This window comes from Oreochromis aureus, linkage group 12, assembly GCF_013358895.1.
Source record: "Oreochromis aureus strain Israel breed Guangdong linkage group 12, ZZ_aureus, whole genome shotgun sequence".
NCBI lineage: Eukaryota > Metazoa > Chordata > Actinopteri > Cichliformes > Cichlidae > Oreochromis > Oreochromis aureus.
The window spans coordinates 18,287,365-18,431,543 of record NC_052953.1 but is presented as its reverse complement, the minus strand read 5'-3'; the positions used below and the strand labels follow the sequence as shown (position 1 = coordinate 18,431,543).

Sequence of the window (144,179 nt, the reverse complement as noted above, 5' to 3'; positions counted from 1 at the left end):
TGTTGATCTCTTGCGCTCTCAGTAGACCTGACTCTGACCATCCTAATGAAATCCACTGAGAGCTGAGTTACTCTGACCAGGTAACAAAAGGTTACTTTCTAGATCATGGCTGTCATACTCCTTTTACACTGTGGCCCACACAGAACCCTGTTTGATCTTAGTGGGCTGGAGCAGTAGATTTATTACCTAGAAAAGAAAACCCTCCAAATCATTCCTCTTTCTGTCAGTGTAAAGACATTTAAGTATACATTAAATACCTCAGACGGCATTTGAAAAATGAACGCATTTGCAAGAGAAACACCCCAACGTGACACTTTGCTCTCCCACTTTAAGACAGGAGAACGATGAAATTCTTAAAAATGAAAGGAAAAAGCAGTTTACTTCCCAGACTTTATCCTGCAGACTGACTTTGGTGCAGCATGACAGGGCAGTTGGTGTCTTTGTCGCTAAGAAGGCTTTAAAACTGACAAAAATACACTTTGAATTATAACATTTATGTCCTTCTTCTTTGCATTTACCACATTATCCAAATGTAGGGGGGCGGACTGTTTGATGGCCAGGTTCTGGGACCCAGGCCTTATGTTTGACACTCTTTGTTTTACTCCACTTTTTGACTTCTGTCAACTACTCCACAACTTTGTGATGCGTTAAACGAAACCGCGGCACTCCATCTGCTTGTAACAGCCCACAGCGAGCTGAGAAAATGTTTTTCCTTTAAAGCAAATGCATGTTGGTTTGCGGGCAGAAACATAACGCTGTGTTTTGAGTGAAATGCCCTACTAAGAGAACAGTGGATAAAAACCAATAAGTCGTGCTCCGTGATGCATTTGCATGACTTTTGCATGAAACGCGCCCGCAGCAGCTAGTTATGGCTTTCAAACACACCACTGACCGAGGCGTGGATGGCGACTGCGTTCCTGAAGTGCTCCCACACTGCTGCAGTAAAATGCGCCTGATACGTGTTCAGCACGCTCCCTCTGGATCGGGAAGCCGCTTCCTTAAATTTCTATTAAATTTAAGGAAGCGAAGGGGGTATTATCATGAGAGGCCTCGCGCTTTTACCACGCCTAAGCGCTTTCCGCAGGTCATCATGAAGCAGGACTGTGTTGTGTGTACAGACTATCTACACTAATAATTTCCTCACTGACTTCTCCTCTATTACCGCTTTTAGTTTAGTTTTAGGGGTCTGGGGGATTTTTCGGTATTTCTGTGGCCAACCTTCGACCGCGCGTAAAATCAATGGCAGTGCCATGGCGCGCGGCTGCGCATACCCTGGATGTTTTCGGGAAGCCAGTGCGCCTCATCAAAACGCAAGAAATATGAATGAGGTGGAGAGAAATGTGGAGAGGAGTCAACTGTGAAACGCTGCTCATGACTTGAATCCTCTCATCTAGCCACACGTGTCAATGACAAATTGTAGCGTGTTGGATATAATACCCACTCCTTTCCCTTCTAAAGTGTGCATTCTTCTTACATATGACTAAATGAAGACTAGTCGACAGGCGTCAGAGCTCTGTCTCACCTGCCATGATACCTGTGACCAGGTGTGGCCAGGAAGCGGTGAAGCAATGGCAAATTCCGAGCTGTCTCCAAAATCTCCCACAACGGAAAATGAAAACGCCTGGATCATTCCGCTAGAGGAACAACTTTAAGAGCAAATGTTTTAAAGCTTTTCTTTTGCCCGGAAAAGAACATTTATGGCTACAATCAAGATCAAACCTTTGAATGATTTACAGCATGGTATTTGATAGCACGAGGAGAATGAGGAGGACTCCGTGAAGTCAGTTACCCTCCGAGATGGTGTTCAGGTTAGTAATGCTCACCTAAAAGCAGCAACTTGAGCTCCCTGCGAGAGTCCTTCTTGTCCCTCCGTAGCTGCTTCTCAATCTCCTCGTTGATCCTCTGGTTCTCTCTCTCCTCCGCTGAAACACAGCATCCAGCCATCGCTGAAAGTCACCAGGTTGCTCTCCAACGACCCCTCGGCTGTAAAAATGTCGCAGGCTTTGATTAAAGAAAAAAAAAAAAGAAACTCAGACCAGTTAAAACACTCCTTTGCCCCCTCTTGCACTTCACAGCTTAAGACGCAAAAAAGGCACAGAGCATCTTCAAAACTGCGCCTTCGACTTCCACCGGAACAGAAAAGTTTGCTGCTAAAATATAAAGTGCTAGATTTCAGGGGTAAGTCCAAAGCTCTCTCTGTGTGTTTTTTTTAAGCATCGAGGTGTACAACAAGGTGCACCACGAGCTGTTCCTATTGGACAAAGTGCTGCAGTTATACTCCACCTGGACGACACTTCAACTTTATCCTGACGAATCGGGAGGGCGTGGCACCGGCTACAAATAGAAAAGGATAAAATGGGAAGTTCGCTGCCACAACCTGTGGAAACGGTGAGCGAGGAGGAATTCACCTGTAGATGGTTTTTAATCGGACATGGAGTGCCGTGGCTCATTCTTAGAAGTGCTCCATGCTGTGCTCCATGCTGTGCTCGCTTTCCTTGGAAGCTTCTATAATATCACACTCGTAATTCATGAGATCCAGGGACAGGAAACGCATTTAGCATTTCGGCAGCAAGGAAGAGGGAGGGGGGGGGGTGGTGGTGGTGGTGAAGCATCCTGCTCCAGAGCATCCGCACAGTCACCTCACGGCCGCTAGAGGGCGGGAAGGCCAACAGTGAAGGAATGAGTCACATCTGCGTGAAAGGCTTTGCATGTGTTGCACCTGTTTTGTGATATTGCAGGAGGGTTTTTGAGAATGTAAGCGAGGTAATCAGAGCATTTATCCAGAGCATGAGCAGTCAGTGGTGGCGGTATATATGGCAAATGATCACAAGAAGCGAAAAGTTCACATATATAACGACTAATTATATATGAGGATTTTTTTTTTCTTTAAGATGCCTGGAAAAATATTTTTCCTGTTCACAAAGAAAGTACTAAGACTGTGGATATTAAGTTAAATAAGTGTGTTCCACCCTTCAAATGTTAAATGGTGCTGAGCCAGTAAACACTTCTCGCTCTTTGGGTCTCATTAATAATCATAAAACAGCATTCTCTGAAAACATTACCCTGAACTTAACCGACCCTTTTTTTCTCAGAAAAAGATGACAACTAAACAACTAAAGCTGTAAATTAGTGTTAGATAACACAAATAATCACAAGCAGTCTTCAGGCAGTTTACTCTCCATTTATCATCAAAGCTGAGCCTGTAGTGGGAACAGTTTAGCAAAGTTTTCGCTCCCATTTAAAATCAATTAAGATCTGATTCTGTTTTTTCTTTAACCTATCTTTTTAACCATCTGACAGAGAAAAAGACCTCATCCTTCATCCTTTCAGTGATGATCCTTACAGTATCCTGGATCCATTGAACTGGCCTTTGTACGGTTTAGAGTTCTACTTTACAAGATTCGCTTAAACTACACTCTTGGAAGTTTGTCATACAAACTGTATTTAAAATTCAAAACCACTCAGGTGACCTGATCAAACATACAGTGTAGAGGTGATCACAGGAAAAAAGTTTTTAAAAATCACAGTCGACAAGAGTTGAAAAGAATGTTGCTTCATTCAGAAACAAGTTGAAGGAGTGCGAATTTATGAATACAGGAAACAATTTTACACAATTATGATTGGAGATCATCATAACACTATTTCAAAAATGGTCATCAAACTTCATATATTAAGGATTCGGATGCAAAGAAACCCAAGAGAAAAAAAAAAGCTGAAAGCAATAAAAATGATGTGTCTGACACTTCAATAAAAGAAGAGTTTATGGGTTGCTTTCCCCCACTCTCACTCCCACCTCTCACCCTGTAGTTCTCAGTGTACTGTACACAACACTGGACTGCTCTTGAACATACTGCATGGAATCTGAACAGCAGCGGAGGTGGCCGACAACGTGTGTCACCATGTCAACATCAGCTGGAGTCTTGGCTCTCTTAAAGAGGAAAATCCAGGCTCAGCATAGCTCACATGTGCTCACTCCAAACAATGACAGGAGCACCAACACTCGCAAAGCTTGGAAACAAGTCCTGCGTGGCTCACATTTATGACAAAGCCCATAATGTGCACCCTGCAAGTTGAGATATATTTCTTAATCCCTGTCTGACAAAACCTAAACGTTAACGTGAGATCCCGGATAGGCTGAGATTTCAGCTTCAGCTTTGTAAAGTCCTTTTTTAAGGCTCACATAGGCGTGCAGTTGCCATTCTGTGTGTTGAAAGCAAAATGTGGTTTATTTTTATTTATTTGTTTTGAAGCAAGGATTGTCCCTTTAAGTAGCAGGGTTTGTGTGAACAGCCGCCTATTGACAGCAGGGAAACAGATATCACTGCAAATCTATAATTGATGATCATTAGCACTGATGAAGCTGAAATCTTAGTTCAGCTTCAAAACATTCATCCCTGGCAACATCTGACACAAACTGGCCCCAAATATCAGTCCTGTTAGGCCCGGCTGTCGATAAGTGGTTACTGTAAGATCTTCACTGAATTCAAGTACACCGAGGACTGGACTGGAAATTAACTTGTCGCCTGCCAAACTCAACCATCCATGTATGGAATTTCACCAGCCAGCTGAAATACCTGAAAACAACAGGACCTCCAAACGAGGGCTGGTAACCTGCCAGATTGGCTGGCAGACGCCAAAACACAGCCAAATGTGGAGGGGAAAAAAAACAACACCCAGCAGGTGGCCGCCGGTGGGTTGAGTCCAGATTGTGACACCTTTTCAAGCACATTCTACACATCCTGATGCGTAGGAGCAAATGCTGCTTTAATCTGGCAGCTCGGTGCCTTAAGATGCACCGTGCTGTGGGTTTTAAGACAAGAATCTGATGTGACAACATCATGAAATCAACAGAAAGCGTGTTCTGATTACAACTCAGTCACAATGTGCTTAAAATATCATGTATTTATGTCACATTAGCTACATGAGCTACACTTCAAAGCTGTTTCTTTTCAGCACAGAGTGACGGTGGAAAAGACCACCAAGCCTAAAAAACCCGAACAATCCTCCAGCTGCACATCGGGACAATATCGGCTGCACTAGCTTCACTTCTCGTAAAAACACAGGTGCCTCGCATGGGACGTCAGAGGCACAGCTTATTCAGTAAGGCAATATGTACACGTGAACTGTATTTTTCTCTTATGCTGACGTTTCATAAATAAAGTCTAAAATAATACTGTACATTCTGGTGAAACGGTGGCAATCAAAGGTGGAAATGAAGTAAAAAAAATAATTAAAAAAAAGCAAAAATGAAACAAAGCACCTTCCTAATCAGGCCAATTGGTTAAGTCATTTCTTGCACTTTTGTGTACACGGACTCAGTACTGAGTTATTAACAGTATCTGGGAGAATAGGGGGGAAAAAAAAAAAGCAACAACATGTTGGCATTCCCATCGATTAACATAAACAAAAAGATAATTACAACTTTGTAACACAGTTTTTTTCCTTATCAAAAATCAGACACAAAGCGACAGATTGCCTGCCTGCGCCTCCTGCTCCTGCACTACAAAACAGTTTGGCTACAAATGGAGGCGGGTTGGTTTTGGTGGTGGTGGAAGTGGAAGTGGGGGTGAGGAGTGGAAGTGCAAGGCTTGTTAATCAATACTGGTTGAAAAGCGGTGAAAAGTAACGTAAAAGACATGGGTGAGAGAAGACGTCATTACATGTATGTGACGAGCGCTCTGTTCCTGAAGCCAGTTAAGAACTAAACTATTACAATTAGCCCTGTAGGTTAGATTCAGTTTGCAGTTGGGTTTTTTTGTGTGTTTTTTCCCATATAAAAATCAATTTAACAAAACGGCTAGTACTGGCACACCAATTGATCTATTCTCGGTTAATAATATTCCTCTTTTTGCAGTTCTGAAGCTGAACGATGTTTCATCGCTGAGAAATCAAACTGGCAAAACACAAAATTTACATTCTCCTCTTACAAAAAAAACAAAAACAAAAAACAATCAAAACAAACATGTAAATAACTTTTTTTTCTTCCAAAAACGAATTAGCCATTAGACATACAATACAATTACATAGATACATATTTTCAATACCGCACATTCAATCTGCCAAAAAACAAACAAAACAAATAAAAACAAAACAGAAAAAAAGTAATGATTACAAAGCCAACAAAGATGCTGCAATATATATAGAGAGAGATGTATGTACAATGATTATAGCATTCATAATTGCACTATGCCTCAATAAATGTTAATTACAGGCTTATGATCTAGGGAAGTGTTACGAAAGAAATTTTTTTTAAAAAGTATTCAAAGTAAGTCGGGGAATGAAGGACTACAGATCAGAAATGCCAATTAGAAACAAGAAGGGCTCACTTTGGTACAACTGAACGTCAACACTTTACCTTTCACACAGGAACTAGCCAGATTTACTCTCCACTGCTATTCAACTACAACAGTCAAGACAGCCGGGCTGTGATTGGACAATTACAAAGACACAACTAAAATGCGACTGGATAAGTCTGCAGGCTGGCACGGGCTTGGTGCGAGGGGCCTGCAGCTCACGGCGCAAGGTTGTGATTGGACAATTTTAGGCAGTTCAGCGCACCGGGTGTAGCTGCCCCGTCTTTCAGAGCCCACCAGCTCGCTGTAGCTCAGGTCAGTCCATGGTGGGTCGGTGTGTCGGGGGTGGGGAAGAATACCGCAGACTGTGTTGAACACTTCAAAAGCGTAAGAAATAAAATTTATTTAAAAAGACAAACAAACAAACAAACAAAAAACCCTCCAGGGTCGATACGTCGGGTCGGTAGAGTCAGTGAGTGTTTGTTAGCCCTGCTCTTTCCTGTCTGCAACACTTTTCATTTCAGTGAACAGCTGTGGAGTCTGGGCCTGTGTCTGTCTCACTTTCTTTTTTTTTTGGCATTTGGCAATAAATATACATGTTACCATAATAAAAAGCGTTAATGTGGCACAGTTGAACATAATCATTTAAACATATCGTCTGATAAATTATTACCTCTCGGCTCCCTTCAGTTTGTGTAAAGTGATCGCTGCCATGGTTCATCTTTACATGACAAAGCAGAAGTCCCTGTGTGCTTCCTCACTCTGTTGCTCAAAGCTTTTTTTCCTTCTTTTTTTTTTTAATTTTCAAAGCCATTTTCACTCACATTTCTGAACTGAACGGATCTATCGCCAGCTGGAAACCATGACATGACCGTCACTTGACACACGACTTGGGTTGTTCCCTCCAAAACACATGCTCGACTCACTGAATGGTACCAAAAGCCAATGCAAAGTAAGATTAATAAAGATCTAAGCCACTCGCATATATCAAATGAATTTTAAATCATTTTAAAAGAGATCACAAATTCTGCCTACTCATCAAAAGACTTGCCAATCAGTCTATCAGATTAAAAAAATAAATAAAAAATGAAGCCATCTAACACATCACTCCCTGCTGGGCAAACAGGTAAACGCCCGTGATGAAGCTTCAGAATGAAACAACAGGTAAGGAAGAAGGTTAAAAAAAGGAATTCAAACTTCTTTTTTCTTCTTCTTTTTTTATAAAAAGGCAGGAGGGACAGAAACACACTGCATTCATTTGAGCGCCTTCCACCCAACCCTCGCGAATATCCTGTCCCCGCTTTTTCATCACTTCTTAAATAGCAAGATAACATTTACTTTGCTCACCCCTCGAGGAGTCAAGAGATCAGCAGACAGCAAATAAATTAGTATTATGCAACCATTAGATTTTTTTTTAAATGTGTGTGTGTGTGTATATGATCTATCTTTTCACAGATTGCGTCAGTCAGTGTGTGCTGAGGGCCCGCAGTCGGAACACCCTGCTCTGCCCTGCTCTACACCAGGTTGTACTCCTTTAGGTTGAGCTGCAGGATGGTGTCTTTGACGGCTGCAAAGACGAAACGGATGTTCTCTGTGTCAGTGGCACAGGTGAAGTGAGAGTAGATGATCTTGTCGCTGTCTGGGTTCAGGTCCACAAACATCTTGAGGATAAACTCTCGCCCTGCTTGGGCATCCCTCTGCGGACCTGCATAGGGGAATATCGTGGATCAGTATACATGCACAGCTATAAATTACCACAATATCAGCGTGGAGATCCTCCATGTTTTGTTTTTTTCATGGTTTTTTCCTACCATACTTGTCGGATCATTCCAATTTATGCACCACGACTGTATCTCAGGTCTGCCAGCCCCAGATTTTTATTTGCCCTAGAGCTCAAGCTAAAAACATTGTGAAGCTTCAGGTAGTACTTAGAAAACTTTACTCACTGCAGTATAGCGACGTGCCCTCAAATCTCTACCTGTGCACATTTCACATTATATGTTAATTGGTACACATTTTTTAAAGCTCTACATGTATACGAGTGATGTTGGAGGCAGGAGCACAAATGACTTATCTTATAAGTAAGTTTCTGATGCAAAAAACTACTAAGGCCAAAATTCACAGCAAATACAATTAAGTTTTCCCAGAAGAAATGTTTGCATGAAATGCTTCACTTATAATCAACACCTCTCTTCTGTGGCTTAATTATGTTGCTATGGATACCCAGCTGTTAGTTTTGGCTCACTCAAAACTAACAGATATACATAAGAAAGAGAATATCATGGGGCAACCAGTTAAGCTTCAGTCTAACATTATTTCCTTTTCTTTCTAAAGCTGTACACTTTAAAATACCAAAGCTATGAGCCTTGAATGCTGTAACACTTTCTTTATGTACTTTTATCATGTCCCCACAACAGTAAAATACCGATACAATGGTGCATAGTGCATGGCAAATGTGGTAGTGTAGTACACTGTTCGCTGTAATGCTGTCAAATTATGCATGGCTAATGTAAACAAGCTGTTATGTTGAAGACATTTTTCCATCACCTCTCTGCACTGCTTGAATTCTTATATTTTATCCAAGACGTTGTAATCTGTTAAAAAACCCATTTACAAATGTTTGTGCTCAAAGTTACATTTACAGTGAGAACGATCTTTCAGATACAGAGTTAGAAATAGCACCAATGATGCGGTACGTGAAAAATACTCAATGCTTTTGCCATTCAAAGTGACCAATCATAGCTGGCCTTTAAATAGACAGGAACTAATGTGGAGCATGACAAGAATTACATATTAAATCTGTTCTAGTGCACTCCAGAAATAAAATTATGATCTTGTAAATTAGCACAAAAGGGCCACTTTAAAGCACTTGAAATCTGCATCATTTGATATCGAGTTTGAAATATTTTTTCTGCAATTATTTCCTCAAATCAAATATGTGTAATTTAAAAAAAATGAAGAAAATAGCAGAGATTACTCTGATACAATAAAAGCTGTGTATCAGATATTATACTGTAAGCAGAAATTTCCTGCCATGGTTAACCCGTCAGCTCTACGAACTAGTTCCAATGGACCCCCAGTCAAACTGGGATGGAAAGCTGTCAATGACCCCCCTTGACAACCACCGGTCACTGGGTGGTGAGCAGTTACTAGCAGTGGCTAGGTGAAAACGGTCGTAATGAGGTGTAGATGTTATACCGAAAACCTTGTGATTGCTTTGCAGGTTTCCATGGCCGTCCGTAGTTTCCATAGAGGACGCCGACTCATCTGCAAAAGCTTGGCATCTACTTGCTGAGTGATACCGAAACTGTGAGGACAGCGCAGACAGGAAATGAAGACTGTTTGCCTTCAAAGTAAAAGTCTGAAAGCAAGTTGGTTGCAGTGATGAGGCACTTTTACTTTGGAGACTAACAGCCTCTATTCCCAGTTTGAATCACACTTTTTTCCAGGTTTTACGACCGCTCTGCAAGTGTTTCTACATCTACAGGCAGCTACGAACATCACATCGCAATCAACAAGGCCCCTCTGTGATTTATTTCACCTAGCTACCTCTGCCACTTCTCACCATCCAGTCGGGGACTTCACATCTTTCCATCCTGACTGGAAGTTGCTGCGTGACTGAAGCCTAACAAAAATAATGGCGCAGCAGGTGATCTGTGAATTTAAGAGTTAAACAAAACATGACGTCTTTACTCAAAAACACCTCAACAGTCTTGATTTTGGAGCTTCACGTAAGCTCTGTCAGCGTTTTGGTACGAGCACTCTTAAATGATTCAACACTCACCATCATACTCTGGGAAGTAGTCAACCAGATGAGAGTACATAATCTTCTCCTCCAACAGGTCCTTCTTGTTGAGGAACAGAATGACTGAGGAGTTTTGGAACCAGGGGTATGTGATTATTGTCCTAAACAGAGCTTTACTCTCCTCCATCCGGTTCTACACAGAGTATATGTGAGGGGGGGGGGGGCAGAAGGACGGAAATAAAGAGATAGTTAGTCACTTAATTAAAAACCAGTCCTTCAACCTGATTAAGTGCAGATTTTAATAACCGTTTCACGGCACCAGAGGGAGAGCAGTAAGGATGAGAGAGTAGGGCAATCATGTTTTTAATTTCTCCCTCGCACTCGATTTCAAACAACCCTTCTCATAGCGAGTCTTACACCTCTCAGTGCTGCTGTTTATCAAAAGCACAAAGCAGAATGCCTTCTTTTATATTATATAATAAAAACTATGTAATGCTATTGGAATATAAAGGTTGTGAAGCTGGTCAGTCTTCTACTTTCACAATATGCAGGCTTGAAAAAAAAAAAAGGAGGAAAACAGATGAGTGCAAGAAAAAAAAAACAGCAACAGACAACACACATATGAACGCACACCTGCTCATTAATACACTTTAAAAAAAAAACCTGACACATCGATTCTTCTTAAGAAGGAGACGTGGCCTTAGGCAGCATTCAAAACAGCTGGCTGATCATTTACAAGGGAAAAAGAGCTGGAGCACCACCGAGCAGCCCGAGAACCTGATTTCCATTGTTTTAAATAGGGAAAGCTTTTATCTTTACAAACAACTAATCTCTTATGTCACATGAAATAAGGATTTTCAAATGGGAATTTATTGAGAGCATCCTTTAAACCATTTAATCTCTCAGTAGTTTGGTGAAATTTCTCTTGGTCTTTCTAAAATAAATAAATAAAAGGACAAATCACCTCGTTATCCGACTCCACCAAAACTTGGTCGTACTCGCTGAGCGCTACCAGGAACATGATTGATGTGACGTTCTCAAAGCAGTGGATCCACTTCCTCCTCTCTGACCTCTGACCTCCTACATCCACCATCCTGTCATGGCAGGAGAGAGAACAACGTCACTGTAAGCACAGGAAGTGTCTGTGTGGTTGTCCTTTTGACTTAAGTGGTCAATTTGCCATTGACCACTTCTGAATCAGATATTCAGTGGATTTCAATCAGATTATTAACATAAAATTAAAGGGAACTTTGTCAGGAAAACATCTGATAAACTTAGAAGGCGAACCTGCGAGTCCATTACGTATCGAGTATAGTTTAATACCTGCATTAACAAAGCACAATATTCTTTTTAAATATTTTATAAGCTTATCAAACTCCTTGCATATAAAATATTAATCCCCAGTCTTACTTGTAAGTATAACCATCAGATGAGGTGCACCTCTTTCTAAAGGCAGAAGCAGAGTCCACAGGTTACTTGAGTGTCTTAAAACTCTCACAGAGTGAGTGCACTCATGTATTCTCACTGCAGTGAGAGCGTATCTCGAAAACACTGTTTACTTTCATTTCCTTTTCCTGAGGTCAGCTGATAGCTCCACCAAGTTATTAAGATATTATAACAATGTCATACAACACCATTTCAGTGAACAGTGGTTGTGCTTTTGTTATACATAATGACACAGCACTGCATTTTCACTTTTTAAATAACAATTCGATCTCACCTGAATATGACACTCTGCAGGTCAAATGGGTATTCAATAATGCCTGTGGTTGGAACTCGAACCCTCAACACATCCTGCTGGGTGGGAAGGTAGGCTGTCTCAGCGATCCGATCCAGTGAGTTCAGGTAACTGAGGAGGCAGGCAGTAAAAACAATCCAGCACCTCACAGACACTAGAAATCTCTTTCCTGAGATCTATTAGAAATCTGTTGAACAGTTTGACGCCTGTTTCCTGAACGGCTGTCGGCTGTACTCACTATTTAGTAGAGTCCGAGAGCTGGTATTCCCGCCTTCGATCGTAACACTCCTGGATGCCCGGGTCATTCCATAAGCTCTTGATTGCATCGACGTAGGGATTCTCAAACTTGTTGATCTTCTCTACATCTACCTCTCTCACTATGTTGGCGTGAGCCTGGTGGAAAACAGAAACTTAACTTATCAAAACTTTATCAAGCATTCAGTATCACACACACACACACACACACACACACACACACACACAAATTAATCACTGCACAGGTTACACAGTCCTAATTATCACTGGTGTATTTTCTGCTCTCACTCGCTTATTCTATATGCAGAAATTTCTTTGCACCCTTGGGCTCAGCAGGGACCTAATATCTGAAGCACAAATCCCACTGGGCCTATTAAGGGGAAAGTTTTGTCGCCCCAGATTCCCACTAAAACTCTGCTGTGTCCCATGGCAAGAGATCAACACGTGACTGAATGTTGAAGTGTTGAGCAACAGTGCAGCACAGCTACTCCTGATGATTAGGACGGATACGTAATGTTTGCATTTTGCATGCATGGGTGCTTCCATGAGTGTGAAATGGAGAGGCATTGAATCTGAAAATTCAATCATAAGTGAAATACAGAAACAAAAAACTTAAAAACTATTCAGATTTTAACATGAACAGACCTTCTGCCTCCATCAAAGTGAGTTAGGACTTGATGCACATTTTCCCCTAGCAACTGGAGGTTGCCAGATCCCACCCAAGATGGTGAGGCAATGTGCTAATGAATGCTTGTAATAGAAAATATTAAATATGTTTAATTTTACTGTGTGGTAGACGTACATATCAGTGCCTCACGTTTCCTTTTTTACTTTAACTGTAAACAGGGTAAACATAATAGAACAAACCACTCTGAGGTACATGGGGGGGGATCCATTTTTCTAAATTAAAAATGTATTGTTTTTCCATATATAATATGGACAAAAACCTCCATAAAAGAAGTGAGGTTAGACCTCCTTTAAACAAGGGAGCTCAATTAAAGCTGTGGAATCTGAAGACAATGCAGTAGCGCCTTAAACCTGCATTTTTCTCAATGGCCACCAGGTGGCGAGGCGTGTGATTGCAAATACTTTTCTGGTCTCATAAAGAACAGCTCTCTGACTCGAACTCTGTAAGCACTTTTCCTGTTTACAGTCTCAATCACTTATTTCTGGTCATATTAAATCAAAAAATTAGTCCATTTTGTAAATTTTGGTCATATTGTGTTTTGGAAATAAGGATTTTCTGAGATGCACTCACTGGCTAACAACTCATGACTGACAATCGGTCAGTTTCAGACTCGGACTCATTCCTTAAAATTCAGTTTCAAAACCAAATGGAGACTACAAAAGAAGGTCATCCAGAGGCTTCAAGATGGGACATGTGTTCATCAATTACATTGTCTACAGTGGCTTTAGCCCCACCAGTGATGTAAAGAATAGATTTACTTTTAACTTTGCAGTTGCCATATTTATTTAGATAAAACCATTCAGCAAGTTCCTAAATCTAATATGGCTGAGTAAATCTTTTGTGATGACACAGATATGAGTCAGTACATTACATTCTAATTGAAGTTAGACTGAAATCATGATTGTGTATGACAAAAAAAAAAAAAAAAAAAGTTTGTGCAGTAGCAGACACACAAGAATGCCTTTCAATAAACTGCACATGATACTCGTGAAGATAATGGTAAACAGTACTTGCACACAAACAGAAATTAGCGTCCTTGCTTACAGAGATTGTGCGATTGACTGTAGAACTGGCGGATTAAAAACATAAATAAAGCCACAGAACAAGTCTTTTTACCAGCAGATTAACCACTCGTGCTGAACCTTCACAAATCAGTGACTGTATACATGCAGACACAGCATGACCTTTTACTTAACCGGCCACTACAAGCCTTGAAGTCCAGCACAAACACGGCTTCTGTTTTTAGTGTGGATCACCTAGTCCGAGACAGAGCTACAGTACATGACTGAGACGTGCATACATCGGACATGCGAAGACTGGAGTCTGAAGATAGAGGCCTATTTAAATGGGTGGGCCTGAAAGACTGTGAGAGTGACATTTACTATAAAAGCCCAGAAAGACACTGTAAACACAATTGATGGGTTTCATTTTCACTTCCCTTGTGATGTCAGTCAACTCTTTTGTCAAGGATAAAATACTTCCCATTTTACCCGTATGTATATGAGAGTAGAGGGATGTTGGGTACAAATTATGACAGGTTACACGGTTCCATTGTGCACATAGCTCTGATTTCATTAGACAGTCAGTTCTACCCTGTAGTACAGGTCCTAAAAGACTTTTACATCAACCTCCAATTGACTGTTACTACAAATCAGATGGTGGATGTGCAGTGTGCAAGACATGGCGGTAAACTGGAATGAGAACTGTACAATGAACCAAAAGCTTGGGAAGAAATTTCAAAGCAGAAACCCACCTGCATTTTGTTTCATAAAAATAGATCATAAAAGTATTACATTTAGTCAGCATATTCTGAATTATAGTGTTTAAGGTGGGTAAAATAATGGTGAAAATGCATAACTGATATACCACAATCAGTTTCGTTCCTCATGAAAATGCACACACGAGACGGGAAGCGAAAACAGCCATGCACCACATCTGCATAAACATGCACGGCTGCGATGTCATTTTAAATCTTGCAGGTTGCACTGATTGTCATATAACGCGCGCTTGGTCGACAGCAGTGACTGGGCTCCTCGTTTGTTACAGTCTGCATGTCTGGGGAAACGATGTGTTGTTTTGCACTATGAATTTAATGTCTGTAGAATAGCGTTGCTATTCAAACTTTCGAAGATTTCAGTGCTATTTGAAAACTGCAAACATAATTTAACAACACGTAGTGGAAGCCTCATACCTGGCTGAATGCATCTCACTTTAAAATACAAATAAATGATGCAACTGTGCAATCAGTCGAAAGTTCTAAGCTGTGCAAATCAGTATTAATTATGCAACGCTTAAAGCGGTTCCCAAAAAGAATGCACTGGAACGTCTTTGCACCCCTCTAATGGAATGAATGGGATCCAGTGGTCTACTTGCACATGTATTTTAGGGAAATGAGAACGCTGATAAAATGGGACAGACCAAAAATGCTGTCACATTAAAGTGTGCATTTGGTTTTGTGCATTATGAATAAAACACCTGATTTTAACCCTGACATACCAAACACAACATCTCTAAAAAAGGCTTTCATTAAACATCAGCCTGGACTGTAGTCTGATACAGAGAAACTGAAGACCACAGCCAGCCACCACCTGAAATACAGTAGCTGCGCCAAGGTGTGGACTCCTAAGCATCATTTCCTTTAATTTGTCACTTTCACATGGAAGAAACTTTGAGCAAAAACTCCCTGTACCAGTTCCCAAAGCTGTGAACACCAGGGTAACTCCTCTACAACAAAGAGGCCCTGCTGAAGTGTTAAGTACAGAGAGCAAGGTGAAATTTGAGCGAGTACTGTGGGGTATGGTAGCAGTGTAGAAGCAGGGATGGTGTGTATATATGCATGCGTGGATTTCAAGGAAATATGCAAACACAAATACTCAAAAGGGCGTGAAGAGTACTTGAGTGTTTTAAGGACACAGGAAGTCTATAAAAGGACAGGAAATGATTATGGATGGCTGTTACAAATAAGATAGAAGGCACTCTAAAAATACTCAAGCACACTGTAACACATCGTAGAGTCTCTCTCTCGCTCTCTCTCTAATTATTTGACACCATCAACTGCCATTTAAGTAGGAGAACGTGAAAAGCCGGAGTGAAAGAATCCATTTACCTTGTTGTGCTCATACTTGTAGGGGATCTTGAGCGTCTCCATGGCTCGGATCATGGCCTGCATGGACGTGAAGATGTTCTGATAAACCAGCTTGGTGAAGCCCCTTTTGTCCTCGTCAGAGTAACCGGTGCCGTGGATAATCCTCATCTGTTTGATGAATGTGCTCTTCCCACTTTCCCCAGTGCCTGAGAAAGTACACAGGAAAAGGGAACGCAGAGTTTATTTATACAGTAGGTTTGTGCAAAGTGTCATTTAACCAGACGGCGCATATCGTCTCCTGTGTCAGCAGTCATGCTTCTTAAACGGACATTCAGACTATTTTCACTGTTAAAAATTAATCCACTACTGTTAACTAGAGAAAAGGCATTAAAACCTTGCAGGGGAGACTTCTTGCACAGCCAGTGGTCTAAATACAGAACATAGGCGGCACTGATTGTACAACGTCCTTACCATGAGATTCTCATAGCTGTATGGATATAAAATGAATTTGATTGCACTGCATTTGCCACATTTATAGGGGCAAATCTGAAATCCAAGTGCAGATCATAATTAGCTGCTATAAACCAAAGCAAAAAAAGAAGGGACCCTGCAAGATCCTTACTTGGCTGTCAGCGTTTCAAGAGAATAAAAGAAAAATAAAATTCATAAAGACTTCTGCAGTGAAGTGTTTGTTTTCATTGAAAATGACAAAAACAAACTTGTGATTTTGGCATTAAATTAGTTTTTTAAACTACACTCTTTCATTCACATTCCATAATTACCTGTACCCCACAGCAATCCACCCACAGTAAAAAATTTAAAAATGCCGAAGCGCCGCTGTCTAACAGCCTTTTTTATTCAAGCTGCATTATTATATTTCACATCACGGAGGAAGATTGAACAAGCAAACAGGCAGGATTACTTTATAAAGTTGTAACAGAGACAGCCTGACATGGAGCAACACAAACTGCTGGTTGAAGACAATGTCCATACTCGTGTTGCATATTTAGGAGTCCTCAGTCCTCAAACTTCAGACAGTGCTGAAGGAATCAAGTCGGATACTGTCTAAATTACCCCTTTCCCAGTATAGCAGACAGTAAGAGATAACCTGCTTCATTTGCTTTAAGTTTACCAACTATTGACTGCTCTACTTTGATATGGACACAATCAGATGGTAAAACCTTTTTACGATGTAGTTTATAAACTGCTTAATATCCAAGCCAAATGTCCATGTTCAGTATCCACCCATGATTTTTTATGGGTACAAAGCTATTAGTAACCCCTTTTACACTACCCAGTAATTGGGTCCATTGATAATGATGAAACGCTGATTAAAGTAACTATGGTGAATGAAAGGGATTCTTGCAGAATTAGGAACATAAATATGTGTGTGGGGATATTTCCTATCCTAAGATGAATTGTGGCTTTTTGCAACAACATCCTGTCTTGGGATAAACATTTATACACACAGATGAACAGTACATGCACACGGACATACACATATGTACTCATCCACTCATGCGCTCACACATATGATATTATGTGCTGGTTACTTTTCCTCCCAGCCTGTTTGCTTAGTCTGGTGACAGACCAAGAACAACATCTCTGTCCTCTCAGCGGTGACAGGAACTATCTGGGTGTGAAGAACTGGGGGCGTAATTTCCCTTTCGTTCATTGAGAATCTTGGCAGATCAGTGGAACAGTCTTAACTAGTACCTCTTGGATAACTTCAAGGGAAAGGAGTGCACATGTATGTTTTGCATGTGTGCTGCAGTGCATATTAACTGAGCGTCTCTCTTATAGAAGTCTGAATATGCTGCACTTCTTTGTAACAAAAATGAAGCCAAAGCAGGCTCTCTAGTGTAGTCCAATAGAGCGAGCACTTTACACAGCAAACATACAGTCCAAAAATAATGCTGTACAAGAGAAAATCCTTTTTCTGCTGTGGGGCTGCCAATGTAGAAGCTTGCAGGGAGGTAGCAATCATTCTCCAAATTAATAAATGTGGCTTTGAGGAAAGGTATTAGAATACATTGTTTTTCCATGCATATTCAACTTAATTTGATGAATACCACAATGCATATGGTTTCTTTTCCACTAAACAAAGCAAAGAAAACCACATCTGTCCATTTATCCATTTTCTCAACTGCGTATCCAGGTCAGGGTCACAACTGGGGCTGAAGCCCATCTAAGCTGTAATTGGGTGAAAGGCAAAACTCATACAAGCCCATGCTTTATGATTTAGACCCGGATTTGTATTTGCTGTCCAAACAGGATAGTGTTATTCACCTTGTTGTTCCAGTCAATGAGTGGGAGTTAACAATTAGAATAACCTTAATAATGGGTATTAATTCTTTAACTAATTTTAAGAAATAATACATTCAAAACATGTTTTTTTCCTAACACCAGTGAAGTGGGTGACAGAATTAGCACATCAGAGTCTGAGGTGGGTAGAGTGGATGCTCTGGGTGAGGATCCCAATCACCAGGCTTGGTCTAGTATACACTCTCAGTACCTCCTTGGTAAGATGCTTTGGGTGGAGACTGCCCGGCCTACCTGCATGGGAAAGCCCCCAAAGAACTTTAGTGGTGGAGAATAGTGAGGTCTTGGCAGCTTTGCCTAGCATGCCTAGCTGGATACATATGAGTGGTAGCAAAATGGATGGATGCCGATGACATCATCCTGGTTGTCACAGGAAAAAAGTAAGGTACTCTCCTACAAGAATACTATATTTTTATACACATTACTTCATAGATTTGTACACAATTACTCGACAAGAAATCATAATCGCTTGACCGCATCTCTGTCTTAATGGATCTTTTCCATTATACCAATGAGTATAACAGGCACTGAAAAAGATAGGGAGACAGCAAATATGCTGTGTATGATTGTCTTCTGGCCATTAGTGGCTGCTGAGTCACGCTTCCAATCGATGCAGCGACCCCAGATTAACCCAAGTGTGTAATGGTGTCTATGGATCAGCATTACATCTGCCATGGCATGGGTGTGCCATGTCGCAGGTTCTATGAAAGTTGTCTGACTCAGAAGCAAAAGCACAATAAGACAAAAGACCAAAGAAAAAAAACAAAACCAGCTGCTCAGGCTTCCTTTTCCTTTAATTATTAAATATCCTGGGCATTTAAAACTTGACTAGAAGATACTCAGCACTCACACTTAAACCAAATAATAAGCACATCTTAAGTGTATCAAAGGGAAAATGAAAAGTTCTCCTGTTCACTGGCCAAATGACGTCTTGAACTTTGTGCTTTCAAGACTCGCCAAACTCCATTACTGTCTGCGGTGCGCAGACATTTTAAGAATGTACCTCATTTTAAACTGACTCTATGAGTGAAAAAGAAAGTCATTCACTTCCAAGTTCTTAGCAGCACCTTAAGTAGAGTTAAGACACGAAGGCTGAGTGCCAGTTTCACTTTTACAAATACTTTCGATTTGTTCCTCATCGGCATGCATTATTGGACCTTGATTTTCAGCCTTGCTTCTAATGAGAGTTTAACAAAACTCAGACACTCTTTGGTCCTAAATTTGAAAGCGAAAACTATTCAGCTGTTGTACAGTTACAAGAATGACAGACTTGGATTTCAATCTTCTCCCTCTCAGTTACTTTGATAGGAGTTTTTACATTTAATTTATTTAACTAACCAAATAACAGAAGCTCCCTAATTTTAACAGCATCTTGTATTCAAAATATACATTAACACTAAATGCAAGAGAGTAAACACTTTTCAGGAAATGATAAGTGATTTAGTTCATTATTTAGTTCCTTACAACTGACTAAGGTCAGTTATACATGTGCATAACTGACCACTGCTGTGAGTGGGACCCTGTGTTTAACAAACTTAACTGGATGACAGGAAAGTACATAAAATAAACCTTACTTTATTAAGAGAATTTAAAACTCTTGAACAATAAACAGATATATTTATATTTTAACGGTTCTAAAGAAAATCCTATAGGAGTCGGATCAATTTGGTGTTAATGGGACTGAAAAGAGCCAAAACACTCCACAGAAAGGTGAATTCAGTAGAACTACTGTGGTGCATCAAGGTGCCTTATTAAACCATATTCTCAATTTCTTCAGGACTGTTGCATTGCGAATACTTTTAAGTCAAAAAGCGTATAAAAGATCTGGAGTTGGTTCCAAGTGCTTAACTTGCATTTGGTAGCTATTTACTGTAATTCTCAATAAGAGGTTGACAACAATCTGGTACATGCTTAAAATGCATGTACACTGACGAGCTCAGCAACACCAAAACACCTGAAAGACCACAGAAAACAACTAAAGTGCATGATTGCATTTTTTCCCTTGATTACGATACAACGTCTAACTAACTCAAGAACAATCAGTCTCACTGAAGTCTTTGTCTCACTGAATGGACTTTGTTGACTCGGTCACAAGTGTTTATTGATAATCAGACTCCTGCTGGAAGCAACAGGATGAAGTGTGCAGGGCTATACTATCTCCTCAGATTCAACCAGATGGTGCAATACTGATCAGGCACAGTGCAAATGGATAATAACCCAAAGCATACTGCAAAAGCAACCCAAGAGTTTCTCAAGGCAAAGAAATGGGATATTCTTCAATGGCCAAGTCAGTCGCTTGATCTCAAGTAGAAATTTGGCCCTTCAATCACATTCACATTGACTTAAAAATCTATTTTGGAGGCACAATTTTGAAAAATTGTCCAAAAGTGGACCCAACTATCATAAAATCTGGAAGCTAAACAATGACATTGAAATGAATAAAAATGACTTAAACACTGATTGATACGTTAATCAAAACATAAGACACCTTTAGGCCTTCCTCTAACAATAACAGCCATGTGCTTGTGAAAGAGTCGCTATAAGTAGGGCTGGACTTTGTTCAGTCATAGCCATGACACAACATGGTAAATGGACTATTTCTTACAGAGAGCTTTTCACTCAAAGCGCTTTACGCAAATTGCATCATTCACCCATTCACACCAGCACTGATGCAATGATTTTCTAAATTATTTGGTTGTTTAAAATTGACATTCTAGAATATATCTTTTGTGTTTGTTGAGGTAAATCTATAACCTAAGTTGTAAAGGCATCTTGTGTTTCGAGTCCATCCCACTTGTCTACAAATTAATTTTCGGCATGCATGTGAAAGTGTGTAAAGGGGGACAAGCACCGAAAACTAGGTTCAATGGTCCCTTAAGGATTGGAGCTGGGTCATGCCACTTTCGTAATTGAGCAATTTTAAATTAATTTAGCAAATGTAGACAAGCCCAATAATTAGTCATGTTTAACCCATTTCAGAGTCAACAGACGCTTCAGACCTCAATGATAAAACAAGAATTGTCTATTATTAGTGGTATCTATTATTAATCTACAAATTATTTTCTAGATAAAGTAAATATGCCTAGATTCCCACAACAGCCCATGGCCAAAAGAGAGTTTTGAATGGGTTTCTTCAAATTTGGCCACTTGGACTGATAACAATTTGTCGTTGACCTTAAACCAACAATGTAACACAAAACAGGTTTTTGTTCCTGCCATAATTCAAGAGTTTATGTGCCAATAAAGGCAATTTCCTAAAATAGCTAATAGAGTACAAAGCTAAAAAAAAAAGATGACATGATATATCCAGCAGTTCAAAGGCCAACTGGCCGTTATTTAAAAGCAATAACAGAACAGAAAAGTAGACTGTGATCATATTTCATACTGGGTCAGACACTAAACGCATGGCACTAATCTTGCCCCCTTCCATAAAATGATGCTAAAGTCTTTACTGCATTTAGACTCACTTGCCTCTTGCTAGTACTGGGTTGGACCCCCTTTTGCCTTCAGAACTGCCTCAACTCATCCTGACATAGAATGAACAAGGTGATGGAAACATTCCTCAGAGATTTTGGGTTTTATTGACCTGAGATTTGTCAGCTGCATATCCATGATCTCAATCTCCTTTTCCACCACATCCAAAAGGTGCTCTATTGGATTGGGATCAGATGATTGCAGAAACCATTTGAATACAGTGAGTTCATTGTCATGTTCAATGCCAAGAAAATATCCCCCAGACCATTTCACCACCAGCCTGATACAAGGCAGGATGGATCCACAAGTTCATGTTAAAGTCAAATTCTAACTGACAGCTGACTGTTGCAACAGAAAACACTCAGACAAGGCAATGTTTTTCCAATATTCTGTTAACCAGTTTTGGTGAGTCTATGTGAATCATAGGCTTTCCTGTTCTTTGCTGACAGGAGTGACACCTGGTGTGGTCTTCTGCTGTTGTAGACCGTTCAATGATTCTCATCTGCACACCTTGGTTGTACCGAGGGGTTATTTAAGTTTCTGTTGTCTTCTTAACAGTTTGAAACAGTCTGGTCATTCTCCTCTGACCTCAACAAAACATTTTTAGCAATAGTCAAAACTAAATCCCATTTTGACTATTGAGGTATACACACCAATGACCACTAACCACATGACATTAACTAGTAAGCCATATTGGATGTATGACAATCGTGATGACTATACAGGCTAAAGTGAATAAGGTCCTAGTCACACAGGCTTAGAGACTGGTCCATGGCGACCAATAGTCATGAAGATAAAAAATGAGAACTCCTCAGGTGGCTTAAAGTGGCTGCATGAGGTTGATAGCAGTCGCTGATGAAATGATTGCTAAAAGGCCCACTCGTACAGGCCTAGAATCTAGAAATGGACAGTGACCCTTATTTTTTCATAGGACCCATCTGGGACCCACCCAGATGGGTCATGTACTCCCCAACCAGTTGGCAAAAACATGATTACTTTGATTAGTAGCATATTGCTGGGGTTACCTGTAGTTTGCATAAAAAAGGGAGACCTGTCTAAAAATACTCTCCAGCTACTCTCCAACCTGTAGAGAAACTGTGAAAAGTGCAACAGAAGCCATAAATGGAAACCATTTGCTGTCAAAGTAAAAACTGTAGATTTTGAAAAATACCAGTTGCAGTGCAAAGACACAACTTTTACTCTGAGGGTGAACCTTCACTCCGGTTTGCATCACACTTATTTAAGTTTTAGTACTACATGGCGAGTAATTGCCTGTAGTTTTTCACGTTTGTCTGCAAACTCTCAGTCATGTAAATCTGCTAGTAACCAAAGCAATCACTAGAAGGTTTTTGGAGCAGCACTTTCTTAGAAATCAGTTTCACTTACTGAGAGTCAGCTACCTCCATCAACCACTACCGACTAGTTGGTGAATACACATTCTTTCCTGGCATCAAGCATTGTGGACAAATCTTGAGTGATGTGCACATGATGTCATGTGAGAAACTCCGATAAAATGCAGTTCAGAGCTCAAATACTGTGCTTCTAAAAAGATGTGTAGTAAGTATGCACTTTTCTTGAACTATAGGCACTCAAAGTCTAAAGCTTTTTGCCCCAACTACTTCAGGACAATGTTTGGTCATGGGCACATCAGTTCAACAATGAAAGTGTAGGAAATTTAAGTTTAAAATAAAGCACAATATCCAGTGTAGACTTTTTTTAATATTAAAAAAGGTCACTGTACAACGGCAGAAGGAGCTTGATTTATAATACCAGCTAATAAACTGGACTCCATCCCAGTTGACTGCTGGACTTTGCCAATAACTCTAACTAACTTTTAACTTTTGTAACTAACTGTAACTTTTATTGACACAATTTCTAGGCATAGTCAAGTGATGGATAGTTTCTGCTTGAGTGGCTTCAAGATCGAGATCTTGGGGGCAGTGTGAAGCAGCGGGAATGAGAATTAGCATTTCGAAGTCTGATTGCAATGGTTCTCAACCAGAAAAGAATGACCACTCTGAATCAGGGACAAATAGCTGGAAAGTGGATGAGTTTAAGTATCTCAGGATTTTGTTCACTAGTGAGGCAAGAGTTGATTGGGGAAACTAAAATACAGATTGGGGTCATGTCTGCAGCGATCTGGATGCCGTGACAGTCTGTAGTGTGGAGCTCAGTCATTCAGAACAGGTTCAGTAGTAGAGCTGCTACTCCTCCACACCAAAAGGAGCCAATTGAGGAGGTTCGGGCATCTGACTAAATTACCTCCTCGGTGCTTCCTAAGTGTGGCGTTTCAGGCACGTACTACCAGGAGAAGGTTTCAGAGCAGCTCAGCCTGGGGGACATAGAGATTATATCTCTGTCCCCCAGGCTGAGCTGAAGGAAGTGGTTGGAGGGAGAGAGGGTCTGGACTTCTCTGCTTAGACAGTTGTTCCTATAACCTGAACCCAGATAAGCAGCAGGGAATGGATGGATGGATGGATGGATGGATGGATGGATGGATGGAATATTCAGGCACAATGGAGATTTTTTTTTTTTTTTTGCTAAAGTCACCTGGCTCTTCTTTTTTTCAGGTTTATGAAGAGTAATTTTTTTTTTTTTTTTTAACTAGAGAGTCTTTATTAGTCACTTATATGAGAGAATCCATGGGTATCTCCAGTATTTTAGCAAGCATTAAACAACATCTATGCTTGACAGCTTTTAAGAGAAACATATCAAGCCCTTCTCCCACTGAATCAACTCATCTACACTGTTGCTGGTAATGTATTCTCAGTCATCCAATAAGGTTAAATGAGTGTTAATTTCAGAACATTCCCATTATCCGGTTAGCTCTTAATGGACATGAGATACTTGAGGAATGGATTAAAAACTTGCAATCTTCTCATTTGCTGTGTAGCCTGTGTTTCAACATACACAATCCCAGTAGACACAAAGCAATTAGTGGTTTTGAAAGATTATAAGTGACGTTTTAAAAGCCAAGATGATTTCTGAAAAGCCCACTGATGGTCATCCTGAAAACTAGTGAACTTGACTTGGAGAGTTTAGTGGTCAAATCCATTGGGGAAATTAAGCAATTAGCAAGCTTGAAAAACTGAATACCCATATCCTGTCACTGTATAATAGCTCATAGAGCATCTGTGGTGACACAGTCATATAGAGCACACATCTTCACATATGCACATCTTCCTCTGTTTCACTTGACCACTTGTAATAGAAGTGGTATTTGTGTGCATTAACACACACACACACACACACACACACACAATCATTGTGAACTGAGAGCCCTGCATATGAGCTGATATACTGAATCAGGTCCAAAAATAAAATGGTTAATTTATCCAGGATTGCTTTAGATGCTCAAGCACGTGCCTGCCTATTGTATTTATGAATGCCTCTACATTCTACAAGGATTAATAAGGTCTATTGTCCTAGGTTAGCCTTGAGCATAACGCATTTCCTATTCATACTCTAATCGGCCTCTCCATGCTCAAACCTTAGATGTTTGTTATAACTCCGGAAAAAGCCACACAGCAGAAAAATGTCTATACTACCGTCTAAAATCTGTGCTGTTGTTTCTTGTTTTCCTGTCTCTACATAATCATGCTCCACTTCACTTTATATCTTTTTAAAGTAAAGTAAACCCCTCTGAAATACAACAGCCTACCCTTTCACTTTGGGCTGACAAATTTTCACACATTACTGACTAAAGATTAAATAAATACAAGATTATTAGAAACAGCTGCCCTCAAATCGTACACACTTTGTTGTTTAAGGTCACTGACTGCTTATGAATTTGCACAATGAACTTGTGGTGTATTATGAGAGATTAAGGGGCAACAGCAGCACAGTTATTTAACAAGGGTGGTGGCAGTGAGCTCCTTCAAATCCATTTAAGAGGGATTCATGTCATTGTTTTCTTTTAACCAGCACCCAAAGGTGTAAACTTCTCTCATCCAGTCCCTCTTAAGCATCACTCGGGAGGCAATGTTGCGATCTAAGGGTCTAAATGTACTTTAGACCATTGCCTTCTTGCATTTTCTAAGGAACTAAGTGAGGAGAGCAGCGGATCAGGAAGCGAGGTTTCTGGCACCACTCACCAGGACCACAGTCATCACATCTAATGGGCTTTTTGTTGAAAATCTAATTAAAACCGGGATGGTAAGTAGATGACTTGTTTTCCTCACATTTCTTCAGTATGACTAATGCTGCTTAACAGGATCTGCCCCCTTCTCCCCCATTTACAACCAAACACTGCAAAGACACAGTTACGAACGTCATTATTTAGGTTTTTTTTTTAAGAATTTAAATAACAATTTATAATTTTACTATTAAAACCATGATACATTACTTACTGTATTGGACCGAATACTGCTGTTAGCCTGGAAATTTAATATTCCACAATATAATATGCAGGAGCATACCATCACACACAGGTTTATACAGATTATAGGACAGCAAGTGGCCAAGCTTTCACTCTACACCGATATCTGGGATATAATGATTGCCAGGGTTATGTGTTGAGCTGCAAAACTGTCTTGATTGTGCCCAATAAAGCGCAGACTTTGGCCCAGCCACACTCTTATAAGCACACCGCCTGAATGCGCCCCTTAAGATCTGGCTGCACACAGGTTGTTGTCAAACCTGTAAAGAGCGTGGAGGAGTCAAAGGAGAGCTAGCGTCCATTTGTTTCCTCGACACTAGCCAGTCACAGTTATTCAAATCAGGTGGTTTTTTATATAGTGGAAGCCATGCAGGCCTTACTGGGCAGCATCTCCTCCCTCTGCTGACCTGCCAATCTGTGCACTCGACTCATAACACCGAGATATTTCTACCCCACCACCTAAACTTCACTCAGGTGGGGAACCCCCATTAATAAACCCCCACTCCCTACAGCCGACAAAGGCATTTTTAGTGAGAGAGGAATGCGGGCTTGGCATTGCTCTCCCCGTCGAGCTTACCGAGAAGCAACAGTTTCAGCTCCCGGCGTGCGTCCCTCTTATCCCGGCGGAGCTGCCTTTCGATCTCGTCGTTGATCCGCCTGGCTTCTTTCGCCTCCTCGCTGAGGCAACACGCCATTATGGATTCCAGGGTCATTCTCTCTCCTTTTGTAAAACTCGCACTCCTTTCCCCTCTTAGTGATTCATCCAGATTTCAGGGGCAGAAGGAAAGAAAGGAAAAGAAAGAAAGAAAAAAAAGACAGGCCTGTGAATGCCAAATAACGTCCTCATACAGGCCTACTGGTGGTGAAATAACGCGTGGACGCCCTTATAATGAGTCCCAACAGCGCACAGATTGTGGTGGAAAGGAAAATTAGATATTTGAGAAATTATTGACCCCCCCACCCCCTCCCCCTGCTTCGGGTCGCTTTTCTGGGGCCTCCCGACAGCTTCAAAACAACAGTCCAAAGCGGTTTCGGTGGAATATCTGTGCAATCTTAATTGGTGTAATCTGCTTTCCCGTCTCAATATGATCAACAGATCCTTTTAAGACACATCCTCCGTACTGCTCAGTGTGATCTCGTTAAGCATTGTCATCCGAGCCGGGCCACCCTCTCTTCAAAGTCGTCAATGTTGATATTTTTCATTAAACGAAATCCCTCGCGTTCAGGTTACCGTCTGCGGATGAGGGCAACAAGAAAAACGCATGAATAAGGCTGTCCGTTTATTTTCCAATGGCTCGACTCCCGGGCGTGGTAAGGCAGAATATGGCGGACTTTCACTCCAATCCGCTGGGCTGGGATACAGTACAGTTATCTCTCTCGGTGTGCTTAAAAAGCCAAGAAAGCCGCACATAACACAGCATTTCTGCCCGAGCTCTTGATAGAGAGGCGAAAAAACATCCCAGTGCGCCTCAGAAGGGAGCTCAAGTCCACGGTTCACGAGCGGAACGTGAAGAAAGGAATAACAGCCGTGTTGTTGCTTTTCCCCTGGCCAATCTTCTCCTTTTCCTCAATTCTCTTCATGTATTTTTATTGCACAGGCCATCCACTCCTCCGCTGGCAGGGTGACGTCGGCCTCCCATCGACCAAGGGGGAGTGTCACGTCAAACAAACGCCACACAAGTCATTTATACACCAACCTGTGGAATAGAAAATGCGTATGACGGGATATGTTGGGACTTCATATCTCTGTTTTACAGTTTCCACTACAATCCTGTTTTTTTTTTTCGTGTGTGTGTGTGTGTGTGTGTGCTCACTTGGTGGGAGGAGGTCCTTATGGAGAGCCATAGGAAGTACAGTTTATGTTTTAGTGATTGCGTGATGAGCGCCTAGTGGAAGTTAACCTTGCACACTCTGATTGTGTTTCAGTGGACATAATATAGTTACACAGTATACAATCAAACGGCACTGCAGTAAACTCTGAAGGTCATTTGGTGTTATTTTTAGCGAGGCACTGAGGCGTTAACTTAACTTAGCTGCTACTTGTTGCTCTTTATGAGCTTCTTTGACACCGTCAATAAAATGCAGTTTTTATTCACATATTTATACCTGTCTAAAACTAATGGTCCGTCACACCATCACTACGCTTTAGAGCGATCTCCAGCTAACTTTCATGTCAGCTGGAGGGTTACATTTGTGTTTTGTTCAATGTTGTCTTCCTGTGGTGTGGTGTAATTGTGGTACATTTCTTTTTTCCAAGCTTAGACTTACAGTCTATCAAAAACATATTTATATATTTATACTTATACACCGTATAAATACTGTAGCATTTTTCTACTCTACTTGAGGGCTGAAAATAATACAAATTTCCTAATTTACACAAAAAGTTTTTTTTTCTTCCAAGTGCTTTCAGTGTAACACTCATACTCCAGTGAACACAACTTGGTCATGCCCATGGATACTTTGGTCATGCCCATGGATACTTTGGCATGCAGCCTAGAGCAGCCAAGAATCGAACCACCAATCTTCCAATTATTAGCTCTACCTCTTGACCTACAGCCACTATTATATCAACTGTAGGTCTAATCCCTTGCTCAGACCAATAGTGTCAATCTTAGTCTAAAACTTCACTAAATTCAAAGGAAACCAGGCCTGTCTACAGTATTTGTCACATTTAAGTTAATGGGGGAGAAAGAGTCCAGTGTCCCAATTGCAGAAAGGACAATATACACAGTCCAAGTCCAGACCCAGCTGCTGCAGGTCAGCAACACTCTCAAGTACACTGGTAACTTCAACAGGACACAGCGGTTGTCCTCCTAGACCCACCACCCTGTATGGAGTAGGTCGGCATTACCCCAGCCTCAGCAAGCTAACTCTGCCTTCAGGCTGCAGCATGCAGTAGGCCCTGGCCTGCACAGAGAAACTGTTTGTAGTGTGGGGTATAAGTAGACTAGAAAATAAGCGCAGTCAGATACACCTCCCTTTGGTTAACCCAACCTAAACGCAGTCATTGGCTCATAGTAATTGTGAAGCACACACAAAACCAACTCCCAAATAAGTTCCAACTTCCCACAGCAAAACAGAGGTGAGTGCCCAGGTGATGACACTCAGATGTTTGCAGTACAGTAGCCCGAACATTATTTCCTTTAACCCTATTTTAATTTTTATTTGATTGTCTTTTACAAACTGGGGAGTTTGATTGCTTTCAGTCCTTCTGGAAATATGTCATTACTTATCAGTGAATTAAAAAGGACCACACGGTGGAGGTCCCACTTTCACAGTCTGTGGAGGCAGTGGAAATACAGTGCTTATCACTGTAATGTGTACATGAAAATTGGGTTTGTGAATGTTATATGTTAGCACTGGGAGACAAAAGAAGAGAGGAGATTGTGGTGCTATTATTTTGGTATCCCTTGAAGTATTCAGGAGAACATGTTGGATCCTTCATATCCACTACTGTCAATATGAAGGATCCCTTCCTGATTTCTTTTTTTTTCTTTGCATATTTGTTACACTTGCATTTTTCAGATCACCAAACAAATTTTGATATTAAATCAAGCCCTTGTATATACCTCAAACAATCTGGAGAGTTATGCCGCAGTTGTTATTTTTTCTGCATTTTCATTTGTTATATCCTTTTTTTAATCTCTCTTTGAAGAGAGACCTGGCCAACAGGACAGTAGAAGCTGTAATAAAAAAACATAAGTAAATAAACAAATTCAACGGACATTTAGTAAAGACGTGTGAAAAGCACACATGTGAATCATGTGCAATTAGACATCAAACCCAGGAGCACCTTCAAAAGCCGTCACATTGAAGAGAAATAAAAAGCATAGAAAAAAGTGCTTGTATGAATGAGTGCGAATGGGTGAATAAGGCGAGTTGTGTAAACCACTTTGTGTGCTCACAAAGAGTAGAAAACTGCTTTTAAGAACCAGTCCATTTACCATTTACCATTGAGCAACAAAACTATTCTCTCAATGCTTTAAAATATACTTAAACTCCCCCACTGTAAACAGTTCAGACAATTTCAGGTCTTTCTGTACTGGTTGTGGGTTTTATACATATATGTAGACAGATAAGAAGAAACCAACTCAAGTCGAGATTTGTACACCAAAACCAACCACACATTCAAATGTTAGAAGCTACACCACATGTTCACTGTTATTCCCTTGAGACCATTTCTGTTTTATGACAGTTTTCACCTCATACTTCTAATTATAACCCATTCCTTGCTGAAAGAATAATCTGTCATGTTATAATCCAGTTACTGAACGATATATTCAGTAACTGGATTTTGTCATTTAAGTAGGGTTTGGGTTTAGAATTGAGGTCTCAAGCATTACAATGATCAAGATCTTGAGCCTAAATCTCTTTTCTGCATTGTTTCCATTTTACTTCTTAATTTGAGCCATGTAGTCACATGTCACTATCGTTATCTAAAACCTTGAAATGGAAAGCATGAGTTTTAGATGGCCATTTTCCCGAGATTTTGTGACTTTTTAACTGCCTCATGAAAAGAACTGTACAGTACACTCATAATGCTTTCAGCAATGCGTAACATGGGTGAAGCAAATGGGCCTTGCACCATCAAGTCTGAGTTAGGGATTATAGCAAAGTGAAGACACCTTGTGCTTTTTTTAAAAATTTTTGCCTTACTCCACTAACGCATTAAAGTAATTATAGTACATGTGAGCTAAGGAACTTCTAAGGAAGAATTTCTAAGGAAGCTAAGGAATCCTAGAAACATTTTTTAATATGAAAATACATGTAATAGCAAAGTTTGGTTGTGATCTCCGTACATACAAAGATAACGGCCCTTTAGAGAACAAAGTAAGTGAAAAAATATACACATTCATACTAGAAAACTCTTAAACATTGGAGTAACATGGATTATTTGTTATATTGTAAAAGTGTAACTATATTTATACACAATTAAGCCCTTTGCTGCAAGCAAAAAAGTTAGAATTGAGGTCATCTCACATAGGTATTGAGCAGTGTTGATTGTAACCTAACTAAGTGGCCTATTTAGACCGTTTAAATGGGGGCGTGCCAGTGACTCAGTGGTTAATTGCATGTGATGTATTTGTTCAAATCTAGTTTATGAAGTCTGCGCTGATCTTATCTTTTCTCACTGCAACTGGGAAAGAAAGGACTGAAGAAGAACCTGAATAAAAGATGTAAAAAGGAGAACTGTAAAATGTTTCAAGTAGTAGAATTAATGTTATGTGTCCAGAGACCTGTCTGAGGTGTCCCAGATTTGCAGCTTGGGGAGTTTATTCGGCCTGTGCCTATAATAAATGTCTACAAACCGGTCCTCTAAAGGGAGAGTCATCCACAGGTCAGTGACTTTCTAACCTGTCAAGTGTAATTGATTTTAATGAGGAGATTTCACTTAAAACAAACCATGTTCCATGCTGCCAAACCATAATGCTTCACCAGTGTTAATTCTTCAACTAAAAACCTGCAATCTTGTATTTTGGATGGATTTTTTTTTTTTTTTTTTTTTGACTGAGAGGAGTCGTATGCTGTCTCTAGTTAAGTGTATGTTATATACACTGTATAATATCTTCATTTAGGATTTGCAATTCAACCAATGCCTCTGGGGATATATGGGGAAAAGGATAAGAAAAAAAGCCATTTTTGCTTTTGCTTTAATGTGAAAATAAAATTATTAGGGTCCACCATAGGTCTATACCACTGTAGTTTAAGTCCTGGTTTTGGAAAAGAAAATGTTCCCTCTAGGCAGTGTTTTGCATTTTTTGGTGCACACGATGAGTTTGGACAATGGATACAATGCAGTGAGCAAAGAGGATTTTAGTAAGCTACCCTGTGATGAAATATACCCAAAAGCCAGTACATTCACCTGGATTACTCCTGAAAAAACAAACATTCCTAAAAATTGTGTTTTTTGTGTTCATTTGTGTTCACGTTTGTCCAGTTATAGAGCAAACAGTGAACATGCTTTTATTTTTGTAAGTTTCCGGTTACTGCCGTCTGTTTCTCACGTGACCTCGTCCTCGCCTGGTTACGGGAAAGCGTCGCTCCCTGGTCGCTACGGAGGGAGGGATGGGTGTTTTGTAGTTAAAAAGACACTTTTGTGCACTTTCCCACGCAGTTAGGACAGCGGTCTGTCATGGCAGTGTGTGGGAAACGGTTCGCTTTTGTTAAAATAACAACTTTTCCAAGCTTTAACGCGTGCGCGTCTATGTTTTACTGCCACTAATGCATTGATCTTTCTTAGAATGACAGATAAAGATTAGTTAGCATGCTAGCAAGCTTGCTCCCCAGCCTCTGCATCACCCAGCGACGACACCTGCCAATGACAGGTAAGAAACCCTGCTTCTGTGCACTACAAGTGTGCACGAGTCATCATCCATTTTTCAGCTTTATTAACTACGGTTAAAATCCACCGAGTACCGTTGCATAATGATCGCCAGCAAAGTTCTTAGCAGGTGTTTTCCAGTGACTAATACCTTGTGACAGTAATGATGCCGCTGTAATAGGATTTGAGCCCTCTCCTTCCTGTCGCTTGTTTGTGGAGTGGAGTACATCGGGATAACGAGGGTGGGGCGTAGCTGTGCGTGTGTGAGAAAGTACTGTTTGTATTCTGTTTGCTGAATGATTTCCACCGAAATGTCACACAAGGCTTCTAACCCACTGAAAATAGACCAAGTAATTAGTTGTTGTTGTTCTTTTAGCTGCAAGAGAAGCACAGAAAGTTTGTGCCTAATGTAGCTATTGCATTGAGCACTGCTCTGAGATAGACGATCACTAAGTGAACTGGGTTGCAGTGAAGTCCGAGTAGTTGTCCCTCATCATTACTACCACAACATGTGCGTTTAGTTGTTATGAAGCGTGATTTTTCAGTTTGATGGCATTTCTTTCTGTGTGTCAGTGTGACTGCAGGTTCCTAGGCAGACATGGGCAAACTACAGAGCAAGTTCCGCAAGAGGTCTGAGCTCTACAGGTGAGACTTGTGCTAGGCCTTCTCTCTTTCTCTCTCTCTCTCTCTCTCTGTGTATATATGTATATATATGTGTGTTTGTGTTTATGTGTGCGTGTGTGTGTATTATATATATTATTATATATTAAAGTTTTTGCAATTTTATGTGTGTGTGTATTTTTATGTGTGTGTGTGTGTGTGTGTGTGTGTGTGTGTGTGTGTGTGTGTGTGTGTGTGTGTGTGTGTAGGGCATCTCAGGCAGAGAAGACAGATAATACCTTTGACAGTCAGGTGGTGCAGTATGAGCCTGCACATCATGGGTCCATTAACACAGTGACCACTCTCAGTCCAGACCTGTGTGTTTCTGGCGGGAGTGACCAGGTAAAGCCAAAATTTGAACTGTTGTACTGATTATTAAGTCTCTTTAAATATTCTAAATGTTCAAGCCACGAATTGAACTTTATCATGGTTTTAAGTGATTTTAAATCATAGAGCTCACTGAGTAAAATGCCTAATTCAAAAAAGACTCACAATATTGGATCTAAGGTATGATACAGGTTATATTAGAAACCCATGAATTAAGGGTATAGATTTTGTGAAAACTACACTTAAACATGGTGTGATTAGCATCTCCACCTCTGTAGGCTGTGGTGGTGTACGACTGGAAACAAGGCCGGATGTGTCAGTCTTTCCAGGGCCACAACCGAGAGGTTACCAAGGTAACATCAATACTGTGTGCGCACAAACAGATAAAGGAATGACGCCTTAAACGTGTGACACGTTTCACGTTCCCCAGTCTCCTCTTATCTCCTCTGAATTCTGCCCTCTACTAGGTGATTTGTTATCCAGGTAGTACATGGATCTTCAGTGCCTCACGGGACAAGACTGTACTGATGTGGGACCTCAACCAGGGAGATGAACCTATTCAGGAATTCTGTGGGCATGAGTTGGTGGTCAATGGACTAGCTATCAGTCCTGGTACATACACACAGGCACTCACACACAATGAATCTCCTCAGACGTGAGTAAATGTTTTAAGTGTTGTCTTAAAGGTTATATTGCTTAAGGTAAATGTACCAGTGTCTGATTTCTAGTATGTTAAAGTGCATGATAAAACACAATTAGTAAGTGTATTCTGTCATATCGTTGTACAGATAGCTTCTTATTTATCCTCAAGCATTTTTTTTGCAGTTGCAGACAATCAATTCAAGAAAAACAGAGGTACCTCAGAAGACATTTCACAAGCACGAAATAAAAAGCAGAATTGGTGTAATTAAAACAAAAACAAAGGCACCCCCCCCCCCCCCCAAAAATAAAATAAAATAAAAATAAAAATAAAAAACTAATTAGCTCTAGTTTTTGTTTCCAGTTCAGTTTAATTATAGGTAACTTGCAGAATGAATTAGCTCATTTCAGTTTAGTTTTTTTGTTTGAAAATGTTTAGTTTTGGATACATTATTATTATTATTATTGTTATTATTATTATTATTATTAGTATTATTAGTATTGTTTTTGGTCTTTTCTGTTGTTCACTTTTTGAACACTTTTACTATAAATGTATAAGCAAAAATAAGCACATTTCATCTGTAAAGTTCTGGTCAAACTTACAGTCATGGGCATCAATGTCATGGTAAGTTTGGGCTTTTAATGATCTGTTAATGAACTGTTTTTCCAGGGTCGAGTGATTGTACAACATACGTCTTTAATAACTTTAAAAAAGAATTGGGTGCAATTTGAATTTGGAGATACCCAAATTGTGTTCCAGAACATCCTAACCAAATTCCTCTCATCTTAGGCTGAAAGTCTGGGTCTCCTTCTTGACGATGGCAAAGTTGTAATACATCTTAATAACTTATGTATAATTGTTTGAACTGATGATCCTGGAACCTGCTGTTATTTGGGAATGGCTCAGTAAGCTTCTGGAATGGCCCTCACGAACTTAACCCTATTGAAAATTTATGGACTATGCTTAAAAGCTGAGTCTGTGCCAGGAAATCAACCAGTTTCAAAGAACTTTACCATTTCTGCCGACACGAGTGGTCAAATATCCAGCCAGAAGCTTGTTGATGGCTGCCAAAAGTGTCTGGTGAAAGTGCAGCTTGCCAAGGGACATTTAACTAAATGTTAGTGGGGGTGTATGCGTATCTTTGACGCTGTGTGCATTAGAGAAAATCCAAAATAAGTTCAAACTTGTGCACCCAATGCTTGTTTTATAAAAATCATTAAACATGTATGCTGTACAATGATTCAACCTGGAATAATTAAAAGACCAAAATAACCATGACAGTCATTTCCATGTAAACTTTTGACCACAGCTTTAATGTGTGTGTTGTGTGAAATGTGACTTCTTAGCAAACCAAATCATACTGAAAGATGAAATATCCCTGAAGTGAACCCATATTCATATTGCAGCTATAATAATTGAAGTAATTTTTCTGCGTGTCCTGTGGTATGATAAATGGCTATTCTCAACTTGACTGAATAATTTGCTTTAATTAGTAGGAAAGTTAGCACTACCTGGAATGTCGGATTTTCTCATTTTATTGGAAGTAAGAGTTGCTATTTTCACTTCTGGGTGCACACTAACATCTATTTCAGGTTAACGATCTGCACCGAATATAAGTGTTTCTTTTATGGTCGGTAGATGGAAGAAAGCTGTGCACTGGCTCTCGTGACAACTGGATGTGCCTGTGGGATATAGAATCTGCAAAATGTGAACAGAGACACAACATATCTAGAAACCTGGTAAGAGTAATAGTATTATATTTTTATGTGTTCACATCTACGTACTAAGCATACTGGGCTGCTTTAGATAAACACCTGAGCATATGAGAGAAATAATTAGATCACCAAGCTACTTAATCAGACTTTTAGATCCTTTGTCCGCAGGGTGTAGATTTTTCCACTTTCCTGTGTCTCTTTCCAGGTGACTCATGTATGCTGGGTTCCAGCCAGCTCCTCTATTGTCCAGACCTCTGAGGATAAGACTGTAAGGTACAGAAGGATTCTCTTTTGCTGTATTATTGTTGAAATTCAGTGGAAATTAATTTTGTGTGAACTAAAATATGATGATTTGTTTAAATTTCGAATGAGTGCAGATTTTTTATGTGTAATTAATAGCAGGAGTGGGATGTTTCTCATTCGGTAACACTGAAAAAGAGAAACTTGATGTCAATCTATAGCTTTTATTGTTGAATTATGTGGCACAAAAATAGATTCAGTTATGCCTTCCCTATTTTTCTCTGCTAAATCAGTATCATGTCTGACTGTTCAATCAGTCAAAGGTGAGTTCAAGTCCCATTTGATGGTAAAATTTGGATTGGGAAATTAAACCGTTCACCTAGTTTTTACTTTGTAGCACTTTTCCTGTCCATGACCTGACCCCATCTCTAAATTATTGCTGAAATTCAAAAATACCTCTTGTCTTTGGGAGCTAACACGCTTTCTGCCTTTAAAATGCCGTAGAAGAAAAAAGATAATATTGTGAGTACACCAAGACAGCAAATCAGACAGTAACACAAACCTTAATATGAACTTATGCAACCCTTATTATCCTGTTATTTAATGCTGAAGGACTTACTGCTGTTGTCCACATAAAGTCAGCCAAAACATAGCTGCAGCAGCCAATTAGAGCACCAGAGACAGTATTAAGCCTTGGCATTGAACCTAAACTCACACAAAGCAATACTGCTTGTTTTTTTGTTGTTGTTTTTTTTATTTTAGTAAGGCTATAAATGTGAGTCATATATAATGTATAATCAAGGGATTTAGAAATTTTTTTAAACCAAAGCCAACATTTTTGGAGTTCAGTTGCTTTTACTGTTCAAGATCCTGGGAGAGTAAAGTGATTACAGATCCTAACACTTAGATAACACGTCCATGACCCCTTGATCATGTTGAACCCTAAGCATTTGATGCAATTAAGACATTTAGAGACTTAGGATGTTTTCTGGGGATAATCAGCATGTGTTGCAGTTTATTTGGAAAATTCACCCTGAAAAGTAGAGGACCCTAAGGGCATGCACACTCTAGTGTAAGCACAGTATTTTCTTACACGTGTGTTAAATGTCCTTCTTTAGTAATGGTTTGCTTATGTATACAGGGTGTGGGACAGCCGTGTATGGCAGGTGACCAATACTTTTCCAGCTAAGCAATACATCCAGACCCACTGTGATGTCTCTCCAAATGGAAACTACTTGGTGTCCAGTAGCAATGGCTTTGGAGGACAGGGGTGTGAAGCCACGGTAAGACCTCTGGAGATATGTGTTGTTGTCTGTAGAGCTCTAAATGCACAGATATTTGGTAGATTGAGGCTGTCATTAGGTTATTTATTGTCTGGGTTGTATTAAGTTGGTGTGAAATACACACTAATTGGAATGAACAATTTTTTTTTTGCTCTGCCAGTTTAAAATTATGAACTGATGCAGCACAGTTTGTTTTGTGTGTTTGTCTTTGACTGATTTTCTTGTGGGCTTGACTTCCAACTTCAAATTTAATATAGAGATTTAGAGTGAGTATAATACAAAGTAATATAGGTTGAGGTTTTGCCCTCATGAAAAATGGATCAGATTATTTTTTTCGCAGTATCTCAAACGCTGATTTTGCCGATGCTTTTGAAACATAAAACACTGAGATTTATGATGGGTGGACTTGTGTCTGTGGGTTACTAGCTCTGGGACCTGCGTCAGCCTGGCTGCAAAGTTGTGGAGTACAGAGGCCACCTCCAAACCACAGCCTGCTGTGTGTTTCTCCCCATGCATCCTGGTGGCACAGCTCGAGTGGCAACATCCTCCCATGACAGCTCTGTCAAAATCTGGGATCAACATACAGCAGGTAACACGTCTACTCATTGATGAAACCATTTCAACACAAAATAAATATTGCAAAACCACTCTGCCTTTTTTATCTCTGTGCTGGCTTTGCTGCAACCTTATCTCTCCTGTCCTCTGTTTAGTTTGTTTAGGGACGCTGTCTCTGGAAGGTGCCGGTCCACTGGTTTCGTTGGCACCGAGTGATTCCAGCAATCTGTTGTGTGCCAGCTTTAACAATGGCCTTCATCATATCCAGGTGGACCAGGGACCACAGCAGGCTCAGGGTTCTGGTGCAGGTGGTGCAGGGGGTCTGGACGTTAAAGTTGTGGCACGTTTCTGACACCCAAGGAGTGTCAGGTGTGAATTATAATGTGAACGGCCAGAGACTCAGCGAGAATGCATCGCTGGCTATGGAAATCAAGTCATTTTATTTTATTTATTTATTTTTTACAGACTTTATTTCTATAAACATTTTTGATTTATTAGACTGCCATGCAGTTAAAGGAGGCGACAATAATGACGTATGGAAGATGCAACTTTTGTCCAATAGTGGCCCACCATGGATATCCATCATAGATACTCTTCATGGGGACTAAAAACAGGAAATCATACCTACAGTCATGATGGAGGGCAGGATTTACCTGTTTTTTTTATATATAAACTGCCACTTTATTTAGAAATATGTACCATGAGGGTAAACAGCCATTCCAATAGGTGAGTTTATTGTAGTTTACATTGAGTGGTTCAAGTTCTTGCACAGTTAACTAAATTGCCAAAAATGAGAGCCTCTCGCTGTTGTATTGTTGGTCTAGACTCTGTATACATTGACTTACTTTGTCTGGCTGATGTTGTCTAGTTAGCCCAAACTAATATTTACAAAATTTTATGAACTGCTATAGTTTGGTGCAGATGTTGTTTTGCTTTTGTTGGTGAGCTGATTGCAGTTTGGGCACCGTTTTCTACCACTGACAGTTCTGGCACTAGGTGGTGCTAATTAATCTTAACAACTCAAATCCTGTGGTGGTTTTGGACTAGTGGCTTATTTTTGACAAATTGAACTGCCCAGATTATGAAGGATCAGATTGAGTGGATGTCTCATAATTAACAGTACAAGAACTTAAGCACTCAATTAAACACAAACTAATGCATGGTGAAAAGAGGAGGGATGTTTGCTGCTGTTTGGTCAGTTTTTATACATCGTGAGCCATGAAGGAGAATTTGAAGCCCACAATAAGCAATCGTTTTTTGTTTCCTGATGTTTCTTTTTTTTCTTTGGTTTTTTTTTGTTTATCAGCAAATGTGATGTCAGCAAAAGAGCATGTTTGTATGCTGATAATATTTATTAGTTTGTATTTTAACATCAACCTGTTGGGGTTAAAAGATCAGGTCAGTACAACACCAAACTGTAACACATCTGGTTGCCATGTAAACGTAAATGGACAAATTTTTTTTTTTTAAAAGATAGAGATTCTCATATTTTTATGAAAAGCAGCTGATAGTTGAATGTTTTTGTAGTGTTAACTTTTAAAAGTACTATGCAAAATACCAGAGTAATTCCACTTTTTTAATAAAACATTGACTCAGTAAACACGGAAAATACGAAATATTGCAAAACTAAAGTTGAAATGCTGTGCAGGCTGTCCACATAAAACTTTCCAGAAGTTACTTTAGATCTTATTTAATCAAGGCTGATGAAGAATTTAAGTGTTGCAGATGCTGAAGTACTTTGTCATAATTAGCAAGTCAGACACGCTGCAGTTTAGTAACACTTTTCATAAATAACTGAACTTGTTTTGAAGATATGAAACAAACTATTATTGTATTTACAATGTAGGTTTAAACAGTTTAAATACAACAGCATTTACCTTTTTTGTTTTACAGATCTAGATGGCCATCTGTTACAAAGACAATTGTTGCTTAAGCATCCAATTTAATCAAACAAAAAGATTTTGGTCAGGGATGAGGACCACAGTGACTAACTTATAGTTTATGTGCTGTGAGATGAGTTCAGATACAACATATGGATGCTCATCTGTGGAATACACTCAAAGTCACTTTATTAGGTGCATTTGTTCAACTGTGCCAGTTGGGCTGGTCTGAGTGTTTCAAAAACTGTTGATCTGCTGGGATTTTCCCACACAGCCATCTCTATGGCTATCTAAAAACTGAAAATATCCAGCAAGTAGCAGCTCTCTGGGTGAAAATGCCTTGCTGATGTCAGAGGAGAACAGAGAGAACGATCTGAGCTGATAGGAAAGCAACAGTAACTCAAATAACCATTTGTTACAACCGGGATTTACAGAAGAGCATCTCTGAACGCGCAACCTGTCAAACCTTGAAATAGATGGGCTAGAGCAAAGACCACACCAGGTGCCGCTGCTGTCAGCTAAGAACAGGAACCAGAATCTACAGTTCACACGAGCTCACCAAAAGTAGATAATAGAAGATCAGAATAATGTTGCTTGGTCTGATGAGTCTTGATTTCTGCATAGTATTCAAATTTTAGTCACAAAATTTGGTGTAAACAACATGTAAGCATGGATCCATCTTGCCTTGTATCCTCTTATGGTGGTATAATGGTGTCTATATTTTCTTGACGTGCTTTAGGTTCCTCAGTCCCAACTGAGCGTCGTTTAAATACCACAGCCTACCTGAGTATTGTAGCTGACGATGTCCTGCACCATGTCACAAAGCTCAAATAAATCACAACTGCTTTCTTGAACATGACATGGTACCCAAACAGCCTTCACAATCACAAAATCTCAATCTAATAGAGCACCTTTGGGATGTGGTGAAACAGGAGATGTCGTGGATGTGCAGCTGCTATCATGTTAATATGGAGCAAAATCTCTAAGGAAAGTTTCCAGCACTTCACTGAATCCATGTCATGTGGTGTTAGGGCCTTTCTGAAGTCAAAAGTGACCCAGTACCAGCATAGCATATATAATAAAGTGTCAGGGGAGTGCATGTTGGTGTAGTCCTTACTGAAAATGGGCTCGTTCCAGATAGATGATAGGTAGCAACTAAAGATTGCAAGGAAACTAATAAGTTTCAGTGATGGATTGTTCCAAGTATGATGAATTGTTCTGTCAAAGGGTGCTAAAGAGTCCCCACAGCAGTTATTCTATCTACCCTTGGGGAAGAACACCAGTGGTAGAGAAGGTGAGATTTAGTTTTGTTTGGATATTTGTCAAGCCGCCAGATGATTCAGTTCATTCTGTGTGTTTGATGCCGTATGATAAAGCAATAAAAGCATGTCATGTCATAGTGGTAAAGCTTTATTGCTCTTTGTGTCTGCTGACTTTTTGTCTAGGTCACAGCCTTAGATTTTATACACCACCTTGCGTAGGACTGCTTTAGATTCATCCAGGTTAATAACACGGTTATATTAAACTATTTGTAGTAATACCATGAATGTGAGACATGCAAATCTACAAAACACTCCTGTTGGTAAAGTTTACACAGGAAATCTGCCAAGTGCAACTTCATTTTTCTCTCATCAGGCACTGGCAATTTTCTGAAGGTTATTTGCTCAGGGTACCACAAAAGCCTGTTTTGAGATCACCGTTTTCCCAGCTGTTTCCAATCTTTAGTTCACTGTTTCAGTAATGCTCTTTCCATTTGTGATGGCCATACCGGAACTATGGGTTGTTTCTGAGCACTTTCTTATAATAAGAGTGTATTGAGTGTAAATAGGTGCATATACAGCTTTTTACAGTATTTCGTATTTTTGCTGGGATAACTGGTGCCAAAAGTGATCATTTAATTCCCAATCTGGCTGAATGGGAGCACCTATTCCCAAACAATCACGACCTTTTAGCAACCAAATAAAACCTTTTAGCACCACCTAGTGCTAGAAATATAATTGAAAGAGCACTTCCAGTAATTACTAGCAATACTACAATATTTTATCAGGTGAAGAATTGCAAACCAAATAGCCATTTACTTTTATCGTGTATTATGAAAAAACTGAGCATGAAGCATGTTTTTCTCTCTCACAAACAAACTTTAGATCTTAAAATTATTAATGAATCATAAAGTGGAAGACATTCAGTCATAATCTGGTGTTTATTTAAATCTGGACCTCATTTTCACTCTGGCACAAAAAGAACCGCATCCCCACTGACAAGTTTTCATAAACACAAACATCCAAACAGAAAGTAATATCAGGCAGAATAGTTTGGCTCTTCAAACATCAACTGAGTACAAAAATACTCATTAAAAACAAAGAAAGAAAGAAAAAGGCCTAAAAACATTAAGTGGTGAAATGAAAAAGAAAAAAAAGCCATCTGCATCTACTCTAAAATCAGCAGTTACAAATAATTCCCTTGAAGTAAAAACAAAAGAAAATACATTGGCACGGCACAATATAAAAGCAGGCTATGTGGAAAACAGAGAAATACACAAGATACAGTACATTAAAAAGAAAGTACAACATGTCATTCGGATGATGTTGTTAACATGGAATAAAAAGAATTTGAATGCAGCATATATTCTATGCTGAGAAGGATCTACTGGCATCTACATGGTAAATGAAGAGACATACAGCTGCCAGCAACTGAAAACATTAACAAGTGCTTCCATGATATCTAAAAGGAATGGTAACACCTCCCTCTTGGAGCTGGTTTGTGAGTGTTTTCAAGATGTTAGACAACAGTGTAAGAACTTCTGGGTACTTTAAAGAGAAACTGTTTCAAGTTGTATTTGTTTTTAAACAGTTTTCAGTGTCTAGAATATAAAGTCTGACAAATAGCCACCAAAACTCTGAATTCTCTCTAAACCAACCGCATGGCCTTTTCCGGATTCAATATAATACCATCATATACTAAAACCCATCAACATACATCAGTATCACACACTATAATATACCTTTATTTACCTCACATGCTGCCAGTAGTTAAAGGTCACTGGCCAGACTGTTCATTTACAGCTCATAAAATGATAATTTTGTTTTAAGTACTTTAAAATTTGACTCCATGTCAGCAACACAGTGATAATGGAATGACGGGAGAGAGTCTGTCCAGCTCAGTATTGTAATGATAGCAAACAGCATACACAATTTAATCATCAGTGCAGAAGAACAACACTTATAACACAATTCCAAAAGTAATTAACTTCTGGCTATTTCAACCCCATCACACATACTTAAGGGCTCTCTGCCTAGGCAGTCAATAACATGAATATACTGTAATGCAATGCAACATTATAGGCATAAAAGATAAGCATGCAGGAAAATCTCAGGTTACACGGGATATATGGGTGACCTGGGCTGGCTGATGGCACTCTGTGCAAAATAAGGAGACACTAAGAGTTTATATAGTTATTGAAGTTTGCCATCATTAGGCTTAATTCTGAGATGAATTTTAATGACAACCTAAACTCCATGGGAATTATCAGACAGTGCTGGGAAATAGCTAACAAGTTCATTTTTCTATACTTGGCATAAAATTACACAAGATGAGATTTTCATGGTATAACAACCTACAAAGAAATCATGGTTTCAAGGTACACAGTTATTAGTGTATCGGTTTGAAGGAAAAAAAAAAAAAAAAAGGACCCTTAAAAGTACAGTAACATACTTCAAAATAAAAGTAGTTGGTGGGTGGAGCTTTTCTCCCAATAGTATATAAGCAAATACAAATTGTATGATAAAGTCCACTATACAGGATGTTTAAAAAAAAAAGAACCATCCAATTCTAACGGCTATATTCTTTAAAGATATACATACAGGAGACAGCAGTAAATTTTAAAATGCATGGCTGAGTTTAAAGTTTTACATAGAAAACCTACAATGTTCACAAGTGCTCAACGTGTCCCCCTCTGGACTCACGGCATACGATAGTCAAACTCATCAACACACTTTTGCGAAAATGCAACTGGAGCCACTGCTGTTGGCAGTTGTACCAGCAACCGCGTAAAACTCATGAATCCCCTCTCTCTATCAGTACGTTTTGATTGTTACCGGTGAACACCGACGGAATTAAAGCACTTTTAAATCAGATGATTCTCTTTGATACACCCTGTATACTGTGAAGCCAGAAGGCCACTGCAACCCTGACCTGTTGATACAACACCTTTCATTTTCAATGCATGTCATAGCACCCACACTATTGAGAGAAACAAAATGACAGCCCACTACATATACTGGTAGTTGTTAATCAAAATGATTAACACAATCATGATGTTTGATGTATGAACTTATCCAACCATCAGCACCACCGCCACCTCCAAAAAAAGATCTGCACAGCATTAGGGTCATTTGTTATAACAAAACTGTGATTATGGAGTTCAGATTTAATAACTTTAATTTAGAGTAAAGGATGTTGGGACATTATTAATGAAGACATGCTATAAACATAGACAAGCAGTGCAGGGGACATTCTCTTACACCAATCCATGGTAACAAATGAGATGATGAGAGAAAACCACCTTCAGAAATATACAATTAAAAGAAAAAGAATATATCAAACAAATTAGTGAGAGCCATGGTGATGCAGACTAACAATGTATCCAAAGCATTGCTTGCTAACACAACATTTTAGTGCATGAATCAGGCAGGCTGGTTTTAAACTACCATTAAAATACTCATAGGAGAAACATCACTTTCACATTAGTTTCAAAAGCAAGATTAAGTAATAGCCAATACAATTTTTCCCAGCAGTATTAAAGGCACTAAAACCTTTTTAATCTGCAAGTTCAGGTCAGATCCTATTACAATTGATTAAAAATTCTTACCATAACAAATGCGTCTGTGTTGAGACAATTTACATACTTAAACTTTAGGACGATTAGCTACAGTTCAGATCACCAAAATAGCTCCATGCTGGCATTTAAATAATGAATAAAAGGCTAGATTTAAACTCCAGCAGTTCAACACAAAATACTGCAAGATGCTGGAAAAAACATGAGAAGTCACATCTGAATTGTGAAGAGACCAATACATGATTTTAGCATACTTGATATCTCATTTGAGTTCAACATGTGTTGGGTGAGTCCCTGAGATATTGCTGCCTGTCTGGTGTTGACTTTTTATACAGTGCTTTTCCATTTCACAAGGTTGCTCCTCACACATGCACACAAACACACACACATATTCAAGTCGGTCACTGAACTGCATCTACACACATATTCAAGAAAAAGAGGTCCTGATGTCAAGCTTTTGTCACTATGAGGTGGTGATTCAATGGAACAAACTAGATCTACATTTCAACACTTTGGATGGAAAAATTGAATAAATAAATCTTGCTATGGACAACTTTCCAACATCTGGAATATACACATTAGAAACAACAATACCCCCCGGTACCACACACCCTACCCCCTCCTATAGCAGTAGCTTCAAAAAAAAGGGGAAAACTGTTTTTGTGGACAACAACTGAGACTTAACCCCACGTCATTTACAAGGATCAAATTAAGTAAATATATGTAAAATATGCTTATTAATCAAGCACAAGCATTGACAGTGCCTAAGCAAACCTTAAAAATTTAAAATAGAGGAGTTTCGTAAAAGTAGCTGAGGTGTAGAAGTAGGCTAGCATTTAGAAAACCTCGGACATCTCCCGGCAACTTCCTCAGAGATGTAAAAAAACCTTCCAAAACGTTGAAAAAAAAAAAAAGTTGTTTGGTTTTGTGCAAGCTCCAATTCAACAGTTTCTCTTGTTACCCAAATCAATTCAAGCCATTAAAATACTGTTTTCATTTGTACTTTTGTCCCCAACTGACAATAGAGTTGTAAATACCCAGTAGTTTTGTTGCTGTAGATGTGTGTAGGAGACAGTATTCTCTTATCAAATACATCCGTTTTTCCCCTGGACCCACCCCCCAAACTCATCTTTGCTTCAACCTAAAGTGTGCCTACTGGTCCCCGGTGCGTTCAATGGTGTCTATTACACGACTCAGCCTGATATTGAGCAGCCTGATCTGAGTGTCCAGGTGGTCGATTTTCTCTTCCAGTGAACCCGCCCCACCGCCACGGCGCCAGTATGCTCCCACAGGGCCTGTCATGAAGTACACAGCCATGATGAAGCACAGCGGGAGCACTGCGCGCTCAGGGTCACCCTCAAACTTCTGCAGGATGTAGAGGCAAGACAGGGCGAAGAGGGTGACGCGGGCTAGCCAGAAGAAGCGTCCAAACACAGCATGCAGCAAGTAAAAGAAACCCCCCAGGAACATAGACAGGAACCAGTAGGCCAAGAGCACAGCGGCGACTAGGAGCAGGGCACGTGCTGGGGAGTTGGTGAGAGATGTGGGGCTGAAGTAGTGGCTGAGGTTTGAGGCTACATGTGTACAGGTAGAGAGGGAGAGACACAAAAGGATGTAAAATTGTTAACTGGTTCCAAAAGCATGTACAATTTCAGATGTGAACTAGGAATGAATGAATTTTAAACATACATTGTTGTTGAAAAGTATTCATCATTTCTTTTTTAAAATATCTGTCACGCTCACACGTTTCATCAGCGACTTTGTTTCTTATCTGTTATTAAGTTTCATTAGATCATTGCAGGATACGTTGTTTTTCTGAGATCCTTTAGCAAATTTCATTTTGCCAGACAGTTTCTATTTAAGTGATTTCTTCATTCAACACATCTGGCAGAATTTAAGCACAATTGCTTTTATACACATGGCCAGGTGGGTTTGGATAGCTTTTTTTCCTCTTAATAAATACAATGAAATAATTTCCAAAACTGTATTTTTTAGTTACTCTGGTTAATATTAATATTGTCAAATACTGAATTTAGTTTGATGACCTGAAACATGTAGGTGTGGCAAGTATGCAGTAAACTAAGACATCTGGAAGAGGACAAATGTTTTTTCAAGGGACTGTAAGACGTGGAAGTTTTCAAATTTTACCTGTTTTCATCATTCAGGCATTTCTAACTGATATGTTCTAAGCAAACATTTATAGACTTACAGTCAATGCCCATCACATCCAGCAGATCCGACCAGATCTTCCAGATGGTGTCCAGGAAAGAGTCCACTCCATGGACAAACCTCTCCGTTGCTTTGGAGAAAAACTATGAGAAAATGTATAAATAAACAACTAATAGCAAAAGCAGGGTAAAAAAAAAAAGAAAAAAAAAAGTCTATGACAGTGCACCAATGTGTCCTATGAATTATGGCAGTATGTTGGTCAGATTGCAATGTGCATTCCCAGCTATTGAATAAATCAGTGCTTTGGTAGCTTCTCAGTCTTTAACCTACATTATGTATAGTGCTGTCCTCATAGGGACCAGTAAGCAAAGCACTGCATTAAAACCAGGAAGGGCAGTTATGGGGGTGTTACAACTTTTCATCTGGCAGTGACCCAACACCATGGTCTCTGTAGCTATAAATTAAACCCCCGTTTACCAACTCTCCAGGCAACCGACTATTTTTCACTCTCAAACGGGCAGGTAGCTAATGTGTTGATATAACAGTGGCCATACAGGATTATCATTACAGCAGCAGGTGCTTTTATTACACCGCGAAAGCAGTGTTTTCATAAGAACCCTTTGGCTGCCCGTTTTAGCAGCTCTATTTCACAGCACACATAAACATTGGTGGAAAAGGCACAGGTGCAATCAAGCATTTACAGCTGTATTTAAGAAGTAACAAAAACTGATGCAAGTATCAAAGACTGTGGTTTAACTATACAAGTGCAAAACGCATCCATACATCACTGTCTTATCCCATAACTTTAATCAGGCACTCATTATTTACATGTTTATCAGGTAAGTAGATGCACACTAAGACATGAAGCTCTATTTTACGCTGTTAAGTCTACAGGAAAAACTACTAAGCTCAACATATGTCACTTAATTACGCTTTGGCGGCTAAATGCAGGAAATAAGACCACGTTTCAAAATGCAGGAAATGCTGCAGGGCTAGTGAGATCACATGAGTAGGCCCCGGTATTTCCTTAATAAGAGAAGCTTTCTAATACATAAAGAAACATCGTTTATGTTGTGAATCAATGAAGCTCTACTTAATTTTTACTTTAGATTTACTCATTCGTGGCTTGATTTGGCTTCACACATAAAACACTGAAATAAGATTGCAAGAATACGAAGCTCATGTTTGTCTTTACTACGATGCCATACCCTGGCTTTTTCTACCGACTTAAACAAAAAAGGGGGGCGATAAAGGCTTCTTTTTTTTTCAAAATGGCATCCGTGAAATTATTAACCAGGCCTTTTCCTGTTCGCCATGCTTTGACCATAAACCGCCTTTTAATGGCAGCTACTATAGGGCTCATGAACAAAGCCAGCCACCGTCTTAGCATGATATGGGCCTAACTGACCTTGTATAACCCTCTAATGTTGTCCTCTCCGAAGACGCTGCTCAGAGTCTGATAGATGCCGTTAGCTGCCCGTCGGAAGCTGTTCTGGTTGCTGGTCCTGCTCCTGCCCGCTTCGGCTTTGCCCAGCAAAGACGCGGAAAGCACCAAGAAAAACACAAAAAACCTGATTCTTTTCATGGCCCCAAGTGCCGAGGGTGTCGAAAGTAAATGTGTATCAAAATTTTTCACTTAAACGAGGAATAAAACGGGTAATTAGCTGCCGAAAGCGACACCTTGCCGGGCGATGACCGACGCTGGCCGTGATGGTGGAAATAACTTGTGACGCTTTCAGGGACGCTTTGTAAAATTCTCGATCCTCGCCTTTACCGACTTGCCATTTGGGAGACTTTAGTAAAATATTACGTGCAGAGTAGATTCATACATTTAATGCTCTTTAATACGGCTTTATTTTCTCAGATAGGGAACAAATATATGCACTAGAGTCAACTCAAAGAATAAAGAAATCATTTGTAGTCGGAATTAGTGCTTTGCTAGATTTATTTGCAAATAATTGCATTAAATCTACTTTCTATATATCTAAATATACAACAAATACTATATAAAAACACTTTACCTACCCAGTGGTATATTACTGAATGCATTTTAATTCCTTTTAGATTCTTACTGCTGGGTTTTATGTTTTCCGTTTTCATGAAAGGTAGCACCTGCCTTCACGAATTTAAAACAGGTTAGACTCGTCTGAGGCTTTCTGCTGCCCTCTGGTGGATATATTCTCCATCTCCATCGTACCCCTTATTTCTATAAGCCCCTCCCCAAAGTAAATGTATTGTGTGTAACCATTATTATACTGAACCCAAACTGTTAAAATGACTGCTAAATAGAAGCCCATCTTTGTTACCTGTTTAGCTGTAATCAGTTCTATACGAGGTACATCTCTGTCGTGATTTGTCCAGTTTCACATTCCATCACAAATACTGCATGCTTTGTATTTTTCAGTTCAAAAAAATGCTCTGCTTGCTGGTGTCTATGAGGAAGGAACTTTTTAACAGCTGCTTATTAAAGCACAGCCAGAAAATGAAAGCATTTATTACAGCAAGTTCTTCTAGGTTAGAACGTGTTATTAGAAGTTGGGTAATGGCGCAGTTTTCCAGTCAGGAACATGAATAATAGAAATGCAAGGAGCCCCAGGTGTGAAACTGGTAGTCTTAAGAAAATGTGAAGGCATGATGGGTTAATAAATAAATACATACAGTTGCTTTTAGGATATCACTATTACAATTATGATAATTCAGACTCACCATCTGAGTTGTCAGAGATGGTCTTTGAAAATATATCTTTGAGATATCATATCTACTGTGTAACGTTAACGAGTTAATGACATTTGTCCAGTCAAAGATAAACTCCTCTGACTAAGAGACGTGAAGGGAAATTCAAGTAAACATGCAGGTCAGTGCCCCCCCCCAGAAAGCCACTTGTTACTTGGATAGCGTTCCCCTGAGTTCTCATTATCCAAACCTTAACTATATTGTGGGACAGGCTGAAGTGTGTCAAGAATGAACTAAGACTGGTCAAAAATCTAAATCAGTGGTAGGGGTTCGGGGGTGGGATGGGGTGAGGCTCTGTCACATTCATCCACTAGATGGTAGGATGGGACTATGGTTTCTATAAGTTTAAAGGCATAATGCTCTAATTAAAAACAAAAACAAAAAGTACCCCCTCCATGAATAAAAAAAAAAAAAAAATGCCAGAAAAGGCCAATAATGTAACAGAAGCAGTACTACAAGAGTTATATTTTAAAAAGTACAGGTGATACAGGCAATAAATGCCGATAAGTCTCTTCAAAGTCCTTCCAAAAGCAAGTCTCACTCTTATTTCAGTAGTTATTTTGAAATGTGCTTTAAGTTCAATGCCCTCCCTCCCATATAGAGACACCACTGAATCAGGTAAAAGCTAAAAGGTTTGTCGACTTGACCCTTACAAGCTTTCAACGAGGTTTTTATTCCAGACGTTTGTGGGCTAATTATACCAAAGTCCTTCGAGCAGCAAGTCTCGCCACTCCGCAGCTATCTTGAAATGTCTCTGGGGACTTATTTGGAAGTAATAGCCTACCGAAATTAAATTTAAATTCACTGCTGCCTAGAATCCAAGCATAGAATCACTAGTCAAATCTGATATTATATATGTAATGGAGAACAAATCTAAGCATTAGGCTAAGGGGCAGTGATTCTTAACTAAAAGCAATCACGTCTTGAACTTTCCTCAAGTCAAAAACACATTTCTTAGTTTAATTTCACGGGCTGTTTTTATGTTCCACAGATATGCTTCGTCCAGTAGTAGAGCAGAGAGAACCACAGGCAGACTTGTGAGGCAGCTAAGTCCCCACACCGGGTTGGTAAACGAGCTAACTACGAGCAGCGGAACGAACAGGTGAGCGAATAATGGTGCACAGGTGCTGCAGCGGGAGCTTGGAAAAGCCACGCCCACTCCGGGAGGAGGCGAGCAAAATTAATGCTCACGAGCACAACCACGCACGAGGGAGAGAAAGAAAGATAGAACAGCAGGAGGAGAAGAGAAAGGCAGGTGTTCCACTTGGAGAGCAGTTGGGACTATGACAGATATAAATATGTAGGAGCTTGTATTCTTCTTCTGAATTCTCCCATAAACTTCACTTCTCAGAGTGCCACGTCTCTCACTCGCCTGTCTTGTCTCTGTGGTCCTTTTGCTTACTTCTCCTCCTCCGTGTGTGTTCGGTCTGCAGTTGCCATGTAACAATATGTGGTAACCAAGCAACTATGCAGGCGAAGTAACCAGCACAGTTCTGACAAAGGGGAGCACAGGGCAGGCATTTTTTAACCTTGGTGCAGAATAATTTAATGAAAGTACAGCTACACCCTATGGCAGAATAAAGAAGGAATATTTATTGTGTAATTAAATTTTAGTGAGACTCCCACTCTGTGAGTTAAACATGTACGGACGGGCTCCAAGAGTGACCTTCATGACAGCAGGGGGTGCATCGTCTGCTGTTGGTCCCGGATCATACAATGTGAGCCAGTCCAGTTACAAGATATCAGGTACTTACAAGGAAAAATATCTGTCCTTCAAAAATCATTTTTTTTCTTCTGTAAAACTTTAAGTTAACTTAAATTAAATTTAGCTAGCTTTCAAAGAAAGAACATCGAATATTTAGGCTTACAGATTTGAATCTGCTTATACACTTTCAATTGAAAAAGGTTAAATTAATATGTCTTGGGAGTATAACTCAATATGTAAGCAAAAAATGTTCCTGCTGTTTTGTTGTTTCACAGTTACATAAGTGTATTAGAAAATAAAGCGTCCTGGAAGCTTGCAGTCATTTGTATATCTCACCTTGGGAAAATTTTCACTGTTGCAGATGGCTATGCACCATTCCTTTCCTTGAGTGCCAGGCAATCAATATTCTCCAAAGACAGTGAGAGTTTACTAGGACCTGGACACTATGACTCCTCACCTGTCAAGGTGAGTGATCCATTTAATTTACAAATAGCTAAATGACGATTTTGCTTGTCCGTGGTTTAAAACAAATATTTTAAGAAATATATTTTTTGATACCAGCCTTATTCTCTCTTTGCTTGGCTTTCTGTTGAACCCTTGTCTCTTCAGTTAAATGTCCATGGTGGCAGCAGTCTTCAGAACCGCTCCAAGCGTTTTGAGGATGTGGTGTCAGAGGTTCCAGGCCCTGGGGCCTACAATGTGTCGCCTGCCTCAAAAAAGGCACACAGTGCTGTGACAGCTAATGTAGGACACCCTGGAAGGCCTGGCAACAAAGTGGTAAGCATATGGGTGAAGATAGGAGGGCATAGTACATGAGTAGTACTGACACTTGCTACTTTTATTGTATTATGTCATACATCTGTTCTTCTGAAATACTCAGTTATCATAGATGGCAATGGCTTTATAATGCTGAATATGCCCAGATATCCACTTTAGTGCTGTTGTTTCTTGGCTTTTCAAACTTTTCTAACTCTTTGCGTTTGGTGTACATAAACAGAAAGGCTTGGGCAAAATCACATTGGCAGGCGTAATACCCATTTTAATACTGCTATTCTCAGAATAAAGCAAGTAGAAGAGACTTGCACAATCCAAAGCTGGTACAGAAGACTCTTCATCCTGTTTGTGCTGGTTTGAGTGTTGAGTGCACTTACAAACTCGCATTCTATATATATCCATATATAGGGCTACTCAATTAATCGAATTTTAATCTAGATTACGATCTGGGCTTTCAACGATCATTAAAAATGACTGAGCCGATTATTAGCACCTCCCTCGTGCTTTACTCTCGCGCTGCTCCGTGTGGCAAATCGAGCGCACCTCTCTGCGTTTCGAACACGCATCACAACAATTAAGAGGACCCGAGGGAAGCTCGGAAAACTAAGCAGAAGTTATTTGGAGAGGAGAGGATAATGGCTGCTGAAGAAAGAATGCCGTTGGTTGAAAAGAGAGGTGAAACGACTTCAGTGGTGTGGAAACATTATGGGTTCGCTGAGTCAGACGTGGATCAAATATTGTGCAGTATTTTGAAGTTCACTAAACATAGATGTTTACATTTTTCATTTATTTTTTATATTGCAAACATTTCCACTGTAATCAGTATTTGCACACTATTTTATATTATTTTTTTTGACAATCTTTAAAGCCATTATTCAATACAATAAATATCGTCAAATAATCGAGATCTCAATTTCAGTGAAAATAATCGTGATTATCATTTTTGCCATAATTGAGCAGCCCGATCCATATATGAACTATGGAATAAAGATATTGAATGACACAGTATCTAGTTCATCCCTTTTGTAATTTTTTTCAAGAATATATGTAAAAATCAGCTATAAGTAAGTGCTTTACAAACTGTTATCTGTGGATATTAGTGGATACCTAACTTGGTGCGATTGAAACTTGCACCTCCAGAGCTGAACGCGAGCGTCTTAGTAGGCATTATTTTTTTATGCTAGTTGTCATTAACCAAAAAGCACGAATGTACATTTACATTACTCCCAGATCCCAGAAAGTTAGTAGAAAAACTTCCTGGCATTTTTTTCATTCGATTTCTTTGTTTATGTTTCCTCAGTATCTCTTATTTCTATTGCACTGGTACAGTTCTACTTTTTACTTCTTTTTCTCTTCATCGTGCTCTCACTATCTTTTGCCGATCTTCTCTCCCTCATTTATGCTTCTCCCTCTCGCTCTGTCCCTCTCTCAGTCTCGTCTTTTATTGGCCCCAGGCAGTGCTCAGCTGCTTTGTAAGCCAGGGCATTTTTTTCCGTCAGAAACCCTGACTTTTTGCTTTACTCTTTCTGCCTTTCTCCTGCCTTTTTTTTTCTCTTTGCATTGGCTGCAGGCTAAAGGTCTCCAGCTAGCTCTTCAGTCAGACATTCCATCCATTCCCTCCCCGGGCCAGGCCTATGGCTATGAAGAGGATGCCCGGGGTGTCCTCCGTAAGCAACAGCCCCCTCCTAAGGACACAACCCTGGGGCCAGCCTACTACAGTCCACTGCTGGTAAGGACAAATACACACAGACAGTTTCAAAGTCCTGTTGAAGTTTGAACATTCATCCATCAGAAAAGGTGAAACCCTCATTTGTGAATGCATGCGTGCTTTCATTAATCAGCACGAGTATGTGTCTGAGTGTACTTTCTCTTCCACGAGGTGACGTCCATTAGTGTTAGGTAGATCTAATGCACCACTGAACCCCCACCCCACCTCATTCACTTGGCCCAAAAACCATTTCCATAGCTAATGAATGCAGCTCCACTTTAAAAAAGCCACAGTGCACCAATGCTCATCCATTTTACATGCCAACAAAGAGAGCCATTAGTAATTATTCTTCAAGCTATATTACTGTATTCACTTAAAATAATGCACACGCCTGCTGGTCTGGCTCTCAATTAAGTAATTTTTCATCTGTTAATGACCTGAGGAAGTCAACAGCGTCCTTGAGTGTTGGCCGAGGTTGTGTCAACACACCGGCGCAGGCACAGAGGCGTGCTGTGATTTAGGGCTATCAGCAGTGCATCCATCCATGCCTCTTTTTCTTTTTTTTCCTCCTTTGACTCAGCTTCTGTTGCTCTCCCTTTGAAGGTTCGACCTCGGTATCTGTCTGTCTCCTTCCCTCTGTTCATCCGTCTGACACACTTATTTCTTTAAACTCAAACACTTCCCCCACCCCGTGCTCTGACTGAGTTCAAAAGTGTGCAGAGGAAGAATTAAGTGGTTGTCTGAGGACATAACTTCAAAGTGCCTGGGACAATCTCTGAATGATAAGACATTAGAAAGACATCAGAAGAACAAAACTTTTTTTTTTAATCTCTGTGTTATTGAGAAGCACAAAAACATGTTTAATCACTTTTATCTGCAGATATTATTGGAGTCTGTATTTACGAAACAACATCGACTGACTGCTGTGTACTAAATTGGCCAAATCAACATAGTACACAGGATCAGAGTCAGACTGCTAAGCTGTATAATACAGATTTCTCACTGATATATTGGTTAAAGTACATACGATGGTTGATATGTTACAATATCCATGAATAATGCAGTAAGAACCACTTAATATTTTGTTAGTTCACAGTATTGTGCAGTATTAAATTTAGCGGATTAACAGCCATCCAGATGGTGATGTGGAATGCAGACTCTGCAGACCCCAAAATCTGTTGTACAATATCTGCTTTGTTTCTTCAGCTTTCAGCTGTGAACAGCATCGTCACCATGTCAAGTTATGCTCTGTGAACACTTATTGATGATAGCCAGGACATATGATGACAAATTACTGGGCAAAAGTAGTGTTATAAACCAGGGATGTCAGATTTATTTTACTTGACATGGCACATACAGCCCAAACTGATCTCTAGTGAGACAGATGAGTAAAAGAGTTAAAGCCATTACATAAGAACCTATAAAAATACATTTTTTTTTTTTTTTTAATCTTATTTTCTAAAAACACATGAAAACATACATTATTTTTCATGGTGTTATTTATTTCACAAAGCAGAAAAATAAGTGCACATTCAACATTATGGCTCAGTTTTTCTAGTCAGTCATTCTTGCTGTTATTACAAAAATCCAAGCAATATATCAGCACGGTTCTCTGATTTAACCAGGAAACATGCTTCAGTGTGCTATGGCAGACCATTGTTAATGTCTTTATCAGTCAGACCCTGAAGCTGACAATGACTAAGACTAAGAGTTTGGATCAACTCTCATGGTGTAAATTATTATTAAGGATTTGCAACGTAATCCTTTGTGGTGTAAAATACACCAAAAAGACAAAAAAATCAGACCCTTCTGTTGATTTCACACTTTGAAACGTCTTCATTTATGTAGTTCTTTTTAATATGTCAGATATTTGTATCACTTGTCAGACCTCTTATTTTATTTTATACCGGCAGGCTTTTTAATTTCTTTTCTTTTTTTTTTTTTGAATAAAGCCTATGAGAATGATAGTTTGTCCATAATACACCATACAATCACGGCCCTAACATCATGCATTAGTCATTTTACACATAATCAGCATTTGGCACATTGTGGATAAGTTTACGTAACACACAATTAGGAGTTTCAATGTGTTGAACCTGCCACAAAAACAGCCCTACCAGCCCTTTTTCCTAGTCCACTTTTTCAAATTTTTATCTAAATAATAAATATCTTGCCTTTCCATTTCATCATATCTGAATGCACATCTTTATGCCCTCTATTTGCAATGTTGTTTTTGCTTTTAAAAGCTTTCCTTGACATAAATAGGCAATTTGTGACTCTGAATTCGGTGCCGGCTGCGGAATCATCATAGTTTGTGTCTGTATGCAGTAGAGAAGTGTTGCTTTTTTTTTCTTTTTAACTATGCATCTGAACATCCTTGTTTCCTATCTCCCTTCCTTGAAACCTGATTGTGGGATCACAGGGGGCCTAACCTCAGATCTTGTCCTCCAGTCACTGTAAAAGTTGAAATAAGGAGACAGGCACCACACAGAGTTCAAAACTTTTTAAGACTGCCTGGCAGTACCTCCATAACCTGCCTCACATAATAAACACAGACAGTTGGGTCAAGGAACAAGTTAAAAGAGAAATGGAAAAATGTTTGCAGCTTTGATTTTTTTTTTAATCTAGCAAATTTTTTTTCTGTGTTGGTTTCATTTAAGGAGACAGTTTTGAAACTGAGCTGCAAGCAGCAGACTTATGCCATTGTCAGAAACATGAATTATTTGAATTGAAGACCAAACTGCGAAGAAGACTACTTATCTGAATCACATATTATGAACAGAATGCTGTAAAACATTTAATCTTTGGTATATTTAGTAGAGCTACAGTCCATCCATTGGGGATTGTATCAGGAAAGGCACTGGGTAAAAAAATCAGCTTAATCATTTATGCTGCTCTTCTACGACAACTCCTTGTGAATGAGGCAGCAGCAGATGATTGTTTGAATTTGGGATTGATGATACAGTAACCAATACATTATCACCAATCTAAAGAGGAAAACAGATGCATGGTTTTTAGATTAATAAGATATATACATGTATTTATTAATATGTAATATAATGTCAGCGCTTATTGGCATGTGTGTGCATATATAGGACACAAAAAAGCATTTGAATATCTTAATATCGGTCATGAACCTTCACCATTTAAACGAATAACATCATTCTTACCTCCGTCCTACTCCCTTCTTCTTCTCAGTTAGAAGACAGTCACTGCTGGTACAAGAGTGCCAACAATAATTTAGCTATTAGTTGCATTAATTTTTATTTATTTAGTTTTTTTTTTATTTAGCTCATTCACAGAATGTCATATCAATCAGAGAAAGAATCCAGTATCGAGTGGCTGTGTGAGGTGTTAATCGTTTCAGTGTTGGTGTGAAGAGGACTGCTTTCATACTGGTTTCAAATACAGATGTTGTTGTGCAACCATTGTTGTTTTCAACAAAGTGTAATCTTCCCTCTGTGGCTTTTATGCAAACTTGTTTCCACTGCTGAAATTTATTTGTTTTTTTGCCATCTGTAAGTTAAAATTGGGTTGCTTTGTCAGCTTTGAGTTATTTATTCTGCATATTGATTAGCAAGTCTCAGACCGGGTAAATGCAGGTAAAAATGCAGGGAGAGAGAGAGGGAAAGGGAAGGCTGTTTTTGAGAAAAATTCACAAATGTTACCTCAAATACTGCAGACTAGTACCCACTAGTACCCAAAATGGAAGTGCAAGCTATAAATAAAATATAGAGGATCTACACCTGGCTTAATTTCACATTTCCATCAATCTCCAAGAATATGGGCTGGAAGACAAATATTCTACCTCTTCTCTTCTCTTCTCTTCTCTTCTCTTCTCTTCTCTTCTCTTCTCTTCTCTTCTCTTCTCTTCTCTTCTCTTCTCTCCAGGAGATGAGTTCTACACAGAAATATAAAGGGATCCACTTTGGCAACATGACAGGGAGGAGATCTGAGGAGAAGGTGGAGGTGGGACCAGCTCCAGGACAATATGACCCCGAACTGTGAGTATCACATCATTGCTAGAAACAGTCCCATGGACAGCTAATTAACAATCCAGGCATGTAACTTGAAAAGACACTTAAAAAGAAAGATTGCCTTAAAAATAAAACTGCTATGAAGATTATTTGGTCTTCTTTTCAGGGTAATGTAGGTTAGAAAATATTTTAAATTCCCTAAAAATAAAATGGTTGATATTTAAGTTTTCTGTAGGAACTCCTAAAGTTAGCAGTACCTATGGAGAGCCTTGCCAAACAACCATGTAGCATCATGTGCAGTTCTGAAATATTGATATTTAAATCGATTTGATGGCTAACCACCGGTGCATGAATTTGGAATTTATTTTCACAAATTCACATCTTGAAGCAAGGAGCTGAGGGGTGGTTAGATAAGACTCTACCCTGCATGGGATCTCAGAAGTTCACTGCTCTTGAACTCTTACCAAGATGTGTGCTGAATAGAGAGGCTGCTCTTCCAAAGTGAAATATTACTTTGATCCTATAGCCGGAGCATTACAGTTGACATTTTTCAAATACCATTTCTATTGATGGCCACAGAGGATGGGGCTTACTAAGCACTTCTACACGGGTGGGCACACACCCAGCTCAGCTATTCGTAAAGGAATTGACTTAGAAGAAAAAGAAGAAGAAGAAACCCTTATTTGTCACGTTTCCTTTGCAGCACAGTGTAATTCTTTTGACTGTGCATCACCGTTGTTAGACAGCTGGTGTCAGCGATGATATGGTACATCTTTATCAGAAAGGGTTAGCAGCCTTGCTAAAGGGTTCAGCAGGTTCATTTTAGTGGTGGCTGGGGCTGAAACTCTGACCTTCAAACGTCTTGATGCATTCTCAATCATCCAGGAAAGTAAATCTCCAAAAGTTGAATCTGTTCATCTGGACGTAGCGTTTTGTACGTCCAGATGAACAGATTCAACTTTTGGAGATCTGACCTTCAAACAGAACCCAAACCATTTGAGCATCATTGTCCCTTGGCAGCAGAAGTAATAAAAAGGAAGGTGGTTTACTGGTGCAGGTAGACATTAAAACATCCACATAGACATGTCTGTGGCACACATGTGACTACTGGAAATGTTTAAAAATAACAGTATATTCAGTCTTTGCTCCTGTTACAGTTATTACAGGCATTTCATCCTTATGAGCTCCTTTACTCTGGATTATAACTTTCCTCTCTTCTCCCCTGCTTCCCACTGCCTTTGCTTTGCTGTTCTCTTTCTATTTATTTTTCCACTCCACATCTGTCTTTGCCACTCGTTCAGTATATTTTTTCCCCAATTCTCCTTTTTTCTGTTCTATTTTGTATGCTTTTGAACACCTCCCCCTCTCTATTTGTATATATTATACTTGTTTGCCTATGTTTTCTATTTTGAAAGACATTGTCATTGCCTCTTTTTCCTGCAGGGTCCCAGAAACACAGTACGAGAATGTGAACCTTCAAAAGGATCAGAGAGGCAGAGTTGAGCTTGTCATCCCTCGCTACCATGAACTTGTGCCCATGCAGGCAGAAAAGAAGGTAGGTTGGCATGACTTTGTATCCCTTTGATTCTATATATACAAGTTTAAATCAATGATAAAAAAAGCTTTAGAGGGCATGAATCAAGGTTAAACTCTGAGCTCACAAACTGTATGAAAAAGGCTGATGCAGCCAAGGTGGCATTGATCGCTACAGTAAATACAAGCCATATAATTTTTCCAATAAATGCAGTAAAATGCTCACAAACACTGCCAGCACACTCGAAAGGTCTAGTTCAATGACTGGAATCAGCTGAGGTGACACCTAGCAAACACACGACTCCCTCTGGTTGGCACCCACATGTCACACAGAGTGCTCATGGACATGATCTTGATTACTTTTACTCCTTAGTTCAGGTAAAACCAGTTTGTTATTAAAAAAGAAAGTGGGAATAAAGAGGAAAATTAGCCATAGAATCCAAAACAGTCTTTTGCATCAAGCAAGCAAAGTGTTAAACTGAGCATCTGGGGATTGACTTGATTTTGGAGCCAACTTTAAGTGAGAGGAGATTCACATTCTAAGTAACCCAAATGACCCTAAAGAGTGGCCACTCTGGTCACAAGTGATAATTAAAATGTCAGCAAAATCCAGCACCTTCCAGCGCTATCACGCTGTTAGCCTAGTGGTGAACGCAGTAGCAGATATCAAGCAGACACAGAACAACGTTTACTGAGTCACATCTCTATTTACTCGAGTAATGTCAGTGCGATATTCACTCTCCTTTTTCTTTGTTTTTGGTCTTTACAGGTTTTTTGTAAAGAGATCAGCTAAACTGACTCTTTAGCTGATGACTACTCCACTATGTTCATGAACTGGTCCCTCAGTCTTTTAGTTTTTTGGACATGTATCTGTCAGTTAGTTTATAGGATCATTTTGGCTAAGAGAAGTTTCTTGTTGCTGCCACAAAATGACTGATCAAAGTAAACCTGAAAAATAAAGCTGTGGCTTGTGAAAACAGTGGGCAAAACACTTAACACACAAATGCTCTACAGAGCTGACAGCAACTAACTTATGCAGTATCATGAACAAGTATTTCTCCCCTTCCACGTCCACTTCCACTTACATGTTACCTGGCCCTGTGTGAAAAAGTAATTGCCCCTAAACCTAATAACTGGTTGTGCCACCTTTGCTAGCAAGAACTGCAGTCAAGCATTTGCAGTAACTGACAGTGATTTATTTCTCATCACTTTTGGAGGGCATGTTTAAGGTCATGCCAAAGCATCTCAAATCGAATTTAAGTCCAGACTTTTTTTTAAAAGTCATTCAGGGGTGGACCTGCTGGTGAGTTTTGGGTTATTGTCCAGCTGCATATCTCAAGTGCTCTTGAGCTTCAAGGTAGAAACTGATGACCGGACATTCGATTTCAGGATTTTCTTGTAGAGAGCAGAACGGCTCCATCAACTATGGCAAGTCGTCCTGAAGCAGCAAAGCAGCCCCAGACCATGATGCAACCACCATCATGTTTGTCTGTTGGTCCGATGTTCTTTTTGTGAAATGTTGCATTAGTTTTACACCAGATTTAACAGGACTCAGACCTTCCAGAGAATTTGGCTGTTGTCTCATCAGCCCACAGAATATTTTCCCAATAGTCTCTGCGATCATCAAGATGTTTTTTGGCAAATGTTAGACGAGGCTTTGTGTTGTTTTTGGTCAGCAGTGGTTTTCTCCTCAGTTTAAAGTTTTCTCCATTTGCAGTTAGTTTTTCACATGGGGCGAGGTAGGTTTTCCACAGCACTGTAGTTATTTGAGCTATTACTGTATGAATTATTAGCCAACATAGTACAATACAGCACAAGAATAATGTTGAATTATGCTTTTGTAAAAAAAGACTTGAATGTGTCCATTCAATTATTAAATAATCTTGCTCAGTTATGCTCATTAATAGACATTGAAGTCATTGGCTTAATTTTATTTGTGTTACTTATATATTTTACAATATATTCTCATATTTGTTTCAGTAGTCTTATTCTAAAATCAGACAAAATAACAAGACAGCAGAACCTGCTATTTTTAAGGCACTAACCAACCTTGGAACTAAAAAGACTGAGGAAAAACAAGCTTGAGCACACAAAGTGAGCTGTGCTACAAGCTGAGGCAGGAAAACCTATTAACAGCACTGTCACACTTTTTTTTCTCCCTGAGAATGCTGCATGCTGACCACAAATAAATCTAATCATACTTAATTATAAAAATGATCTCTGTGTTATGGTCCTTTTGTAAGTACCATTTAATGTAAAGCCATCATAATCACATTATGATTGAAAAATGAGCACTGCCTCTGACCCCGCCTAATGAGTCCTCTAACCTTCTGTTTGAGTATGTTATGTTATTATTTAATTACACTAAAATACAATGTATATGGTAGTATCTTTCAACAACAGGCCTTTGATTAACAGGTATATAACGTGTGATTTTTACATGGAGAACCAGGTAAATATGTTGGATTCCTAATGGATTTTTCTAAGCTGAAAGACAGTTCATCAGTTCATCTCATAGGGGGCAGTAAAACATAAGCTTTTACTACAGACTAATATATTGGAAGTGGATGAGTAGAGGGTAGTTATTCACCTGCATATGAACTTGACTGTGCTGGCAGAGTAATGCTCCGTGATGCCTTATTTTACCGATCGGTGGGTTAGAGAGGGCGAGGTGAAGGCTGGATTTCATGAAAAAAGGTAAATGCACCGTTTAGTTTTTGGTTTTTTTAAAGTCATTTATGCTTTTCCCATTACTTGTTTTCCTTTTGTCTCTCACAGCATCTTATTGCTGTTTTACTTCTCTTCACTTTACTTTATCTATATTTAACCGTTAAACAGTTTGTTTAAACACGTACCTTCAATTTACCTGAAATTTCTCTCTGACTTTTCTGTCTGTGTATTTTTTGTGTGTTCTATATGCTGTATTTGGACCCCCAACCATGTTGGTTGCACCTCCATCCGTCATCATTAGTATCTCACATGTCAGCCCATATGTACTCCCACACATACATACACTGACCAGATGGGTCATTTCCCACAGTGGGGACACTCAGGACAAACACCTTTACTTCCTGGAGATCAGCAGACAGTCTGCCTCTAATGGCTCGGGGCTGCTGGTGTCCTATAGACTTTAAGAGTCTGTGTGCAGGATTTACCCATTAAATAGACATTCTGACATAGCTAGGGCAATATCTGAGCAAACCACTTTAAGATACCATTACAGTGTGCATCCCTGCAAACACAAGAAAAACAGATAAAGTTGTACCCGTGCAGTGTCTGATATAACCCTGGATATACAAATTACACTGTCAGTTCACCTTTAAAATGCTGTGAATATCATGTTAATGTTATCACGGGTGGTGATATTATGTTTGCAGCATGTGATATATTTAGAAACAGGGAAGCAGCACAGCTCCCAGGGGGGAAGAAGGAAGAATTCTTGGCAGGAAGTTTAACTTACAGGATTACCTACCTCTAAAACTGTAAATTGAGCCTATTGGGCATGCAATATGTTCATTTAAATGCGTTTTAATTATAATATGTGTGTTGGGACAGAAAGGCTTTGTTATCTTTGTATAAAAAATTAATGTCTATATAAGGTTTGATTTAAAACTGTATCAACAAAGACACTACACAAAAGCTTAAAGTTCAGTTCAATTCAATTTTATGTAAATAGGGCCAAATCACAACCACAGTCTCCTCAAAGTACTTTATACTGTAAGGCAAAGACCCTAAAATAATAGAGAAGTTGTAAAAAGTTGGCATGGCTGTAGAGCAGGTCATCTGATGGTTTTATCCCTGGCTAGTCCAGACAGCATGGCAGATATCTTTGGGCAACCCTTAAGTTGCTCTCTGATGCATCCATCGGAGTGTGAATGTGTGTGAAAGTTAGACAGAAGGCATTTAAGCTTAGGGGGGAAAAAGTGCTTGTATGAATGGGAGAATGAGGTCTGTTATATAAAGTGCTTTGAGTGCTCAGGTAGAGTACAGTTTTTCTTGAACACTTGGCAACAACTTGCATGCAGAAACCTTTACACAGAGTTCCTTTCTCTCAAGTTACACATGTATTTTACTGGATTTGTTTTTAACCAGCCAGCTTTGTAGACTCTTTTTGAGCACATATGCAAATGTATTTGCATATGCAATGATGAAATAAAAGCCTGGTAAATCTCTTCAGAAAGTCTTTGCAAATCAAATTCTTATGAATGACAAAACATGCACATATCTTCTTATCATTATTAAATGTGTAAAAAAACGTTATAGGTATGTGCTGCAAATCAGTAAAACAGGTTTCCTAAGAAAATCGTGGCTGTCTTACTGTACGTCAGCACACTGTGGCAAATTTGATTACGGGGAAAGGAAATAAGAGGGCAATATAGTCATTGTTCATTAATAGACTCTGAGCTGTCCTATGGCATGGGGAAGGTCCACAGGTTCACTGAGCTTCCCCCTCACCGTGCTAACAATGGCCAAAGAATTCTGTGATGTTTTACTGCAGAACTAGTTAAACCACCTGCAGCAGAGAAACCTTGTTGTTTTCCAACAGACAGAAAAATGCCCGGCTCTGTATCAGGCAGCGTGGAAATGTGCGTAGGTGTGATTGTAAGAAAGTGTCCAGGTTTTCTTAGCCTCTCACTGTCAGCCCCTCTGTGAGTGCTGTTTGCTGCTTTGCCAGATGCAATGTTTGCTGCCTCAAAATTAAGTAGTCTTCTTAAGTTGGCGTATCACATGACTATTACTGCTCGGTCACACAAAAGCACAAACACTGTGCACCCTTAATGCTGATTGTTTTTTCTGCTCTGTTTCTTTACATAAGTGACTTAATTGGAGAGCAGAGAAAGAAAAGGGCTTTTTCCTGTATGTATTCACAGGTTACTCATCATTTGCTGCATTTTTTTCTCTGCTCTTTTTCCGTTCGATCTTCTTAATATTTCAGCCTCATCTCCTTGCCAGTGAGTGCTCATCATTTATAAGAGATACAGGAAGGAGAAATCTCAGAAACTCTGTCCTTGCATCCTATCCTCTGTTTCTTTCACTTCCTCAGCTTTTCTCCTTTTCTTCTTATTGACACAGCTACACGAAAGGTGAAATTAGCAAATCATTTAAATGCATCCCGTTAAATTTCACCTTTGATGTACTGTAAATTTCACTTTCTGTTTCCCAACAGGGAGTTCCTGGTCCAGGCCAGTACCACATCAGAAGTCAGTTTGAGAAACCTGTTGAGCGTGGTGGCCTGCCGAAATTCTCTTGTACCTTCCTCTCAAAGACTGAGGTACAGTCCAGACAGGTCTGTGGTAACCCATGTTGGCTTCAGGATAATATTGTATATTTCAATTTTATGTATTGGTTTTTGTGTTGCTGTTGCATTGATTTTATGTCAGTTCATTTATTTGTATCTTACTGGGAAGTATTGCAATAACTTTGTAATCCCTCAGTCTTGTCTCTGTGTGTCTTAAGTGTTCTCCTCCTGTCTTCTTACAGTCACCTTTATGTTCTGTCCTTAGGATCTTCCATGTTAGTTTGTTTTCATGCTCTGTGTCTCCTGCTCTCTCTCTCTCTCTCTCTCTCTCTCTCTCTCTCTCTCTCTCTCTCTCTCATCCCAGTTACAGTGGCTTGCAAAAGTATTCGGGCCCCTTGAACTTTTCCACATTTTGTCACATTACAGCCACAAACATGAATCAATTTTATTGGAATTCCACGTGAAAGACCAATACAAAGTGGTGTACAGGTGAGAAGTGGAACGAAAATCATACATGATTCCAAACATTTTTTACACATAAATAACTGAAAAGTGGGGTGTGCGTAATTATTCAGCCCCCTGAGTCAATACTTTGTAGAACCACCTTTTGCTGCAATTACAGCTGCCAGTCTTTTAGGGTATGTCTCTACCAGCTTTGCACATCTAGAGACTGAAATCCTTGCCCATTCTTCTTTGCAAAACAGCTCCAGCTCAGTCAGATTAGATGGACAGCGTTTGTGAACAGCAGTTTTCAGATCTTTCCACAGATTCTCGATTGGATTTAGACACCAGACAGGTCAGGGATAAAGTTATTGAGAAATTTAAAGCAGGCTTAGGCTACAAAAAGATTTCTCAAGCCTTGAACATCCTACGGAGCACTGTTCAAGCGATCATTCAGAAATGGAAGGAGTATGGCACAACTGTAAACCTACCAAGACAAGGCCGTCCACCTAACTCACAGGCCGAACAAGGAGAGCGCTGATCAGAAATGCAGCCAAGAGGCCCATGGTGACTCTGGACGAGCTGCAGAGATCTACAGCTCAGGTGGGGGAATCTGTCCATAGGACAACTATTAGTCGTGCACTGCACAAAGTTGGCCTTTATGGAAGAGTGGCAAGAAGAAAGCCATTGTTACCAGAAAACCATAAGAAGTCCCGTTTGCAGTTTGCCACAAGCCATGTGGGGGACACAGCAAACATGTGGAAGAAGGTGCTCTGGTCAGATGAGACCAAAATGGAACTTTTTGGCCAAAATGCAAAACGCTATGTGTGGTGGGAAACTAACACTGCACATCACTCTGAACACACCATCCCCACTGTCAAATATGGTGGTGGCAGCATCATGCTCTGGGGGTGCTTCTCTTCAGCAGGGACAGGGAAGCTGGTCAGAGTTGATGGGAAGATGGATGGAGCCAAATACAGGGCAATCTTGGAAGAAAACCTCTTGGAGTCTGCAAAGACTTGAGACTGGGGCGGAGGTTCACCTTCCAGCAGGACAACGACCCTAAACATAAAGCCAGGGCAACAATGGAATGGTTTAAAACAAAACATATCCATGTGTTAGAATGGCCCAGTCAAAGTCCAGATCTAAATCCAATCCAGAATCTGTGGCAAGATCTGAAAACTGCTGTTCACAAACGCTGTCCATCTAATCTGACTGAGCTGGAGCTGTTTTGCAAAGAAGAATGGGCAAGGATTTCAGTCTCTAGATGTGCAAAGCTGGTAGAGACATACCCTAAAAGACTGGAAGCTGTAATTGCAGCAAAAGGTGGTTCTACAAAGTATTGACTCAGGGGGCTGAATAATTACGCACACCCCACTTTGCAGTTATTTATTTGTAAAAAATGTTTGGAATCATGTATGATTTTCGTTCCACTTCTCACCTGTACACCACTTTGTATTGGTCTTTCACGTGGAATTCCAATAACATTGATTCATGTTTGTGGCTGTAATGTGGCAAAATGTGGAAAAATTCAAGGGGGCTGAATACTTTTGCAAGCCACTGTATGTCTTGGGGTTCTGTCTCCCCTACCTGTTCCCATGTTCTTCTTGTGTTTCGTCCTTGTCTTCCTGCCTGTCATGTGTTCTCGTGTTTGTTTATCCCTGTTTATCCCTAGTGTCAAGCTTGCGTGTCCTTGTCTGAGTCTTGCTGTGCATGCTACTTCCTGTTTTATTTTGTCAGTCCCTCATCTGATGTGCATCGTTTTTAGTTTTGCTTCCATTGTCTCGTTATGTGCCAATTTCTTCCTGCTGTGTTCCCATCTATTTCCACTTCCCTGATCATCCCTCATTGTGTATATTGTCTCTGTTTTCCTTGGTCCTTTGTGAGAGCATCTGTTTACCTCCCATGTGTTTCTATGTTCCAAGTGTTCCAGGTTTCTAGTGTTTAATTTCCCAGTTTAGCTTTCTAGTTTAGTAATTTGTTTGGTTTTCTCACGTTTGTATTATTTTTTGTCTATTGGCCTAAATAAACGGCTTGCCTTCACTTAGCCCCTGTGTCCATGCAACTGCATTCGGGTCCTCTCCTCTGCTCTGCACAATCTGACAGATTTAGATTAAATGTAAGAATGCTTCTATAATTTCTCTACTTTTAATTTTATGTGAAAATAAATCCAGTTAACATCTATTAATTAAACCTCTGTTTGTATCAGAGTTATAACCCCCAGTAGCTACTGTACTACAGTTAGGTATTTATGTAGTAGTTAGCTGTCTCCTAGCAACTGCAGCAAGTGTCTAGTTGACATGATATTGATTGTAAGATAGAATATGAATAAAGGGGTTGGTGACACACCTTTATATTTTATCATTTTCAAAGAGGAACTGTTACGGTCATTTTGCAAATCCATAAATTTATTATTAGAGTCCAAATCTTTATCTATTTTATACTGCGCCATAGTACAACCTCTCAGTTCATCCACTGTCTGAGACAACCTGTTTTAACTCCCTCCTAATCTGAATTCTTTTCATGTAGTCCCATTATAAGCTATATATAGCACTAGACAGTACTACACCAGGTATAGTCCTAAAGTGTTTCTTCTTTTCTCAAACCAGTGGTCTCATAGCTCTGAGTCTGATGATAGGCTGAAATATATGATGGCTTGGACATAATCTACAGGAATCAAATATATTCAATTTACTGTACAATATCTCAAAGGAGATTGCTTTTTAATATGGAATACTTTCAGATCAGTTACAGATCCACAACACTGAGCCCTTCTTGGCTTGTTTAATTGATGTGCTGGGTTTGGAGGGATTCTTCAGATAGGGGTGAAGATGAGTTTATTAAGAGGCTCAGAGGAGCGAAGATGAAGGACGTGAAAATGTGTAGTTTCACGTTTCAGGAATAGCTGTCTTCTCCTCCTCCGTGGCACTGGCCCACAGATCTAGTCCTGTGAAATTCTCAGACTGATTTCATTATCGCTCTGACACACGTGATAGTGCATGTTCTCACACATAATTAGGAATTCAGATTGTGTGTATATTAGGTGCAGACAGATTCAGATTCAAGTTGCTGCTGATATGCAAGCACAGTACAGATATACACACACGTGCATACACACATTCCAAGAACTACCTTTATTAGATCTAAAACATAAAGGTTTTACTGGTAAAAGACGGCCAATGCTAGATTCTTGGATGTATTTTATGCATGTGTGTGCATGCATGGGTGTGTGTGTGTCACAGTTTGCTATGACCTAATTTCCTCGGCCACATGCTGTGTTGGTGCGTCGACCCTGTGATGTCGTCACTGACACCCACCAAGAAGCGTGTGTGTGCGTGCGTGCATGTGTCACAAGTCATCTTCAGTGAAGTACTGAGAGTGACAGTTTTCTTAGATCTTCGTCTCACTGTGAGTCCGGTTCCATCTGACACTGTTATCCTGTGGAGGGATGGAAAGGAAACGAGGAAAGGAGGGAGGGGTGAAAGAAGCAAGAGAGGCAAGGATAAAAGAGGAACAGTTGGAATCTTCCAGTTCTTATCTCTCCTCCCTTTGACTTCCCAATTTTCCAATATCAAAGCATCAATCTGACACATTGTGAAAACATGGATTTTATTTGGTCTCACACTTCCAGTCGTCCCGTCCCTTTATTTGTTTACTAGTTGTCTGATCACTTGTAAGACCTTTCTGTGTGCTATACTTAATGCGTTTCTGTATTCGTCCCCATGTTTTTGTTTGGTTGTTTTTTTTTCTGCTTCTACCCATTTATACCCTCATTAAAAAAAATAAATAAAAAAATACAACCTCAGTTTGGAATTTGATGGTAAATAATCACTAAGATGTGAAAAGGAAAAGTTTGGGGACTCTGGACACAATAAACCAAAAGGTAGATGAAGAAAATATGTAAATTAAATTCATCCACCATCCTCTTCAAGGTCGTCTCTGCATACGTACCTCTGGACGACTTCCCGTGATCCAACGTTTATGATAAGTATGATCAGTGGTTATGACACAGACAGCAAACAGCAGTCTTCAGCGAAGGAGTTCACAATCTTTAAGCCCCAAAGTGTCTCATGAGATCAGGAATGCAGTCAGGAGATTGCCTGTCATTTTTCGACATTTATGAGGTTTTGCTCCATGAATTCATGTGAATTCAGATGTGTAAGTGACAACCTTGAAGGGTACAACAGCTAAATTTAAATCAGGTGCCTTTTATTGGTTGAGCCACAAAACTTTTTGATCGCTCCTCATATAATCCACACATTTTAATAAAAATCACGGTCTGTGGATTGCATGATTTTTTTATTTATTTATAGATGATAATGCTTGAATAAGCATAGAGCCATGATGGCTCTCACAAAATCCTAAAAGGAGCTTAGAAATGTTTCTGCAGTTGATGCTGTGCAGAGACAACGCGAGAACATAAAAAGTGAATTTCATATGTGCGTCAGTATAGAGTGTTTAAGAAGACATCACGTTTGTCATCTGATATTTGAATACAAATGGAAAATGGTAGCTAAACAATGAAGATAATGACAATAACATTATCTAGCAGATGCTATTGTTTGTGATCTAGATGTGATTTAGTAAAAACCATGATGTTCCTTACTCCCTTACTGTTGATGTGGCCTAAAAACAAAGCCTTGAGTTTAATGTGCAGCACACTGATAGTATTTAAAGTTGTGGTCATGAATTTACATACACTCATTGTACAGTGTACATCTTTATTTATCTTACTCTGGCTGGATATTTGACCTCTCTTCTTGGCAGCATAGTAGAGTTGATTTAAATTGGTTGGTTGTCTGGCACACAGTTGGCTTTTAAGCATAGTCCACAAATTTTCAATAGGGTTGAGCCCAGGGTTTTGGGAAATTTACTTTGCCCATTACTAGTACCACTGCAGCAAAAGACCCCCAAAGCATGATGCTATCACCACCATGCTTGACATTTGGTACAGTATTCTTAGGACTGAAAGACTTACCTTTACCCCTTCAAACATTACTCTTGTCATTGAGGCCAAATGGCTCAATCTGTCTCGTCTGACGATAAAACCTTTCTCCATTTGGCTCGTCCACGTGTGCAGCTGCAGCTTTCAGCTGAGGTTTTGATTTTTCTTTCTTTCTTGGTTGGCACCATCTTTGTCAACGGCAATCAAAAACTCACTTCACTGTGAACAGTGACACTGGAGTTCGAGCAGTTACACCTTGGGTCTTCTTCCAGACCCAAGGTGTATCACCACCACAAATGGTGACACATTCGAACAACTTCTACTTACATACAGTTGTTAGGACTAATGATCGTAGTTAAATCTACAGTTCTGCTTCTTAGATCTTCACTGATTTCCAAGAACTTTTCCATTGCTCTGATTATTGGTCAGTCCAAGAGTGTTGTAGAACAAATCCTTTGTATGCTGGCAAAGACAAACTACCAGTTGTAGTCAATCATGCTCACAAAGAGAAGTTAATAAGCCTTGGGCTCGTCAAGGTAAAATACAGCATCACTTGTGCACCCAATTCTTGTTCTTTAAAGTCAAGAAAGAATGCCATTAATGCTATGCAATTATTTCTGTTCAAAGAACTCATTAAAAGCCAATGATTACTATGACATTCATGCCCATGATGAGTATATGTAAACTTAGCACCGCAGCTGTACATGAGTTTGCCAAAAGAATATTATTGAAAAAATAAATAAATAAAAATCACTAGATCAAACTTTGTTTTCAGACTTTATCATTAAGAAATTTTTATCTCACTTTATTCATGTAAATTTGACTGTCTCTGCTGATTTACCGCAGAGTGCTGACTAAAGCTCCAGCCTGTTAGCAATTTACACACTGGCAGCATGTGTGCTGAGTGTTTCTATTCTGAATTTGTGAAACAGCTCAGACTCAAACTAATCTCAAAATTTATCAGAAATTTTAGTTGTTCTCCAAGTTTTTGTCCTTTTTCTTCCGCACTGCACAAACCCACATACATGTTACGTTCTTCAGAACTGACACTGAATGCTCAGTGGACTGACACACCATGTAAAAAACACTCATGTCACCCACCCTGTGTATGAGTAGACGTTTTGGCTAAGGTTATACATCTTGGCCTTTTTGTGCCGCCATAGGATTCACTTTTTGTAGTCCACCTTCTTTCTGCTTAGTATAAACTGACATTAACAGTGTAACTTATAGCTGTTTGTTGCCAAATGGCACCAATGAGAGCTCTTGTACTTGCACTATAGTCTCGCTTCTCTCCGTGTCTTCATTTTTCACTTTAACAGTCGTTATAACATTCTGTCACTGAAATACTCAACAGTGCCAATGAACATTTTGGCTTTGAGTTTGAATTTCAAAAGAGTTGCTCTGGCATTTTTTATCATATGTGCTTAAAAATGGAACAACAGGAAGCAGAAAAAAAATCCACCATCCATGTGAAGTGGTAACAAAGCTCAGCGTGTCAGTTAAAGAGGGAAAATGTGCCTGTTAACAGGACTTTACTCAGAGCCAGTAAGCCAGAATCGGATTGACAGATGGTCACAAACCCCCGCTCTATAACTGCGTTTGAAAAAATAGTGTGGTTTGGCCCTGGGACAGCTCTTCTTGTCATTCTTGTTCTTCTTTTTTCAATCTCGAACCCAAAAAACTTCCCCACTGTGTCATTTTTTACTTTCGCTCAGTTTTTTTCCTCCATCTAAACATATTTTCTTCCATTATTTTCCCTTCACATCTTTTTTTTTTTTACCTTAAAAAAGCTCAATAATTCAGCTGTGCATTACTAACACAATTTTCATTACCCCATAACTAATTTTCCATAGGCTGCATCTTGTTTAAATGCAAACTGTAAATCAATAATTGGCATGCCCCCAAATACATTATATTTAAGATCATTCTGTAGTTGAACATCAGTCATTTGAGGAATTGGCTGTGGTTTGTGTGGGGGTAGGCATTGTTAATATAGCCTCACTGCCATTTGAAGGTATCAAGTGATTTGTATTCCTCTGCTGAATGGTTCCGTTGTGAGTTAAACTGAAACATAGTTCACCTTCAGTAATTTTGACTAAAAAAGGCAACTTATCTGTTTTGGTTCTTTGGTTTCCTGTGTTGTTATAATAGACTATTAGAGAAACACCCTGGAAGTGAGGCTGCCATCAGCAAAATGTTCAAAGAACATTACATACCTGATTGTGTGAATCATTATCTTTGCATTGAAGATGCTGTTTCTCCATCTCATTTTCTATCCTGCCACTTAGTTCTCTCTGTATGCATTCTGCTCTCATTTTTTGTGTCATTGATTTCATTATCACTCTTGCTCTTTCTATTTTGCCTTTAGTGTTTTTTTAGTTTTGTCAGAAGAGCTTTTCCACATGTAATTGGGATTTGAGATTTGAGGCAAAAAGGCAGAAAAGCACTATGGCTTTATGGATAGTAATTTGTGTTGTTGTCTGACTTTGTTCCTGATTGAAATATCTCAATGAGTATTTGAATGAATTGTCATGAAATTTGTGTCCTTCTCATGATGGAATGCAATAACTTTACTTTCATTTATTACTCTGCTTATGCTATTGATATGTCATCTGCCCCACCTGTGTTTTTTTATGTTAACCCTTTAAAGCCTGAACTATTAAATAATTGCCAGAAAATTCTTTTTTAAATGGAGTGTTTATTGAATCTTCTGACAAATTAAAAAATAATAATTAAATATTAATTTGTATATATGAGTTTTCATTTATATCTTACAGTATTTGCTACATCTGGAATTTTTAAAAATGTATTGTTCAGTTTATTTAGGTTTTAGGGGGAAAAACATAATGACGCTGATGACTTAGATTTATCAAATGTGATACAGTAGTCGTTTAAACCAATCAAACTAGTGCTTGCAGATTAGCATCTCAAAGCCCTGCTGTGCCCCAACAAAATATCTACTGTATGTTAACCCCATTTCAATCATTACACTATTTTCCCCAACTCTCTTGATTTTTTTCAGCTGTGTATGTTTGCTCATACTTCTGCCAAAAACCGTCTTTATTAGGAACAAAGACTGTTGATATAAAAACAAACCCATATCACCATGGGAACTTCCTCCACCACTGCTTTTCATCCCAAATGACCTGGACAGAGATGATGGCCCAGCTGACTCTGGTAAAGTAAAGCTTTGACTGATTGAAGCTGAGTCTGTGGATATCTGCAGCTGGATTTGTTACTGTGTTCCAGATGGACACCGAGGAGATGAAACTGTGTTGGTCTCTATTTGATTGATAGAAGAGGGCTGTTAAACATTGCATTGTGAAATTTCAGTGTGTGCTGGATACTTGACTTAAGACGCCTCACTTTGTGTTTCTTCCTTCACTCGTTCATCTGTGTCATTCCCTTTTTTCTCTTTCCATTAGAGGTTTGGCCCTGTAAAAGAAGTGTCGCCCCCTGTTGGTAAATATAATGACCCGCGCTGTGCCCTGGAGCTGCTGAAGAGGACCTCAGGAATAAAGAAAAGTCCATTTGGTATCACTGCACCTCGCTTCTCTTCTAACCACAGAAAAGGCACCACACCAGGTCAGTATGTGTTTTTTGTTGTGTGTGCGTATGTCTGTGTGTACTTGTATGCATATCCACAGTAGGTTGTGCACAGGCAGTGAGTTTCCTCTAGAATGTAGTTTAGCAGATATCTAGTAATCAATTGTTGCTCCAAACTGTGGGTTTCTTGCTTTGCACAGATTTTGAAATATAGATCTTTCTCTTAGTTAATAGCTGAGGCTTTTCAGTTAATATTCATACCATGTCAAACATGACTTGCACTTGACTGCTGCCTTTTAATGTTAGAGGACAGTATTTATTAGCCTTTGACACTTTTTTAAACAAGCCATGTTCTCTGAAAGATCAGAGTTTAACCTGACATGGCCATTATACTCAATTTAAAAAGTAATAATTAAGAATAAGTACTACTTTGCAGCTTGTGTTAACATTTTGAAAAGAAATGAAAGTGACTTGACTTGTGTGTCTGTCTGTGGGTGTGTGTGTGTGTGTGTGTGTGTGTGTGTGTAAGAGAGAGAGAGAGCACGCTGTGTTGTCCCATGAGTGAACTCTTATTTATAGAGGTATGATTAATTTCTGATGTCTGCTTGCATTAAGCCTTTGAAATACAACACAAGGAATAATAAAACTACAACCTCGTCTATTTCGGCATTGCTACCTATATTACTTTGAACAGCAGTCATTTATGTAAAAACAGCCTTAGACTTTACGAGCACACCAACATTAAATCTATTTCTGTATTTTCTTCTCCAAACATCTCTCTGCAGTCTGTGGAGCAGAACTGACAGATGTGATGCATCACATGATTGATTTTAAGAAGCTGCCTTAATTTTTTTATGGTTCTGATGATTCACTTTATACAGACGGTTTAGTTGTATTTTATTGCTTTTTTTAAAAGTTTTTGGTAAAGTCTTGGTTTTATTTTAGCTTGAGGAGAAAATGCAAATGTTTTTCACTTGTGTTACCTTACCTTGAATATTTGAATATTGCTGCATTTTGTCGTGTGTGTCTGTTAACAAATTCTGCATAACAAATATGTATTTTCTTAGGTTAAAGTGCAAAGGACCATTTGTTTATTCTTCTGTTTTTTTTTTAAGTACATCTGTAAACACAACATATTGCAGAGGAGACAGATGTTAGAAAAGCAGTAAACTGTCTCCATATGAAAGTTATTGTAGCACAGGTGTAGCACAGATGTCACTTCCCAGTCAGCACGACATGAATGCTACACACCCTGCCAAATGTGCCACTAAGCCAAAGTTACACCTCTGCAACATGTGTCTAATAGCTGTGCCTTAATTGCAAGATTTGCATCATCGTACTGGTTTCAGATAAAAACTAACAAGTGCTGGTTTTGAGGGAAAGTAGAACAACAACCAATTACAATGTAGTCCTGGACTGCTTTATTTAAGGTCAGGTTTGTAAAAATGCACAGTGAACACCTCTGTCTGTCCAGGTCCAGGTTCCTACAATGTGTTTGAGCATGGCTTAGCCCGGGAAAGTTTTAAAAAGGCTTTTTTTTCTCAAACCAAGAAGGGAGGATTTGGCTCTTCTTCTCAACGCAGCTCCCTTTTCTACAAAAAGGAATCTGTCGAGACCCCAAGTCCAGCACAGTATGAGGTAGGATAGATTAGTAGTAAGTCATGAAGTTTTCACAATGTTATTCATCACATCATTTAGAGATTAGTCCCAGATTCATCAATATGTTCGTCAGTATTTTTTGATTAAAAAAAATCTCCTAAAAAGTTTAAGCTTGATTAGAGTCTTGCACATACGTTGCATGTTCATATTGTCATGTGTATGGGCACATTAATTACATTGTCAAATGTTTTACATATAGAAGGAAAAGAAGACAGAGGAGAGCTACAAACAGCAGCACACAGCAGCTTTTAAATCGGTCACAGAGCGTCTGGCTTCACCACTGCTGGCTAAAGTAAGTTTCCTTTTCTCTCCTCTTTCTCTGCGTTTGTCTCCCAGTTTCTCCCACAGTTGTTGTTGTTGTTGTTGTTGGACAATTTTCCATCCAGAGATCAAGTTTATGTTGCAAATCTTCTCAAACCTACTTAACAGAAGAGCCGAAATGAAGTAAAACAGTAGAGCGTGCCAAGGTTTTAGTTTCATAAATGGGCCATCACAGCAGTTCATTTTCTCAGCCTGTCTTCTTTTCTTTTCCTTTTTCCTCCTAATGCTCATTTAAGCTGAAGAAAACAGGTCACATCTGTGATAATTATTTTCTTGCTCCTCTCCTCTGTGATGTCACTTTTCCTGTGAACATCTCTTTTCTCTCTCTTCCACTTTGCTTAATACAAAATCTGTCATATATTTACATACCAAACTCTTTCCACTTCTAAATGTTACTTTGATTCTTTTTCAAAGCAATTATTTATTCTATTTATGATCAAACTGTTTTGTGTGTGACTCAAAATTAGAACAAGATGAAGCTATGCTTTTAGGCTTAATTGTATGATTCAGTATTAAATACTTTGATGTTATTGTCTTCAAATGATTGTTTTTCTAGATGCCATTATAAGGATATTATTCTTGAATTTAAAGATTTCTACAGCAACTGGTTATCTTAAAGTGTTTAATAATTCATCTCAACCCCAGAAATTTTGGTGTTTATATTAACTTTTGCTTTCTTACTCTGCGGGTCCTGAGTTAAACCTTTCTCAGCTTTAAGGCAAGCGATTGGAGCAGCTACGAATAAAACGCAGGACACTGTTAAGTGATATACCCTAACATACATTAGAGTTACCTAGGCAACTGGAGGCTGGAATCTAGGCTAGCAACAAACCACCAGCGACAGAGCAGTATGCGATAAGAAAACCTACTTGTTTTTGGAAGGTGCTAGTAGGGCAACTTGAAAAAGTGTGGTGCAAATTGGAAACAGATTTTGGCTTTGTCTTCAAAGTGAAAGCTGTGTTACACTTTTTAGAGTTTTACTGCTGCTCACTGAGTAGTTCATGAGCATTTGCAGACAAGCTGAGATCGTCCATGCACAGAAACATTGCAGGTAATCATGGAAACCTTTCAGACTCCAAAACAATCACAAGGAGGGTTTTGGTGTAGGTTTGTGTATCTCATGCATTTTTCTCTAGTTTTTCTCTGGTTTGGAGGGGGCCATGGACTGGCCTTTATACACAGGTAGTGTGCATAAAGGTACTGTCATCAAAGCCCAGCAATGTATATTCACCAACCAGTTGGCGAATATACATTTTTCCCTGGTAACTGATGAGTATGAGAGGTCGGTGGCTGGTTTCTAGGTCCGTGTAACAGGGTGGCATCATGATTTAATCTTTCATTTTGCTGTTGAGATAATTTTTCAGTGTCAAATGTTGGTTTATATTCTTTTGTTTTTAAAGTTGAGCGATCAGGAGTTTTTTCATACTGGGTCCTCAGTGTATAAATATTCACAGATGTGAAATCCTGCAAGAGTGAATCAATTTACTGCTCAACACGAGATGATAACTACACAGCCAAAGGAAACCGCACACACACTGTAAATTGAAGGACTTATTTATTCCTGGGTGGTATATTTCATGCTTAAATCTAATATTACATTTGATAAAAAATTATAATAAATCCCATGTCTTTACAGATTTTCATCTAAACAAATAGACAACTGGCAAAAAGTGACTGTTTCGATTGTGAAGCAGTATTTCTTTGCCCTGTATGAGACACGCCAATATTTACTTACATATAAATAATGCAAATGAAGAATAAGAGTGAAGTTGCTGGATTTGAGGGGTAGGGATTGAATTTTACTAACTTGAGCACTGAAAATTTTTGAACATGTGAATTTCTGCCTGAGCTACAGTGAATATTAAAGATGCAGAATTTGTACTTTCAAGTACCCTTCTGGGTACCAGCTGCTGTTTACTCTGATTAACTCTGAAGGTTAGAAGCGTTATCTTCATCTTGAGGCAAAGGTCCCCAGAGCTGATTTTAACACTGCAAACTGTGGTGCTCTCTACAAAGACAACGTTTAAAGGGTAATTTTGCATCGTGGGCAAAGATCTAGGTAGGTACATACTGTAACTCTAGCATCAATGGATTCAGTTGATCTTGTGAGATTCATGTGCATCTCTCTCTGCATATCACTCATTTAGTCACAGGATGTTTCGAAGAAAAAAACAATTTCTGTCAAGTAATCTTGAACATGCTTTGACATGTCCACTTGCACTTGTTTGCACTTCTCAGCAACTTTAATTAAATTGGTGCGATATCAGCAGTGTTATTATTTATAGACACTCAACAAACTACACAATGTGGGTAGTGTGTGTACATGCAGGCACTAAACAATTCTTTCTTATTTTAACTGTATGCTCTTTTATGACTTTTTTCTATTGTTTGTGTGTGTGTGTGTGTGTGCGCGCGTGTGTGTGTGTGTGTGTGTGTGTGTGTGTGCGTGTGTGTGTGCGCGCGAGTGATGGCACAGTGATATGACAGACTGACTGGCAGAGTGCGCAGCTTTTCCTCACAGTGTGAATGTGCTGGAATTTTTCAGTGTTTTTTAGTGTTTTTCAGGAGTGAGAATGAACTTATTTAGACTTCAAGATGCTGCTTTGTAATATTTCGGTTCAATCTGACTTCACACTCTGCTGTCGCAGATTTTTCATATTCAAAATCATGGCTGTGCACTTACTGTATGTACATCAAAGAAGCTGATTAAAAGCTTTCTGCCTATATACATATTAATTTTCTATGCTTGTGTGTATATAGGTGGCAAGTGAAATTTCTACTTTTTGTTGTCAGTTTTAATGTGCTGCATTATTGTGATGTTTATTTATTATATCCCATTTGGTTACTATACTATACTATACCAATAGTTAAAACTATAGGAAACTCAGACTGTTTAAGTCCCTTTGAAGTTAAATATTAAAAAATAATGATAATGATATTTCCCAAGTTAGATAACGCTGAAGTCCCAGTGGTTTTCCATCCCCTCTGCGGAAACCAAAAATGCTTTACAGTCACTGGTCGTGACACATAACCTTAATGGGTTTTATTCTTGCTGTATGTTCAGAGAGGGATTTACACCGTGGACACCAGCTGAATGCCATTAACTACCTGTTAGGACATTAAACCAGCAGGACTCTGGAGACAAAGGAGCAGGGCTTAGGGACCGCGATATTGCATAAGCAGCTCAACTTTAGAAATTGACATGTGCGAGAAATGAAAATATTATCAAATGCGTCTCCATTTGCGACTTAGCATACTAATGTTACACATCGGCAGTCTCCAGTGGAAAAATTCTTTTGCTCTGTCATGTAGTGAGATCAGAGATCATTGTCAGCTTCATTTGGGCAAAAGATGTTAACTTAATTGTGTTTCGTGGTGCTATGCGCTGCACAGCAGAAAAATAATGTCATAAAACTATCTGCGTAGTACAAAACATTATTTTTGCTGGCCTCTTGAGTTGTACTGTGTGCCTGCGACTAAAATGCCATCAGGCAAAACAGGGCATTTGTTAAAGCTTTTATTCTCATTGTATTTTTTATGGCAGTTTGGCAAAAAATGCAGTAAGCACGCTGTATATATTTATACATTTTTACATTGTTTATGCATTCAGATAATGTAGATCTGTCAGATTTTATTGCATATCACAAATGAGCTCAAGTGAGAGTGTTGGGACTAATTAGAAAACTGCAAGCGATCCATCAAGAATTGTGGTGCTGATCACCTCTTTATTAGTCTCTACCTCATATATCTGTCTGCAGCGTTTGCCATTTTTCATGACAATGGCTCAGTTGAGTTTTCTGTCAAGCTGCAGTATATTGTGCTGATGGATGATCTGACTCACTTAGAATCCTTAGTTTGCTAAATTCTAATGCAGTAGAAAACATGACAGCATACTACACAGAATCTGCATAATGTTCAGATTTTGACATTGTCATGCGCTAATAGTTTTTGATCAGGATTGGATGTCTGCAAGTTGAAATGATCAGCAGGAGGCTTTCATTACATGCTGGAGACACGAGCTGATTAAATATTTAACAACGGCTTTAACTTGGTTCAGTTCCCAGTCGCAGTACCTCCAGCTTGGTTGTGTGTTCACGCAAACATAATTGGTCATGTTTGCAGGTGGGAGGCTGTTGAAGTCGAGGTGAAAAGAAGCAGCTGGTGGCACATGTCTCAGAGGTAGCACATGCCCGTCTGCATCTCTCCTCAGGCAAACAGCATTAACAGAGACGAGGACTGCAGCGTAGAGGGCTTTGTACATTCCAAATTGGGCTAGGGGAAAAACACAAACAAAAAATCAAAACATCATTCTCAAAATAGCAGAAAAAAACATTTTTCATTTACAATATCACCACCCTGTTTTCCTCGCTTACACCTGTGTGTGTGTGTGTGTTTTTTTTATAGGGGAATAGCACCTTCAAATTGTCCGTGGTGGGGACGATCTGAGGCTAAGTGTAGTTGCTGCACACAGAGCCCCCTTTATGACCAGTTAATGAAAAATCACCTGGGGACATCTTAGCTGTAACAGTTAGCCACATGCTGTGCTTCAGCCTAGGCTGTATCCCTGGTAACGGTCCCCCACTGGGATGGATATTAAAAGAGTCTAATCAGAAAGCAATCACGAACATGAGAAGGCAAAAAAGCAGAAAAAAAAGAATAAAGGCAAAAAGTGTGTCTTTATTATCTCTTTTATGTGTGGGAGTTTATGTCTTCTGTACTTTGACTTAAAAGCTTCAATTAGTATTAAAGGTCAACATTTTGCTGGAGAATTTATTCACATTTCATGGCTTTTGAAATCAGAAATATAAAAGATACACCATGTCAGTTGAAATGATAGAAGCTGCTTTTGTGCAGTGCGTTAAACACACATCCAGGAGACCTGTTATCTAACTTGTCTTTGCTACTACTGTGTGACTTTTATTTTTCTGATCATTTGTTTTAAAGAGGTTGTTTTGTTTACTGGCGAGTTCCACATTATTTGGGAGGAGTTTATTATTAAGTCTCCTCTCAGTGAATTTCAAATTAGTTTTCTAAAGATTTAATGACTAAACAGTTCCTAAATAGCCACTCACTTGCCACTTTGTTAGGTCATCTGTGCAACTGCTTGGCTGAGACAGCCTGCTGATGTTCAAACTGAATATCAGAATGAGGAAAAAAATTGATTGAAGTGAGTGTGAACATGGCATTGTTGTTGGTGTCAGAAGACTTGGTCTGAGTATTTCAGAAACTGTTGATCTGCTGGGATTTTCCCAGACAACCATGTCTAGGGTTTACTTTTACACCCTAGACATGTCCATCACTTTACTACCACAGTGTACCTATTTTCTGATGGCTACTTCCATGTCACAAAGCTCAAATCATCTCAAACTGGTTTCTTGAACATGACAGTGAGTTAACTGTGCTCAAATGGCCTCACCAGTCACCAGATTTTGATCCAACAGAGATTGGGTTGTGGTGGAACAGGAAATTCGCATCATGGATGTGCAGCTGACAAATCTGCAGCCACTGTGTGATGTTATCATGTCAATATGAAGCAAAAGCACAGAGGAATGTTTCCAGCATCTTAGTGAATCTATGCCAAAAAAATAAATTTTTCAAGAGAGAACTGGATTCAACCTGGGACTAGCAAGGTGTACCTAACAAAGTGGCTGGTAAGTGTATACTGAGTAACAAGTACTGCATAATTTAATAGGAAGATGTTGTGGAGTCTTATCTGGTGGTGGATTTCTTAAATTTCTGACAATTTAAATCAAACACAACATGACTTGTTCAAATACTTGAAGCTATGTCAGATGTGCACTTTACCCACAGGTCTGGATCTGATAGGAGCTGATTACCTGTCTGGGGAGAAGAAAGACTCACATCTTGTTGGGAAATGGCAGATATGAAAGGAGAGATGATTATGAGTATAGAGCACAGCTTAAATGAGTGTTTGCTTTTCTCTCCCACTTTAATCCAGAGCTTTTTCCAGTATTATTTCCCTTGATCCCCAAACCTTCTTTCTTCACTTCTGGACTTGTCTCCCTACATCTTTCTTTCCCCCCCTCTTTCATCACTGTTTTCTTTCAGCTCATATACCTCTTTTCACATTCTCTCCTCCTCCTGTCCAACCCTTCCTGACACTGGCCTTTCTCCTGCAAAGGTCATGGGATACCCTCAGGCAGTGCTGGCAGAGAATAAGGGTAGAATTTAATTTGGACCTATGTTTCAACCCGAGGCAGTGGAATTCCTCCCTTTTCTATAAGTCAGTGAAGTATTGCCTTGTCCCTTGAAGTGACAGGAGAGAAGTTTGACTTGGCATTTTGTCTGTCAGGTTCTTCAAATACATCTCTGCTTTACATCATCTCTGTTACCAGTGATAAAATTAATAAAATTTCTAGTAGATTTTCACTCTTTTTTATTTAGTGAGAGTGAGGAATTGTCAGTGATAAGGGTATTGGTTTATCGTGAGGTGTTAGCTATTCCTTTAATAAGGGGTACATTTTAACCTGTGATGTCATTGAATTGTGGACAGCGGGTTAAACTTATTGGTTAATCCAGTGAGATACACAATGCAATGAGTATTATTTGATATAAAAAACATCCATGAGGTAAAAGTGAAAAGTTCAGCCAACACCTTAGATTAACCACCGTTACACCACTAAGGCAGAAACTCACCGAAGAATCAGAGCCTCATTATTCTATATTTTCAGCAAGTGAAAGGTTGCAACTTTCTCCACTTTAGTTTATTTCCAGCATTAACAACAGTCCTGCAATTTTTCATTTATCTCATTACTATATTCTCAATTAGTATAAATGATCAATTTTGCCACTACTGAAGTTTAAATCCTAAAGTAGGCAGAACTAAAAATAAATAAAAATAACACATTTGACTCATGTTGTCCAGACACCCTTGGATTGGATTCATGAAATGTGCGCACTGGCCTTAAACCAACAGGCTTGAGCAGTGATGAAGATTAGGAGGTCATATTCAAGAAACCGAAACAGTACTGTCTGAGGAGGAAGCCAGAAAATGTGCACCTTTCCAAAGTGTTTCCATGGGAGTGACAGCGGTTAAAAGGCAATGGTTAAACAGAGAGAGAGAGAGAGAGTCTTAGAGTGATTTAACAGAGGTTGTTATTATCATTTCCTCCAAGACACTGTGGGTCAAATTAAAAAGACAAACAAAGCAAAACTAAGAAAGGTTTGGACATCAAAGTTTATAGGACTACGAGACTAAGCAAGAGAAGAAAACAGGTTGAGGTCAGTGAGCAGCTGATCTGTCAGTCTGAGATAAGAAACTCACTGCAGTGAAAAAATCAATATTCTTCATCATCAGCAGAGCCATTGAATGCCAAGAAATGAGACTGTGCGTGATGACATCCAACAATAACAGAAGTCATTCTTAATGAAAGATGACATAACTTAAGGTAAAATAAAATGAGATTAAGAATATTAGAAAAATGTGTAAATTAAAAGATGAAATTCTATACCCTTACATTTAGTATTTTGTTTTCTTTACATGCAATTTAATCTTTTATTTATTTAATTAATTGTAATTGTGAATATTTTTTAGCTTAAGAAGGAAAACTCCAAATAATGACCATAAATAATGACCGTAGAGTACAAACAAATCCAGGTATGAAAATAAGAGGATTTTCCTCCTTTAATGTCTGATGTGTAATAACTCTAAAACTCCCAGACTGTATGCTATTGTTGTTAATGGACAGGTGTGAATTATGGCAGATATACACAAGTTAATACAAAAACTACTTCAAAAACGTAAGAAAAAGGAACACTCCATGGAAACCCAATAAATGTAATGTGATTAAAATCTGCTCATCTATGCAGTTTTGGGGCATTTGTGACTTACAATATGACAACATGTAAAAGTGGTGCAAGTTGAGATCTTCAGATGTTTTGCCTCATTTAAAAATAGTCCTCAAGATATATGTATTTTAGGACAATGAAAGAAAAACATCTAACTCAGACATTTGACAAACTGGAAAAGGGTGGAATGCCCAGTATGGGTCAGGGACGAGTTTAAGTATCTCAGGGTCTTGTTTACGAGTGAGGGGAGAGGGGAGTGAGAGATCAATAGATGGTTGACTGTAGTGGTTTGGTGTGTTAAAAAGACAGCTGAGTGTGAAAGCGAAGAGTTCGATATACCGGTTGATCTACGTCCCTACCCTCAGCTATGGTCATGAGCTTTGGGTAGTGACCGATACAAGCGGCCGAAATGAGCTTTCTCCGAAGGGTGACTGGCATCTCCCTTAGAGACAGGGTGAGGAGCTCGGGAATTTGGGAGGAGCTCAGAGTAGAGCTGCTACTCCTCCACATCGAAAGGAGCCAGTTAAGGTGGTTAAGGTTAAGGTGCTTCCTGGGTGAGATGTTCGAGGCTCCCCAGGACCCATGAACCATGATGCTACACCAGCAAGAAAATGCAGAAAATGCCAAAATATACAAAAAACATGAGGAAAATATAGCAGAAGCCTATTAGTCAGCTAAATTTGATTTGATTGATTTGGCAACTTCATAACACTGGAAGAAGCTCATACCGACATCTACTATTATATGAAAATTGTTTAATTGTAACACCAAGTTGAAAAGACAGCATAAACATAGCATAGCTTTGGTGTCGTCACTGGACTCCCCTACCGTCTAGAAGCTCAAAACTCAGTGAGCACAATAAGTTATTAACTAGAGCAGGTTTTGTACACCTTGGACAGGTCACCAGTCTAACACAAGGCTAACACAGGGAACTCTCATATAAATGTGAGCTCTGACACACGTACATCACCAATAACTTAAACAAAAATATCTTTGGATTATGGGAGGAACCCCACAGTCCTGGTACCAGAGAGAACACATGCAGGGCCACAGCTGGCCAGTGGCTTTGAACCCAGGACCTTCTTTTTGTGTAGCGGTGCTAGCCACTGCACCCCCATGTCACCATAAAATGGCAGTAATACTTTGCCTCATGAGATATGTCACAACCTGTAATAACATGAGCAAATAAAACCTATTTTACCCCCCCCCCCCGATTGAAATATTCAACAATATGAAGATTTTTGTTGCAATTTTTTTTTGCCTTTTGGAAGAAACTGTAACCAAGCAATAATGTCCCTGCCAGTCAAACACACTTCACTTTATCTGTACTAATATCTTTTACTGACAATGAAGAAGACTTCATAATTCTCTCTCAGAGAAACTGAATCAGTGAGAGACGATATTAAACATGTTTTTTATTACATGTACCACTGACATTGATTGGAAGCACGATTCATAATATATCAACGGTGCCAAAATAATAATGAAAACAAATAGAAAAAAGGGAGCACTTCTCAGCTGGAGACATTTCCATCCTCTGCTTGGCAGCTCCTTCTGTTGCTTGTTGAGATAATACACAGGCTGTGTGCATTGTACACTTACTCATATATTACAATTTTGCTTTTGTTACTGTGAATGATGGGTAATAAGGGCCATGTACTGAAATTAAGTTAATTCACTCATAAGACATAGTTAACGCTGAATGCTAAAATATGTAACTGTGTTAGGTGTTACTGTACTTACAGTGTGTGAGGCAGCTCCAGGAGTGTCCTGCCAGTATTGATGCACACCTTGTCACAAATGTATTGTCAAGGGGAGGTATGTGGATTCTAAATTGCTGTGTTTCCCTCCTATCCCTTTTGTTGGCCATATACAGCATAAAATTCTTATTCAGTCGATGCTGTGTGTAGTGACACAGAGAGACATCATTGACAAGGGCTGACACAGTGAAGAAAGACCTCATTAATGTGGATGACAAGTGCAAAAACAATATACTGCTCTCAGAAAAAGATACCACACATAATGGATTTGAGAGAGACAGAAAAATTAAAGGAGAGATGAAACTGAATGGAAGAAACAGTAGGAGGGATTGAAGGAGAGACAAAGAGAACGCGAAAGAGAGCCTCTGTGTATATTGTGTAATTATCTATCCTATTAGCTCTGGTTGAGATAATTAGAGTGTTTGCTAAACATACATTTATCCAGCTGAAGAGCATCAACGCTTGCTCTGCGCTGCAAAATGAACCAAAATGTGGAAACCCATGTGGCGAAATTATACAGAGAATGAAGGGGGGTGAGATTAAGGAATTGAGTAGAAAGTTGGTGGTGGGGTTTGATGGAAGAGGAAAAAAAAAGAGTTCAAATGAAGGGAGAAAGATGGGAGGACAAGTGGTGAAAAGGAGTGAAAAATTAAAGATGATAAATAAAAGCCGCGGGAGTCAGTCAGAGAGTGTGACAGTTGCATATGCCATGGGCGAGATATGGTTGAGTTGCAAAATATGCAGTGGGCCAGGGTTTGTCACTTATTGACTTTTTGTCTCTGTGTTTCATTGCATTTTTATGATATATCCATGGACAGCTAATGGCATGTCATGGTGCAGCCTCTATTTATGGGAGACAAGGGAGTCGGGTGATGAAAGAAAGGAACAAAAACAGGAAAATAGACTTATAGATTTGATATGGATTTTACTGTCAGCTGTCTGGGTAATGATGATGATGGGAATCCCTGTGAGAATTCAAGCAAGCTCTCACACACTGACACACAGTGCTGTTGCTGTGAACGCGACTCATTTGAAATGCGCCCATAAACACATAAATACATACATATTAATCCGATATCACCTAGAATGTAGAAACAGGTCTAGATGGGTCCATTTGCAAACTCTTATTAGTGCACACACAATTTGTAGTGGTGCACACACAGGAGATCAAGACACACGTACAATTAAGTGATTGAATGAGCGCTTAGTGACACTTCTACCCTGAGGCATCAGACAGTAACACTCCCATCATGCTTTGAATATCTTGAGAACATTTCATAAATGTGATAGATAGAAAAGTAAAAAGTGAAGAGGAAACAGGGGGTGGATCGACGCCTGCTGTTGCATTTCGTAGTTGTATTGACTATTTTTTTCAGATGAAAGATTTTACTCCCTTTTTCTTTCTTTTTGTGTTTTCTATACTTGCTCACTCTCCTCTGTTTGCTTGCAGCAATAAACAAAATAAGAAAGGAAATGACCTACGGCTATGTGCCGTTGTGTGAGCTGATTTACCCACCTCTTTGTGATGTGCGATACCACTTATTTCCTTTCAGATCCGACACAAAGTCAAACCCCGGCTGGCATATATTGAATACCAGTCCACATGGATAATAATACTTGATGCATACAAAAACTTTCTGTGCTCGGTGAAGATTACCCTGTTTGTTTCCCAGGTATCATGTGATTGTTGCTGCTCTGTGTGGATCCACTGGCTAAAATTGATCACTATATGCAAACTCTGCATGCAAATGCATATTTAGCCATAGGTATGAATGCAGCCTCGAAAAATGTACTGGCTGCTGTTATGGAAACAGGAATCAACAGGTTGCTTGCTCAAACTTTATAGGAATACATTTTATTTTATAGAAATACATTCTATTAAGATTGAAGTACAAATGTGGGCGGCAAAGTGGTCAGCGCTGAATATCTCACAGCAAAAAACTTTGGCACTCAAATCCACATGTAGTTTGCTTGTTCTCGCTGTGGCTACGTTTGTTATGTCCAGGTAATCTTCCTTTAACAGTCTACAGACATGGATGCATGTTGTATTTTAAATTGGCTGTAGGTGTGAGTGTAATAGACTGGCAAGGTGTCCAGGGTGTACTGGAGTAAAATAGCCTTTTTCAGCATGACATCCCTTGAAAATTTTAATGCAATTCATAAGATCCTAGGAAGACAAATCTATCTAATCAGACCTCAAACATTGATGGTAAATCATTATAAAGCTATATACACTATTTAGGATACAATTTAAACTAGATACAGTGGAATTCCCACATTTAAAAGTAAAAGCAATAAAATGCAATAAAGTGATAACTTGGAATTCCACAAGGGGTTTCATTGGATTGGGGCAAAGAGTGATTCGTTAGTGGATCCACTAGTTTTAAGGCTTATTAGGAGCCACAACAAGGTATAGCCACATATAATACAACAAATAGGTTTTTTATAGCACTTAAAAGTTATCATGGCAACAACTGTTTGAACCTTCAGATTGAGTGTTGCCTAGAAATTTATCCAGAAAAAAATTTAATGTGTTCTTTTGCCTGTTTGACCAAAACAGTAGTGACACTTCACTGACTTGAGCCAGTTGTTGGATGAAGTTGAATGGGACTATATGCACTCATACAGGTCTGATGTTATGACATGTTTTGAGTGTATGTGTGTGTGCGTGTGTGTTTGTGTGTGTGTGAGAGAGAGAGAGAGAGAGAGTGAGAGGAGAAGATAAAGCTGCTTTATAAATGCATATAATGACAAAGCTAAAAGTTCTGCTGGTGACTTCTAGAGGTTGCAATTTCCATGACCTCTTACAATATTAATTAACTGTAGTAAACAAGAAAACTTTCACTGCTCTTTGTGGTGAGATTGCTATTAAAGGCAGTGCCTGGGCTTCATTAAAATCAGATTAGATTATTCGGACCATGAATATGCACCAAAAATTACACAGCATTTTGGAGAGAGTCTCCCAAGTGAGTATAATGTCCAAAAACAACATATGTTTACGTTCCTGTGATAAAATCCTGTGGGGAGAGTCAGTTCTCTTTTCCATCTGAAGCAAAAGAGGAAGTTGTGTGATGTTGATACAGAGCTGGAAAGTACTGATGGTCCAACACTAGACTTTAGCACCATTTTAACCACAGTTTTTTGTCCTGAGGTCTTGTCTTATCCAGGTAATTTAAGTGTTAAGGGTTTTTCACTTCTCACTGGGGTAAATCGCCAAGGTAAATTATGCTGTAATCCTAACCTGCTCCAGGACAATTTATGTTCCAGATTAGAGATCAGCAGGTAGGAAACCATTGCTTATGGACCAATTGATTTTCCATAAAATAGCGTCACGATTCCTGGAACACCCATCGGACCTCTGTGCACAGACAGTTGGTGGATCTAAAGTTTTTCATTAGCATCTAAAGTCTTCATAATTCCCTGATGAGGATCAGTAAGACTTACAGATTCTTAGATGGAACTTTATTCATTGGTTTTCTTTTCATCTACTGGCAGCAAACAATTTATAACAGTTTTATTTTTCTATAACATAGCATTAATATGTGACCCTAAAAACAGGACATCTGCACTGTTGCAGATGACATTTGTCCAGAGAGTGAGCCTATGTTTGCATTCTGTTTTTACTCTCCAAGCCTTAAATAGCACAGAGTCTGCAGCTGAGAGAATCAAAAACAAAAGGAGGGAAGCAGGTTCTGTTCTGAGTTTTGGTTTAAAATTGCTGGAAGTGCCTATTTTTCACAAATTCTTTTATTTACACCATGTTTTAGGCACAATATATAGTCTCTGCTGGGGGAATATGTATTATATGTGCAGCTTGTTAAGTTGTATCTCACTAAAGCCACTGAAAGAAGTGCAAACTGTGAAGAAAGCCTGACTGTGTTGAGCTTTGTTTTCTACTAGCAATGCTGATTTCTTTTGACCATTATCACCACTGTTTGTGACCATAACCAAAATTACTGAGGTCCTTAGAACCTTAATAATGCCTTAAACTAAACTATGTTTTCTTAAATTGGATCAAGGAGCTTTGTTAGGGTTAGGTAAGGTAGCAAACTTTAGCAGTAGCACTGATACAATATAAAAGGTTGGCAGTTTGGGGAGCTACTATAGATAATGTGATGCTGCTGTTGGAGGTGTCAGATTAGGGAACATTTCTTTGTGTTGCGTGAGAGGGCAAAGGATGCACTCTCATTTAAATCAGTTACATTTTGTCTGATGGATCACAACATCCTGTACCTCATGTGCCAAAAAGCTCATAGTGTCCAAAATAAAGAGTGATTATCTTCAGGAGAACATACATGTTCTCCGTTAAGTTCCTGTCAGTCCTAGCATAAAAGATTAATATTTAGAGCCTATTGACAGATACTTTGACTGATGAAGGGACCATAGAAGATGCGATAAAGAAAATTATGTTTAGCTGTGGTTAAAATGTGGCTTTTGCTGAACTTCCTCGCCCTCAATGAGAATAAAAATGAAATCCTGGTTTTTAATCTCACTCGCTGCCAGGAAGCTCAGTTCACAAATATCACTTCATTCTGTAACCTTCATATAAAGAATCATGTATCATGTCAATTTCTGTATAATTTTTAATCTTTTTACACCCTGAAATTAGAGTTGCAGATTAAACGTGTCATCAAAGCTAGCTTATTTCAATTAAGACTTTTAGCTAAAGTCAAACCTTTGCTTTCTTTTAAAAACCTTGAGAAGGTGATTATCACATCCAGACTGATATTCTTTATTTAGAATAGGCAAGGCGCTGTTATCACAAATGCAGTTAGTACAAAATGCTGCTGCTAGACTCCTGGCTGGTAAATGGAAACATGAACCTATTTAACCACCTGTGGAGTTTAGGATTCATTTTTGAAACCCTTTTCTTCACTTATAAATTCTTACATGGGCTTGTCCCTAAATATCAGTCATAGAAATTACAGTTTTAAATTCTTATGTCAGCTGACTGGTGGCTCTTACTAGTTCAAAGCACTAGATTGGCTTCTAGAGAGAATTGATTGAAGCTCTCAGACTCTGTAACACAGGGGTCCCCAATCTCAGTCCACGAGGGCCGGTGTCCCTGCAGGTTTTAGATCTCACCCTGGGTCAACACACCTGAATCAAATGATTAGCTCATTACCAGGCCTCTGGAGAACTTCAAGACATGTTGAGAAGGTAATTTATCCATTTAAATCAGCTGTGATGGATCAAGGACACATCTAAAACCTGCAGGGACACCGGCCCTCGTGGACTGAGATTGGGGACCCCTGCTGTAACAGCTCAGGTTGTCTCAACTAAAAGCTCATCTTTTCTCTTTAGTATTTCCATAGTAATTACTCATTTTAATTATGCCTGTAATTATGTTCTCTTGCTGTTTTGGTTTTCCCCATTGTTTTATTGATTGTTGTGCAGCACAGGTCTACATGTCTGCTGTGCCGAAATGTTCTATATAAATAAACTTGACAACATTATAGTTCCAAGCTTCACTGAAACATGTTATTGTAAAATGCCAATATTGGTTAAGAGTAAACAAAGGGTACTTGTTGAACTTTATGGTGTGAGTGTTGATTTTTTTTAATAGTTACTTGCTTAATGCTCCATTGCTTTTTCTGATCCCACCTGTCCTCTAATTAAGGCGTTGTAAGCTTAATTTCCCTTGAGTGAGACAGCTACATATTAATTGATTCATAACTGATGAAAATGTACATGTTTAGTAACACTATAGCACATTGTTGCAAATCTTTCTCAGTGTACAAAGACAGCGTGTTGTGGGTTGTAGAGGATGTAGGGACACATAAAAGATTAGAGATAATGGAGACCACAGAGACAGTAAAAGGAATGCGTCAGAGGCACAGGAATAAATGTGGGAAATGCGGCTGGATGCACGAGCAACAGAGGAAAGACAAAGAAATGAGAGAGAAACACAAGTACGTCTTAAAATGTGTGATAGGGCACAGATGGGGAACTTGTCTGTGTTGCACTTTCAGATTTGATGATGTGTGGATGCTATCTAAGTTATTGCTTGAAGAAAAAAGATCACATACGCTTGGTGGAGTTCTTTTTCTGGTGTTTCCCCCCTTCTCTTCCCCTCTTGCTGTGAAGTCCTGGTTATTGTTACCTCCCTGCTGTCTCGCTGTTATAAAACAAGTCAACTGAAAAACAGCCCCTCCTCAGTCTGCGACTCGGAATAAAAGATGTTTTACGAAAGAAGGTGGATAAACACAACATGACTTCTGGCAAATTCATAAAAGTAGAACAAGCGTTTGCAGAGGCCACACCCACCATATGCATTGCTGGTACGGTGTTTGGGCTGCTGTCATTAAATACTCATATCTGTATCATGTACAGACAAAAAAAACCCCCATTTGTTTTACATTTTCTTAATTAATTAGCAGATATTTTCCATTGATTTCACATCTTTACACTGTGTTATAAGACATATAACAAACGGATTGCATTTTGATCAGAATCATCAATGTAAACAACCTTTCTTACACTAAAATGCTACTTAAAAGGACACTGTTTATTTTGCCAATTAAAGGAGGTAAACAGTTTTCTGTCATCTGCTTGACTTGTTAAAGTTTACCCATTACTGTAACATGTACTATGCCAAAATATGTTGCCTGGCAAAGAAAATATCTAAGCATCATTTAGAAGCATATTCAGAAACTTAATTAAAAGTTTCTCTGGTCGGCTTGCTTTTCTAGGATTAAAAGTAAAGTTTGGTGCCAAGCACTGAAACAACATTTCAGTTTAGCATCCACCAGTCTGCCGTCTGCTTTCTGGTGAGGAAAGTCTTTAATAAAGTAGGTAATGATTCCTTTCATGTGTCCACTGTTTCTTTGAAATCAGTTGCTTAGAGTGAGTCAAATAAGAAATATTGTCAGCTAGCAGCATTAATACAAAGCCAGATGTAAAATGCTGCGATTTTGATAAATGAAGCCTTTCAGATGCATCTTTTCTGTCTAGCGTCAGGACGATGCTCTGTCTGTCAAATCTTATTTGTATCGACCTGCTTTTGAAAGTAGCGAGAGATTGGGTCCCATTTGTATTTATTTATTTGAGAATAATGGAATCGTCAGCAGATACCTGCAGACCTGTGACACTGCCCAGAATAGAGATCAGTATTTAAACAAATTAAAAACTTATTTTCCACGTGTAGATTGGATTAGGAGAAGTGAGATGTAGCAGGCCTGGTTCTTTAATTTGATCCTGTCTTTGTCTATTAAGAGGACTGCATTTCACTTATGCCACCAGTTTTCTCAGCTTCAGTTGTTTGTTCTAACCTTTACAGGTTTCTTTTTGCCTGTATACCATTTATCTTTTGGTTTGAGCATCTCTAGATATTTTTCTCCCCTCTTGTTACCTTTTCTTTTTCTCTGACGGTTAATCGGTTTCTCGATGTTTCTCTCTCTTTGTCTCACTGTTCGAGTTGATGAAGGAGACGCATGTGTTAAGCAGCTGTGTCCACTCTGTGTATGTGCATGCCTATGTACATGTGTATTTCTCTGTCCAAAGTATGGGAACCAGCTGTGGCCAGCAGCTGTGTGTTTATTGCCTTTTTTTGTGTGCATGTGTGTGTGCTGCCATATGCAGGTGTGGGCATGTATCTGTTTTATGCAGCAGCTGTGTGTTTTGTGTGTATTTGGCTATGGACAGCTGTTTAGTAGGAGGTGATGATTTTAGGAGCCAAGCGCACAGTCATCTAGGCAGGCGGCCAGGGGACAGCAGGAAAAGTAAAGCCCAGTAAGGTGTAAGGCCTGGCGTGGGTGTTATACTCAATTGGGCACTTCTGGAACACTGCTGGATCTATCATAGATCATCAAGGCCCCAGCTGTGGGTGTCAGACTTTATACAGGATTATTAACCTGCCCCACTCTATAGATTGGTCTGTGATTGCTACATAAATCAGTCAGAAGGAGTCACTTAAAGGGAACTTATTATGCTCACATTTTGAGCTTCAGATTTGTATTCCTGGACTCCACTAGAAGAACTTTGCTGGGTTTTACTCAGCCTTGGTGCAGAGCCTCAGTTCATCCTTTGTCTGAAACAAGTTACATCCATTAATTTGCTTCAGCCCTTGGTGGTTGGTGGATTCAAACCCAGGACTTTGTCGCTCTGAGGCAACAATACAGTTCTAACCACTGTACCACCGTTCTGCCCCTGAAGTTACTGAAGCCAATTCCTCCCTCCATTCATAAAAGCATGCTTTTTAATCAATGAGGTGAATATATTTCTTCCAAATGACATTATAAAACACTGTCGGAAGCTTTCTGAAGCCTGAGCTTTGGCCTACAAGGATTACAGGCAATATTTAATATGAGCATCCCTTATTATAACAGTAAATATGACTGAAAAGGAGAAAAGCACGTTAGGTCTCGGTTCACTGTGGTTCGTCAAGACAGAAATTTAAAACTTCCATACTGTTGTTCCTCAGAATCCAGCCAGCTATGGATATGAACATTTAAGGTTGTTAAAGCAGGAAGTTGAGCCCTTTTGCAAAAGAATGAGTGATGGAGACCTAGCTAGAAAAATCAGCACAAAAAGAAACTCGAGTAAGAAAGAGAAAGGCAAGGCAATAAGATAATAGTAAATATGCAAAGAAAGACAAGGATAAAAATAAATTAAGGAGAAAGCAAGATTACAAGACTACAAAACACAGCAGAAAACTGTAGCTGTCAGCAAATTGTTAGAATAACTGCTGCCCATAAAGTGTGAGTAGGAAGCAAATGGGACCCATATGGTTTCCTTCTGTCATTGCATCTATATTGAAGACCTGTCTAAAACCTCATTAAGGCCTTACGACACCAACCATACCTCCACTACTAAAATCAGACAGATGGTTATCAGGCTCTGTGATGAGACACCAGCTGTGCCTATGACACACTGATAGACAGTGTTTTCTGGGTGTTCTCCTTTCATTTAAATGTCATCACTCCATTTTGTTATACAAAGCAAAACAACACACACAAAAGAAAATAAAACAAATGCTGCTGATTAAACAAAAAAATGGCGCAGTGCTTGTCATATAAACAAATTATATGATTGTGTTTATTGATTTACAATCCATTAATTTATTTTTCTTCTAAATCAACCAGTAACACCCTTTATATAGCAGCTGGGTGAACTACACAATCTCCCACTGCTCTTTCTTTGCTCAAGGAAATTTCTTTGCTAGAATTATTTAGTATTTAGGCCAACAGTACTCTTGTTGGGTGTTGATCACAGCCCCAGATGTCTAAGCACTTTTGAAAAGTAAGTAGAGTGTTGCATGGACTTAACTGTCTTAATTGCCCACACTTGAGAGCAAATTAAACAGAGAATTTAAGGATTTGAAAGTCTTTGCATTGGAAACAGGTTATATTATTCGAAGACACATATGTATGTATATATATATATATATATATATATATATATATATATATATATATATATATATATATATATATATATATATATATATATATATATATATATATGTATGCAAGAGAGAAGGGAAAGTCAAAATATATTATATCCAGCATGGAAGTACAGTCTGAAAGTCTGAAAATAGCATTCCACTCTGAAAAGAAGAGTGAAAGGTTTTAAGAGTAATGAGATGATGAAGAATGGGATGTAGTCCTCTCTCGCTCTCTCTCTCTCTCTCATACACACACACACACACACACACACACAGACACAGACACACATACACCTCATGTGTTATGCCTGACCATTAGTCAAAGCTGTCACTACGCGTACTGCCAGATCATTAATACAGCCACTGTCAAGTGTGCTTGAGTCATTAGTATGAGAGGACATGGTGCGGAAGAAAGGCTATACTGTAAAAAGATAATATGAAACATCTCACTTTGTGTTTGGATTTAGCCATGGTGAAACTCTTCTAAAGCTGTGAGTGAGGATGTCTGAGAATGCTAAAGGATAGTATTCTGGCTGTTCTTGTAGAAATGATACTTTGTGCATGACAAAGTAAAAAATAACCAATATTTATACGTATATATGATGGCTGAAACAGTAGAATTTTGAATAAAATTGTTAGAAATAAGCATCAGTAAAGCGGAGAGCGCTTTCTCAAAACCACAAAGCACAGGACAAAATTTAGAACATAACATTTTGTACAAGGAAAAATTGTTCCCACAACTTCATTTTTCTTGATCAAGGTAACAATTGGGAGAGGTGTGTTCCAAACATATTTCATGAATAAAGAATGCTCCACAGAGACCCTCACTATAATGTGAAATTGTGCAGCAGCCCTCTTGAGAAGAGATTTTTTTCTTCAAATAGCACCAGCCTCTTGACACAGCAATGCGAGGTCTAACAACTGATGTGGAGATGCAGAATATCCAGTTTTTGTAGTTATTTTTTAATCCTTCAGTGAGAGATTTCATTCTAATTGTTTACTTTAGTTTTGATTTCTTCCTTAACGTGGATTTTTTTGCTGGGTTGAATCCTGCTCATAAGTAGGGATGGGTATCGTTTAGGTTTTATCCTATACCGGTGCCAAACCAGTACTTTTGAAACGGTGCCGGTGCTTAAACGGTGCTCGAACCGGTGCTTAAAGAATGGAGAACACAAACTTTGTCCAAAAACCTCTCATGTTTTTATTTTTAGAAGTCTCTTTTTTTCTGCAAAATGATAACCAGAAAAGGCTAATAAGTTAGCCTTTTCTGTTGATACAACATACCTCCTTTGGTTGGAACCGGTGCTTAAACAATTGAAAACACACACCTTGTCGTAAAACCTCTCATGTTTAGCTGTTTTTTTTGTAAAAAGATAACAATGTTAGCCTTTTCTGTAGCTATAGGGCATATATGGTATCACTCTATCAAACAAAAAGACAGCTGCATGTAACTACGACGGTGTTTGCTAGTTCACCTTACGTGCATTAATTTAATAATGTGGTTAGCCTACTCAACGTAAATTACACACGAACAACATGAAGCTACTCACGCAGAGAAGAACGGCTGCTGCTGCCATCATCATCCGTCATCATTTCTGCTACGCTGACAGGGCTAGGGGCCAGGACTCTCTATTGGGGGGATGTTGCTAACTCCGGGTCCGATAACAGGCACCACACCCGCAGTAGATGTGCACGGTGTGAGGTCTCGGAGCAAGCTATCAAATACAGTACATTTCTCGGCTTTTAAAAAAAACGGTATGCGTCGCCAGGTGTTTCATCAGATTCAAGGAGTTACCTCCTTTGACAGTATCACCTTAAAACACTTGTTGCAGGCTGCTGAGTTTGCATCTTTTGCTGTGAAGTACAGCCAGACTTTTGACCGCTTCGCCTTGGGCATTTTTAATCTGTAGCTCTGCTCTAAAAGAACGTACGTACCTGGGCCCGCCTACTATCCTTGGAACGGTAAAATGATTGGCTAGAATCCAAAGTGTATGACATCTCAAGAAAAAAAAGCATTGAAATAAAGCACCGAAATGTGTGCTGCTTTTCGGTCTGGTTACTACCGTTTATGTCATAACCTGTGCCATAATGGCACCGGATACCAGTACCCATCCCTACTCATAAGCCGAATGTCCTTGTAGGGTTGAATTCAGAACATACTATATGCAGTCAATGGCACTGTCATCTCATTGTACATGTAATTCAATGTACAGATATTAGTACATGTAATAATTACTTTAACTTCATATTCTCATATTTCTTTCTTAGTTTTCTTTTCATTGTATACGATCTTGATTAAGAGGAACTGTCTTTTGGTTTTATATATATAACATTTTGAATGGATCAGAAAAATACCATTACTTAATATCTTATTAATAATTTATAGTTATATTTTGTTAATTTTTGACAGACTTTCATTATATAACAACATTTATGTTTTTTGGTACCACTGGCTGCCACAAATATGTATCTAGCATATAGTGTATATATTCACTCAGTCACTTTCACACAGACAAGGGCAATGTGACAGAATCATTAAGAAAAGTTTGTGTGTGTGTGTGTGTGTGTGTGTGTAGAAGGCAAGTATTGAGCTGTCTAAATGTCAAGGGTGTGTAATTAAAGTCAACCTGAGTGCTGTCAATAGTTGATGACTACTACTGGGAACATGGTTTGTTCCATATTCTGGTATAATTATAGACCATAGGGCTCCACAGATGTGCCTACAGGTGTCAGTTGTATTAAATCAACCATGACACCAACCAAACCAGCCAAACTACAGGAGACCGTGTCACGATTTTCTTCACCTTCTTTCAATTTCATTTTTAAGTTCACATAGAAATGATTTTTTTTCTATGTGCATCTTCAAATGGAATGTTTCCATGTTTTGTGTAAGGTTATATTGTCGTACACATGTTGTGCTTGCCACCTTGTCCCCCTGCTGTGTCTATAATGAAAAGCTAAATGGCCGCGGTTAGAAGTGATTAAAGATGGACGGCTACACAGGAGGAGAGGGAGAAAGCAGCAGTTGGGAAATGACAGCGTGAGGTAAATGACAGCCTTCCTATGTTTAGGATAAATGGATCGTGCCGCTATATTCAGCCTTCAGCATCAATTATTCAGAGACCCACTGACAAATCCCCAGTAACTGAGGTTCCTCTGCAGCAGTCGAAGTGCGAGCTTCACCCACGATTCACCCATTCTCCATTTCAGATTTAAAATTCTATGACTGGTATCACCAAGGGTACCACTGTGAATTAGCTCTGTATTAATATTTATTATAAAGACTAAGATTATAATAATCTCATATGCATACCATGTGCAAGAAATTACCTGCGACATGTTGGAGACGCCATCTGTTTCTGACATTGTTTTTTGTAGGAGTGCAGTACCTACAAACTTTCAGTGTATGTGCGCGTTGAAGTTGATTTGCATGGTACAACACATAAAGTACAAGACATCATGCAGTTTCTTGTCCTGGTTAAAGACACTTCTATTCACAATTTTGAAGATAGATATGATCACATTTGAGGCCCTTCCTGTACATATAATGCTCTGTCATCACAGTTACCTATTAGTAGTTGGCTTTGTTGTCAGCTGCCAGTTTCACATTAGTTTAACTCCTCCTGTTGGTGGTAGCAGTGCTCCCTTTGGTGAGCAGACTGCCTGGGGTGTGCTAATTTAACATTTCCAGTGGAGTGTATTTTTGGTTTGTAGTTTGGCGTGAAGACCAAACCAAAGCAGTCAAAGGAGAAGTCGTCCGCCCGTTTTCTCAGGGTTGCAGCTTTTTTTTGAACAACAAAGATCCTGAAAGGTATCCTGAAGGTAACGTTTGAGGAGAAAGTTGTTTAAAGCCTTCTGTCACATAGCAAGACCTTCTTCATTCTCAAGACAGTTTAATTTGGGTCTCTGAGTCCAAAAGCAAAGAGCTTACAATAAATGTCCAACCTGTGGCTGACCACATGGATCGTTTTAATGAGTTAGCCAAGCTCGAGCAACAACCATGTAAAAGGTGCTAGTTAGCTACAACCTCAACCTCACCATGATAATGACGACATGCGAGACTGCATGGTTTGTTGGAGAAAGAAAAAGAGAATAGGAAAGCCTGTTCCTCAGTCCAGTATGCTTCACCAGCTGCATTGGTTGTCTCTTTTCTCTGTTGACTGTGTAGTTGAGAAGGTGCAGGTCAAATGGTCCTTTCTTTTTCTAGCAAAATTGCCATGGTTTGTGCAGTTCTTAATACACTCAGAAGTGACAAGGGTAAAAAAACAGAAACACCTGTCCCTGTTTTCAGATATCCGAGTTAACCTCGACATGGAGCCAACCCCTGTCTATTTGCATCACCCTGTGCAGCTATAAATAATATTTGGATCTGAACAATGCGGAAAATACCGGCTTGCTCAATCCACCACCTATGGAGCCGTCAATGGCGGCTTATCTAGTCTTGTCCGACAACCATGTTGTGAGTTGCCCTTGCAGCTCTTCTGTCTAATTTACTGTCTCAGGCAGGTACTGCCCATGCCACGAACTCTGTCACCATGAACTCCAAACATATCGGGGCATCTTAGCCTGTCTGGTTGATTGAGCTGCAGAAAGCAGGTGGCAATTTAGCTGCTGCTCATTCTGTCACACATTCAAACTCTAAACTTTCACAAAAAAAGCTTGCAAACTCCGAATCAGCAGATCTTATTTTTCAGGCTCGAAATATTCTCAGTTTCCAGCTGTGCATGTCTGTCAGAGCACAGAGTGGCTTTGCTGAATTTCACTTTGTATGCCAACTCCATTTTCACACCGTTTTACAATTACTGGACATGATGGCATTTATGATTGCCATTGTGCCATTCAGGCTTTTAAAGATGATACCTGTGTGCATCACGTCACTTCCGAAGTAGACTTGCGATAACCGTTAGCTCTCCGCGCTTGAAGAGAGCCTGAGTCGCTTGCTACACTAGGTCCCCTCGACAGGGTGGGTGCCTTTTCCCAAGGGGATGTCCTCAGATGCCTCCCAGGGGTGAAATCTGTGCTGTCACAGTTCAAACTGCATACTATCTGCCTAAAAACCAGTACCCATATTAAGCATAACTGTCAGTGTAATGCAGATATTTCATTCTTCACAAACGTGTTGACAAATTTGACCAAAATGACGAACACTACTACTGAAGACACTGTGCATGTGTTTATAATTATTGGTGCATTGTTCTTTTAATTAACTTATTTTTAGTTTTGTAAGTTCACAATATTGTTTGAGTTGGTTAAAAATTGTTTTTATTGTTCCATTTTTTAAATTCTACTTTGCATTTTGACATCAATTAACTAAAGCAGTTTTTCACAGCTTTTTTTAGTTTGCAGTTTAGTTCTAGATAAAAACAATAGCCTTGATGAAGATGATTTGACACTGTTTGGATGTCCTTGCATTTGCACGGCAATATTCATGCATTCATGAGTGACACTATCATAAGTGGACCATGTGAGTGTGTTCTAATAACAGATGGCTGACCTTGCAGCTGTGAAATGTTTAAAGTGGAAACTGCACATTTGTGCATTTCATTTTGTTGTATAAATGTTAGTGTCAGTTTTTTCTAATATATCATTACTCTCCTATGCTCTGCTTTTCTTTTCTTGTAGGATTCCCCTGCACCCAGCAGATACAATGTGAGTCAGACATTTGAGAAGGTTAATGGCCACTCTTACTTAGAACCCCGAAGTGAAGATGCTAAGAAACGGCAAAGCTGCTTCCTGTCTGCTGCACCAAGAAATGATTTCTTCCTACACAGTAACTCCAGCGTGCCAGGTGTAGCACTCACGGACACACGCACTCTTGTTTTACTATATATTTTTTGTTTGGTCTTTCAATCAAAATAATGCATTTCCCTGCCCCATACCATAACCCTTACTTCCACAGCTGAATGCCTAACTGAATACCTAACCCTGACCTAAATCTATCAAATACTAAACAAGTGTTTAACAAGTGTAAAACCCAATTTCAAGTGTTAACTTTGTTCCATCCAGCATTTTGGTCCTCTATGTTGCTGGGCTCCACAGGTTCAGTGGGCCCCCTCAAAATGCGTTATATTAAAGACCCACAAGGACATTATGTAAAGAGAAATGGCTCGGTCTAAGTGTGGGTCGGTCCTTTCTCTCTTTTCAGTGCTAAATATTCACAAACTGTACTGTGCCTCCCTTTGCTATCATACAGTCCAATTAGCTTCATCTCTATGGGCCTCTAACCTAATATTTACCTGAGTTACACCCCCATTGAAAAATGTTGTTAGAAAATTGATAGATTCATGACTTACTTGGATAATTTATGACTAGCCCCCTTTCACCAAGGGACTCAACCCAGGAGAAACCTCAAACCGTTTAACCAAAATCCAATTTGCATATAAATAGATTTGAACTGTTTGCAGAATTGTTTCTGCTTAGAACGCAAACACGCACACACATGTGCATCCCCACCCTGAAGCACTTACGTGGACACGCGTATATGGACACTTAACGTGAACTTAGAGACACACACTAAGCACACTGATATGTGCATGCTTTTTTCCCCCATAGTTGAATTTGCATTTATGAATAGGTCTATAATATATGGAACATTATATTACTTATCATGCTGGGTCTAACGTGATCATATTTCTGATAATGGTAGGACCGAGCGTTTAACTATTCATTATTTCTGAGCAAAAATTAATGACTGTGGTGCTCATAATGGTCTGTGACATTAGCAGTTGCTCAAGGTGTTTTTAACCATGTGTGTAGTCATAAGTTGATTGCATTTAGCCACTGGGGCTGAATAGCACCTACTGCTGTCTCACTATAAAGCTGTTAGACCAGTGATGAATTCTTTATATATTTTTTTGTCCCCTTATCACAATTCTAAATGCAGTGAATATAATGTCTTGCTCGGGGGTCCATTAAACCATTTAAAAAATCAATTGTAAAAGTTCTTATCATAACTCCTTAAAAGTTGGGTGTTAGTATTATTCTTGTAACCTTAGCTTTGAAGTTTTATTGGATTGTGTCCATCCTCTGATTCACAGCGGAGTCCAGTATTATGCAGGTATATCATTTTCCAGAGATTACAAAAAACAATTAAAATTCTTATTTGCCACAACTTTGCTGTAGACCAGAGAGTCAGATGGCTGTTACTTATTTTACTTTTAATGGTGCTAAAACTTGTATTGAATTTGATATTCAACAAAAATATAGATTTGTACTAACAGTTTAAGATTATGATGATATTTATTTGGCTCAGATCTTCTGGATTGCTTAGCTTGAAGGTGATAAAATGTGGCGGGGTTATTAATGCAAAATGCAAGTTTTAGTTAACTAAAACTAAATGAAAAACTAAAACTAAAGGTAAAAAAACATTTTAGTAAAATAAATAAAATAAAAAAAAAATAAAATTTAAATCTAGACTTTTAGAAAGAATTGAAACTAGCTTAAATGATGGAACACTAATGAAAATAAAATAAAAATATAGTATTTAGTATTTGTTAGTTTGGTAAAAATGTTATCACAATTTTCCTTATGAGGCTTTCATAGACATATTTATTTAGACTTTAGATTTCCACAAGACTGTGAGTCAGCTGATTTTAAAAAGTTCCGTGTTTTTATTGTAATACCTGTAGTGATTTTGCTAAATCTTGCCTCTGACACATGCCTGCTATACAATAATAATTAATAAAGATTAAAACTAAGACGAAAACTAATAGAAACTAGACTAAAAATAAACATTTTCAAACAATAAAAGGGAAACCAAAACTTCAAAACTAAATAAAAATAAATACTAATCAGAAATACAAAACTATAATAACTCCAGTAAGGTAAAAATAGTGTTCTTTGTATGTTTACTGGCTTTTAATTGTGTCTTTGTTCATCAGGCCCGGGCCAGTACAACCCAAGTGTAAAACCTGCTCCGAAGTTGGCACTGATGTCCTCCAAAGAAGATCGATTCAAAGTCCCCAAGAACATCAGCCCAGGACCTGACACTTATTGGGTAACAGTACAAAAAGATCTATTAATGTTTCAGCCTTGTAAAACATCCTCACTTTGTACCATACTCCCAGTGCGCTTGACTGAACTAAAGTACAGTTATGTCTACAATTTGATGCAGTTTTTACAGTTTTGTCTTTATATACCACCACATTGTTTTTAAAATCAAAGAATTATATGACTGACGTGCTGACATTTGTTCAGGGGTTTAACAAAGTTACATTACAGACATTTTATACACATTGTACATTTTATGAATTCACGAAGGCATCTCTTGATTGTAGACTTTGACAGTGATACTCTTACCTCCTTAAGAGTGTTCTTGACTTGTTCCGGGTGTTACAACGTTGTTTTTCTTAACCCTGGAAATAACTCTGTCATCATGCACTTTTACTTGTGAGGTCTTTTGGGTCTTTTAGTGTTGCTGAGCTGGTTGGTGCATTCGTTTTCTACCAGATTGTTAATTTAGCCACGACTAAAGATTTTGCTATCTCTGATAGGTTTGTTTTGGTTTTTCAGCCTAACGATAGCTTTGAAATACAAATTCCACAGTCGAATCAACTTCAAATATTCTATCTGCTTCATTTGTCATGAAATCACAAGTTAACCAGGCTCACCTGGCCGTGAAACTGCTTACCAGTCAATTGTTGAAATAATTTTTAGCCTCTGAAAATGGGGGACTGTGTATAATAATGTCTAAAGTCCTAAACAGTAAATGCTACATTTTTGTAAAAGCCCTTGAATTAAAGCTGAATCACATATTGAAATCCACTATGGTTTTGTACAGAAGCAAAAAAACAAGCAAAGTTTAAGTGTGCAGATGCACGCTGGGTTTTTAGCATATATGGACACAGAGGTTGCTCTTTGTGTGTGTCGTGTACACCTGAGATGTAATACCCAGAACGTCTGACACTACTTGAGTTGTAATCCCCGGAGAATCTATCACATTTCTCCCAGTGACCTTGAGCTGTGCGGAAGAAATTGATTGCTTAGGAAAAAAAAATAGAAAAAAAGAAAAACAAATCCAAACTTCAATATCTCTCCTGGGCTGATTTTCTGCACAAGGCAGGTTTGTGGGAGACTTTTACTCTTAATTGACCGACCTGGTTGAATTAAACTGGGTAAAAATAGATGCCTTTTATTAAGTGTAATGTCGTTTAATGCAGCCACCACAGAGGACTGACAGAGACAAATGCACTTCATGACTGAAGCATAATGTAGCTGTAATGAAACTTAACCAGAGCATAATCTTTCTCTGCTTTGTTTTACTGCGTTTTAATAGAGATTACAGCTTTGGGTTTCCTCTGATGGTGAATGTGTGTGAGTGAGAAGGAAGTGCTAATGTTGTTTCCAGTCCCCGCTGATTTTGACTGGCGAACATCAAAGACAAAACCCGAGGTTTGATTCAAACCTCACTACACAGTTCATCATCATGTTCATGTCCATGGGTGCGATGTTATCACAGAGCTCTTTTTTTCCTCCGTCTGCCTGTGTCCCAGTCTGCCTGCTGCCTCTGTGTAGTTTTATCTCCCAGCTTTCTACTGTCTTCTCTTCTGTAGTCTACAGTCTGTGTCTCTTCTCTCCCTGCTTTACCTGTTTTCTAGCTTTACCTGTATCTATACTATGAAGACTTTTTCTCCAGAGGCTTTGCCCTTCAAAAGCATATAGGAAATTTGCCTCAAAGGTGTTTCGAGACACTGACATGGACACAATTTTAGTTCAATTAACACCATCAAATTTTAGCACATTAGTAAAATGTGATAAATGTATCTGCACAGTAGTGGTGAGATGTCTCAGATAATTAAAGCAGCATTGCAGGCCTAATTGAATATGACTGGCACTAGTGAATTTATCCACCTGGCTGATAATGCCAATCAGGCAGCAAAACACAAATTAAAAGTAACTGGTAAATGCACACTGTGTAATGTGCCACAAAGAGCAGAAACGGCAATAGCAAGGGGAAGACTTGTTCCTAGTAAACAATGGATAACAAAGCGAATGTAAACTTCAAAAGAATATGCTTTGCACATGCTTGATGAAAAACGACGATCATTCCATGTTTGTCAGACCTCAGGGTAGTCACAGTGCATTTGATAAACAATACTTATTGTAGTCATACCTTTAGTTTGTTTATGAGGAAACTCCACAGGGCTCAGTCAGGGTTCAGCACAGAGAGATAACCAATAGAAGCTGAACTCTCCTTATGTATTCTAATATACCAGATGTATCTCTAGAGTCTTCAGTCTGTTTTTCCTTTGTCTCCAGCATAATTTAGAGTTTCTCCCCTCCTCTGTGCAGTTTATATTACAAGTTCAGCAAATTGTCTTTTTGTAAGTCAGTCTTAGCATGTGAGTATTTGTTTCCTCACAGGATTTCTAAGCATGCATGTTTTCCCATAAGACTTTATACAAATGTAACACTTCTGGAGTCGTTACAGTATACTAGGACCAGTTAGGTTCGACTACTAGAGTAGTAATGAGTGTAGGATGTAATAAAGACCACAGACCAGAAAATACGTTTAAATTGCCGGCTTGTTATTTTGGAAAAGACAGAGATAATAGACAGTTGACAAACATTATATAAAACATTCAACACACCTTTAAGGAAACAAGATATTTTCTTTCCCTTTTAGTTCAGTAATTTCTGTTAATTTATCCTATTTATTTCAAAACCTTTTATTTGGCTTTAAAAGGATGTTATTTTCAACCTAGGTTATTGTTTTATTCATTTCAAGTTCTAAGTTCAAGTTTATCCTTTGACCTATTTGAATTAACACTGTGTTATTTAAATCAAGCTTAGTTCTTTTAAGCCCAAGATTTAATTTAATCTTGGTCTAAGTTCAACCTTTAAATTTCAACCATTCCTTATTTTGTTTTAACCCAACAAAATTATTTACATTTCCATTAACACCATTACAGCATTAAAATTGGTTGTCCAAAATAAGTTACAAAACATGTAAAAACTGAAAACAATTCAGCAAAAGGCTGAACAAATCCCTTAAACAAACAAATAAACAAAAGAAAATTGTCTCTGTGTCCTTTAACTATAAATCCTGGAATTGCTCTGAATGATTATCCAGTGCTTTGAAAGTCCACTGTTCTTTTGCAGAGGTGTATGGATTAATCCTACCAGTTTTTTTAGTGAAAGAGTTCAACGTCCAGCAGGGGGCAGTTTCCTTTTTCCTGCTCGGTACAGTTCAATGGGTCCCTGGGTGGCTCGCCATCTTGTTTCTCGCTCAGCGGATCAAACTCCGATTCTAGCTCGGCATTTCCCGATCCAAACCTTAATGGCCTACCATAACAACAAAGCAATATGCATAAACATTTGAAAATAACACACGGGTAGCCCTTAAATAACAGTAAAAGTCCGTTTTTTCCAGCTTATTTAGCCGTAAATGAGGTGACGCCAATATGGCGTGCTGAAACACCGTCAAAGGCCTTTGAACTGCAGCCTGTGTGTTGGTCAAGCACCAATCCACCGTTTTAACATAAAACAGCATAAATCTGCTACCTTGACTTTCCATTTGCATGAAATGAGCAATATAATACAACAAAACATTTCTTGCATGAAATAAAATACAATTTCTGAACTCACCAAGTCCCGTTCGGTTATGTTCACAACGTCACCAAGGCAAAGACAGGTCGGAAAAAACAAAAATATATTCTCCAGAGTACAAAAATGGCTTTATGTAGGCTTCTGACTTGTTTTTAATATTTTTTCACTCGTTTAGGCAGCAGCTCCATAACGACTATCTGCATTTCTCCTCTCCAGCATCAAAAGAAGGAACAACCCGATTGGGTGTGGCTGATCACAGGAGTCACGCTGCAGCGTACCCTTTCACAATAAGAGTCTGAACACATATTTTAGCCATTTTACCTGAATTAACATAAAAACACCATGAATTAGCAAGTTTTTAACCTTTTAACATATGTTTAAACACAAATGAAATCCTATACCATGAATTATATCATTGCTGATGTTTTAATGAATTTCCTTAACCATTATGTTCTATTTATTGACAACTATTTATCACCAGTAATATATTTCTTATGACTGTTTTTACTAACAGGCTTTTATCTATTGACAACTGTTAACCAGGGTTACACCCTCCCTCTTAAATGTATGCAAGCCCTTTGCATAATGCATAGATCAGACTACCTGGATATCATGGATTTCAATAGAGCCTGTGACAGCTTCACTTAAGCTTTGGAACAAAGACTGAACTATGCCAACAAGAGGGTTTCCTAATTGAGGGTATGTTAAGTGCTTGGGCTTTGTTCTCTCTCGGGATGATCTTCTGACCAATTGCTCTGCTTCAGGGTCATTTCTTTCATTTTCATTGTTTACAGGTTCAGGTCCATTCACCTGAGTTTGAGTTGCTTCCTCATCATTAGTTTTCGTTGAGTCCGATACATTGTCCATTTCATTCTGTTGAGTCATTTGAGCTCTTTCCTTTGCAGGTTCAGGCACGTTTTCCATTTCAGGTGGTTTCTCCATTTCAGGTATTTTGTCATTTTCAGGTAAGTTTTCCATATCCGGTAGGTCTCCACAATCAGGTAAGTGTACAGTTTCCGTCATGTCCAGGTGCTCTTGAGCAATATCAGGCACTGTCACATGTTCTGAGACTTGAGAATTGTCTGATTTGGGTTGCTCATTAGCATGGTTTGACTTAGCCTTGGGAGGAAAGACTACTTTGTATTCCTCAATCGACCTTGAGATCTCCTTGGGAGGAGGTGGAGGGTAATACAGAGGGTAGTTATCCTCCTCAGAGTGGTATTCAAGTTCAGGTTCATCAGGATCAGTTGTTGGGTGTTGACGTGTGCTTGGCCGATGAGGCTTTACTTGGACTGCTGGAGGATTTTCAGGGCAGATGGCAAAACCCACAAGGTAACAAAAGGTCTCTGTGGAGAGTTCTAGTGGGACCATGGTGATACTCAGGTTTGACTGTGTATACTGGGAGGTTGTCTTTTGACTTACAACCACGTGGACGATGGACTCCCACTTATCAGCCAATTTTTTTTCCCCTAATCCGAACATTCCTTACAAGCACGCGATCTCCAACACCTAAGACAGATTCCGTTACATGTTTGTCATATCTAGCTTTGTTACGTTCAGCAACTTTGTTAACATTTTTTGGTAGCCAGTTGGTAGCTCTCCTGAAGGTGAGATTTGAGGGCTTTAACATACTGTGAGTGAGATTGCTGCTGGCGATGGTTCAGGGGGACATTGAAGGCAAGATCAATGGGTAACCTAGGCTGCCTGCCAAACATTAACTCGTACGGCGTAAATCCTGTACTTTCATGTTTGGTGCAGTTATACGCATGCACAAGAGGCTTAACAAAGTCACGCCAATGTTTCTTGTCTTCGTCTTTGAGTGTACCCAACATGTTTAGCAGGGTTCTATTAAACCTCTCCACAGGGTTTCCCCTGGGATGGTAGGGTGAAGTTCTGACTTTTGAATCCCGGCCAGGTCGCATAACTCTTTGATCGTTTTTGACTCAAAGTCTGCTCCCTGATCGCTATGCAACTTCTCGGGAAAACCGTAGTGGATTATAAAGTTTTCCCACAGAGCCTTGGCTACAGTTTTAGCCTTTTGGTTGGGAGTTGTCATTGCTACAGCATACTTCGTAAAGAAATCTGTAATAACTAAGACATCTTTAGTGTTGCTGCGATCTGGTTCAATTGTCAAGAAATCAATACACACCAACTCTAGAGGTCTGGTGACTTGAATGTTTACTAGGGCGCCGCCCTCTCTGGCAGGGTCTTTCTGCAAACACACCTGCTGCAGCTTTTGATCTTTGCTCTATGTCTGAGGCCATTTTGGCCAGAAAAATCTGGTTCTGGCTAAATCAAGAGTCCGGTCAAGACCAAAATGACCCATGTCATCGTGAAGGCTTTTGAACACCATAGGTCTTAGACTTTCAGGAAGAACCAGCTGGTACTGGGCGTCTTCATCTACTTGCCTTTTTCTGTACAAAATCCCATTCTGCAACTCAAGTTTGTTTAGCTCACGCAGAAGGATGCTAAGTTGTGGGATCTCGTTGCGCGTACAGTAGGAGGAGATGTTTCACCTGTTTCAAGCTGGTGTATGATTTCATTGATAGCAGGATCGTTTCTTTGACTTTGTCTTAACTCTTCTTCTGACAAGCTTGGAATGACAGGAAAAGCATCACACTGGTCGAAACTGTCGGGAACAGCATCAACGGACATAGACAGAGATGTCACGAGTGGGCAGGCGAGAGCATGGTCTGTGTCAAGAGACTGGAGGACTAGATGTTTCTCACAGATTGCACTGACAGCTTGAGAGGGAACGTGAGTGAAAGGATCGGTGCCAGGCAAGTGGTGTTGCACAAACTGACGGATCCGCTCCTGTTCCTTCAGAGAGACAAGGTCATTTAATGGCTCGAGATGCGGACGACGAGACAGGCCATCTGCGTCCATGTTTTGTTTGCCTGCTCTGTACCTAAGCTGGAACTCAAAAGAGGACAGGGCGGACAACCAGCGATAGCTCGTCGCGTCTAACTTAGCGGTGGTCAAAATGTAAGTTAGAGGGTTACTGTCAGTTATTACTGTGAAAGGACTGCCATATAAGTAATCGCAAAACTTTTCCGTTACAGCCCATTTGAGGGCAAGAAACTCAAGCTTATGAGCAGGATAACGGCTTTTCGCTTTTCGATAGTCCTCTACTTGCGTATGCAATTACCATAACTCTCCCTCCTGCTCTTGATAAAGAGCTGCCCTAACCCAGTTGTGCTTGCATCTGTGTGTAATACATAAGGCAACTTGGGGTTGGCAAAGCCTAAAATTGGGGCAGAAGTCAGTTTGTCTATAATCGTCTCAAACGCTTTCTGACAACTCTCTGTCCATCTCTCTCCGAAAGGAGCTTTTGGCTGAAAGTATTGGACGTGGTTGGACTTAGAGCTATTGCTTTTCCGCAGAGGGGGGTATCCGGCAGTTAGGTTGGTAAGGGGTTTTACGATCTTAGAAAAGTCCTTAATAAACCGCCTATAATACCCCGCAAACCCTAAGAAGGAGCGGAGTTCTTTCAAGTTCTTGGGACTTGGCCATGTTTTTAATGCTGCTACTTTTTCGGGGTCTGTTTCTACACCGTTTTGGGAGACAATGTGCCCTAAGTACCGAACTGACGTCTGAAAAAACATACATTTTTCAGGCGATAGCTTCAGACCGTATTCTTTGAGACGATTAAGCACGTGGAGAAGGCGGGTCTCGTGTTGTTCGAGGGTTTCGGAGTAAACTATAAGGTCGTCTAGGTAGACCAGGACTTCCTTAAGGTTGATGTCGCCCATACATTTCTCCATCAGCCTTTGAAATGTGCTGGGAGCGTTTGTTATTCCTTGGGGCATCCGGTTGAACTCGAAGAACCCCATCGGACATACGAAGGCTGTTTTGTGCTTATCTGCCTCATCCACTTCGATCTGGTAGTACCCGCTTTTGAGGTCAAGAACCGAGAACCACCGATCCTGTCAAGGCGGAGAACGCTTCTTCCAAATTAGGAAGCGCCAGAGGCGTCTTTGATGGTGTTCAGATTCAACTTGCGGTAATCTACACAAAGTCTTACGTCTCCATTTTTCTTCCTTACCACCACTATCGTGAGGAAAATGGCGACTCGGATTCACGAATGACACCTGCATCGCTTAGCTCCAGCAAATGCCTCCGCACAGCGTCAAGATCTTGTGGTCGTACGGGACGGGTCTGTGTTTAAAGGGGTTTCATCGCTCAGTTTGATTTGGTGCTTCACTTTGTTAGTGCAACCAAAGTCTGTGTCGTCGTAGTGCGAAAACCTCCGACATAGCACTTAACTTTTGTGTGATTCGTTCTTTCCATTCAGCAGGGACTGGAGAATCAGCAAAGTTAAGGTTAAGCTCAGCAGGGTTTGAGCTGGGAGTCTGTTTAGACTGCTCTGTGATCTGACTGTTTGGTATGATCTCTTGAATAGCATGCATTTCAGCAATGACACTTTTCGCAGGGATAACTATGTCATGCTTACTTTCATTTCGCAGGACCACTGGAAGCTTTTGTGAGGGTTTCTCAGCAAGGGTAAGTAGACAGTTGGTGACCAAGACACCACCTGGTAAGGAGGATGTAGAGGGGTCTCGACCACTACCCACCTGCCTGAGTGTTCAGTTTTGCGTGCACCAAACCCTCTAAGACTCGACTTTGGCCTGCAGGAATGACTTCAGGCTCCTTCCTGACAGAGTGACAAGACCAAGGCTGTCGTCCTCTTTTGCTTGTGTCTTTGTTGTAACACGCTCAGTACTACTCTATAACCATAAGGCAGGATACTGAGGTCTGTATCAGCCAAGGAGAGGCTTTCAAAGACAAGGTCAAGAGTGTTAGTGCCAATTAGAGAGAAGACTGAACACTAGAGCGTGTGTCTGGAACAATTAATGCAAGAGAGGACACGGTAAGTTCAGTACCAAAACAGCTCTTTGGAAAGGTAATGTCGACACAAATATAGCCTGAATATGGGACATTCTGACCATTTGCAGCTTCGACTTCTAGCAGGTCCTGTATTGGATGGATTTCAAGGTCTGCAAGATTCTTTTCAGAGAACGACCGGGACACTGTGGTCACTTGCGATCCGGTATCAAGAAGGCAGTTGCAAGCTTGATCATTGATTTTACTTGAGCAGTGTACTTAGCTCCAATTAGACCTTTGGGTAGTTTCACAGTGGCTGATTTACTGTTTGAGAATCGTTTTTGGGCTTATGTGAGGGTTCGGTGGGACTGGTTTTATCCGTAGCACCCATTTGTCCCGCAATGAGGGCTCCCTTTAGTTTAAAGGCTGTGTTTGCTTGTTTTGTCTATCCCACAGTAACTGTTTTTCTTTCAACTGTTTCCTTTTGTCAGTGACTAAAGACGGGTTTGGGTCATTTGGGCACACAGAGGCAATATGGCCGTCTTCGCCGCACTGGAAACAGTATCCAGGCTTGGGCCTACTCTTTGCAGCTTGGGATGTCAAGGGGTTTGTTCTGGTACTTTGGAGTTGGTCTTAGCATTAGCTTTTGGAGGGTCAGACTTTTTCTAGGAGGGTTCGGGGTTAATGTTGCGAGATGGCTTTGGAGCTGACTGATTTGTGCCTTTAGTTCTGTGACCAGATCTTTTGAGCATCTACTGGTGGGTCTACTTTCTGGGGTTTCAATCTTGTCAGTTCACTCTGCAGCGCAGTTATTTGTGTTCGCATTTCAGTTAGATCATTTTGCATGGTGAGCGCAGGAAAGTCAGCATTTGCAGCAATAGAGTGAGAGGCTACTTTTGGTCTGGTGGCAGCAAAATGTTTTTTCATTCGGTTTTCTTTTGCAGTATGCTTGTCCTCTTCCACTCTCAACTGTAGCAGCAGCTCAGTGAATGAGGGGGTTTGTCTTTTTCCTTTCGAGCTGAAGATCTGTTAACAAGGCATTATCCCAACACCCCGACAGAATTGACGCAGAAGGTGTCGGTCTACTTCACCAGCTACGACACCACCTCTTTTCAGAGCTTCTGAGAGAGCTGTTTGCAAGCGATGGAGGTAGTGTGAAGGCTTTTCACCTGCATCTTGCAATGTGTTGAGGAATTTGGCGAAAAGCTCATCGCCATCCTCCACAGTGCCAAAAGCTGAATAGAGTAGTTCAAGATAAGCTGAAGGCAAAGCTTCAGGGCCCAGAGGTTTCACCACGTTGGCAGCAGGCGGTACAAGACTGTCTAAGATTTTCCATGGCGTTGCAAGTCAGACAGATTGGGATCTTGAAGTAGGAGCTCTACACTGTGGCGCCATGTATCAAAGTCCACCTCATGACTAGGACAGGGCAGTTTGCCTGAAAAATTTCTGAGGCGGAAAGAGGCGTTCACTGGTGAGACAAGAGCTTCACTTCGCACAATGTGCTCTACTACAACCTTTTGCACCTCAGGGTGTGTTATAAAGCTCTGTGGAATGGTAGTTTGTAGATCTGGTTGTGTCTGGTTGACTGACTCAGAATCGCTGATGCGTTCGTTAGCTTTGATTGGTTCTGGAGTTTCACTCTGGATTGGTTGGTCATTTGCTTGTACCTGGGTTGTTGGTTCACTTTGTGCGTCTGGGGTAGGAGCTTCTATGCTGTGTGTGACTGACTGAGCACATTGGGAAAGGTGTTCATGCAGAACAGCTTCAAAAGATTTGCCACTAAGTTTAGCAATGCTTTGCAGTTCATTGAAAAAACTGTTGGTGGCGACGTTGGTAACAGCTGCGATGTACTCAGGTGACAGGGCTCGTATCTGATAAGTGACTTCATTCGGACATTCAAGTGTGTAAGGTAGTAAGGGTTCAAGTGTTGACAGAGCAGCTCCACTCTCATACTCCACAATAACATTTTGTGGTAAGAAGACTTGGGATCATCTATCTTAAGGGTTCTTGCTGTTCGACCATATCTGTTTAAAAAGTCTTTTAAAGCTTCATCAGTGTCTGTGCCTGTAATCCCATTAACAATAACTGAGTTTGGGATTTTAACATTCTCTCTGTCAACTATTTCCATTTTGCCGGACTTGGCCTATTTTTGAGGTCTGGGTCAGGAAAACAACCTTGAGGAATCAATTACTACTCCTGGCTGGCTCGCCACTTCTGTAACACTTCTGGAGTCGTTACAGTATACTAGGACCAGTTAGGTTCGACTACTAGAGTAGTAATGAGTGTAGGATGTAATAAAGACCACAGACCAGAAAATACGTTTAAATTGCCGGCTTGTTATTTTGGAAAAGACAGAGATAATAGACAGTTGACAAACATTATATAAAACATTCAACACACCTTTAAGGAAACAAGATATTTTCTTTCCTTTTAGTTCAGTAATTTCTGTTAATTTATCCTATTTATTTCAAAACCTTTTATTTGGCTTTAAAAGGATGTTATTTTCAACCTAGGTTATTGTTTTATTCATTTCAAGTTCTAAGTTCAAGTTTATCCTTTGACCTATTTGAATTAACACTGTGTTATTTAAATCAAGCTTAGTTCTTTTAAGCCCAAGATTTAATTTAATCTTGGTCTAAGTTCAACCTTTAAATTTCAACCATTCCTTATTTTGTTTTAACCCAACAAAATTATTTACATTTCCATTAACACCATTACAGCATTAAAATTGGTTGTCCAAAATAAGTTACAAAACATGTAAAAACTGAAAACAATTCAGCAAAAGGCTGAACAAATCCCTTAAACAAACAAATAAACAAAAGAAAATTGTCTCTGTGTCCTTTAACTATAAATCCTGGAATTGCTCTGAATGATTATCCAGTGCTTTGAAAGTCCACTGTTCTTTTGCAGAGGTGTATGGATTAATCCTACCAGTTTTTTAGTGAAAGAGTTCAACGTCCAGCAGGGGCAGTTTCCTTTTTCCTGCTCGGTACAGTTCAATGGGTCCCTGGGTGGCTCGCCATCTTGTTTCTCGCTCAGCGGATCAAACTCCGATTCTAGCTCGGCATTTCCCGATCCAAACCTTAATGGCCTACCATAACAACAAAGCAATATGCATAAACATTTGAAAATAACACACGGGTAGCCCTTAAATAACAGTAAAAGTCCGTTTTTTCCAGCTTATTTAGCCGTAAATGAGGTGACGCCAATATGGCGTGCTGAAACACCGTCAAAGGCCTTTGAACTGCAGCCTGTGTGTTGGTCAAGCACCAATCCACCGTTTTTAACATAAAACAGCATAAATCTGCTACCTTGACTTTCCATTTGCATGAAATGAGCAATATAATACAACAAAACATTTCTTGCATGAAATAAAATACAATTTCTGAACTCACCAAGTCCCGTTCGGTTATGTTCACAACGTCACCAAGGCAAAGACAGGTCGGAAAAAACAAAAATATATTCTCCAGAGTACAAAAATGGCTTTATGTAGGCTTCTGACTTGTTTTTTAATATTTTTTCACTCGTTTAGGCAGCAGCTCCGCAACGACTATCTGCATTTCTCCCTCTCCAGCATCAAAAAGAAGGAACAACCCGATTGGGTGTGGCTGATCACAGGAGTCACGCTGCAGCGTACCCTTTCACAATAAGAGTCTGAACACATATTTTAGCCATTTTACCTGAATTAACATAAAAACACCATGAATTAGCAAGTTTTTTAACCTTTTAACATATGTTTAAACACAAATGAAATCCTATACCATGAATTATATCATTGCTGATGTTTTTAATGAATTTCCTTAACCATTATGTTCTATTTATTGACAACTATTTATCACCAGTAATATATTTCTTATGACTGTTTTTACTAACAGGCTTTTATCTATTGACAACTGTTAACCAGGGTTACACAAAGGTTTGATATGTATTGACATGCTTTTTTTTAATCTTTATTGCATGAAGAATTAAGTCTTAGTCAGAAGCCTTAAAAATAGATCAGTCATATAAAATAGGATGGCAACCACATTATGACTAGGTTTTGGAGTTTTTTGACATTTGACAACCGATTACAAGTAGTTGTGGTGACGGCTTTTGACTGCAAGGAAATTGCACTGGCTGCCTGGTAAAAAACAGCCTCCAAACAATTGTAGCCCAATTCAAATTGACTTTGGTTCATGAATGCGCAGTCTGAATCTGTCTGCCCCGATGAGTACAACTTGTTGGCGATGCATTTGTTTGCAGTAGAGTACTTGACTCAACTGACTGCTAAATGGTTGTATTGTTGTTTTTTTTTTTTGTTTTTTTGTGGAAAATACCAGCAAATTTGTCCACATCTGTAGCTTTACTGACTTGGGTTGTTGGCACTAGCTACGCTAACTGGGTGTAAATTCATACATATAGTAAGTTACAGGGTTGTGGTTGCTTCAGATACAGTGGGGAGGTGCATTGTTTAGATTATGTGCCTTTTCTTTTTGGTTATTATAAGCTAATACGTTTTCTACATTTATTTGTAAGTTTCAAACAAGATGGAGGACGCTGTAAATAAACTACTCACCTCTGGGAGCTCAAAATGTTTGCTGAGTCTGCCTACCTACCACCTTCATTGACATTCAAGACGGTCTGTCATACAAGATGTAATCTTTATGGATCAGCTTTTGTCATTGCTCTCTCGATGACAATCGGTCTCTTTGCTTTATTTCTTTCTCTTATAAGAGGGAGGTGTAGCTGTGGGAATTTTTCCACTGTAGCTAGTAAAACTGTTGAAAAATCTGATTTGATCCTCCTCCCACCTCAAACTGTCCTATCTCCATCCTTTCTCCCCCCAAGGGTTGGGTGGTAAAAGTTGTATTGAACTGAGATCCACATCGAGTGTTTGTCTGCAGCCGCTTTAACCATCACAGAGAGCTTTAAAGATGGTAGATAATTGTCTCAAAGTAAGAGTAAATTGGTTTTGCTAAACTTTGTAGCAGTGTAGTTACATGATTAGATCTTCAATATCAGCTAATAATGCTCTGTGTAGAAGTGAGCTGCAGATGAGTAAATTAGGCCCTAAGTTCTGCTCCACTGGCTGCCCAAGAGCTCCTAGAGCATAATTTGTATCTTTCTTCTGTCCAAGTATATACTTCATTTGGGTGCACCAGTTTCTCCTGCACTCCAGAGGCATGCATGATAGGTCAGTTGGAATTTTTTTTTGTAGGTGTAAATGGCTTTCTCTTGCAATGTGTTAGCGATGACCTCTACAGTGTTCTAAATGTGGGCTTCAAGAGGCTCAATCCCACCTTAAGCAGCAGAAGAACATATGTTGAAAACCTGCCAGTCACTTCTAAGATAAGCTAATACAATTTGTTAAACTAGATTTGGCATTTCAGATTACTCATGATGCCTCTTACCAGAAGCACTGCACACTGTTTTGCAAGTACTTTTTTATTTTCAACCTTCCTGTGATCTAAATAATTTTGGATGTCCATCTGGTATTCATACATATGTATAATGAAGTAAAAGCCCCATACAAGAACATAAAAAAAGATTTCATTCATGGGTTATAGACTGATTCTATTGCATTGTACATAATCATATGGTTCCATTTAGCTGGAGGAAGTCAAGTTCCTTTTTAATAGCGAAATGCAAGTTTAAGCTCGCTGCTCAGTAATTAGCTGTGTGACTGTGATTCTATATGACACCACGGGCCATGCAGCGTTAAATATAGTATGAAGTGGAGCAGAGAGGGAGATAAATAAGTGCTTGTAGAAGATGAACAGGCAGAGTGTAGGATGGTAGTAATGAGAAGGAGGCAGGGAGGGGTGTGAGAGAAGGGGAGACGGCGGTAGAGGTGAGTCGGTGCTGAAAAGGTGGTGAAAATGCGTGGAGGAAGAGGAGCGGAGAGACAGAAAGCAGAAAATTGAGCTGCTGAAGAGGGTAGTTAAATTCAACAGCTGGAAATGTGTTCTGAGCGTCTGAAATCTGAAGCAGACTTTTCATGTAATGGAACAGTAGCTATTTCGGCATAAGTGTGCGCATGATCATTCATCCATAGGTGTGCATAATGTCACAAAGCTATCTACTTGAGCAGCATTTGTCCACTGTGAAGGTTCATTTAGAGTTTCCATTAAATGCACTATGTGAGGTACCTGCTTGAGTAGGCTTGATTACACTGTTCTTAGTGGCTGAGCTTCATTTAACAGAGAGAAAAGTGTGGATGGAATATGGAAATGTAAAACGACTCGGGGAACGGATGTCGAGCAGAAACAAATATTAATTAAATGCTGTAGTCTTTAATGGTATTTATATGCTAGAGAGTACAAAACACATACTGAGGCAAGAAAAGAAGAAACTTAAGTTTTTTAATTTGAAATACAAAAAGAAATAAGTGGTAGTTTAATAATTATAGAGTATATTTTTCACAATACTCTCAGCACTTTGTGCAGCACATGAAGCAGAGTAAAGCTGAGCAGACAGTGGTAACCCCTTAAATTTTAAATTTCAATATCACTCTGCTGTACAAGTATATATACTGTATGTATAAATTGGCACCCTTCATAAAAATCTACTATTACCAAGGCTTACTTAGAACATAAGGTTTTCTTGACGCAGTTGACATATTATGATATGCTTCTCAGTGGGATGTCTGTACCTCGCAAAGGCTTTCACTGTGTGTGAGTTTTCACGTTCCTACTTTTAATTCTTGTTGACTTTAGAAAATGCATGTTTTAAAAGAGCTGGAAACTACGGTACAGTTTATTTGGCTGTTAATCTGTTGAATATACTTCACTGTGGGAGTTACAAATACATTTAAAAAGGAAGGTCCTTGCATGGCTGTAACCATCTATGATGTCACCAAAGTCTGGAGTTTTGGCAAGAAAAATGGTATGAATCAGTGTGTGACACACTGGATCTTTGTTGTTTTATTTTATTTTTATTTATTTATTTAGGACTGTAAAGGAATTCTGTGAAGTTGTGGTTTATACACACAGCATTCATCTTCCATATTTTTATATATAGTGTTGCTCCTGCAAAAAAGAGGCAAGCTGTACAAAATAAAGTCCTTCATAGTTTTCAAAATCCCTGGTTTTGATGGCATGCACCTCTAGGACCTTCTCTAGCCTTTTCTACTGGTCAGTGGAGCACAAGTGCTATGCCTTAAATAGAGAAAAATTCTTGAGTTCACAAACTTCTAAAGCCTGATTATAGTCTTGGGTCCTTGTCTCCATATTTGTCTCACTCGTTGGCTGGATCAGAAGCTATTTTGGTACCTGGCATTCATTTTGTTCTCAGTCTTGTAAAGTTTTCCTGAATAGATCTTGCAGGGTTGTTATGTACAGACCTTGTGGATGTTCCATCTACACTTTGTTTCAAACTGACGGATGGACTCAAAAGGTGTATAATCTGTTCTTTGGCCGACTGAAGTACTGGTAAATACGAGCTGCTCATGAAAAGCAATTTGATTCTCTTGCATCTCTTGTTTTGCTGGATTGTGGGTAGAAAATGCTTGCGTTCCTTTACTGTGTGTGGCAGGTGCTGTGTGTGTTTTATAGGAATGACTGTGCATCCTGCACTCCTTCGTCTGTGCTCATGGGCGCGGTTGAATATGTCTTCATACATACCAAGTAACATAATCACCACCACCAATTACCAACCTGCAATTTTCTCCTTTACCTTCTCCCCTCTTTGACCTACTGAAGCATCCCATAATCTCCCTCATCATTGCCATTCCAATGGTGTCGTCACTTCCAAGGGCTCTTCCCCTATCTCCTCGACCTACCCAGTAACCCCGAGGGTGACCTGGAGTTGAACCTGCAACCCTTTTCCCATTAGGATCAATACTGAGATCTGAGCCGTGCCGCCAGTGTTCTCAAATCCTGCTGCAGCACCTCTGGCATACTGATGTGTGCGTGTCCGTGTGTGCACGTACGTGCTCAGAGGTTATATGGAGGTAGTGGGGGGTGAGAGAGAGAGCGAGTGAGAGAGAGCTTTATAGAAAAGGCTCGGCAGTACCAGAGTAGGACAGTTGATGAAGTGTGTGAGTACATAGAGCATATATATGTGTGTGGGTTTTTTGGGAGGTGATTTTAAGGGCAGACTTTGAAGTGAACGTAGTGTTTTGTTTAGTTTTTTTCCTCTGTAAGAGGCCTCCAGTTATTCATTTATACATTAATCGCTTTTTGTTTGGTTAATTTTCTATTTCTTCTCTTTCCCTTTTTAAAAATATACAGTACTGTGCAAAAGTCTTGGGCCACATATCATTCTTTACGATTTTTTTTGGAAAGAGCCAGACTTTAAAGTGATCTTCAGCAAGGCTTTCTGAAGGTCTTTCAAAGATTTTCTTTGACATTGGCTGCGTTTTCACTCATTTTTAGTTCAGTTCTGTGTCTTCTGAGAAGTATTTTTTTTTCCTCTGTTAAGCCACTTAACACTGACCTATGAATCATTCAAGCATAAAAAGGCACCTAACTTAAGTGAACCAGTTGTGTGTCTACACATAACAGACAAACTTAGCAAAGAACCAATGTTAATTTATATCTTTTGGTACTTTGTCAATAGCAGCCTTTTGCAAAAACACATAGTTAGTTCCCATTTCTCCCTAAAGAGGCATTGGCCAAATGGGTAAAAGGACATATCTGAGAATGGTGTCAGTGTGAAAAGTGACAGACCTCAAAAACTATGTATAGCAGATGAAAATTGCCTGAGAGAATCTGAAAAGAATCCAACAAAGACCTGACACAGGACCTGAGACATGCATCTTCACCACCAGTGTTGGTGTGATGGCTGCACTTACAGCCACACAGTGGTAATACCCACCATGTTAGTGTAGAGGCTTATAAGTAACATTGCATTCACATTTGTCTTTCTTTAAATATAGGAATTAATTTACAGGACAATAAATAACTGGTTTTGGTTTAGAGTTAATTCCACATAACACTGCATTCTAAAATAAGTGCGCACATTTTAGTTTACACTGTTATGTATGATTAATCTTTTGTTTTCTGAGTTACCTTAGTTGCAGCTGTTCCAGTCCCTTGATTAAGGAGCCAAGAGGTGGAAAAGGGGCGGAGCGAGCTTTGAAGGAAGACTGCTAATTGGTTCATTCCATAACTCTGGACCATGGGGGGGAATTGGAGTTCTTTATGTTTGGTTTAGTTAGGTTTTGTGTGTTTTACCCCTTCTTGTGTTTTTTGTGGGCTGATCAGCCACTATTTAAGTTTCCCCTTTGTCTCGTTAAGTTAGGTCAGTTTGTTTGAGTTATCAGTAGTGTTGTCAACTTTGAGTAGAGTTCTGTTATTTTGACCTCTTTTATGGGCCCAAGATTTTGATTCTTTTTGCATGATTTAACCAATTATGTTTTTGGGTTAAATAAAAAATCATTTTTTTGGACTTTAACCTGTGCCTAAGTTTCCTTCACTGCTTGGTCCATCACAGTTGGTCAAGTTAGTTGAAAATAGTAATTAGTTACTAATTACTGATTACTTCTCTAAGAAAGTAATCCAGTTACTTTACTGATTACTTATTTTCAAAAGTAATTAGTTACCTTATTACTTAGTTTCTTTTTAAAAAAACATGATACAAAACCTGAATATGTAATAAAGCAATAGACCTTTCAGCCCAGTTCTATTTTTTATGCATAATCCATTAAATGAAAAAGTCTCTTTTTAAAACTAATAAAACAAGTTTTAATCTTTTAACTTTATGCACATTGCATCGAGTAAAAATTAAATTATATGCAACAGTCTTTGACGTGAAGAAATTTGTTTAACATTTAAACCTATTTTCTGCATAGCATATGCATATGCATAGCGTATAAAATAAAATTATTTTTTGTGTTTATAATCACTCTTTCAAATAGATGCAAGTAAAACACAGCAAAAAATAAATAAAATCAAAAGTTCAGCAGCACTAAGTCCTGTCGCTCTCAAGTCTATTTTCACCTGTTTAGTAGGAGTGGGGCCGGTGGAGGTTTGCCCGGTGGAATTGGATGTGGTAGCTACAGCGCTCATGTCAGTGGGGGGATCGGCGGATTTCTCTGTGAATTTCACATTCCTGTGGCACGCTGCCACAGGAATTTTCACTGTAGAAAGAAGTTTTCTTCCCACATACTCTCTCCCGCACTATTATCCATTGTTGAGCTACACACATCTGTTACTGCCATGGACGTCGCATGCGCGTACGTCATTTTCATGAGACACTCTCACAAACAAAATCACGGTTTAGTAACGCAGGAACGAGCCTGTTTACGGGAAAGTAACAGTAATCTAATTACTTTTTTTGCAAAAGTAATAGATAGATCAGGCTCTGAGAATAATGGTGGCCATACAAAATATTGACTTTCATCAAGCTCATTAGAATTAAACAAACTTTTTGCTTTATAACCTGTATTTCCAGGTATGCTTGCATATGTTTCAATAAATTGCTCCACCTATTTTCTATGTTCCTAGCAAAATGTGAAGAAATGAGGGGTGGCCGAGAATACCCCTTTAACTTTTCATCATCCTTCATTGTCCCTCATCTCTGTTTTGTTTATGTCTCTGCAGTTGAGTCCAAGTATTATGAACACACTACTGAAGGGCACCTTCAACGTGACGCTCAACAACCCTCTGAGTCCCTGCTGCTCCCCCCGTGTGGCTGATGGGCCTTTAACAGCCCACAAGGCCATTAAAGCGAGCACACCCAACACCTTTATCGCCACCAGCAGTTCATAGAGTTCTTTGTGGGTCAGAGTTTAAAGATGAAAAGTTAGTGGGGGAAAAGGTCAGTCCTCAGGTCATTACATTTAAATTCATATTCTGAGAAAAGTTGATTTTTCATGAATATTGATGTTATGTTCATTCTGTTTGAATATATAGCAGATAACAAGTGAGTAAAGTTACAGTTTAATAACTGAAAACAAGGTAAGTTTGTTCATGTAATAACAGAAATGTGCAATTACAATATGTATTGTAATTCAACATCAGGCTTTAGGAGGTTTTTAGACTAATTGTGAGAATGACAGTAATATTTTTATATGTTGTATGAGTGCATTTCATTATGCATTTGGCATCGTTTTTACTCCCAGCCACTTTTTGAAAGCTTATGTCTGCAATCTGTCCAAGCTGTTTGTTTTACTGTGTGTGATGTTTGTGTTTGAGTGTGTGTCTAAGCCCAAAATGGGCTATCAAATAACAGAGAAGTTCCCTAGAGCTGTTGTTCTGGTAATAGGTTTCAGTTTTTCAAGTGCTAGAAATTGCCCTCAGAGTAAATTACAGTTCATTTAAGCTAATTATAACAGCCAGTATCTTTTTAAACATCAAATTTACAGTGCATAATGCTGACTGATTAACATATTTGTTTTTCCTTAATGTTTTAGGCAGCACTTTGGAAGAAGATGACTTTGCATTATTGTCAAAGAGTGATACTGTATACCTACTAAGAACATTTCATCTGAAGTTGGCTGTTGTGGATTATTTCCCCCTGTATAAACAACTTTGTATATCAGTAACATTGATAAAGGCATTCATGTGAATAATGCTTCAAATGATTTGTTAACTTGTTATTATTCCATAGGGCATGTTGTTGTCTTAAGTCAAGCATCAAAAGATCCAATCTGGCATAAATGACTCAAATATTAAAAATGTTGTGAAGGTTTTGCTATAGTACTTTTTTCTTGTTAGAGTTAATAACAGTAAAGCTGGATGAATGCTAGCTCAGATCACACCCCTGATGGGGCGTACACACAGGAAGAGACAAATGGTGATGTAGCAGCTAGAGAAACGCCAATAAAATCTAATGACTTGTGTAGATGACAGTCAATGCAACTGTTGGTGACCCTAAGTGGGCGGGTCCTGAGTAAAACTAATCTGGACTTTGAGGCGAGTGATTGGAGCAATCAATGGGAGTGGAGGATACTGCTGACTGATGTACGACGGTGTGGGAAATACACAAGAGATGTGCCTACTAAACCAGAAGCTGACCCACAGTTAAAGTGCTTGGCGAGCAAACTGCTTCATATATGATTAAGCTTTGAACTCACACATGATGCGTCTTAAGGTCATGAGAAGCTACTCCTTAGTTAATGCCAATAAACCAGCACATTTTTAGAATTCATATAAATTTGTTGCCATACGTTAGTGCTTAACATGCATCAGTCATGAAGCAAGTATTATTTGCAATGACTGCTGAAGAAACAAGTGTGGAAGTCACATAGACGTGTCTTATCTCCTCGCATTGATGCACACATACACATGCTGTACAACATATACATCTAAACCTACAGCAGCTGCCTGTAGAACTATATTCTCCTTGTAAATACAACGCTACAGCTTATCTACTGTGGAATTACCTGGTGCTGTACACTCGGTTTTACTAATCATGCACAGAGCCGAGGTTTGACTGCGGTATGAAATATTAAGTGTACTCGCTGTTGGGCTTTGATATACCTAAAAGTGGAGACGGGCTGAAGAGTCGAGAAGAGGGTTTATAGTAAAGCTATGTGGCACTGCGATGGGAAAAAAAAAAAGAAATAGTTAACCTTAAAGAAAAAGTTTGATGTTGCTGGAGAGCACTTATTTGCCGTTGTGCGTTTGAAATGGAACAACTTTCATATGTCTGTGAAATATGGGGCTTCAGCTGACCGGCCACTTTTCACTCTGTTGGGAGCGTCTTCTGATTCAGACTGCTGAAATCTTCAGCAGCAGTCTGAAAATACTTTCTCAAATCAAGGATGTTTTTTCACTCGACGTGTTAGGAAATTCAAGCCTGCTCAAAAGTTCCTGACCTTGTGTAGGTAAGATGGGTGGATGTGATAGAAGTTCGTGATGCTGGATAAACTACTTTTACTGGCAGTTACTACCGGAGAGTGTAGATTTATGTCTCTTTCCTCCGCTGATTGCGCGACATAAATCAGCTACTCATGGTTGTGTGAGTTCTTCCTCACTTTCAGACAAAGTTAACAACAATAAGTGTTTTAATAACCTGCAGTAGAAGCACAGGTGACACTTTGCGTGCACATCTTGTTGCCAGGATGCAGTTTGTCCATCTATTTAAAACAAAAATAAAAACCTTTCCATCAAATGACTCAAACCACCCACTCCCCCTTTACTGTGTGGGATGTCTCTTTGCCCTGCCGTGTTCAAAATGTTTCTCTGAACATTCAGAGTAACAGGTTGGACTGAGTACCATGTCTCTGATTGTTCCTGTGGGCCTTTTAGCCTAATGAGGTGTTTACCCCCTATCATTATTCAGCTGGGAGCGGAGCAGAGGGAGATGGGGGAGGAAATGGGAGGGGGAGGAGAAGGTAGAGAGAGGGAGGTGAGATGTAAAGTAAAACCAAGACAGAGGGAAGCATAAAAGAGGATAGGGTTGAAGGAAAGGAGTCCAGTGGAACATGGAAAAAAAACACACAAAAAAAGAGAGATTGTATACGGGCAGAGGGAAGATCAGAGAGAAAAGGAGAGCCAGAGGAAGAAAAAAGCCGGAGAGGAAGGGGAAAGAGCGTGGTGTTATTTATGCCTCCCTCGGCACTCGTTTTTACCTTTTTTCCCCCTACGAGCTGTTTTACATCGGCGATCTAATTAAATCAAATAAATCACAGCACACGCGCGCGCACACACACACATACACAAGCATGCACACACAGCTGCAACTGCCCCTCCTGATTCTCGGATCATGAACATCTCCTTCCCATACACCCTCCGAATAAATCTCGATTATGGTGCATTACACGGCACATCATTCATGTTGTTTATAGGTCTAAAATATGCAAACAGACCAGGGGCATAAAAGTGATCGATGCACAAATGGGTTCTTTTTTCTCTTCAGTTCTCATCTCTCACACAGCACCAAGCACTGTCACTTACACATGTCTTGTGTGGGATGAAGAAATATTGTATTGTGTCCTTATGCTGTGTCCTCATGGTGGCTATTTATTGTCTTTGGGAGACAAATGCATTTTTACTACCTCATTTACTAAAGCACCGTCTCTCCTTGTGAGCCCTTATTAAATATAATTAACTCTGCCAAACCTTGAAACTGTCCCTGACAGATCTCTTGATAATTGTAAAATGGGGATAAGTTAATGGGTGCTTTTACTGGTTACTTTTGTACATGACATGCATGGGGGAAAAAAAAGACAAAAAAACTAACAGCTGCTAAAGCTTTCTTTCCCAGAAATAGCTGCTTCAGGGAAATAATTGTTTGGGCATATGTTGTCCAAATATGTTAGCAAATGTATAATTTTTTGGCCAAACCAAGCATAAAATTAACATTCATATTGTGTGATAAATACTGTTATTTAGTGAAGGCATATCAACGTTTCAAAAAACACAAAACTGCACAAATTACTGAATAAGTCTGTCATCGTGATGGTTTGAGTATATGTTTTTCTCTTTCTCTTCACAGGGTAATGGTGAAAATAAAGTTTTTCCCAGTAAAAGGATTTCACTGGATTATTCATAGTGAAACTAGCCTTCACCATATTATTAATTGTAACTTACAAAATGTTTATTTCAATGTGTTAAGTGCTTGTAAGCTTTAGGTATATTAACAAATCCTTATAAATTTTATTGCTTTGATGTAAACACACATTTTTTATGATCTTTTGGGGGCTTTCAATCTCATCCACACGTGTCACTGGGTTTTAACACAATTATATATTGAATTATATTGAAAATATAGTGTACTGGCTCCATTGTGATACAGTGAGAAGAACTAGACAGGGTTATGTTCTGTTTTGATGCTTTTTGATGCACGTTAAAATATTTCTTTAAGGTCACAGAAATTCGCCAGAAGTTAAACTGGTCTTCTCAATTATCAGATCACTTCACCTCTCCTTTTTTCAATGCATGCAAATCTAATGGGATATATTTAGCTGCAATCGTTGTGTGATGACAGCTACACAGCTTGGTGGAAAGCCAGATTAGCCGGTGACTTTAATTAAAGAAGATGTACAGTAGTCCGGAAGAATCAATCTGCAGGTTAACAAGCGCTGACAAGGGCAGAATAGACTGTGAGGCTTTATTAAGATACAGTGAGAAGAACGAGCCAGGGTTACGTTCTGTGGTCATCACTTCTGAACTCCTCTCTCTTTCCTTCTACCCACCTGCTGTGGGTGATTCTTGCCTTAAAGTAGCACAAATTGGCAAATGATGGATATTTGATTTTTTTTTTCCTCCTTTAATTTTTTATGAGATGTCAAGCAGCTGCTTGATGCTGATGCTGCTTCTTGAGAAATTAAGTTTACCAAACAATTAAATTCTCTTGAGAGTAAAAACTCACTTATTGTACTTGGATTACATGGAAAATACTGTCTTGGTCTTGACTACGCTTCTGTGGCTATAAGTATTCTGGTACACTAGCCTCCGTAAAGCTTTTTAATGCCTTTAGCGTCTCTTTCTCTCTTTGCCATCATCCACTGAATATAAAAAAATCTCATGATCTCCCAGTGTTTTTGCAGGTGCTTGAAGCTTCCTTCAGATTAATTAAAAATGCAGATGTGATTCACACAGTACTAAAAACTAGCTGCCCCCCACCCCTCCAAACATCAACAGCTTCCATCAAAATATATTTATTATATTACTTCTCCCAAATCTCTGCAGCTCCTTTCCTCAGCCCTTCATGCTGACGTAATTTCTGAGTCATGCCATCAACGTTTTTCCCTCTCTCCAGCGCCTCTCACTCTGTCTCATCACTTGCAAATCACTAATTAATACATTTGTGTCTGAGAACTGTCTCCCTTATTTGCTGAAATTGGCAACTCTGTTTTTTTAACACTTGGCTGCTCATATTTTAACACTATTATACTGTATCTACACCACTGACACTGATACACTCATCAGCTTCACTGAGTGCTTGTTCCTGGTGTATTAGCAGTACTTTTTCAGTAGCACGTTTTCTCCAGGAGACGTTACATATGGCCACTCCTTCACTGATGTAAAGAACTGTAACTTTACACACAACATATTTAAGCTCAGCTGCTAAACACTCAGAATCTTAGCTTTAGTTGATTGCATGATGAAGGTTATTCCACTTATTTACATGTTCAGGCTTTTAAAAACAATAGAGGAAACTAGCCTTACATAGTTTACATAGTTTTATTGTAATGATGATTCCAGAAGTTCTTTAATAACTATAATACATGAAAACTGCCTTTTTTTGTTTATTTGTCTGCCAACTACATAATCAGGAGCTAAGCAGCCAAACTTGAGACACAGGTTCATCATAGGCGACTGAAGGTTCTTTTCTATAGCAGATATTAAGATGTCATCATCATCACCCTGTAGCAACGGGCTAAAATGACCAGTTTTTAACATTTATGTAACTATAACAGCTTATAAAAGCATTATATCAGCTTTATTTCACAGCAGTAAAATCTAATTTAGGTCCACAAAACTTCATTTATACTTAATGTATTATGATGCCATTGGCCACCTGGCAACCACCTAGCAGCGGGTTAAACTAGTATATGTCCATGCTACAATATTATTTGGGCTATTTATGGTGTTGGCATAAATGCAACAGATCATTTTATTTAATGACAAAATAAGTGGAATTTAAATGCATGGCCATTTCTTCTCCTGTTATTTTCCTTATTTTTGTTTTTTTGAATAACATCAAGGTGGGAGCCATTTCTTTTTTGCAATATGCAATTTGGGTCAGATTAGCTTATGTTGATGTGACACTACATTAATAAGCCTTTTCTCCAGCTGTGTAATTATTTTAATCTTTATCAAAATAGTATTACATTAGGTTGCATCTCCTGATGCACTGATTCACTGTTGCACAGCTTTTAAGTTCTCTGGCCTTATTACCATGTGTATGGAGCATTAGTTAACATTTGACTGAGAGTAAGTGGTATAATGCAGTTCAGATTAGTTCTGTGAGACATCTCTGAAGACTGATCATTTCTATGAATTCAAAATATTCTTATTGATATTCTGTACAGCACATGTCGCTGAGCTGTTATTGACTACATATGTTAGCACTGTTACTACACAGGTCCACTTGCTGCTTGTGAAAAATTCCAAGCTGTGCAGTATTTGGGCTTTAAAGGTTATCTGTGTTTGACGAGTATATTATATGGCTGCGTGTGCCAGCATGTTCTTAATACACTTGTGGATATTTTTCTAATGTTCGCATTTAGATGTATGATTTGCCTTTGAGCACTGATTCATACCCTAAGAGTCTGAGCTGTGTAGCAGAGTATATTTTGTATGAATGTTTGCAATGAATATATGATTTGTATAGCAATTCTAATGCAATCAGTGCAATAGCTTGTTCATAATTCATATCTTTACAAAGATAACTTTCAGTCTTGACTGAGACTGTCAGATAGATGTTGATTTAACTTACTGATCATTATATAAGACCATGCTAAATACTGGGTAGGACTCTCAAACAGCCTCACTTTCTCTTCTCAGGGATGCATAATTACAGATTACAGATTCAGCAATCTGGTATAGCATTATGATCACTGACAGGTGAAGTGAATAACACTGATAACCTCTTTATCATGCCACCTGTTAGTCGTGGTATATTAAGGTGCAACGGAATATTTTGTTCTCAAAGTTGATGCGTAAAACAGGAAAAACAGGCAAGCGTAAAGAATTAGGCGAGTTTGACAAGAGCCAAATTGTGATGGCTAGACGACTGGGTCAAATCATCTCCAAAACTGCAGATCTTGTTGGCTTTTCCTGGTCTGCAGTAGTCAGTATCTATCAAAAGTGGTCTAAGGAAGGAACAGTGGTGACCCAGCGACAAGGTCATAGGCAGCCAAGGCTCACTGATGCCCTTAGGGAGTGAAGACCGTGTGATCCGATCCAACAGATGAGCTGCTGTAGGTCAAACTGCTGGAAAACTTCATGTTGGTTCTGATAGAAAAGTGTCAGAATACTCAGTGCATCATAGTTTCATGCGTATATGAAAACCCCCGTCCATCGCCTAAAGTACCAACAGTGGGCCCATGAGACCATGAAGCCCATGAAGTTGGCCTTGTCTGGTGAATCGTGTTTACTTTTACGTCACATGGATGGCTGGGTGTATCTGAATTGCTTACCTGGGGAACACCTGGCACCAGGATGCACCTGTGGGAAGAAAGCAGCGTGATGCTTTGGGCAATGTTCTGCTGGGAAAGCTTGGGTCCTGCCATCCATGTGAATATTACTTTGACAGGTACCGCCTACCCAAGCACTGTTACAGACTACGTACACTCTTCCATGGAAACGGTATTCCCTGATGGCTGTGGCCTCTTTCAGCAGGACAATGCACCCTGCAACAAAGCAAAAATGGTTCAAGAACGGTTTGATTAGAACAACGAGTTTGTGGTGTTGATTTGACCTCCAAATTCCCAGATTTCAATCAAATCAGGCATCTGTGGGATTTGCTGGACAAACAAGCCTGATCCATGGAGGATCAGGCCAAACTTACAGGACTTAAAGGATCTGTTTGTTTTCTGTTTGTTAAAAATCCAAAAAACAAAACAAAACAAAACAAAACAACCCAACTATTTATTTATAACTAAAAAAAAATAAATTTCTGTTTCTTCATTATTTTTGTTTCTTTTCACTCCGGGACCGTGTGTACAGAATTTCGTTCCACCTCATGTTAACATGTGAAAGCTCCTTGAATCCTTGAAACTACAGAAAACCTTCAGGGGTCTAAGATAGTGCCTCAACAGGTAAGGGCTGTTTTGGCAGCAAAAGGGGACCAACACAATATCACACAGGTGGTCATAATATTATACCTGATCAGTGCATGTCAGCTACACACTGATGCTGCTAATATCCAGTTCTGCCACATCTGGATGAGTCGATTCACACACACACACACACACACACATACGTGCAAGCACGCTATGATTATAATATTTACCACACATACTCGTGTAGTGTAGGATAAGGATGTGTAAGTACAAAAAGTCACACCTTATGTCCTCTCTTGCAATACACCTAAAAAAGAAGCTTTTAGCATTCTTGATGCACGGAGAGCTCAGAGCACATTATTAGGAACAGCATACAAATAAAAATCATGTTGTTTATTATTCTCCTTATCCTCTTCATCCTGGAGCGGAATATAAGGTCACAACAAGTTCCCTCCATTTAACCCTTGCCACATCCTGAGCTGGACCCCAGGTGTACCCCATCTCCTGTAACCTCCTACTGCTATGCCCAGCATATTAATGCACAATGCAGTGGAAGTCATCAACTGTAGATGAGACTACCACACAGAAGGTTTTGGCAGGCATTTATGTGTCTATGGACAGGGTTTTTTTTCAGTCATGACACTTTTCCACTCTGTGTTTTACATCACAGTGAGTTTGAATATTGGTGTGGTTCAGAAACTTAGTGGTGTTGTGGATAGTGTGAGACTATCACAAGGTGGACATTAGTTCATTTCATGAAGTTGTGAAAGTAATGCTGAGATGTTGTTATATGTAAGTGCTTTGTTTGCATTAGAGCACTTTGGATGTGAGAATTGTGGTCGCTGAGCTGATTGAAAATAAAGAAACCGAGAGTGTGAAATTGCATGCGCACATATTGTGTTTGTGCAAGCTTTTTGTGACTACTTCATGAATGCCTGTGAGCTTCCTTTGTTGTGCATATGTGACAGAGAAGATAATAAAGAACGGCTGCCTCCGTTTCTGCGTGTTGGCAGATGCTGGGAAAATGTGTTCTTGTCACGCACCAAGCTTTTTCAGTGTGTGTGTGTGTGTGTAGGTGTGTGTGTGTGTGTGTATGGGGCTGTTGGGGTGGTAGACCATGTGTGTGTTATTGTGACATATTGAATGTATCCCTGAGCTCTGTTCACTCCAGTGCAGTGGGGCCTGTTGGCCACTCATCTATCTTCCTGGTCTTCGCTGTTGGCTACGGTGATCCTGATTGGCACTCATTACCAAACCCCGGTGGGAGCACACGCCTCATTGGTTCAGAGCAGATTTGAGGGTGGGTTGAAAATGAAGGCTAAAGAAGTGTGTGTGTGTGTGTGTGTGTGTGTGTGTGTGTGTGTGTGTGTGTGTGAGGATTTTATTGATGAGACTGAAGTGTACTCTGGCTGATGTGTCACTTTGGCATGATTCATGAACTTAGAGATGTTTGAAGAAATGAAAAATGTTCTTGTGTGCATTTTTGTGCCGTTTGCTTACATGTGTTTACCTTCCGGTTTGTGTTTGTGAATCTGTGAACTGTGTGACTGTGTATATTAGCCCACGTACGTATGTGTGTGTGTGTGTGGTCTGGGTGTGCCTCTCATCATGCCTTTTTAAGTAGCGGGGCACTTTAAATGGAAATGTACTTGACATTTAGGAGGAGATGCAATCAGCGCCCATTAGAAAGCAGCTGATTTCCTCCTCAGCGCTCTCTCACTGACATTGCTCTCTCTTTCCTCCCTCCTGCTACTCTCTTCTTTTCCATCTTACCACAGTATATCATTTCTTTTTCAGACTTTTTGATTTATTTCCATTTCCTCGACATTCGGCTGACTGGCCCTTCTCTCTCCCTTTCAATCTAATTTACCTGTACGCCCTTCCCTCCTCCTCCTCCTCCTTTGTCTCTCCCCATCAGGGCATTGTAGTTCAAGAATAGATGTCTGATTTCATTTCCACATTTTGCTGCGTTCATCTCAGTGCCATTATCAAGGCTCATTCTTGAACAGATTTGTTTGGAACGTTGTCTCATGGCAAATCATGCAAAGCAGAGAATCATAAATATAACAGCACACAAACAAATCTGCGTGATTATTAAAACCGCAGCTCTTCTCATCATTATGTATTATTTTCTAGAATATATGATACAATAAGCTGTTCTATGTTGTCAAGTGTTTCACTTCCTTTGCATTGTCATTTGTCTGTTGAACTGACTGTGCTGTAGACTTTGACATGCATCTTCTAAATGCAGAGTCTCATTAGAAACAAGCTATTTACTGGTTAAATGGTGCCTAACAGCCTGGTTAAAAGTAAGTGATCATGTAATTTTTGCAAAGACCGAGTGAAACTGAAAGCAAGCAAGCACAGGAAAAGCGTAAGTGAGCAGGGCTGCAACTATTTTGATAATTGATTTTATCATTAAAAACAACAGATTTTGTCTGAAGGTGGAAAGAAAACACACAGGGAAAAGCTGCTTGCCAGGGTTTAGTTTACAACTTTAATTAACTTGTTGTGCTGACAAGTCCAAAACACAGAAGATGAAACCGGTGAACATTTTTCTTTGCCTGAAAAATATCAACCGATTACCAGAACGGTTTGCTGTGCCGAAAGCAGGTTAAACTTTGCTTTTAATTATATACTTCTCACATAATGTTTCATTTTAACGCTGCAACTAATGATCATTTTCATTAATCCCTTCATTAAATTTCTATGAGTCGGATGATCGTCTATAGTGTGGAAACAAAAGCTTCTCTAATCTCCAGTTGGGCCTTTAATTGCTTTAGTTTTCCTTTCCAGTCGTCGTCAATAGTAACCCAAAGTGGCTCACTTTCAAAAGATGTAAATGAAGAAAAGCTGCAAATCCTTACATTTGACAAGCTGCATTGAGACAGAAAAATATTCTTTGTATATATTTTCTAGTTCTCCAATTAACTATTTAACCCCTAGTTTGTTTCTTATACAGTTTGTAAGAGGCATTTCTTTCGCCTGGTTGTTTTTTGCAGTTATTCTCACTAATAATTTGCTTAGTATCTGTATTTTATCTGTTTGTAGTCTCTTGTGCAGTGAAGTTTTTCTTGCATATGCTACTCACATTGACTGGATTGAAAGATACACATAAGCAGTGTCACCAGATGGTTTGCACTGGAGCTGAACTGAAAACTAGGAAATGGTTTCATGGGTAACACTAACCTTTCTACTTGGGACCTATGTCAAGATGTGACCAGCACTCAGGACCAATGGAAAAATCCCCAACACCAACACCCAACAACTAAGATACAGCCCCAAACTATGACAGAGCCTCCACCATAATTTAGAGATGGTTGCTGACATTCACTATTTTACCCCTTTCCTCCACACGTATAACAATCTGAACAAAATGTAAAAGTTTGATTGGATAAGACCTTTTGTGACTAATTCAGTCCTTGTGAAATTTAGCATACCTCAGCCTTTCCTCGTTGGTTTTCATCTTTAAAAATGGCTCGTTCACAGCCACCCTTTCATGGCACTGTTTCTGATGAGGCCTCAGCAAATAGCAGCTAGATTAGCTGAAAGGCCACATGGATCTCTGGTCCTGTGTCAGGTCACTGTTTTTTCCTATTACCTAAGAACACACAACACAGCGTGGACAAGGATGGAAGGTTTTTGGCTACCAGGTCTTTGGAAACACCTTGTAGGTATCTTATGCCAATCAAAATGTGTTATTTTTACTATTTTTCATAGATTCTGGTAAAGAAATGGACACTAATTATCTGTTTTTGCAATTAGCTGCTAGCTACAGAGGGGCCTTTTTATGCTTTCAATGAATGATTCATAGTGACTTAAATAAAAGCAAAAATTCCTCCGAAAAGACACAGGACTGGACCGAAAAAGCAACCAATGTCAAAGGAAAAACATTGAAAGACCTTCAGAAAGCCTACAGAACTATTGCTAAAGACCAATAGGCTCCTTCAAAATAGTTTTAAAAAAAGAAAGAGAAAACATAGAATTTTAACCAAACGAAAAACAATTAATGGATAAATGAACAACTGAAGGCCAATGCAATTAATTAAGGACTCATGGGTTGTTGTCATTTGACTTTAGAACAGGATACATGTGTGTTTTTAACCTTTTCCATCCTGGATTTAGTCTAGAGGAGGTGCCTTAAGTGCTTTAATATAGAATTTCAAACTCTGATTGACTTTCCTAAGTTTATCCCTTGAATTAGGTCCTTTTTTATGCTTGAATGATGATGATGATCAGGTCAGTGTTAACTGGCCTAATAAACAAATTTAATATTCCTCTGAAACGAGTCAGGTACATTGATTTGACTGAAAATGAGTGAAAAACCCCCCAGCTAATGTCCAAAGAAACACTTTGAAAGACCTTGAGAAAGCCTGGAGAGCAGCTGCTCAAGAGCGCTTTCAAAATTAAAGTTGCAAAGTTACAACAAATTCTGGCTCCTTGGAAACAAACTTTAAAGACACCATGGGTGGTCTGAGACTTCTGCACACACTTTTGTGCATCTGTGTAACTTGTATTACTGACTCCACTGACAAATAAAACTATAATAATCATTATAAGTCATTTTGTCAAACTGAATAAAAAGACTTGATTTCACCTTGGAATGACTCTGGAATGACTCTGTTGGGACGTGTTGCCCCAAACAGCATATCTGTCCCAAATCAGGCACTTGTTTTTTTGTTTATGTTGGACCCGGACATTTTTTTTCACTCCCATTTATATTACGTTTGGGGATTAGCTTTAATTTCAATCAGTGGTTGTTGCCGCTTAGCTGTCCAATGTGAGTTTTTTGTTTTTCCACTCTCCTTCTTCATCAGGAGACTACAGTTAAAGAATAGGGGTCCGATTTCATTTGCACAGTCATCTGTGTTCATCTCAGTATCATTATCAAAGCGCCTTTTCAAACAGATTTTTACCAGGGTTGCGTTGCCACAAAGATGAGCAAAAACAGTATCCTGAGTACCATATCCCAATCAGCAGTTGCTTTGAATGTGTTAAAAAACTGGTACTAGAATCTCCACAAAAACAAGAGCAGCCACTATGTCTTTGGTTTTGCTGCACCCTCCTGTCCTGTGTAAGCGCGCCTCTTATTTTAGGACATGCTGGGAGAAGCCATTTTTAAACATGTCTGTGCATTTTGATGTTTTTAAGGTATATTGATTTCGCTTTCAGGACAACTCCCATCCTCCATCCAGATAAAAAGCTCATTTTAGACTTTCAGCTTTGATGACAGATGGGAGTCTTCAGTGAGAATCAAAGTTCATTTTAGTTTACAGTTGGAGTAAAAAGAACAGACAACAGGCATGCAAGTTCGCCGAAGGATGCTCAGAAGTATCTGAATAATAAAAACGATGGTGGGAGAACAAATCGTATTAATTAATGATAAACAGCAGAGAGGTGAGCATGTGTCAGCATAGCCTGTATTCATCAGTAAAAGGATCTGAATCATTGTTTGATTTCAGATCATAGGGCAAGGAAGACTTTTATGGAAAGGAAATGAATACGAGTAGGCGTTAGCAGGAACATCGAGGGTAAAGGATTACAAAAAACATGAAATATTTGCAAAGTCAGGTCAGTTGAATCTGTAGATGGACAGGAAGAAAAGCAACTCTTTTAGCCTCTGAGATAATGGGATTGAGCCAATGAATAAAAGTGTGCTTTGTAGGCGTGAACTGTGAAGACAAAAGGAAAACATTCCGCAGAGAAAACTCGTAGATTTATTCCTTTGCCAGAGAGTGTGCCGAGGTGGAGGCATGCGATCATTACCAACTGTCTTATCTGTTTAGATGTCTGTCAGCAGGATCATGCAACTCGCAAGCTGAATTTCATAAAACTTGGAGAAGTGGTGCACGGGCCAGGAAAGGATTTTTCAGTATATGTTAGAATCACTTTCTTTTAAACTATGAAGTAGGTCAGTGACATCTGCAGAGGATGGCATTTCAAAGTGCCTTTCTGGTTTGAAAGACATTATTTGGACTTGAATGAGGAGGGATGATTCCACTGCCAGCTGCATATTCATCTAGTTGTGATATTGCATCCAAAGCGAGGTTACTGCTATTTTCTGAAGCTGGAGGCAGATTGCCAAATAATTTTAAATTTAAAAAAAAAAAAAAGAAGCAAAGCAACACTACTTGGGAAAAAAAAATGAAGTTAATCCAATCTTTCTACTCATGTGAGATTGATGGACAAAGATGGCATGAAGGCCTGGAAGGCACCAAACAGATTGAACATCAAGTGGATTTTGTTATTTCACATCCAAGCAATGTGGAAGATGTGATTTTCATTTCAACCTTTCTGATTATTTAATTTTTCTGTCAGCAATCAGCCCCCCCCTCTCCCAGCTGCACTTATATTTTATCTGCGAACGTGCTTGTGCAATCATGTGACATTGATTTCAGGATTAACAGTAAATAAACACTGCCTTTGCGGCCGTAATTATCAAGCCAGAAGTACTGACATGAACTGCTACATAATTTACATCAGTGTCACAACAATGCACTCTCCAAACCTTGAATTTTGGCAGATGGTGTTTCTGTTTGAAATGTTTTTCATTTCCTCCACTCTGTATCCAAAATTGATATTCCACCACCCAGTGATTCTTGGCTGCCGCTGTTGTGCCGGGGATGAGATGAATGTTGGCTTTCATCTTAAACCAATAAATAAATGAATAGAACTGAACAAAATAAAATAATGAAAGCATTAAATAATAACAGGGACAAAGTTTCATGCAGATTTTGTGATCCAACCTCTTGTTGAATTCCTATAACTCTATTTTTTTTATATATATTTGTGTCTTTGTAAGAGCTGTGGACATTACTAGAGTTTTTTAGTCATGCTTGCCCACCTGATGGCCCAGCAAAACAGACCAGCTACCAGGGCTGTCTGAGCTACCACCTTTGCTTGTTGTGTCTGTGTATTCATACTTCTCCTTTCTCTCTGTTAATGGCAACACAGCTATACTTTAGAAAAAGATGCACACTTCTTTAGATCGCCTGATTATGAGCATGCTGCATCATTTGTTAAGATGACAGAAACTTAATATTTTCAGTGAACCTGTATGCAAGCTCCATTAATAACAAAGAGGCCATGCATATGCTTTATGCAGTGCAGCAATGTGGCAAATCTGAAAACTGTGAGAAGACTTACGTCACCTTTTAACCCTCATCCCACCGGCTCAGTGAATAGTGACCGAAACAATGAGATCATAGATAGGAGTGGTAGAAATGAGCTTCCTCCGACAGGTGGCTAGGCAATCCTTTAGAGATGACGTGAGGAGCTCAGTCATTCAGAAGAGGCTCGTGTAGAGCTGCTTCTTCTTCTTAACATTGGTCTTGGCTCAAGTTCAGGTGGTCTTGCCTTCTGATCAGGATCTCTCCTGGATGCCTCCTGGGGGAAGAGTTTTGTGAATCTCCTACCAGAAGGAGGCTCTACAGCAGGTTCAGGACATACTGGAAACACCACTGTGTCTCGCTGGACGAGCTGCAAGAAGTGGCCAGAGAGAGGTCGGTCTGGACTTGTCTGCTTAGACCACTGAACCCAGAAATGCATTCAACTGACACAGATTAGCAATTTTTTAAGATTTGTGGTCACCTGATAATTGTGACTTAAACTCATTTTTTCGTGAAAGAACCAAGCTTTGATGTTTAATTTATTGCATAGCACTTCTGCTCTGTTTGGGTAATTGTTTGTCTGTGCAGAGGCTATGGTGAGGGGTATCCAAGTTATGCAAATATGCTTGCATTGCAGTCCTCCAAAAACCCTACAGCATGTTACACAACCTGAATGATGACACCTCCTCTCAAGGTCTAACGCTGACTGGTTGAAAAGTGGGCCACAACAGGAAAGGGAGTGACAACGACCTTCACCACAAATGGGTGAAATGCAGCTGTGGACACTTTTCATTGTTTTTAATAATCGGTTTCAATTCGCCTCTCTGTATGTTGTTAATTCAGTCTTCTCCACATCTGGCAAAGACCAACGACAGTATAAACAAGCCCGGCCCACAGACTGGTTGTCTGTGACACTCCCTGTGACAGACAACAGTGTCAATATTACTTGACAGCGGCATTGTTTAAAAAATTATCCAAAGGTATAACATAAAGATACATAATAATATGAAATACTCGCCCACTAGCTGCGGTGCAAATAAAAGTGAATGAATATGACTTTGTTGTGAAAAACATAAAAGGGTTTTCTGAAGCTATCATGCTGACCTTCATTTAACCAAAATTAAACACGATCCTTTTTTTTCTTGTCAATCATTGATAAAAATTGCGAGGTGCAGTGCTTTAACTTTTCTAACTTCTAAAGAGGGACACACAAGGAAAAGGATCACTGCTCCAGCGGCTCTAAAACAAACCTGCTCTGCAGTTTTGCGGTCGCACAAGATGCAACTTAATTAACTTTAGCTTAATTTGTAAAATCAGCCAGTAAAGCAGCCAGTACACTGAATGATGATGCCTTGAAACTAAAACTATAAAGTTTGTTTTTGGCTTAAATGTTTGTGCTGCTGTTGTAATCAGTTGATCTAGCAGAAAAATAGCAGTTTAAAATAAAAAAAAGAGGAATAATCAAGGGAAATGACGCACAAAAAAAAGGAGAATAGACCTAAAAGAGAAACAAACAACAGATGTCAATTAAAATTTTGGCACACTAGTGTTTGTCTGCTGAGACAAACACAGAAGCAATGTTTTTTTTTATGAGTAATGACTAAATAGGGTTTAATTAAAAGACGACTTGTTTTTGACTTTATGGATTAGAAATGATCAGCTTTTATTACAACTGCAGTCACCGTTTTGGCTGACTACAACATTCATTTAGCTAACAAGACAAGGTATTGATCGAGTATTGACAGCTCATATATAATCCTTAAGACTTAGGATCGTGGACAGGCACAAGGCGTGTGTATATGTGTGTGTGCACTGTCCTGCTGTATTCTTAGAAAAAGGACGCATGCCAAAATGCAAAATGGGCACTGTGCACACTTGGCTACTGTGGGTGTGGGAGCTCTCTGAATTTTCTATTTTCCATCTCCACTGTAGAGATTTATTAAACTAAACACTCCTGAAAAACAATGTGTACAGGTGCAAACATTATAACCCACCAAGAGATTTCCATACAAACACAATTTTTACAGGAATAATTGCATAACTATCTAGGCACTATGTTTTACAATGTAGGCTGTAGATATCTTTGCATCCAGTGTGTGTTATGACAGAGGAGCAACAAGATCATGCAAGAATGAAAGAATTGCATAAAATGACAAGATACACTCTGTGCAGTTTCCATCGACTAATGCCGTCCCTGGGTAATAGAGACTCCAGTTGTGGATAATTACTTTGCAAATTACTTTTACCCAGGGCCCATGAGCGCGCAACTCTAACTTTTGTCTAATCTCGTGTTTAACTTTGGAATGACAGTGGGTGCAGGGATATAACCCCATGGTGGCTTTTATTGCTAATAAATCACACACATAGTGTAATCTGTGAAAACTCTGTGTTACTCTTTTCCTGTATGAAACACATTTTTCAGGATGATAGTCTTTGGAATCTCATAACACCTTTGTTGTTGTTGTATTAACAGAACAAGAATCTGTATTGTTTCTAGGCATATCTATTTTCAGAGTCTTGCAAAAACGGGCCCATCCTTGGCTGCTAAAATCTATAAATTCTCTTGTATTTCAAGTGGGAAAAGGAAACATTTAAAGCAACAATTCTTAAAAAACACATATAACCTTGAAAAATGACCAGTAATAAGACTTGCGTGGATAGAGTGATTTAGTGGAAAAGCTTTTCCTGTCTACAGTTGAGCACAGCACCCTTGCATGATAGTGGCATTCATGTTGTAATCGTTTTCTGACTGCTGAAGCAATCTACGATGAGTAAGTAAAGAAGTGAAATTTTTATATAGTACCTTTTGAGATAAATATCGCAAAATGCGTCACAACAAAAATGCTAGAACATCAAAACAAAAGTTTCCCAAAAGCAAGTTTAAAAGGATGAGTTTTAAGCTGTTTTCTAAAAGAGATCACTGAGTCCACAGATCTCCGGCTCAGAGGGAGACACTTCCAGAGTCTGGGGGCCACTGTTGCAACAGCTCTGTCTCCCTCAGTTCTCAACCTTGTATGATGCACATTTAAAAAAAAAACAAAAAAAAAAAAACATAGTGTAGAGAGACTGTTTTCTACACGATGGGATAAACCTTTTATACTAGGGAACACACGAGGCCCTAATATGTTCCATCTCAGCTAATTAAAATAGCCCATTTTGGACTCTCTTGCAAAATGAAAAGCAAAAAGCAGCAAAGAGAACAGAATGGATGTAGCCTTACTCGGCATATGGTCTCAAGTGAAGAAGGACACATGAGAAGCTTTCATTCACAGAAAAGATCCTTCCTCGTATCTTGCCAGAGAACTCTGGTAAAAGCTTAATCTGTCAAACAGGATCACTGCTGGGCGACGATGTGGACAGAGACGGGCCTCCTTCTTATGGCTGTGTCAAAGCATGACATGCTCATTAGAATAACGCTGTAGCTCTGGGTCAGTTGAGAGATTGATATTTTGGATGGATGCTGGATGATAGCCTTGATGCTTGGCGGCCAGATTGCTGTAGGAACAGACTGTGTAATATCTCTGTTGACGAGGGACATGTTCCACATACGTGATAAATATTTATTCTAATTTCCCATGATATGAATGGTACAGCAAACTTTTGAGGCAACAGATCAGGTCACATTAGCTGTAGCCTCTGATTGTTTTAGGGTACAGAATATACAGAATACAAAGGCCAAGAACCAGTATTTTTAGTCCCAGAAGACTTGTGGTTTATGTTTGTAGTCCACTTGCACTTACAATGAACATCTATATTTTAGCAGGTTTTGGCTGTGGGTAAAATTATAAGCAGGTAGCTCAGGAGGGAGCACACGTGCTCATATGCAGCCCACTAGCTAGAGTCATGTATCAGTTTTTTTGTCTTCTTATTGTACGTCTCAGCTTGGCTTTAGCAGAAAGCCTGAAATATTGGCTGTTGTCACCAAAGACTAAGACAGGAGGGTAACAGATGGGCTCCCAGATTGTCTCATGACTAACCATCTATCCAGTTTTGTTTAACAATCTCAAGCTGTAAGACTGAAGCTTAGACTTAAACTTAGACTATTCACATCGGTACTGGTTCCTGCATCTATTAGCTTATCCTGTTTGGACTTACTATCCTTAACTCCCTTCATTATTACCGGGGAAACACCCAAAACAGAGACGTTTAAAAATTTAAGCTGGTGTTCATTTATTCCAATATATAAAAGTCAGATTAGGCTTAAAGGTCCAAGCTATCCAAATATTAGAGATTCAGTTTTATAAGAAGCAATTAGGAGTTTGTGCATGTGTTTCACAGGCAAAGCCTTCCAGAAGATTAAAGGTGGAAATCTTTTTATTAAATCTTTTAATATGAAACAAGAATAGGAAAATTGTGGTTTGCATGAACAGCATAACATTATAGAGCAAATCAGGCAGTTCCCTTTACTACTTTACTCTTTACTCGCACACTGAGTCACTTTAATACAAAAACACGGCAGCTTAGCAGAGGTTTTGTGGATTTCTGTATGAAACATAGGTTTAATATGCAGATGATTATGCTCAGCACCTAATGAGTGCAAAGAAGACAGGGTTTTGTCAATTTCTGAGAAGTTGGATTTTGCTGAAGAAGTACTTGATAAGTGTAAATAGTTCTCCTCTTGGAACATCTATTGGATTTGTGGCTCTTTCTCCAGAATGTGTGCAGCAATTATAGCATTATTCAGAGCACAAAAGCAGTCCTTTAAATACAGGCAGCATGTTTCGGGCTTTTACTGATGAAGGGGCTGTGATTAGAGGGAAGAAGAATGGGATTTTCTTTGTTAGAATGGGCAGTTTTGTTGCTTTGCAAAGTTTTTCATTCCTAAAAGCCTATGCATCAGAAAATAGGGAGGAAGATAATGAGATAGAAGGAGGGTGGCGGTAAAAAGGGCTTTTACTGGAACCCTAAGATACAGAATGGAAGAACAATCAAAAAGGAGAATTGAGTGGGAGACTGACAGTAAAATAGGAGGAGGATACTTACTTTCATTTGCCTAGTCATTCGTAAAGATTTCTTAGTGAAGGAAAAAAAGATGAAAAAAAAAAAGACAAAACAAAGATCTGCTCTCCATGAGCTGCTTGTGACTTTATTACAGCTTGCAGAACCAATTAATCAGCATAATGCATTTAACCAATTATGCTAGATCTGATCTGGCTGTAGGGCTAATTCAATAGAGATCCTTAGTGATTTACGAGGGCCAGTTTATTGTAGTGCCGGATTGGTGGTCTGACATCCCATTGCGAGATGACTAAGGGGCATTAAGGAGATCTCAGGAAACATGTAAACTGACATCTTTCAGCAGAATGGGGCTTTAAAAATCCCCCGACAACCTTCAAAAATCTTTTTAACTTTAAACAAACTTTTACAGTGACATTTATAGTTTTCTTTTATTGGACTTTTAAAGCAGGGACTCATTGATCACATTCAGAAGACATTCTGTAAAAAGACAAGGTTGTAGGAAAGAAAAAATCCCCCAAATAAAATAAAATTATTATCTAATAAAAATGCTTTTCTATTCTTTTTCCAGTAGAGTTGATTAGTACAGTACATTGTAATTAGTTTTCCACCAAATGACCGTGAGCAATGGCCACATGCAACTTGTCCAGTGGTACTGGAATCAGTAAGAAAGCCAGCGTTATAAATTATATTGACATTTATTTCAAAGGATACTTTTGGCTGTAAAGTAAAAGAAATAATATGGAATATAGTTAGCATCCTATATAACCTGATACTTCATAATAATGATTTCAAATAGAAATATATTTAAATTAAATTCTGTGAAGTAAATAATGTGAAGGTTACCATGATTAAGCATCTTGGTGAAGTCACAGAGAGAAATCTTTACAATGCATGGAGCTTATTGTTTTGAACTAGTTTTGTGAGAGTGGAAGGATGTTTTTTATTCACAAACCTATAAGAGATTTATAAATACTGTCTTAAAAACACTGGTAAAATAAGCCCATGCTTCTCAACTTAAAAATGTGATTGTGAGAATTTCTTGTGGTCAGCAGGTGTTCATTACTTTTGTAGTGGAGTCATGCTGGGAATTGCAAGCCCACCATGGTTCATTTCGCTGTTGCTGTTCCCTTCTTCGGAGACATTTTGACATATCACAGCATGAAAAAGGTTTAAATCATCAAATTAATGATGATGCTTTGGTGTCAGAATCCCGGTTTTTGCATACTTGGCCATCGTTGATTGGAAAACAAGTATATCAGAGCCAACAGCAGTCACTGTTTTCTTACCTTAACTTCATACCTATATAAACACATGCTCACAAACACAGATGCTCTGATCTTTGTGACATGGTGTTATACTGCTGGAATCAACCATTGTTTGGTACTAAAGGGCCCAAAGTACACCAAGAAACTTTTGCCCACACCACCAGCAGCACGGGCTTAAATCATCGATACAAGGAAAGATGGGCGCATGCTTTCATGTTGTTTTTGCACATTTCTGACCCCAGCATCCAAATCTGGCAGCAGAAATAGAAACTAAAGACTTTTTATTATCATTTTGTGGGCCAGTTACATATAGTGAGAGACAGGAAAGGTTGTGTGATTTTATGAAAAATAGCTTGTCTCAGTCTTTTTGTTCTGCCCAGCCCCCTTTATTCCTTTCCAATTCTCAGCCATTTACTCTCTATATAATTTTGTTAAATTCATACTTTCTGTACTGTAATTTTTCCTCAACGCTCTTCCTTCACACACAGGTCTCACTTGTCTCTTTTTTCTCTCCACACCCTCCACACTCCATTATCTCTCTCCTTCTACACATCTTTAGCCTGGCTAATGTGCTCCCTTCACTCATTCATACACTTGAATACTCACACAAACACACACACGCACGCGCGCACACACACATGCTCGCACTAACAGACCATTCAGTTCCGCCAGCTTGTCGGAGTGTGACTGATTGATTACTACCCAGAAGGCTTGGCTTTGTTGATGTCAGAAACAGGACAGGTACCTTGGACCACAGGGGGCACAGGGAAGATTGATGTCTCTCTCTTTCACAACTCCCTTTTCTTTCTCTCGTTTTCCCTCTGCATTTTCTTCTTTCACACTTCCACACGCAGACACTCATTGACCCCAAGTGATCACTGGAAGGGCTTTTTGTAGTTGCACTTGAGCGCAAGTCAGGTAGGAAGGCAGGCATGTAAATTATGTAGCTACGATGTTCAGCTGAACAGTTTTCAGTCTTGCATGTAAATTAGGTTTCTTACCAGTGGAAACACAAGTTTTAGATAACATAAAGATGCCATCGTAAATGGACTCTCATTCGGACACTGCTGTGTACGGTCAATAAATAGATAAACACTTGATAAGAATGTTTTAATAGGAGGACACCACAAAGGATACCACCTGGTTCTTCACATATTCTTTCCAGTCTTCTTGTCAACTGTGACTCTAATTTTATGCAGTGGGTGCATCTTTGTGTAGGATTTCAGAATGGTGGCCATTCTTAATCAGTCTGATGTCTACACAGGTAACAGGTTTTTGCAGCTATGCTGTGGAGTTGAGGAGAAGAAATTCGATTAGAGAGAACACACTTCACGAGGCATCATCTCATCTATCTGCCTCACTAACTCTTTCCGTTTCTTTTCCTCAGCCTCTCCCTCCTCTCTCAGTTTCAGCTCTGCAGGAGGCATTAATGATCTGATATGGGATCTGCCCTTTACTACCCCAACCAGCTGTAACACAGCATTTGCAATAATAATAGCTGATGTGGGACCACCCATTGTTCACCCCAGCCAGGTGTTTTTGGGCACCTGGAAATTTAATGATCTGACCGGGGAAGCGACCCCTTGACACTTCGACATATGACTATTTCAACACTACCCTGTCACAGATTGCTGTACGAGAGGCATTGTAAACCATACACCACATACAAACCACATTCCTTAGGTCTGACAGAGGCGGATACATAAGACCATTTCGAAACAGCGATAACGAACAGT

General features: G+C 39.3%; 5 protein-coding genes and 2 long non-coding RNA genes across 13 annotated transcripts in view; 2 read left to right on the top strand and 5 right to left on the bottom strand.

Moving 5' to 3' along the window:
- The window catches only part of LOC116311873 (guanine nucleotide-binding protein subunit alpha-14-like), a 10,746-nt gene extending 8,198 nt beyond the window's left edge, over window positions 1–2,548 (bottom strand). The window contains exons 1-2 of one of the 3 annotated variants that reach the window (XM_039621325.1): window positions 2,409–2,548; window positions 1,824–1,983 (exon numbers count right to left, since the gene is read on the bottom strand). In XM_039621325.1, the coding sequence (XP_039477259.1) occupies window positions 1,824–1,944 (121 nt within the window). In that variant the 5' untranslated portion in view covers window positions 1,945–1,983; window positions 2,409–2,548. Of the gene's footprint in view, window positions 1–1,823; window positions 2,375–2,408 lie in introns of those variants that run through there. The other 2 variants (XM_039621324.1, XM_039621323.1) reach the window with 2 other exon arrangements.
- A 989-nt stretch (window positions 2,549–3,537) lies between these two features.
- Window positions 3,538–27,697, bottom strand: LOC116311874 (guanine nucleotide-binding protein G(q) subunit alpha). The gene is made up of 7 exons (XM_031729095.2): window positions 26,556–27,697; window positions 15,826–16,010; window positions 12,015–12,169; window positions 11,759–11,887; window positions 11,003–11,132; window positions 10,078–10,231; window positions 3,538–7,998 (listed from the first exon to the last, which is right to left on the bottom strand). The coding sequence occupies exons 1-7, from the start codon at window positions 26,689–26,691 to the stop codon at window positions 7,808–7,810; spliced, it is 1,080 nt and encodes a 359-aa protein (XP_031584955.1). The 5' UTR covers window positions 26,692–27,697; the 3' UTR covers window positions 3,538–7,807.
- A 4,305-nt stretch (window positions 27,698–32,002) lies between these two features.
- Window positions 32,003–39,320, top strand: wdr31 (WD repeat domain 31). Its single transcript, XM_031729096.2, has 10 exons — window positions 32,003–32,304; window positions 32,874–32,945; window positions 33,170–33,302; window positions 33,566–33,640; window positions 33,755–33,899; window positions 35,566–35,666; window positions 35,848–35,915; window positions 37,024–37,165; window positions 37,592–37,754; window positions 37,876–39,320. The coding sequence occupies exons 2-10, from the start codon at window positions 32,899–32,901 to the stop codon at window positions 38,070–38,072; spliced, it is 1,071 nt and encodes a 356-aa protein (XP_031584956.1). The 5' UTR covers window positions 32,003–32,304; window positions 32,874–32,898; the 3' UTR covers window positions 38,073–39,320.
- A 2,461-nt stretch (window positions 39,321–41,781) lies between these two features.
- On the bottom strand, window positions 41,782–48,343 carry LOC116311876 (bri3 binding protein). Its single transcript, XM_031729097.2, has 3 exons — window positions 48,012–48,343; window positions 46,644–46,746; window positions 41,782–46,008 (listed from the first exon to the last, which is right to left on the bottom strand). The coding sequence occupies exons 1-3, from the start codon at window positions 48,186–48,188 to the stop codon at window positions 45,587–45,589; spliced, it is 702 nt and encodes a 233-aa protein (XP_031584957.1). The 5' UTR covers window positions 48,189–48,343; the 3' UTR covers window positions 41,782–45,586.
- Window positions 48,344–50,550: 2,207 nt separating this feature from the next.
- Window positions 50,551–122,170, top strand: stpg2 (sperm-tail PG-rich repeat containing 2). 5 transcript variants are annotated; one of them, XR_005615126.1, is made up of 14 exons: window positions 50,551–51,082; window positions 51,403–51,506; window positions 51,651–51,818; window positions 53,386–53,544; window positions 57,415–57,527; window positions 58,944–59,055; window positions 64,201–64,320; window positions 73,084–73,243; window positions 74,679–74,842; window positions 75,063–75,155; window positions 99,761–99,926; window positions 102,019–102,134; window positions 121,033–121,261; window positions 121,845–122,165. XR_005615126.1 is itself a non-coding variant. In XM_031729104.2 (14 exons), the coding sequence occupies exons 1-13, from the start codon at window positions 50,977–50,979 to the stop codon at window positions 121,198–121,200; spliced, it is 1,749 nt and encodes a 582-aa protein (XP_031584964.1). In that variant the 5' UTR covers window positions 50,551–50,976; the 3' UTR covers window positions 121,201–121,249; window positions 121,345–122,169. The 5 variants fall into 5 exon arrangements, 4 of the variants coding, with proteins under 4 accessions (XP_031584964.1, XP_031584963.1, XP_039476829.1 ...); XM_031729104.2 differs by having other exon boundaries at window positions 121,033–121,249; window positions 121,345–122,169; XM_031729103.2 differs by having other exon boundaries at window positions 121,033–121,249; window positions 121,845–122,164.
- On the bottom strand, window positions 104,644–105,831 carry LOC120443093. The gene is made up of 2 exons (XR_005615127.1): window positions 105,725–105,831; window positions 104,644–105,421 (listed from the first exon to the last, which is right to left on the bottom strand). It is a non-coding gene; the product is annotated as an uncharacterized LOC120443093 (long non-coding RNA).
- Window positions 112,826–114,416, bottom strand: LOC120443094. The gene is made up of 2 exons (XR_005615128.1): window positions 113,905–114,416; window positions 112,826–113,600 (listed from the first exon to the last, which is right to left on the bottom strand). It is a non-coding gene; the product is annotated as an uncharacterized LOC120443094 (long non-coding RNA).
- Window positions 122,171–144,179: the final 22,009 nt, after the last annotated feature.

Coding starts and splice junctions, on each gene's coding strand:
- wdr31 (XM_031729096.2), top strand. CDS start 32,899: ATGGGCAAACTACAGAGCAAGTTCCGCAAGAGGTCTGAGCTCTACAG. Junction 33,641..33,754: donor ACAACCGAGAGGTTACCAAG/GTAACATCAATA, acceptor GCCCTCTACTAG/GTGATTTGTTATCCAGGTAG. Junction 35,667..35,847: donor ACAACATATCTAGAAACCTG/GTAAGAGTAATA, acceptor GTCTCTTTCCAG/GTGACTCATGTATGCTGGGT.
- stpg2 (XM_039620895.1), top strand. CDS start 50,977: ATGTACGGACGGGCTCCAAGAGTGACCTTCATGACAGCAGGGGGTGCA. Junction 57,528..58,943: donor GGACAATATGACCCCGAACT/GTGAGTATCACA, acceptor TTTTTCCTGCAG/GGTCCCAGAAACACAGTACG. Junction 73,244..74,678: donor CAGAAAAGGCACCACACCAG/GTCAGTATGTGT, acceptor CTGTCTGTCCAG/GTCCAGGTTCCTACAATGTG.
- LOC116311874 (XM_031729095.2), bottom strand. CDS start 26,691: ATGACCCTGGAATCCATAATGGCGTGTTGCCTCAGCGAGGAGGCGAAA. Junction 12,170..15,825: donor ACAAGTATGAGCACAACAAG/GTAAATGGATTC, acceptor GTTTTCCACCAG/GCTCACGCCAACATAGTGAG. Junction 11,888..12,014: donor CTCTCGGACTCTACTAAATA/GTGAGTACAGCC, acceptor CTGCCTCCTCAG/TTACCTGAACTCACTGGATC.
- LOC116311876 (XM_031729097.2), bottom strand. CDS start 48,188: ATGAAAAGAATCAGGTTTTTTGTGTTTTTCTTGGTGCTTTCCGCGTCT. Junction 46,747..48,011: donor ACATTAGAGGGTTATACAAG/GTCAGTTAGGCC, acceptor ATTTTCTCATAG/TTTTTCTCCAAAGCAACGGA. Junction 46,009..46,643: donor GGATGTGATGGGCATTGACT/GTAAGTCTATAA, acceptor GTACACATGTAG/CCTCAAACCTCAGCCACTAC.